We start from the raw sequence: 113,938 nt of genomic DNA on the forward strand, positions 1-113,938 counted from the left end.
TCTGCAGCCTTAAATCCGAATCGGTTTTTAGTTTAAACTATACTTTATTTATAATTCATACATTTACATAATAAAGTACATGAAATAAAATTTACGGATTGAGTAGGAAGCTTGTACATAAAGCTTTTTATTGAAAACTTTCTCCGTACTGCAGTAATCAGTATTTAACAAATTTCAAATAAATGGTAACAAAATATAAATATCTAAACTAAACTATACATATCATATCGACTTGTTCCTGCTTTCTTACTATACATACTATGTTTATGTCAAGTAATCATGAACTAAATTTAAGATACATTACTGTTAGATTAGAGGTATAAGCACGAGTATGAATTCATTTTTAAAAGCAATATATAGCTTATTTTAGTGTTTGATCTATTAAACTAATATGTTGAGAAAATTGAATGCTCGGTTTTTAGAAATGTACAACGAAATTAAGTTTGTTAAATACAGAAATACAATATTTTGCTAAAAACATATTGTAAAGAAAGCCCTGAATCGACATTATTAACATCGCCTTTCCTAGGAGGTGAAGTGTCTCAAAATGAACCAATATCTGCAAACAAAGGACTAATGACTTTTGCATAGTTTACTTTGTCAAATTGGCAGTGTAATATGTGTTTAAACTATCAATGAACAGTGTTAACTGTTCTATATTTATATTTGGGAGATCATAGGTACCCAAAACATTGTTATTTGATGTTAAAACGACTACACGAATCTGGACGGAAAACATGGGCTGGCAACATTAAAGATATGCTTTTTCAATTTGGTTTTGGATACGTATGTATCTCTCATGATGTCGGTGATGACTTAAATTTCATTGATATGTTTAAGCAACGCTTATTTGATTGTTATTCACAAAACTGGCATAATGCTGTTGATTCTTCTCCTAAAGCATTACATTACAAGTACTTTAATTAAGACTTTACTTAATGTTGAACGATATTTAAGTTTAGATTTAGCATATAAGTATAGAAGAGCTTTTTCTAATTTTCGCTGTTCATGTCATAATCTTATGATAGAGAAAGGTAGACATATTGGAATAGATAGAGATTTAAGATATTGCTTTCATTGCCTAAAGACAAATATTTATGTTATTGAGGATGAATATCATTTTTTCTTTGAATGTTCACTATATAACAATATCAGAGCTGTCTATTTTAAAGATACATGGTTACATCATCATTCCCACCATTTATTTTATTCTCTCATGTCATCAACAATAATAAATGAAGTAATATCTATTGCTAAATATATATATTATGCAATGAATGTAAGAAAGGAAGAGATAAATACTGTATAATTATTTACAAATTCAATTCATTACATCTAGTAACAAATGTATTTGCAATTTATCACTCTACTGTTTGATGTATTGTTGTACTTTGTATTTTGGGCCTGAGGCCTATATTACTAGAAATAAACTGAAACTGAAACTGAATTTAGTTCTCTGCAACCTAAAGATGCGTACGGTTATGGTACGGAAAATAGCTTCAAACCTATTTTGCACCCAGACGCTTTACAGATAACGTTCAAGCGTTCAGTGAGTAGGAAATCGAAAGTAAATATTTATTTATTTACGAACCTTAAACGAGTATATATTTCATTTAAATTAGTTATATTGGTTCAGAAAGTGATTGATAACATTCTTTATTTATTGAAATTTATACAGACTTTGTTAATGTTTACTTTAGATTGTTTTAGTCTACCAAAGATAAAAAATAAAAAGTGATAACATTAACTGAGAATAATTTAAAAAGTAAAAAATACCAATTGATGACTCAGTGATGAATGATTTATAAGATGTAAGATATAATTATATATGCATATTCTTCTTGATTTTCATATTTTTGAGCTCAATAGGTAGAGCCTTGGACTGTGTAACAGACGACACTGGTTCGATTCCCAGACAGCGCAGCTCAGGTCACTTTCGTTAAGATAAGATAAGATAAGATAAGTTTTATTTCAAGTCGGCAAGTTTTCAACATTACAACATAAGCTCTAGGAGCTTTTATAACCGACTGTAAATAACATAAAGTATAAGATCAACAAAGATAAAACAGCTACAATAAAAAATGATTAGACATGATATATATACATCACATGCATAAAATAGACCTTTTAGGATATATTTATAAAAACGAATCATATGCTAAAAAACTAAAAATGATAGTTTACCCAAATCTACATCACTAGCAAAGTCTAGTATCTAAAAATTTACTTAAAGTTCAATAATATACCGAGTAATCAATTAAAAATTTAATGAATTATTTAAATAAATAAATAAATAAAAATACTAAAAAACAACATACATTTTAATATATAATTTAAATATGAAAGACTATGGATTATCAGGCTACACAAAGACAGAAGGTATTAAACATGTAAGTCATTAGTTGAACTCATTTAACAGCTAGCTTGAGTCATGCTGGAAAAGATAAGCAAAAAAAACAAAAAAAACAACAAAACAAAAAGCAAGATCAAAACAAAAGATCACAAAATAAAGCAACATCCTATCTAGAAACTAAATGATAATATTAACATAAGCAGGGAAGAATAGCAAAAAACACATTTAAAGCAAGCAAGAAAAAACTGAAGAAGCTAAATGATAAATGTTCATACCCAGAAAAATAAATAAAAAAGTGGAGTAAATCAAGATATAGAAGTTAGCTGCAAGCAATACATTTACACTGTTTACCATTCCAGGATGAAATTAACTTTTTAAACTGAGCAAAATTTGAACATTTTCTAAAATTTTCGGGTAGAGTATTCCATAAAGCAGGTGCAGCATACCTGAAAGATTTTTTACCTGTAGTTGTAGTTCTTACTTGTGGGATCTGCAAAATATTTGAATATTTAAAATTAATACCAGTAGTTTTCTTGACAATAAGGTCAGACAGAACAGCAGGAGACATATCATGAAAAATTTTAAAAGTTTCAATGGCCATAGCCCTCATTCTTCTTATTTTTAGAGTTGGTATATTAACTTTTATCAGCATATCTTCATAACTTGAATTAAAATCATTATATACAAATCTGAGTGCTCTTTCCTGTAGTTTTTCCATCTTGTTTGTATTATTTTCTGAACAGAAATGCCATGCCATAGGACAGAAATTAAAATTGGACAAAATAAAAGTATGAAAGATTGTTAGCCTATTTGTTTGATTTAAATTGTGACCTATTCTTTTGAGGATGTTTAACTGATTAGCAGCTTTTTTACATATATTGCTTATGTGAAAATTAAAAATTTAATTGTTGATCAATGTCGATGCCAAGGAGTTTTACAATTTCGTCACAAGTTATTTCACTAGTATTAATTTTGAAAGCTGGGGATTTAGTGAAAGTTTTCTTCCCTACAGCAATAGCTTGAAATTTATCAGGGTTAGCTTGCATTTTATTAAAATGAAACCAATTTATAAGATAGTTACTTTCTTGTTCTAAGGTACATATTAGTTCATCAAAATATTTAGTCCGAAAAGAAAGGGTATTGTCATCTGCATAGTTATATAAAGTACATTTTTTTATAAAGAAAAATATGTCATTTATGAAAATATTGAACAGTAGAGGGCCCAGGATTGATCCTTGAGGGACACCTTTGGATATATTAGCCCATGAACTTACAATATTGCCTATTTTTATTTGCTGTTTCCTGTTTGACAGATAAGATTGCATGAGGTTGGTGGCAGGCCTGATAAGCCATATGCTTTTAGCTTATCTAAAAGAATGTCATGTGGCAGACAATCAAATGCCTTAGATAAGTCCATCAAAATTGCTGCCACATATTCATTGTTATCCAGGGCCTGTCTCCAGTCCTCAAGCAGTCTTAACAGAGTAGTTTGACACCCATGGCCTTTCCTAAAAGCACATAAATAATTGTCAAATATATCATCAAAAAAAGCAGAGAGCTGATCAAATAATACCTTTTCAAAAAGTTTAGATGGAATAGGTAATAAACTTACTGGTCTATAGTTAGATTTGGTCATAACGTCATTTTTTTTTGAAAAGTGGTTTTACTTGTGCTTGTTTTAATTTAGTAGGAAAAACTTGTGATTTAATTGAGATGTTAATTAGATTTGTCAACGGTTCAACTAGTGATGGTTTACCTAGTTTAATAAATTTGGCTGAAATTTTATCTGCCCCTGTGGCCTTTTTAACATTTAGATTATTTATAAGTTTAGATATATTACCTTGTGATGTTTGTTCAAAGCTAAAGGCATCTTGTAAAAAATTTCTATCATTGATTTGAGCAATACTAGGATGATTTTCTACATTGTATTCATAATCTTTCCCTATAGATTCTGCTACATTTGTGAAAAAGCTATTAAAAATTTCAGCAACTTCTGAGTCGTCTGATATAATATTATTATTTTCATTAAGAATAATTTTTGGCTGTTCTAGAGTACATTTATTTGATAAATATGGTTTGATTGTATCCCAGAATTCTGATGATTTGCATCCTCCTATACACCTTTCATTAAAATAATTGTTTATTGACTTTTTCTTTATCTTATTTACATGATTTCTAGCTTTTCTATATTGTTCCCATGTTTTGGAATTTTTACATTTTAAATATTTATTATAATACATTTTTTTGTTATATATTGCTTTTCTAAGTTCTCTATTCATGTATGGGAGTTGTTTTGATTTTCTATACATCTGTTTTATAGGAATATGTTTGTCAAAAATTTGTTGGATATCCTGTTCAAAAGTTTCATATACTTTATTTACATTTTCTTCAGAGCATTACTAAACTACTATGGAAGAAAGATCAATATTTAGTGAATTAATATCAAGATTTCTGAAGCTTCTATAACTAATTTTAATTTTCTGATTTTTTGGAATGGTGTTATTTATCACTGTACTTATCATATTATGACAATCACTAATACCAGTTGCAAAATTCATTGTTTTCATACAAAGAGGCTTAGAGTTAGTTAAGATGACATCCAAAAGGGAAGGAGTACAATTTTTCATAAAACATGTTGCAGATTGTATTAGATTTTTAAAATCAAATAGTTCAATAAAATCCATCAATGGTTTTCCCTTCTCTTTTTGAAGTAAATCATAGTTAAAGTCACCAAGTAACATCACGTTGTGATTGATCATGAAATCCTTTCTACAGTTATTCGCACTGTACCTGTGCTCTGGCATGTACTGGTCAGGGACCATCAACCAGACACTTTTTGAACATTTTTCTATACAAATTTCATAATTTTAAAGCTACAGGTACGAAAATTTGACACAGTACAGCTAGGTTCTTCTCCTAACTAACAAACTAGTTTGTTTAGTTCTGATTATGTTGACACTTATATCGGAGGCCCGTCAAGGAGGGTATCAAAATTACCTAAATTGTACATACTACAGTACCATGTGTCCAGACAGATATGTAATAACGTTGATTTAATTCAGATAAAAGCTTTGGTGTTCTTTTTTTTATTTTTAACTTGACACACAATATTTCAGCCAGCAAATGCTGAAGTTTTGGATATTCTATTGTTTACTTTGCAAATAATTATTGCTGTTATATGAGGTCAGGCATTGCTTTCTTGACCCCCAAATTTCAACGTCAACATTCTTGAAATAGACATTAAAATATTACCATTTACGGAGGTTGAAATAAATTTATTTACTTAATTATAGAAGAAACATGCATTTATTGTTGATAAAAAAGTGACTGACAACCACTGAACAAAGAAAATTCTAAATCAAGCATTTTCGGGGCCGTCCGGGTTTGGTGGTTGTCCGGTTTTGGTGGTCCCCAACCAGTACAGAAGTTTCAGTTCCTTGCGAAAGTGAAGGCAACTAGTACTGGTAAACTGCTTGACAGCCTGCCCAGGAACAATGCTTGACGGTGACCCTAAAGTTTACTCCAATATGCAGTGTCCGAACCAACAAGCCACTGCCTACATGTATTCTTATCAGTTGCATATCATATAAATCATATGTAAAATGGCTGACAGTTGGTTAGTCCTAATTATAAGACATATACGAAAACCTATTTCATGTTTATCCTTAATTATGATTGTTCTGATATTTTACATTTTTCAGATGACTTCAAAAATGTGTAGTTTTAGATCTTATGCATTTAATCAATTTAATTAGTAATGATTTGAAAGAAATAGAATTGCCAATGAAAGATTAATGCAAAATGAACATGCTAACACTAACTGAAATTAGATTTGTCACCTTACATACATGTCCATTTATATGTCACCACTGCCATGTAATCCACCTAGGCAGCGATGTACTTGTTATCATTGCTTAATAAAAAATACTCTTTTATTTTAAAATACTAAAACAACTTGTAAACATATTTGTATAGGGCATAAATGTATAATGATCACTTTCAGAGAAAAAGATCTAATGCTGATGCATAAATTGTACTGCACCAACATATATAGTTTCACTATGGCTGATTATGGTAGGAAACAAAAATGTTGAAAAGTTTAAATCAGCCATATGTGGATAACAATTATTAAATTTTTCAACATTGACTACAGTCACAATAACAATGCATTTACTTTTACCAACTCATTTCAACTTTATTAGGAAATATAAGCCTGATAATTTGTGTAACAGTGAGTGAAATTTTGCGTGCAACTACATGTACATCTTATTTCATCAATCAGCATGTGAAGGTTAAATGTTACTCAAAACTTCACATAACAAGGTCATAACTGGAGATCCCTATCCAATGCACTTAAATTTAGCAAGGATTAGAACTGAGTTATATCCCTTTTTAAAATTTATTGGTTTAAGTTTTGCAGTGGTTTTTCTCACTAAATTTGGAAAAGGCCTTAGCCTCCTGATTTTGGGAAGAATTATCATTAAAATTGCTAATTTGGGAAGTAAAAAATTTGGAGTTTGTTCAGATTTTTGGGAAAAGTTCTCTGGAAAATGTGTGATTTAAAAAAAATCAATTGGGAGGTCTCTTGTTACATTTGGTGAAAAATTGCTGTTTTGCATGCAAGATCAGGTTCCACAATTTTTTTTCTGCTTTACAGGAATGGTGTAATGGTATAAGATACAAACTATCAGCATGACAGACCCGGGTTTCGATGGAAACAATGGTGCTGACCCAGACACACTGGAGAAAGATGGAATTTCCTTTGCTCAACAAGCTGTCACATGTGACCAGCACAATAAGCATCCAATGGCAATATTCTTTTACACTGTAAGAATCAAGTGATCATTGGTCAATTTGTTTTTATAAAAGTTTTAAGTTTATTAGTACCATGAAACCCTCTCCCAAGACCGTCAGTAGGTCATAATAAAATGACTTCAATTGTTGGGTGGTATCATAAGTGGATATTGGTATCTAGACTTAGATATTTTAACAGTGATATATTTTTTGCCATTGTTTAGATCAAATGAACCCTTCCAAATATTAATATGAAATAAAATACTTAGAACTTTGTCATATACATATGCCAGTTGATACACTGGCTAAATGTGTGTTTTGTGTTTTAAATTTATGAAGTATGAAATCTGTCCGGTTTTTAATATAATATATATTTGATTACGATGGTAAAAATCATTTTACCTAGGTGCTTATCCATGTTTATAATTATACAGAGGGACTCTAGGAGTAAGACATGAACAAATTTTGTCTTGTATATTATCAGGAAGCTGCTCAAGCGTTATTGAATGCTGCAATGAGTGGTTCTAAAATGCCAGGTATCGTAGATAAAGCTCAACAGTATATAACAAGGGCAGAGGAACTGAAAAAAATCAGTAAGTGTTGGATTTTTAGCTGTGATTTAAATGGGCATATATTTTCTCTTAGAAATGCCCTGTGCAAATCTTTACCAGAAACATGAATTAACAGCAGCTGACCTGTATTAGCTAGTTAATTAATTTAATTGACTGAAAGACAGAAAGCTGTCCACATAGATAGCCTTTCAGTCTGCTATGTTCCATGAAAGTAATATTGAATTGAAATTGAAAATTTTATAAAATGTTTATAAATGTGAGTAAATACATAAACAATTCTCAATTCAGGTATTCCTCACCATCTAATTTATCAAGCTATATTAGAAAGACACAGGTTGTTTTGAAAATTGAGAAAAAAAAAATCACTAACAAGATAATCTTTGGACATAACTCCAGTATATGTTGCTGATATCATTATAAATCCTAACATTTGATTTAGTTTTAAGGTGTACCTTCGAAATTTAGAATTAGAAGTATTAATGTAATTCAGAAAAAAAAAGAGAGCAACAAGACAGCAAAAGTTTAACTTTTTCAACATACATGTATTTTTTATTGGCTACTAAGAATAAATAACTTTGAAACCTGTAAACTACAATGTATACTAGAATCAAAGGCAATAAAATGCTTATTCCGCAGTATCCAAGTTATTAAACTCATACTTTCAGGAAGAGATTCTTATGTTCATTTTGTTGAGTTTTGTGCCAACTGAAACATATTGAAGGCATAGCCAGGTACACTGGCAAACATATACCTGACAAGTCTTCATGAAATCTGTACATGTACTAGTACTTATCTCTTTTCCACAAACAATTGCCAACTTCTCATCATTATTCAATTAATAAAATAGAAATGGAGGTTATCTGGGGGTCATTTTGCATAAAACATTTTGTTGTCATCCATTGAAAGGTTAAAAAACAACAAAACCAAGGCTCCAAGATCTGTGTACTTAGTGCTTTATCCATTGAGGTAGCCTGCCCCTCAACGCTGTGGGTTCGAATCCTGACAGGGACTTTGGATTCTTTCATGTGAGAAAGCTATTCAGCTAGCTTAAGGAACGTCGATGGTTCTACTCAGGTGCCTGTTTGTGCCTAAAATAATGCGCGGAAAGCACCTGAGGTCTTCCTCCACCAGTAAAGCTGGAACATCGCCATATAACCTATACTGTGTCGGTGTGACGTAAAACTCAATCAAACAAACAAATATTGAGGTAGCAACTGATTATCATTAAGAATTATTTCTATTTTTCAGCTTCAAGTTATCCCCAGGCAATGAATCAAACCATGTCATCACATCAGGTATATACAAATAAAGTTTATTGAAACAAATAATTTAAACAAATGTGCATTTTTCTACCATTTTCAGTGTCATTAAATTTTATTATCTTGACTATTTAAACCATATTGTCACTCGTTTAAACATGAATTGGAAAACCCAAAAATGTAAATAAAGATAATTATAGAAGTGACAAAAGAGGCTGTTTATACTATTGTTATCCCTATTTATTACATCAGTGATACATATAAACTGTTAAAAAATCTAGATTTAGGCTCAACTATTTGAAGAATAGGGAGAGCTGTTGTATTCACACAGGCTTTGACATCTGTGTCGGCATTCCCCTTCACACTTTAGTTAAGTTTTAACATGCAAGTTGGTACATGTATATCAAAAACTACGGAAGGAAATGAGTTGAAGCTTCACACACTTGTTCTTTGTGATTATCTTTCATGAAACTTGTCCCATAACTTGTGAGTTAACATTTTAGAGAGTTAAACCCCTTTTCGTACTGTCTAGCACGAAGAATATTTGATTGCTCTTGTTTTCGAAAGAAATCTTTTGAAACAAAAAATAAACATATGTAGGAAAATACACAATACTCAAAGAACACAATAACATCTGTTTGTACCTTCATTGAAACATTTCTTTCTTACAGCAATGAATTGTTGTTTATTAAGAATCAAAGAGAATGGTATTGAGTTTCTTGTAATTCTCCTGTACAGAATAGTTACCATACCAGGAATAGCATAGTATTTACAGACCAGGTTGCAGATTTGAAAACAATTGTATTTTCAAAGAAACATAGGTACCCGGACAATTCCCCTCCCGGACAATTCCTGTTCCATATTATTTTTACAACCCAGACATTTCCTGTTCCATTATTTTTACAGGGCGGACTTTCCCTTCCCCTTAATTTTACAGGGCGGACAATTCCCATCCCGTCTTTTTGGCAGAGCGGACAATTCCCCTCCTGTTTTTTTTTTTTTTGGAAAATGACTCTTCTGTAATTATTTTACCTATCATTGAAGATGAAAGTTTCTAATCTTAAGAACAAACTGTTAGCGAGCGGAATTTTTAACAACTATTAATACACAAAAGTGACGTTAAATGGTCTTTAATCATTGCCGCTGCTGCATAAGATGAACAAACTGTCAATGAAAAATCTTTAATCATTGCTGCCCTTCTGTAATTAAGTGTGTCTTTGAATTCAAAACCAATCATTTTCAAATTGTTATTAATTATTGTTAAAGCATATCAAGCAGATTAAAAATATCTTTTGAAAAAAGAATATTATGTATGTTCAAATCACAGGAGGGAAACTTCGGCTTTGACAAAACAGCGGGAGAGGAATTGCCCGGGTTGATATACGGGAGGGGAATTGTACAGATTGATAAAAGAATGGGAGGGGAATTGTACAGATTGATAAAAGAATGGGAGGGGAATTGTCAGCTTTAAAAAAATAACGGGAGGGGAAATGTTGGGGATTCAGAAACATAGGCTACTTTATATCTTCACCTTTGTAAATATTTGTCCTGTTTTTACCTATTTTTTAAAGGTATATAAATATTTTTATGAAAGATTTTTTAATCAACTAAAAATAACAAATCTTTTCTTTTTTTTTAAATTTCATACCTGCTGCTCTTTTAACCAATGGTGCACATCCTTATTTGGCTGAAAGTTTTGTAACCTACAATTCAATTGGTTACAAATGTAGGTAAAAACGATCTAAATACAGCTACACAGACAAAAAAACTATTTATATGAGATAATAAATTATTTATCTTATAAATTTCAGTGTGATATGGAAAGAGCCAAATTTTTATTAAAACAAGCATTTGAAGAGGATGAGATGGGAAATGGACAGGAAGCTATTGATCTGTACACTGAGGCTGTAGAATTATGTCTAAAAATAGTAAGTTCTATCTGTACATGAGGCTGTAGAATTATGTCTAAAAATAGTAAGTGACATTATGTACACTGACGCTGTAGAATTATGTCTAAAAATAGTAAGTGACATTATGTACACTGATGCTATAGAATTATGTCTAAAAATAGTGAGTGACATAATGTACACTTAAGCTTTAGAATTATGTCTGAAAAAGTAACTTACATTATATACACTGAGGCTTTAGAATTATGTTTTAAAAAAAGTGAGTTACATAATGTACACTGAGGCTGTAGAATTATGTCTTAAAAATAGTAAATGAGTAAGCTACATTATGTACACTGATGCTATAGAATTATGTCTAAAAAAGTAAGTGACATCTGTACACTGAGGATGTAGAATTATGTCTAATAATAGTAAATTACATGTACATATGTACAAAGAGGATGTTTCTATACTGTCTAAAACTAGTAAGTGACATCTTTACATGAGGATGTAGAATTATGTCTAAAAGTAGAACTGTGTATAAAATAGCATGTTACATCTGTATAAGGGACTGTAGAATTATGTCCTAAATACACTGGAGCCGCGATATAGCGCTCATGTTGGGGTCCATGATCTCAAGACAGCGTTGTAACGAGTAACTTTTTATAACGCTCATTTTGTAATTATAGCGAAAATATCGCATTACCCCACCCACCGCCGAAACATATAACGCTTGTTAGTGGAATTGATTGTTTACTTACCTTCCAATGGATATCAGTCCAAGCTTTTTTTATATATTATTATTAATTATTTTGTAAAGTATTACTGAATATCTTTAATATAAACATGAAATTTACGAATTAAAAATATAAACCACGAATGAATGTTTATAAATTTCCAGTAAAACAGCGGTGTTAACGTGAGTTATGTGTGGTCATGAAAATTGATACCTAGTGGATGGGACTAAATTAATCGTCTTTCCTGCTGTCTCTTGTGAAAAAAAATCAGTCATCCTCAACAACTTTTTTGCAGATAGATCGAAAGTGCATGCTTTTTAAAATTAATTGTATGCTTGGGTGATTTACTTAACTCGTCGGTGTTTGCATGTCTTAGCTAACAGTTTGATACCTGACTGATCAACAGTTCAAAATGAACAAAAGAGCGGATTAACGCTTACCTGTGTATGACTTCACACCTTCTTATCATGAGTGACGTAATTATGACTGTTTATTGCACTTGACTGACACATTGAACAAGCGTTATAGTGGATAAGGTGCGGTATTGATATACATGAAAAAAAATTATAATGGGCGAAAAATACGATTTTTTTTTTGGGAGCCAAGGCATATGAGCGTTCTACTGAGATAAGCGCTATACCGATGAGCGCTATATCGCGGCTCCAGTGTAGTAAGTTACATCTGTGCTCTGAAGCTGTAGACTTATGTCTAAAATTGTAAGTGACCTGTACATGGAGGATAAAGAAAAATGTCCTAAAATAGTAAGTTAGTTAGAATACCAGGGAACAATTATTGTAAAATTATCAGTCAAATCAGTTTTAAAATTATATTTGTGACTTTAATCCGTTGTAGCCAAGGTTTGTCATGTTATAACTCTAATTTTTAGCTCACCTGTCACAAAGTGACAGGATGAGCTTTTGTGATCGCTTTTCGTCCGGCGTCTGTCCGTAAACTTTTGCTTCAAATGACATCTCCTCATAAACCACTAAGCCAATTTCATCAAAACTTCACAGGAATGTTCCTTTGGTGGTCACCTTTAAAAATTGTTCAAAGAATTTAATTCCATGCAGAACTCTGGTTGCCATGGCAACCGAAAGAAAAAACTTTAAATATCTTCTTTTAAAGAACCCAAAGAGCTAGAGCTTAGATATTTGGCATGAAACATCTTCTAATGAGTGTCTACCAAGTTTGTTCAAATAAAAGCCCTGGGGTCAAAATTGGCCCCGCCCCAGGGGGTCATTGATTTTCCCTATATGCATATAGAAAAACTTAAAAAATCTTCTTTTAAAGAACCCAAAGAGCTAGAGCTAAGATATTTAGCATGAAACATCTTCTAGTGAGTGTCTACCAAGTTTGTTCAAATTAAAGCCCTGGGGTCAAAATTGGCCCGCCCCGGGGGTCATTGATTTTCTTATATGTGTAAAGCAAAAACTTAAAAAATCTTCTTTGAAAAAACCCAAATACCTAGAGTAAGATATTAAGCATGAAACATCTTCTAATAAGTGTCTACAAAGTTTGTTCAACTCTGCCGGGGGGTGGGGTGGGGGGGAGAAGGTCATTGTTTTTCCTTATATGTGTATAGCAAAAACTTAACATCATGAAACATCTTCTAATGGGTGTCTTAATTCCAAGTTTGTTCAAATAAAAGCCCTGTGGTTTAAACTGGCCCCGCTTTGGGGCCTATATACAGGTGAGCGACCTCAGGGCCATCATGGCCCTCTTGTTGAAGATAGGGACAAGATTGTTCACCAAAGATTTGAGTTTGATTTTTAATTTGTAATTTTGATTTTCTTTTGCAGAGAAATGAAACAAAAGATACAGCATTGCAAGAAAAGGTGAAGAAACTTGCTTCACAAGCTCTAGATAGGTATAATAATTGCCCATTATATAGATTAAAGCGGCACACATCCACTTTGGCAAAGTACTAGTATATTACTTTAACCTGAAGGCAGCAATTAATTGTACCCATGAAACCAGAGCAGACCAGGGTTAGATGGCACATTAATTGTGCAGATATGCAATCTGATCAATGTGTCAGATTATGCCTGCACTGAATGCTATTTAGTCAGCAGTTATATTGAAAATTTCCCTAAAAATTAAAGCATGGTTTTGTCTAAATTGAAAGATGGACAAGTCCTTTTAAGTAATTTAGCATAGTCAGGGTTAAGAATTTAAGATATATATTATAAGTATTGATGATTTGATTATATACTTACACTATATTTTTAGTTACATACTGCAAAATCATTATTATTCATGTGTGACTAATTTTTAGCTCACCTGTCACAAAGTGACAGGGTGAGCTTTTGTGATCACTTTTCGTCTGTCGTCCGTCCGTCGTCCGTAAACTTTTATTTTAAATGACATCTCCTCATAAACCACTGAGCCAATTTCATTCAAACTTCACAAGAATGTTCCTTTGGTGGTCACCTTTGAAAATTGTTCAAACTCAAAGAATTTAATTCCATGCAGAACTCTGGTTGCCATGGCAACCAAAAGAGAAAACTTTAAATATCTTCTTCTAAAAAACCCAAAGAGCTAGAGCTTAGATATTTGGCATGAAACATCTTCTAGTGAGTGTCTACCAAGTTTGTTCAAATAAAAGCCCTGGGGTCAAAATTGGCCTCGCCCCAGGGGGTCATTGATTTTCCCTATATGCATATAGTAAAAACTTTAAAAAACCTTCTTTTAAAGAACCCAAAGAGCTAGAGCTAAGATATTTAGCATGAAACATGTTCTAATGGATGTCTACCAAGTTTGTTCAAATAAGAGCCTTGGGGTCAAAATTGGCCCCGTCCCAGGGGGTCATTGATTTTCCCTATATGCATATAGTAAAAACTTAAAAAATCTTCTTTTAAGGAACCCAAAGAGCTAGAGCTAAGATATTTAGCATGAAACATGTTCTAATGGATTTCTACCAAGTTTGTTCAAATAAGAGCCCTGGGGGTCAAAATTGGCTCCGCCCGGGGATCATTGATTTTCCTTATATGTGTATAGCAAAAACTTAAAAAATTCTCTTTGAAAAAAACCAAATAGCTAGAGTTTAGATACTAAGCATGAAACATCTTCTAGTGAGTGTCTACCAAGTTTGTTGTAGTAAAAGCCCTGGGTCAAAATTGGCCCCGCCCCGAGGGTCATTCATTTTCCTTTTATATGTATAACAAAAACTTAAAAAATCTTCTTTGAAAAAACTCAAATAGCTAGAGTTTAGATATTAAGCACGAAGCATCTTCTAGTGAGTGTCTACAAAGTTTGTTCAAATAAAAGCCCTGGGGTCAAAATTGGCCCCGCCCCGGGGATCATTGATTTTCCATATATGTGTATAGCAGAAACTTAAAAAATCTTCTTTGAAAAAAACCAAATAGCTAGAGTTTAGATACTTAGCATGAAACATCTTCTAGTGAGTGTCTACCAAGTTTGTTGTAATAAAAGCCATGGGGTCCAACTTGGCCCCGCCCCGGGGGTCATTCATTTTCCTTTTATGTGTAATACAAAAACTTAAAAAATCTTCTTTGAAAGAACCCGAATAGCTAGAGTTTAGATATTAAGCATGAAACATTTTCTAGTAAGTGTCTACAATGTCAAAGATTGTTAAAATAAAAGCCCTTGGGTCAAAACTGGCCCTGCCACAGGTGTGTCATTGTTTTTAACTATATGTGTAAAGAAAAAACTTGACCAGCTAGACCTTAGATGTTTAGCATGAAACATCTTCTAATGGGTGTCTACCAAGTTTGTTCAAATAAAAGCCCTGGGGTTTAAACTGGCCCCGCTCCGGGGGCCTATATACAGGTGAGCGACTTCAGGGCCATCATGGCCCTCTTGTTGTTGTTTTCATCAATTGACCAATCCACAAATAAAGATCAATTCCATTTTGTCTGCTTTAACATAATTTTACATTTTACTGGTGGAAAAAAAGACAATCAACAAATTTAGAAGCCATGTATTTTTTTTAAAAAAAATTCCTTTTTGTAAAATGAATCTTAAGGTAATTTGCATAAAATTGACTTATAGCATTAAATTGTGATAAAAAAATAGCAAAATAAAATTGTTTAAATATGAAGAAAACATACTTTAAACATAAAAGGGTTAAGCTAAAAAGTTATTTTAACAAGATGGCAAACCCCATATTTACTGCCATTCTTCTGAACAAGGGTTTCTAAAAATGGTAATGAAAGGGGTTAAAGCCACTTTAAAAACCCCTGGGAAATTTAAAACATTTTTTTCTTCTTTAGAAAAAGGGGAAAAATGGGTTTTTTAACATTTAAAGAAAAAGGTTTAGGGTTGTAAGGGTGTTTTTACCCCGAAAAAGGAAACGGGTAAATGCGAAACATTTGTCATAAAAGGGTTTGCAAATTTTAAAAAAAAAGTAGTAAATTTTTACTTCCGTACAAAAAAACTTAATCACTATAACTGTACTAATTGTTGAAAAGCAACAGAAGAAATGAGTAACCTTTTGAAAACAATAAAAGTACACCAAAAATAAAGGGTATTTGAGAAATAAAAAAGGCATTTCTGGGTCTTTATACAATTTGTAAATTTATTGTTGTTATTTGTTTATGCATAGATTAAGATATATACTTTGTTTATAAGAGTATGGTATGATAGAGTAACCATCTGAAATTTATTTCAGAGCAGAAGTTTTAAAAAAGAAACTATCTCCTAAATCAGAAGTTGCCCCTGCTATGACCCCCACCAATAAACCAATGAACTCTGCGGGTAAAGTTGTCCCTCCACTTGGGTTTGGGGCATTTGCTGGAAGTGATGATGAGGAGCAAGGGTCACAGGGTTCAGTACCAAATGTAACAAGGGCAAGGTCACAGAAAGGGGGACTTCAGGTGTAATAAATGTTGGACGTAAATGCTTATACTAAAGAGGAAATTGATGTGTTAAGGTAAAGACAATGTATGCAGATTGTGTAAGTGAAATGAAATTATGACTTTTTTTTAGCCTACATTATTTGAAGATTAGGGATAGCTTATTGTACTCACGAAAGGCATTTGGTGTTAAGTGTCCTCATCACACTTTGATTAGTTTTTGCATGCAATTTTAGTATCTCCAAAAACTATTGAAGCGAAATGGGTTGAAACTTCACTCACTTTCACATGGGTGAAAATATTGAACTACATTTGTGTAGTTTAAAAAGTATATTATTTTAGTTTTATGTGATAAAGCTGTTTGAAAGTGTAAGGCTTATTAGGACACACACTCTTGAATCTGTTACTTTGAAAATTTTGCCAGTTTAAAGGGAATTTAGAATTTGAAAGTTCCCTTTCGGGAAAGGGAAAAAAACCCGGGTTGCCCAAAACAGGGGATGAACTTTACGGCCCAAACCTTTCCAGTACTTTGATTACCAAAAGGGGCCTTTATGCTTAAACTATTGTACAAATGGGAAAAAAATGGGTTTTCCCAAAAAATTTGTTTTCCCAAAGCATTAGCAAAAAAAAAAATTTAAAAAAAACAACTACAAAAAAACCCCCACACACACATTTTTAGCTCGACTTTTCTATGAAAAGGGGAGCTATCCTACTCGCCCCGGCGTCGGCGTCGGCGTCGGCGTTGGCGTCACACCTTGGTTAAGTTTTTCGTACCACCCCACTTTATTTCAGAAGTATTACAAGTATGGCTTTGAAACTTACCATACTTGTTCACCATCATAACCTCCATCTACAGACAAGAGTACATAACTCTGTCAAGGTTTTTGACAGAATTATGGCCCTTTTTTGACTTAGAAAGTGTATTGAGCTTGGTTAAGTTTTTTGTACCACCTCACTTTATTTCAAAACCATTGGAGGTATTGCTTTGAAACTGACCATACTTGTTTACCATCACGACCTTCATCAACAGACAAGAGGACATAACTCTGTCAAGGTTTTTGACAGAATTATGCCCCTTTTTGACTTAGAAAATACATTGAATATGGGTAAAATCCACTTATTGCCTTAACCCTTTGAGATATTGCTTTGAAACTTTTAATGCTATTTCACATCATTACCCCCATCTGTACGCAAGAGAAGGTAACTCTGTCAAGGATTTGTTTAAAAATTAAGGCCTTTTATCGACTTAGAATCTTGGTTAAGTTTTTAGTACCAGTCCACTTTTTGACTGAACTGTTTGAGATATTAATTTGAAAGTTGGAATACTTGTTTACAATCATGATTCCCAAACATGTCCAGGAGAAGGTAATTCTGTCAAAGATTTTATTTGAATTATGGCCCTTAACTGTCAATGTTTTGTATTATAGGCAAGCACTAAAAAACTTAAAAAATCTAAAAAAATTCATTCCTATCCACTTGTTCACTTTACCATAAATTATGTCATATAAACATTGCTGTAATATTCAAGGGTATCAAACAACTAGTTATTTTTCTCTTTTTGTACTTTTTTTTTGTGTGAAAGAGATCCACTTGTGACCAACTGACAACATCTAAAAAAGCTTGATAAAATTTATCTATTACTTGTATTATAAGGTAACTATAATACTTTCACATACAAAGTCAAATCTATATATTATGCTGATTGTACAAAAATATACTGCTTCCTTGGCATAGATTTCTTGAAAAATTATGTTATTATGTCATTTACCAAGGTGTTCTGAGTGACGTAAAAATACCTTATTCTCTCAAAGTGGGTTTAATACTATTAAATTTATTTAAGGCTCAACTCAGTTTTTTTTTCTTTCTTACCAGCCCTCTTTTGACTTAAACATTTCAAACTTTGCTGCAGTGTTCAAGGGTATCACACAATTCAGTAAAATAATTCTTCACTAAATATCTTAATGCTCATGGCCATTGTTCACTTTAAAAATACAGAGATTCTTGTATTGCCTTTTACTGCAAAAACTTTTTTTATTGGCAAGCAATAAAAAAGTCGAGCGCGCTGTCTTACGGACAGCTCTTGTTACAAGGTCTTGTACCATCTTGTCAATGGAATTGCAGAATCCATGAATTATGCTTACCATAATTGGGGCATCCTTGGCTGAGTGGTTAAGGTCGTTGACTTCAAACCACTTGCCCCTCACCACTGTTGGTTTGAATCCGGACAGGGTCTTTGGATTCTTTCATGTGAGGAATCTATCCAGCTAGCTTACGGAACATGGGTGGTTCTACTCCTGAAATAATGCAAGGAAGGGCACCTGAGGTTTTCCTCCACCAGTAAAGCTGGAACCTCGCCAAATGACCTATACTGTGTTGGTGTGACCTAAAAACCTATCAAACAAACAAACTACCATAATTGATTTCATTTAAGATAAGAATATATCTGATATTGTAATTTCTTACATTTGGTTTTCTGTGATCAGTACTCTATGATGTTATTTTATGTGTTATTATATTATGAAAGGTAAACATTAAATCTTTAAAATCTATTTTTGTAGGATTACCTCAGATGTTAATGGGAGATTATATGTTCCTTTCCTGTCTGTTGATATGAAAGAAAGATTTGCTTTTCCAGTCCCTTTCAGGTAAGTTGATCCCTGATAGAAACATGCTCACCCTGTCAATATTTTTTTTATATGTATGCTTCCAAAATACTGATTATGTTCATCTGTGATACTGACTAGAGTTGCAACATCTGATTTGAGAGATTGTAGTTACTGTTCATTGTTACATTTTTTCTTATGTTTTTTTTTTTTAAAGAAAATCATATATCAATAATGCTTGTCTGTTTCTCAATATGTAAGGTCTAATCGAAGTAATTTTTCAATAGTCTCGATATAGTTTGAACAAAAAATAAATCAAAGTAACTACCAGATAGTAACTATCAAATGATCCCTGGGGCATTACATTTTCCATAAAAAGGGGATGTTAACCCTTTGCTTCATATAGACGTTTGACGGCTTTTCGACCCCCACCCCTTTTTGAGCCCTCAAACAGTGAAAAATTACCCTATTTAGGCTCCAAACACTGTTTTTCGTTTGGGAAATGTTGCTAAAAAAGTGATCACTTTTTAGGCGCCGCCCCCCCCCCCCCATCCAAAGATACATCAGGGGGTTGCCAGAAAGGGGATTTACCCCCTTCTGTTTGGGGGGTTTGAAGGTGGACGGTAGTCCCCCTCATCGCCTTGAAAATTTTGGACTTGTGAGAGGCTAAAATCGACCCTAGGTTGATAAAATTAGTGATTTTTGGCAATTTTGAGATGTCTCCTTGTTGCCATGGTAACAGGAAATTTAATACTGAGCATGTTGTTACAAAGGCAATGGTCAAGTCAACATCTGTGCCAAGTTTGATTAGTATTGAAGCATTTTTTATAGTTTCATAGCAGTTTGAACTTGTAACAGGAGGTTTTTCAATGAAAACGGCCATTTTTCACAGTATGCTCATGAGGGAAAGGGTTAATAGAAAATACAGAAAAATTTGATATTTTCAAAATATAAATAATATAAAGGTTTTGTGATATTAACTGCAGACAAAAATATATATATACAGGATGCACCAGCTGTGTATAGTTTGTGCTAATTTTCTTTGATTTGTAATAATAAAGTGCTCTCATCATGGAAACTCAAATTTTCGTCTTCTTTATTTATAAAAGGAGGGTGTGTTTATTAGAGAATATAGGACACTTGCTTTCTTACAAGTTTAGCATGAAAGTATTTTTATTGTGCTTAAAAATTGATGTATACATTCTTACAGTGATAAAGATGGGAAGTTGGCTTTGTCACCAAAACAGAAGCAGAATTTTGGCAAATGGGCAAGACCGGAAGATTTCTGTGATGATCCTAAAATGATTATTGCCGTGTCCAGTTTAAGCATCAGACAGGTATGTGATGGTTTTGAACTATACATGTAAAATATTGCACATATAAATAAGGCAAATTTTTATGATTGTGTTGCCAAATTTTAGGGGTTCAAATGTTAATTTTTTTACCAAATGTATATACAAGCATAGTGTGCCTATCTTTACTAATTACTAGTCAATGAAAAATACATGTATGATTGTGGTTTGAAAATGAGAGTATCTTAACTTGCTACCCATACAGATGTAAAGAGCTGGCCCTAGGATAACTGTTTAAAGGGGTTATAAGCCTCTGCACTGGAGCCTGAAATTCTCATCTGTTTTTTTCTGATCGTAGCATATGTTTATTAACTTTGTTTAAGCTACAAAGGTGAAATGAGGTCATTTAAGAACACCCAACTTATTTCTTATGCCAACAAAATGATGTTATTCAAAGCACATGACTTGTCCTTCATTTGGGACCTGTTCAGACACTTTTGTGATATGCTAGATTAATAATATCTGTCATATGTTGCGGTTCGGATCAGGATATCCGTCCTGAGGTGACCCGCCAAGTGGGTGGTAACGAGGCTTGCCGTGACCATATTCCATTATATTTTAAATTCTTTATCTTTATTTTCAATGGAAATTTATATCATGACAACCGTAACTACTTTCTTACAACAGCTTATGAAATTGCAACTTCATTCATAACGGTAAAATGACATCATCCTAAGCGTGCCATTGTACAGCACGCGACTCATCTGGCTCCCCCATGCCAGATGAAATTTCCGGCATGGGTTAAACTAATCGAAACGCCAGATTGCTATGCAAGAATAGATATTATCATTTTGTTTGATTTGATAAGAGTTTATGTATTATGTTCATCACTTTCAGACTATAGTATCAGACTGCAGTTTTGTAGCATCTCTTGCAATCAGTGCTCAATATGAGAGGAGATTTAAGAAGAAACTCATTACCAGGTATTCTTATGTTTAATGTAATGCACCTTTCACTATTTAAATAATATTGATTCAATACATTTTTCACTGATTAATGTACAAATTTATCTTTTATGCTCATTCACTGCCTACAGGGGAGATATATGTCTCCCACTTACAGTACCATCTTTTTGCCCCAAAGACGTGTATACCTGTTGTTGAAAATAAAATTTACTAGATTTATTGATTTTTTGATGGTATTTTGTAATACCTTTGGTTTGAGGTCACAATAAAAAAAGTAAAGATAAACCATTTGTATTTCAGTATAGTTTATCCACAGAATAAAAATGGTGATCCAGTGTACAATCCATGTGGGAAATACATGGTCAAACTTAACATAAATGGTGTTCTAAGAAAGGTATCTTTCCTTGTAAATTTCATGTTATGCATGTAGTTGATAAGGCATTTGTTGAGTACTATTATACATGCCTGGATTTCAATTTTAAGATTAACTGATTTTAGCTCAACTATTCCAAGAATAGGGAGATTTATTATTGTCAAGTCATTTTTATATTAAATTTTGCTTTATAAAGAAGATCCTTATATACGGGTAAGGTTATGAAAAATTATATTGTAGTAAAGCATTGTTTTGTCTTGCCATCATACATGATACATGATCTGAAAAAAAGAATCAGTTACCATATTAAAATACTAGAATAGATTTGTCATTGTCAAATTTATTTTTGTCTACATTACTGTTTTTTATTCCAAATTGAAGAAAGTTTGTAAAACTTAAGTGCATAGTATTTTGTTAATTGTCAATAATGGTTAATTTTTTTTCCCATTCCTCACAAGGTGATTGTAGATGACTTTCTGCCAATGGATCAGCATGGAGAGTTACTGTGTTCCTACTCTAACAATAGAAATGAACTATGGGTATCTATTCTGGAGAAGGCATATATGAAAGTAATGGGAGGTTATGACTTCCCTGGATCTAACTCTGTAAGTATACTGCAGTGAAATGACCCTAGCATTGTGAATTATAGTCATATTTCTCCGTAAAATATTAACAAAGATTATCAAAGAGTGGTGTTTCTGAATTAGGCTCTTACTTCTGTATGAAGTAATGGAGGCATCTTCAATCTAACTTCCCAAAGCCTGCGGCAACTTTCTCTATCTGTGAGAATAGTGCAGACCAAGATCAGCAGGTACTTGTACACCCATGTCATTTAATCATCATCTGCACTGTTTGCTATTCAGTCTGTACTTATTTTAGAATTTTCCTTAAAGCATGTTAAGATGATGAATAGATTTGTCCAACTTGTACAATTCACAAGACCATTAAAGATATTTAGTGTTGTCAAAGTTAAACATCTTTTTCGTTGTCTAAGAAATGTTATTACTGCTGTAGAATAATATGGTGTACAATTTTGTTGTTGTTGTTGTTGCATAACAGAATATAGATCTGAATGCCCTGACGGGCTGGATTCCTGAGCGTGTTTCCATGAGTAATGCTAACGACGACAGGTTTGATAAAGACAAGGAGTTCAAGCGTATCCTCGACAGATTTCACAAAGGTCATTGTCTTGTTACCATGGCAACTGGAGATCTCAATGATGCAGAAGCTGATAGGGCGGGACTTGTGCCTACTCATGCATATGCAATGTTAGATATTAGAGAAGTCAAGGTCAGATTACAATTTTGTAATAAAGTAAATTTAGTAGGTTGATCTAAACTGATTTGTTTTATTTACCTTGTTTTAATTTTAGAATTTTTATGTCAAATACATGGAATTAAGTATGGGAAAATAAAATACGTATATAGATTAACCTAATTTGCAGCTTTCCATTTGCCTTGTTATCAGTAGAAACATTGGAAGATATTTGTTTATATTAAACTCACAATAGAAATTGTGTACAAAAATGTATTTTTGAATTCCAATAGGGGCTTAGGATTCTTTTATGTGAGGAAGCTATCCAGCTCACTTGCAGAAGGTCAGTTGTTCTACTTAGGTTCCTGTTTGTGCCCTACAGAGGGGCACCTAATATTTTCCTCCACCAGTAAAGGTGAAAAGTCACCATATGCTTTTGTAACAAAGTGTTGGCGCGATTTGAAACTCAACCATTGAATAAAAAAAGAAATGTATATTTGTAATATCTTTTATAATCTAAAATAAAAAATATAAAACTTCATATAGGGCAAGAGACTGCTGATGTTAAAGAATCCATGGAACCATTTAAGATGGAAGGGAAGGTACTGTGAGAACGATCTTACAAACTGGACACCAGAGTTACAGAAGGCGCTCAACTATGACCCCAAAAGTGCTCAAATAATTGACAATGGTAAACTTACAATATTCAATTTCAAACGTGGCGGCATGGCCAAGTGGTTAACGCGTCAGACTAGTGATCTAATGATCGCTAGCCGCAAGCCGGTTCAAACCCCGTCAGCGGCAAGTCATTGTTTCCTTGAGCAAGAAACTTTACACTCATTGCTCAGTGCTGGTTGGTTCCAGGAACAGATTCGAAAGTGTGTCTATAAGATTGTAGCTTCCTACACAATCGAACTAAAATAAATTCTGTATAAACCAATATTCAATTTGACTGATAATTTGTTTAAACTTGTTGACTCAGCCATGCCTTGAGTAATATAAGACGTGACATCTTTAGTTAATCTAAGTCAGTAAAAGCTTGCAAGTCACTATTTTTAATCTATATACTGTCAAACCTGTGCTTAAGACCACATCTGAATAAAGATGACCTTGTAAATAAAGGCCACTTTTTTTAATACCCTTCATTGATAACATTGAATAAAGTTACTTATGTAAAAAGACCAATTGTATATGAAGACCAAGTTTTGTCTCTCCCTTGGAAGGCTTTTGTTCACATTTTTGACTGTATTTTCAATATGCATTGGTAATTACATCCAAACCCCCAAAATCCCTTCCCCCTTCCAAACTTGAAAAGAAATTGATTTGAATAGAAGATGTAAGAAAATTCACATAAAACATGCTTGCATAATAAAATTTTAAAATGTTATTTGATGTTTAATAATGAAAATAAGGCATCTTTTTGTCACTTTTATGTAAACATGTAGTTTCAGACCTTTTCTGCATTTTTCTGTTCAAACTACAAGTATATGATCTCTTTAATTCATGAGAACAGAATCCTGTATTGAATGAGTTATCTTACATATTTTCATAATTACAAACAGTGAAGAAGAAAAGCTGGAAAGATTATAAGTTTCAATATTTATGTATACCAATTGTTATTTTCAGGTGTGTTTTGGATAGATTATGAATCATTAATCCATTTTTATGATGTCATATATATCAACTGGAATCCAGAATTGTTCAAGTACACCACATGTATGCACAGGTATGTTTGTTATTTGAAAGAAAATCTTTGCAATGATATTTATCAAATCTTATTTTACTTTTTATATTTTTCCAAAGATTTTTTTGTCACTGATCCATTTAACTCAATTGTTCATTGAACATCATTGAAGATTTCTATGTGGCCAAAATGCCCCTTGTTGCTCAGGGGTTGCCCTATAGGGTCGAGGCATCAGAATTGCAGCGGTGTTTATCCCTGCATGATCATCACAGGTGACTAAATGGGTTCAAATAACTGAAGCCTATGCATCTCTTAGCTCCAGCAGTTGAGTGGTTTTGACCCCTAGTGTTGGTTTAAGTTTGTTATACCCAAGGTCAGGCAAAATGTTCTTTCCTGTTTCGGCACCATATGACCTTAATTGTGTTTGTATGCTGTAAAACCAAACAAAAAAAATTGTGGCTAAAAGGATTTAAGTTTTCTGTTTTGTTAAGTTGAAATAAACAATTTTTTTTTAGCTAAATATAACATTTTTGTTTGACAGTACATGGCAGGCTAAAGAAGGGCCAAAGAAAGACAGATACAACATTAGTGACAACCCACAATACAGACTTGAACTGAAGTCTAACCAACCATCAGCTGTCTGGTGTCTCTTAACCAGACATATAACAGATAAGGTACAAAAATATTGATAAGTTTTTCGAAACATTTCATTTGTTTAAATTATTTTAACTGTTTGCGTTTGTTTAGTTTTTATATCAATTTAAAAACATTTTTGGTCAAATTACGCACTTTGGTCCAGCCACCCATTATCAAGGGGTCTTTGGTTCAAGCCTCTAGATGGGTGAAGTTTCTCTGTAACATTTGATCAAGGACATCAAGCCTGTAGGTTATGTGTCTCTCACCATTGATTTAGAAATCATGTGGGATAAGTAATTGGTCAATCGCGATGTTGGTAATTACTGATGAGTTGTTCAGGAAAGCCTTTTGTAGAAGATCAATGCCAATATACATGTTATATGGTACAGTTAAGTCTGTATATACAGTAAATAAATCAGCCTGAATTTGCTTCAATTCTTCTCCAAGTTGCAGCCTTGTAAATATGTAAAATCATTGGTCTTCTCTGCTGGCGTCAATTTTGAATAAAACAGGAAGGGACATCATATGTTGATGACATCATCAGTACAGGACGTCCTGACAACGGCATTATCTTTGGCACCAAAGATGTTACTCTGGTTTCATATTTTGTGCTGCTGTAGTTTCATAAATATACCTGACTTGGTTTTGTATTTCAAGACTGTTTTCATTATTCAATGAACACCCCTCATATGGCCCAAATTGTTTTAAAATTGCCCTAAAAAACAGAAAATAAACAAACAAGCATGTTAAACCACCTTGTAACATGTGTGTAATTTCTACTCATTGGTTCATTACTGTAGAGTTGTCTTCCTGTTTTAGATTATAACAGTTGATAGATCATCAATTTGTTTTTTGTTGTTCATACAATACTTTTTTTACTTACAGAATGATTTTGCAGACAACCGTGAGTTTATAGCACTTCTGGTGTATGACACTGGTGGGAAAAAGATATTCTACCCTCGTATGTTTAGTTTTAATCCTTTTTACTTACCCTGACGGCAATTTTGTTTGATGGACTTTTCCTCCTTTAAATTGAAAACTGTCCAATTTTAAGTTTTAGGAATATCCAGATATTATATATATATGTTTGATTAAATATAGCTGTTACCTGTATATTGCTCGTCAAACAGTGCAGAGCTGCTGTTTGGCCTGGATCTTTAATTTATAAATTGTTTTTAGCATATTTTTTCTTTTAACATATTTAAAATGTTTTTCTTATATAGATGATATAACAATCAATAGACCAAAAACCTGAGTAAACTTTTAAGGAGTAATAATACATTCATGATAAAGTTTTGAAGACCTCCAAAGAAAAGAATTTTGTTTCAATGCAATTTATTTTAGAAATGTATTACTAATCTTCCTTCAGCTAAAGATCACTATATCACAAGGGTAAATAAGTTGACAACTCTGTCTTACACAAAAGATTGTCAAAATTATGAAAGAAAGGAACAGTTCAAACATTTTTAATACATATTTTCCCTTTAAACAGATGACCCTCCGCCATATAAAGATGGTGTAAGAATCAACAGTCCACACTACCTGTGTAAACTGATAGAGAATAAGAAGAACGCCACATACACACTTGTTGTGTCACAGTACGAGAAAAACAATACAATACACTATACACTCAGGGTATTTGCAACATGTGAGTTCTCACTTACGAAGATTGTTGATCCATACAAGAAACAGTATGAAAAACGAGTATGTCATTGTATTATCCATATTTTCTTTTAAACATATTTTCTACGATATCAATACCAAGTTTTTCTTTCACTTTTTCAGCAATATTAAAAGGTTAAAAGGTATATTTCTAATACATTTTTGTACATTTCTGTGTAGCTTGTAATGAAAATTTTACTGTCAAGCCTTTTCTTCTTGAATGTCTAATTGTTCACAGGCCTGTAATAGATTTTATTGTGTAAATTCACTCAAAGAACTTTTTAATACAATTCCATCAAAAAAACATCATTGATTATTTGAAAGAAATAAACTTGAATTCTAGGATCCAATTGACTCATTTTTATTGTCATTTACAAAGTTTTACATAACATTTTAAGCCTATTATAGCATTCGGTACGATGTGGCCAGTTATGTGTTGAAAAAATCCAAACAAACATAACAAACAAACAAATAAAAAAAACAATACAATTATGTTGTTTCTAAAATCTTATATGGTCTATTATCAATAGGGTTGTTACATAGGATGTCTCTGATATTTAACATTACATTATTTAGCGGTACATAAACAGAAAAAAATGTATCGGAACAAAATACTTTGCTGTTATCTTTTAGTAGAATTTTTACGGTTTAGCAATGATTTTGAGCTTGCATCATTGACTCAACAGGAAATATACCAACATGTTTCTGTCATTAATATATTTTGGAATTCTGGGACAGCATGTCCCTTCGGTACGGATATTCCGATCCGAACTGCAACATATGACAGATATTAATAGTCTCTTACTGCTGATTCAGAAATCATGTAGGATTAGTAGTGGGTCACTTGCGGAGTTATTGGTTATAACTGGTTAGTTATCCAGGAAATATGGTTAGGTGGGCAAAAATGTGTTAAATCAGTGTAAAAACTAGATAAAAAAACAAACAATGAGGGGATATTGTTTTACCCATGTTATCATTTTATTTTGCATGTTTGTTCAGTGGTTTATAATTAATGATCAGCAAAACTTAATGTAAATATTTGATATTTTTCAGTTAACGGGTCAGTGGAAAGGTGCGACTGCAGGTGGTTGTAGTAATTATCCGGACACTCACAAAAATAACCCTATATACCAGGTGAAAATTGACAACAGCAATACTGATAACTATGTCTTAATTGAACTGTTTGGTCCAAAGTAAGTTATCTTAAATTGTACAGATCTTTTTTCTCACTTTTTGAGATAAATTTGCAATGAATGCTGAAAAAAAGTCATGAAAATTAAAAATGACATTATGCCCTATTTTAGCTTGACTATTAAAAAATATGGGGCGGGGGGCTTTTATATTCACACAGGCATTGGTGTTCACACTTTGGTTAAGTTTTTTTTTGTGCAAGTTGGTATCTCTAAAACCCTAAAACCACTGAAGGGAACAGGTTGAAACAGACTTATTTCCTTTGATTATCTTACATGATGGGCACAGGTACCTTTTTACAGAGTTATGTCACTTTACTGACAAGCAGAGAGAATAGTCCAGCTGGCTGTCTTATGGACAGCTCTTGTTTTACTGTCAGGTTGAGGTGTTTTAGCTATTAATTTTAGAAGTTTGACTAGAATGATGGTGATTGACCAGAACTTGATAATGAAGGATAAAATGCAAAAACTGCATAAAATGTAAAGAAACTGCCCCACTCTTAATAAATTGAACTTTATAGATAAATGCTGAAGGATATTTGAAGTAAACTATAAAATTGAAAGCAATTTTGGCAAAATGTAAACTTATTTTGACTTTTACCTGTATACCCACCATTTACACTTGGATGTGTATAATGCCATTTTAATTTATATTAAGATATACAAGTTTAAGATTTCATTTCAAAAAAGCTATTGTTTTAATAAAACTATTGTTTCAATAAAGCTATTGTTTCAATAAAGCTATTGTTTCAATAAAACTATTGTTACAATAAAGCTATTGTTTATGTGTTACAGAGAATACAGTGTAGGATTTGAGGTTGTATGTGTAAGTGCTAATGTACCAGGTGGCCTTACAAAAACAACTTCAGGCGATTTCAGGTAATGAATCTATTTAGTTCCTTTATTGAATAGTTGTTGTATATCAAGCTAGCTAATGTCTTTGGCCAGTTTTTATGCCACTGTTGTTGTGGTAGGGGTATATCGATTTGCTCTTGACAGTCCATCGAACTTTCACACTGTAATGTTGATAGTCTGTAGACTGAAGTAATTGAGGAATGTTCAGGCATATATGTCCTAACTATACATTTCCAGTTTATGTCTATAACCATCTGAATACTACAGGAGAACAGGTCTTGCCTATGACAGCTTGAATAAAAAGTTTAATCCAAGTATTTTGATTTTAAAGCTTACAAACATAGTTAACTTTATGCCTCAGATAGCAATATTTTTCTCTTCTTGAAAAGGGGCAAACATGTTAAAATCATGTTTTTATAATGGATTTAAAATGATAATAAAAGCTAGAAGTAAGTAATGCTGTGTGTGAAATGATTTGTCATAAAGGGAGCATAATGTAAACAAAGTGTTTTTTTCTGATTTCCATCCTAAATCACTATAAGTTTTCTAATTTCCAACTGGTCAGTGAAGGAATATCTTGCTAAACAATTTCGCCAATGAGTAACTTTGTGTAAATTTGCATAAACATGTATTTCTTTACTTAAATTTTTGCTTTGAACGTCAATTTCTCAAAAAATGTGTAAGTCAATAACTTCAAACTTAAAAAAACTTTACTTTTAGCTACGTTATCCAACAGTTAAAAAAGTAGAGTGTGCTGTCCTCAGACAGGTCTTGTTTAAACAAGTGATTCAGAAATTATGTCATAAGAAGTAAGACTATGCCGTTATCGGGCTGGTATTTCTTATTTAAAAATTAATGCTCTAATTAGTAATTTGCACAAAAATGCATAATGGAATCTCTTTTACATAAAGTGCACTGTTTTACTCAAAGGTAGATGGACAAAAAAGTCTTGCAAACTTTCTTTAAAATTTACCGCTGGGATTCTTCGATGATGTGACAGTGTTGTCCTTTTGGATCATTGATGCCAGCACTATAAAGTAAATGCCCAAGCCGGTGCTAGGGGGCATGAGGGATGTTGCACTTTTTAGCTCACCTGTCACAATGTGACAGGGTGAGCTTTTGTGATCGCTTTTCGTCCGGCGTCCGTCCGTCAGTCGTACGTCCATCGTCCGTCCGTTGTCCGTAAACTTTTACTTTAAATGACATCTCTACATAAACCACTAAGCCAATTTCATCCAAACTTTACAGGAATGTTCTTTTGGTGGTCACCTTTAATAATTGTTCAAAGAATTTAATTCCATGGCAACCAAAAGAAAAAAACTGGAAATATCTTATTTTAAAAAACCCAAAGAGGTAGAGCTTGGATATTTGGCATGAAACATCTTCTAGTGAGTGTCTATCAAGTTTGAACAAATAAAAGCCCTGGGGTCAAAATTGGCCCCGCCCCGGGGGTCATTGATTTTCCCTATATGCATATAGTGAAAACTTAAAAAATCTTCTTTTAAAGAACCCAAAGAGCTGGAGCTAAGATGTTTAGCATGAAACATCTTCTAATGGGTGTCTACCAAGTTTGTTCAAATAAAAGCCCTGGGGTCAAAATTGGCCCACGCCCCAGGGGGTCATTGATTTTCCCTATATGCATATAGTAAAAACTTAAAAAATCTTCTTTTAAAGAACCCAAAGAGCTAAAGCTAAGATATTTAGCATGAAACATGTTCTAATGGGTGTCTACCAAATTTGTTCAAATAAGAGCCCTGGGGTCAAAATTGGCCCCGCCCAAGGGGTCATTGATTTTCCTTATATGTGTATAGCAAAAACTAAAAAAAAATCTTCTTTGAAAAAACCCAAATAGCTAGAGTTTAGATGAAGCATGAAACATCTTCTAGTGAGTGTCTACAAATTTTGTTCAAATAAAAGCCCTGGGGTCAAAATTGGCCCCGCCCTGGGGGTCATTGATTTTATTTATGTGTATAGCAAAAACTTAAAAAATCTTCTTTGAAAAAACCAAAATAGCTAGAGTTTAGATATTAATCATGAAACATCTTCTAGTGAGTATCTGCAAAGTTTGTTCAAATAAAAGCCTTGGGGCAAAACTGGCCCCGCCCCAGTGTTGCCATTGCTTTTAACTATATGTGTGTAGTAAAAACTTAAAAAATCTCTTTTATAAAACTCAACTAGCTAGACTTTAGATGTTTAGCATGAAACATCTTCTAATGGGTGTCTACCAAGTTTGTTCAAATAAAAGCCCTGGGGTTTAAACTGGCCCCGCTCTGGGGGCCTATATACAGGTGAGCGACTTCAGGGCCATCATGGCCCTCTTGTTCATTATCCTTCATGTAAAAACTCAATCAAACCGAGCCTTCAATTTTCATGCAATTTTGTTGTTATTAATGCTTCCAAGGGATACCTTTGTTTTCAGATTTTTTTTCTTCATTTTTCAGACGAGGATATGTAGTGTTACAACTGGACAAGATCTCTGGTGGTATATACAACATCTCGCCGTGTACATTCCGTCCACTTGAAGAAGGACCGTTCTTCCTTGATCTAAACTCCTCAGTTCCTTTCACTGTTACACAAATCAGATGACATTTTATAACTGAGTAGTGTGAACATAGAATTTCTTGTATTTATGACAGGTTGTACAGGTCTTCTTTAGGTGAAGTCATGTCAATATTAATTAATATCTGAAATATATACATGTGTATAGCAAATAGATATCAAGCATCTATTGCTTATGACAGACATCCTGTTTGTTACATAATAATTCCTTCAAGATATGATACATGTGATAAGTAAAAAGAAACTTACATGACAACACTAAAGATGTTTATATTATTTTATTGTTTAAATAATAACTTGTTAAAGTGTTAGTATAATTGAATGTTAAACTGTTAGTGTAATTAAAACAAAGGCGTTTGGTATACATTACTTTTTGTTATTGTCACACTAAAAAGCTCAAAATGTTGTTTTAATGTTTTAATGCAATAAACTTAAGCATGTATGTTGAAAGAGAACTTTTTCTTCGCATGTCAGTTCAATTTCTGACACATTTCAACTGATATTATAACATTTTGGGGCAACTATATGCAAATATGCACTGTTTAATATTTTCAAAATTTTACCTTCTGTACCTTATTGTATATTGTTTGTTATGAATATATGTTTTAACTGACTGACCTTTGACCTGATGTAGCTAGTGATCTGAATTAGAAATTGTCATTTACTGTGTTCCGTATAAACATGAAAATTCTTAGTTGTGTAGGTGTTTATTGACTGGCCTTGTTAGAAATCCAAGGTATCAGATCTTTGAGCATATGGTTGGCCATGGTCTCAATGGCAGGGTAGCTAATGTCACTGACTCAGACTGAATCACTTACCACTCACCTCTGTTGGTTCACATCCCATGTGTGGTAAAATATCTGGTCATGATTATGAGGAATTTTTCAAGCTGGTACATAGGTGTCCACCAGGGGCCCTTTAATTATTCACAGAGGACTGGAGGTCTTGTACAGTGGTGTTGTGAATATAGATAAAAATTTACCAACATATACATGGGCTTCAGAGCATTGAAATATCCCAAAAAGGATAAATGTAGTGATAGCTTTAGTAGGTTGTTATATGATGAAAGAACAAGCTTTATGTAAAATTGAAAATTGAATTACAAACTCTCATCTCAAAGGATGGTAACTGACCAGGGAATCTCATCTTCAAGGATGGTAACTGGCAAAGGAAAAGAATTTTTAATTGAATTATCTCCCTTTCATTTATTCCCTGTGGTCTCCAGACCGCAGGGTATTGGTACGCATTTGACATATTGTTTTGACTATATTTAGATCATTACTGGAGTTAACAATGTAGGTTTAATGAATTATGATGAATTATAATGAAACAAAATGCATGTCAAACATAATATGTTGACTTTTATTTAAAACAGTGTCTTGTTTGATAAGTAATAATTAATTACCCTTTTATGATTATTTTGGTAGTTTTCATTCTTGTTTAATGTTTTGAATTTTTTCCATGGTTTTGTTCAGATTGGAAATTGTACAAGTCAATTTAAGATACTTAGTGAAGTAAAGGTTTAATTGTAAAAGCTATTTTGGACTGTTTGCTATTGGTTGAATACTTTATTACGTACATGTACTTGTAACTAAACTTTGTTAATTTACCTTAAAGCTGGTTACGCATTGCAAAATCATTGTTACACTCCCTAAAAAAACCTGTGTTTAATTATGTACAATGTTAAGGGAAAATTTTAGTTTACCAAATAACCATGTGTCTTTAATAACACAGACATATTTTGTTTGAACTCTCCTCAATTACATAATGAGTGTACAGTCTTACATACTTTTCATATTGACCAGTTTTAAATTAAACTCTTGCACATTGTGAGAACTATTGTGAATAAAAAACAAATTTTGTTATATTAATGATATGTTAGTTAGTAAGTTCTGCTTGCTGATGATACTGTAACATAAAAAGACCTTCTGGTTTTTTTTCTCAAATACATGTAAATAAAATGCTATTTTTATGTTCATTGCTGGTAATATACAACTTTTCAGGGTTACATTACATTTCCTAAATTTACATCTCAATTGTCATTATGTCATTAAGTGGTTGGAATTATATTTTGTCCAATGAAATGTTTCGATTTTATCCAATTGTTTTATTATTTTTTTATAAAATCAGCAGCAGTTTGTCAAATAATAATATCCAGTTAAAACAGTGTGTCATAGCCTACTGGTACCGTGTAAAGATTCAAAACATAAATTTAACCACTTAAAGTGAATAGGTTAGATGAAACTTGTGCTGTGTAAAGAATGAAAATATAATTTCAACCACTAAGTAGGTTAGTGTTTGTTAAGTGAGCATTGTTTCCCTAAAATCTGTCCCCGGATGTGCGAGTCCAGACAGATTATAATTTTATTAACGATAACTAACAAACACTAACCTATGCATACCATGAGTACTTAACTTCCATTTAGCATATTTAAGTCGTGGTAATTTCTGTTCTAGTTAGATTATATACATGTATAATATGTAGATATTTTATTGTACAATTTATAGGTAGTGCTATCCTTCTCACCAGTTTTTTCCTCATCTGTAGGCATCCAGTTTAAAGGCAGATGAGCAAGAAAACGTAAATCTTGTAAATTAATTTTTTAATTGCAGTAATATACATAAGATTAGTTAATTATATACATAAGATTAGCTAATTATTCTTTTTGGGATTTTTTTAGTACTAGTATATAGTATAGGTTTTATTCATGCACTTTGATTTATTCAATTATTATAATGGCATAAGATGTTAAGAAGCTTTCTACTGTTTTAGTGCAGCAAGTGATTTATGTATGCCTTCATTTTTTTAATGGCGTCATATTATGTGATGTCATACGACATGACAAAATTCTGCTCTTGACCAGTAACCTGCCTGCATTAAATCTGGAACAGTCTGTTCGAATTTGAAGGGATTTCAGTGTCATAATACAAAAGTTGAGTATACAGTCTGACCAGGCTGCATTTGCTCCAAACTCCGACGCATTGACCCCCACGTTGCTTCGCTACACAGAGCGTAGCCCAACAAATCACTGTGAAATGTTTGGCCTTGCCCTATATTGGTGGCAACGGCAAAGGGATCATCCCTGTTCCAGCATGTAAAAGGTTAACAAGGGTGAATGTATGATTTATTTATCCAATTTAAAGCTTTGTCTTTATTCAATAAGGATATAATGGGAACGATGTTAGAATTTTGTTAACCATATCAAGAAGTTAAATTCATAATCTGTTGCTGTATCTGCATTACTCTTCTGTGAGGAATCTAAGATCTGACAAATTCTTGTAAAAATCTTGTCTGGTATAATGTGCAAAACACTCGCGATACCTCGTTTGCTTGCAGGCTTTAAAATTTTGTTCAAGTGCTTCTGTAAATAGCTTTTGTTTTAGTATATAATTATTTTACATTCAAATTCATTCTTTGTTGATATTTATTCAAAAAAATATATGAAATGTCAAATTTACTGCTGTGTTTGTTATAAATAATATACAACAATTTAACACCATACTTAGAGATCAAAGGGTATTCGACTAACTCACATAAATCTGTTCAGACATGATCCAACCCCCATTACATGATATCATGAGTGAGAATTAGCAGAATTCAATAATTTTTCTATTTTTCATTTTTTTTTTTTTTTGGTTTTAATTTAGCGAATTTACTTCCCCTAAACACATTATACTACATTAAGTTTTGCAAAATACAAAAATAAATTATTTATAGGCTCCCCATATAGGACCCAGATAGGTCCCGGTTGCACTCTCCGTGCAGGGCTGCATGGATTGCCTACATAGGGCTGATAAAGAACCCATGTTGGTCCCATTTATATTGATTCCTGGGTAACCTCTAGTTTTACAACTTAAAATCGGCGATTAAAATTAATAAAAAAATCGGCGATTAAAATTAATAAAAAGATCGGCGATTAAAATGAATAAATCAAGTTACTTTCCTATTTGCATCATTTAAGAATATCAAAATGGACATTCGGAGGTTGAAATGGTAACAAAAATGAATTAAGTCAGGCGAAAATATTTTATTCCTCGAACATCATTTATAAAACGAATATAGTGTTTCTGCAAATATCATAACGGTCTTATGTATTAACAAACAATAAGATTTTAAAAGTACATTTAATTAAAAGTATCTTTAACTCACTGAGTTAAGCATCAATTACAGATTTATGGGCACTTTAACATAAAGAAAATAAGTGATCGGATTTTCAAGTCTATTACACTCCGAATTCAAACGCGACTTTTACTATATCAGGCTTTTCGCTGTCCTCGCACGTTACAAAATGTACCCACGAATCAGAGATCACCTTTATAGGAACTTTACCATCAACTGGGTGATAGTTCTCGAAGAACTTTTCGTCCAGCGATTTGTCGTTATGCCCTGCCGACTTCATAATAATGTTGAATTCTTCCAGAGAGATATCTCCGTCTTTGTTTGTATCAACAATGTTACAAATCATATCCATGCACGTCTGCATCCTCTCAACAAACTTCTGTTTATCCGACTTCCAGGCGTTGCTCATTAGCTCTATGAAATCAGACTCGGTCATCTCAGATTTTCCCCAGAGGACGTATTCACTCCACCATTTACCAAACTGGTCCATCACGGTCTTCTTCTCGTCGTCACTTAGATGATGTAGTTTACTGAACTTTGACCTATTTGTGAGGAGAAAATTATTAAAAAGTGTAATGTTTAGAAATAAGATACACACTGAAAAAACTAGTTAATACAATTCAACAAATCTTTTTCTTACAATCAACCGTTTCAGTGTAATTTTATGCAATCTGGTCAATGAAAACAAGCTCTTGACAGTAAGCTTTCTAAAAAAGGATGTTTATGTGATAAACAAAATTCCAAAGAGTTGCCTTTATATACAATTTGAGAGTAATGTAATGACGAACTTATATTTATAATATTGTATCTCTAATCAAAAGTCTAATGTCAATAGCTTCATTATTCTACTGAAATAAAGCCCAGAGTTTTATTTTTACATGACTTGTGCATTTCTCACTGATATTTGAATAACATAAACGCTCTGGTATAACAAGGGGCAGGAGGTGAAGTGGTTGCATACTTGGTTCAAGCGAGAGAATTGGTTGCAAACTTGACAAAATGGCTACCGAGTCATGAATATTTACAACGCCGACACAAGTATTTTCTAGAGGTAAGAGGGTTTGCATGTTAATTTGAAATTCTGTAATATGCCCATTCCTTAAGCCAACGTTTATGGCACGATTGAATCAAGTGTATAACTACTTCACATCCTGCCACTTCGTATAAATAGCTCTATTTGTTTGCGATTTTTTTCATGCTAATTAGAATTAAATCCATTTTTAGTAAGTGAAGTTAATGGATTTTTGAATGATATTTGAATATAGTCCACAATTTCATATTTGTTATATGAATTTCTCCATAATATAGAAATACATACCACGCTGTAGTGCTTTTGTACGTGCATTTCTGCTATTGAAATACATCCCAAGCTTTAGTAATAGTATTTTTATATACGTATTTCATTCTAATATTTTTATGAAAACAAGGCTAACTTTTTTCGTACGTGAATTTAGCGCATATATTAGAATAAAGCTCACTCTTTGATATTTTGTCTGTGAACCTATGATATAGTGTTATACATAACACCGTAATTGATACTGTATCTAATGTAAAGCAAAGGCAATAATAATCATAATAATAATAATAATAATAATTATAATAATAAAAATGAATAAATAAATAAAAAGATGATAAAACAGACACACAAATCCTATTTTGATTTCAAATTTACATTGCAAAAATAACACATGCCTCTCAGAATAAAAGTGCATTTAAGCAACCCGAGAATTGAAATAATTTTTGTTTTCAGTTCAAGGGTTTCTAATATGCACTATTATTTTGAGAGACATGTTGTTTTTTTTTCGTTGTACAGAACCAACAGTTTAATGCTATGCCAGGGAAGAGAACTAGAACATTACATTTTCTTAATTCTGGAAACAAAGTGATCCCTCGGAAGCATTAATTTTAACAAAATAACATAAGAATTGCAGACTCGGTTTGATTGAGTCTGTACATGAGGGATAATGAATAAGTGCAACATCCCTCACGCCCCCTAGCACCGGCTTGAGCGGTACTCAATTCTCAACACTTTATAGTGTTGGCATTAAGTCTATACAGATTACTCGCCCCTGGGAAATATCGAAACAGCATATTAGCTAGGCTACAAAAAGTTTGCATGATGTATAACAAAATAAATTACTAAATCGGGGAAAAAAGCTATACATATACCCAGTACTTCATATCTTAATTATTTATTTTTTATCTATAGGTAAGATATGGACGTTTATGTAACCTTTCCTGTTCGGCATCTGCAAAGTCGACTTTACCGTCTTTATTGATATCAAACCACGTGTACCATAGCTTCCATTTATATACAAGATAATCCATCTTCTGTAATAAAAATTAAAATAGTTCGTATAAATGTACACAAAATGAATTCCTTACCAGTTTAAAAAGTTGACTTAAACATTTTGGGCATCTTTTGCTTATATTGTTGTTGCTGATGTTACTGTTGTTGTTGTTTTACGGGAAATATCCCTTTCATCAGATTTAACAAGTTTAAAAGACATGAATATGTTTGTGAAGGTTGACCGCTTTCAACGGCATTATTACTCACTTGAATACTGTATAATCACCCTCAGGACATAGTGCCTGCTTTTTAAGTTTGTTTTTTTGACGTCTAACCTTTAATATGCAGACATCATATAACCTCTGATCCCCTTTCAAAATTCCATTTCGTTGAATTCCGCCCTTTATTTTCTCGTTAAGGGCATTTATACAATCATTCTTTTACTTGTGGGCCATATGCCATTTGTCATGGAATGGCACGGAAGTGTCTCATTGAAGGTTCCGAACACATCTGCGGATGTTTTATATTCAAACCTTCACTATTTTTGTGTTCAAATGTTGAATTTTGCTTAAGTCGATGCTAAGGGAAGTGAATGGAAACTTGCCCTTTCTGTTACCGTCCATGAACAAGCTCGATCAAAACGAGCCTGCAAAAATTTCTATTTTGTCATTTCAAGCGTTCTTTATGGATTTCGTTTTATCTATTCCGCTGATAAGAACTTGCTCGGAGCAGTTCATTTTATCCTAGGGTTTTATTATTTCAAGATTCATGTCAATTGAAGTTACATATTAAATATGAGACATAGATCTATTCAATTAATGCCACAACTACTTTCTCCTATAATACGTGCGAATTATAAGTAGGGACCTTAGCATTAGATATTCAAAGAAAATATGTTTAAATAAAACAGCTTTGACGGAACCTACAGAATTTTATGAACTCTATCACATGGCCTTTAGTTAAATCAAACCGTATCCCGAAATTTAGTTACTATAGAAACTAAAATGAATCCTGTCCCTATGGGAAATGACGATATTTTTTATGGTACTGATTTGTGTCATTCGTGTTTTTGCTCCGCGCACCCGCTATTCAAACTTGTTAATTCTCGATTTTTCGCTTGGTGGGGTCGCGTGCCGAAAGCACGACTGGCACAAATCAGACACCATAATACTTAAAGTTACAGTGATTTTAAGGTTAACTCTAAGCCAGAAGTTATCTTATAAAAGGTATTTGCTTATGTATAATTAAAATTAAAGGAAAAAAGACAAAAAAAAAGTAATTGAGAAGATTTACCTTATGTAAGAGTGACTTCCAGCTTCAATAATTATGACATGTAAGGCAAGGAATACATGTAAGTTATCACCAAGTGATAATATTTGATAATAAACTTTATCTGTCATGGTGTAATATATGTTGAGGTGAAATCGATGACACAATTAAAGGAAAAGGTTGCATGTTTGATATGAAAAAGAAAGCAAGTTTAATATGGTCTTTAGATATCATATTCCGGATAACCGAAAAACGGTCTCGTTGAATTTGTAGTTTGTGAAAAAGCCGGAACAATTATATCTTCAACTACAGATTTCGCCCCTAAATCTTCAAAGAGAATGCCAGTTCAGTCGACGAAGGGAGATAGACATGTTAGCTTCTGCATTTGCATTTTCATTAAATTCTCCAGATTTAGTTAGAAGGATGTATTTTTTTATTGAGATATATTTTCATGCACAAAATATGTACAATTCTTGGTGTTAATATGTTTGTCCCAAACAAATGAGTACATCGAATTCGAGAAATACGATAAGACAACAAATAATCTGATATAATACATGTAGATCTAAGCAAGTTAAGAAATATTGAATAATTATAACTTTAATTTATCTTTACAATACTAAATATCTTCTACTTCATGCCCCAAGATAAGCCAAAATACTTCGGTTACATCAAACTTAAGTAAAATGTAAGATTCAGGAAAAGTAGACTAAAAAAAATCAAGATTCATGTAATAATAAACATGATATCTACGATTTATGACTAATTTTACAGTATTTATAACTATATTTCTCTGCCTTTCTAACGCAGTCAGGGCCATTTTTGCATAATTTGACCTCTTTTTTTGGTAACCTACGTGAGTTGTATGTGCACATTGCTTACATCTAGCTACTTCATAATATTTTACTTTTAAACACATTTTCAATTTTATCTTGAAAATTAGCATGGATCTGGAGTTGTTAATTTGTCCATCTTTCAATCTTGACAAAGCCATCCGTTATTTTTAAAGATGCGAACAGTACGTCTAGGTACTTCAAGCTGCCGTTAATTTGTATCACACTTTCGTATTATCAACCGTATTTGAAGTATATGTTATCATTGGTATAAGACTTCATTAAACTACTAGAAATGCAAAGCTTAAAGGAATTAAAGCCATGTAAAAGGTCAAGGAAATTAAGAACCGTGAAAACGTTGTATTTAGATGGTAATTTCTATAACACTAAACCCAGATCTTAAGGTTATAAGGCAGATTACCTTTATAAAATAATACGTCATTTATAAAGACATATGAGATATGTAAGATATGTTTAAGATAATGCAGTTATAACTGCAGGTTATTTAGGGTCAATGAAAAGGTCATTGTTACTAAAAATAGTATCGAGATAGCGATTATCAGCAGCCTGTGAGGTTATTTAATGTATGCTCTTTCCACGCTTGTAGATATTACAGGAAAAAACACATCATCTTTAAAGAAAGACAAATGAATTAATTTATTTTTATTTCATCTTTTATTACATAGGACAAGTAATGTAAGTGAAAGCTATAAATATAAAATTATAGTTATTTTTAGGTGCGTCACTTCCGGCGAAGATAAGCTCTTCAATCACATGTGCAGTCTTTAAGATATCTGCTAACATTCTCGTGCGTACTTATGGATTTTTTTAAAAAAATATAAGAATGTGCATTTTTTTCAAGTTTTTGCGTTTAGAATGGTTTTGAACAAAAAAACTAGATGCTTTTATTTAACAAATGCAGTAGCATTTTCAAGACGACGAACCTGTACTTGTATGTGTAAATGCCACATTGATAAGGTAAATGTGCTAACAAAAATTCCCAATATTGCAATTTGTAACGCATGTTTTTACAAACCATCTTCGATTGCCTGTAGAGCCAGATCCAGAAATTAGCTATCTTCACTTGTTAGATAATGCATCCAGTAGCTCGCCAGACTATCTACAGGAACATTTCCATCATCTGATTTAAAGCGAGCATAAAACTTCTTGTTCTTCTCGTCTTGGACGTGACCCATCGCCTTGAACATTGTCTCAATCTCCTTTTCAGAATGAAAACCATCTTTCGCGACATTCAGCAAGTCACCAATCTCATGAAGCTTAACAATTCTTAGCTCGCTCAACAAACTTCCCCCTATCTGCTTATTATACCAGGCGTAATTTATTCTATAATATTAGAAAAAGCATAGGGCGTATTTTCTTCTGTACTGGCGTAAAATTAAAAATATTCCGTCTATTTAACAGCTGAAAAATTTCATACAGGAATAAGTCACTTTGAGATAGGCCCTTATAGCGTTATCAAAAAGTAGATATAAATTGATAAAATTCTTTGTTCAAACTTCATTAGTTAGACTTAATTTAACCTATAGCTCTTCAGCGCTTCTTATGTAAAATTCTTCCAAGTATAATTTCCAATAACCGTAAATTATACCATACCCAGACTATGGTATAATTTTCAGTTTTGAAGATCGAAGGAGTAAGTGTTTCTGGGCGGAGCTATAGGTTAAAACAGATACACCATTGGTGCGTTGACGATTTCTGGGTTTGCGTAAATTATACCATAATCACGTGACCTTTCTTATGCCTTAACCTCACGAGACTTCGTCGTCTCGTGAGGTTAAGGCATAAGAAAGGTCACGTGATTATGGTATAATTTACGCAAACCCAGAAATCGTCAACGCAGCAATGGTATATCTATTACGAATAGAATAATGTCAGAAGTGATATAAAACCATTTTTGGAAAAAAAAAGTAGTTACACCCTTATTGCATTAAGCCCTCGATTTATCGTCTAATAATGCTCTTGACTGCCCTATCTGTTTCTACCAGTTAAAAGGAGGGAAATGTAGATTTGCCTTCCGTCCGTCCATCCATCCACAAAACTGGACCAAGTGATAAAGCGAAAAGTGCTGAAATATTTTTATATGAAACTTAAAATATGGAACGATTGCAGTATGAAAATTATGCATGTCTTCCTTCTTCCATTTTTAGCTCGACTATACGAAGTATATGGAGAGCTGTCCTACTCGCCCCGACGTCCGCGTCCAATTCCATTTCAGATTAAAGTTTTGGTGCAGTAAAATATTTTTCACTATAACTTTTTCTATTTCTTAAGGTATCAACTTCAAACTTCAAATATATGTACCCTATCTCAACCACATCTTATGTGACAAGGTTCATAACTCTTGCATCAGTATATTAAGATTTATCTCCCCTTGAACTTAGAATTTTCCTTAAAAAATGCTATTTTGAAATATTGAAATGATTTATTATTATTGTTTTCTTTATAATGTCTCCATAACAACTTAACATTTGATTGGCAGACTTGGTGTGATAGCTCTAATTGAACTACATTTGTATAATACTTTTAATTAATGCCAAATATGTAAAATATTGTGTGATGTGACAGATTTTAAAGTAGATATTTAATAGCATTTCCATGCAAAAATAAAACATTGTGCAAAATTCTTTTATTTCCCCAGAAAAGTCCTTATTTCAACCCTAGTGTGGACAAACAGACTGGATTGGATTGGATGTTATGTGTGAATATATGATATCAATTTATAACATTTTAATATGATTTTATTACATAAATTGTTCAAAATTTAAGTAGAATAAATGTGTCCACAACATATTTTTGTTATGTCTGACTGACATACTTCTAAGTTGAATTTTGTCCATTATAACATAATGATGATGCTGAAAAACATTATATTTAGTGACAACCACCATGGTAGATGAGTCACAATTAATGTCATGTGTTAAAATGACTTCATTCTAGTGCCTTTTATTATTGTTTATGATGATGTCATTCATTTGTAAGTTTACAGGCAATGACATGAAAAAATGCTAGATATGAATTTTTTTCCAGAAATTTGGCTTTTAGAAAATTAATTGTCTTTATTTTATATGAAGAAAAAATCAAAATTCTGTTTTCACTGATAGAAATATCAAGATTTGGGTTAATTGTTAAGAAGTTTGTAACTTCCATAAACAGTTTAAACACCCTGGAGCTAGATATTTTATATATTTGGTCTGTCACAGGATGAAAATAATGTGCAGCCTGACCAGGATTCTAACCCAGGATCCTTAAAATACAGTATCTTTGCTCTACTGACTGAGCTATCTGGTCACTTACTCAATCTCTCCACTAATTAGTGAACTATTCTAAACCATGACGGGTCTATACTGGCAGCTGATGTTAAATTCTTAGGTTAGAGTGTTGCTTTCCTCCAGCTGTAGAATCGTCCTTATGTATTCATATATTGTAAAACTTTATATAATAAAATGATCCTTATGTAATTTTTGTGTTTTTATATTTTTTCCAGGAGGACGTGTGTTTAATACTATTAAAACAAACTATTACAGGAGGACTATAAATTGAAAAATCAAAAGTGGAATACTAGATTACGATGTTCTTTTATTATTAGGATAAATAAAATTGTCTGTTGTCAGTCTATACATATTTCGGTAACACTGTATTTGTCAAACTAGATCACAAAGCCCATATATGGAAAACTTTGTTAACAAACAAGGCTTATTTCAAGCCAAAATATTCTTGGAATTTGTCAGAATGATTTTGATGATTTCTAGCTCAGCTAAGAACATCTGTCATCTTGGGTGAAATAGTAGGTCACAGAGTCCAAATATGGGAAACGTTGTTAACAAAACATTGCAAATTTCAAGCCGTGATATCCTGGAAATTTTGTCAGAAAGATTGTTTTGGTGATTGCTAGCTCAAGTTCAAATATGGGTCATCTGGAATGAAAAACTAGGTCAAACAGTCCAAAAATGGAAAACGTTGTTAACGAAAAAATGCACATCAGCCCAAATATCATGGAAATTTGTTAGAAAGTTTGTTTTGATGATTGCTAGCTTAAGTTCAAAACTTGATCATCGGATGGTGAAAAACTAGGTCACAAAGCCAAATTTGAAAAACGTTGTAAGCAGAACACATTATCAGCCCAAATATCCTGGAAAATTGTCAGAAAGATTGTTTTGGTGATTGCTAGCTAAAGTTCAAAAATGGATCATCTGGGGGTAAAAAGCTAGCTCATAAAGCCCACAGAAAACCTTGTAAACAAAACAGGACACATTATCAGCTCAAATATCCTGGAAATATGTTTTAAACATTGTTTTGGTAATTGATAGCTTAAGTTCAGATATTGGTCATCTGGGCTGTAAAACAAGGTCACCAAGTCCAAATATAGAAAACTTTGTAAACAGGAACGTGCACATTATCAGCTCAATTATCCTGAAATTATGTCAGAAATATTGTTTTGATCAATGCTAGCTCAAGTTGAAATATGGGCAATCTGTGGTCACAAGTTTAAAACTAGGTCACAATGCCAAAATATGGAAAAACTTGTGAACAGAACAGTGCACATTATTAGCCCAAATATCCTGAAAATTTGTCACAAAGACTGCTTTGATGATTGCTAGCTAAAGTTCGAAAATGGATTATCTGGGGTTGAACAACTATGTCACAAAGTTCAAATATGGAAAACCTTGTAAACAGAACAGTGCACATTATCAGCCCAACTATCATGGAAATGTGTCAGAAGATTATTTTAATGATTGCTAGCTACAGTTGTTTAAAAATGTGTCATATTGGGTAGGGAGTGAAAAAAAAGGTTGCAAAGCCAAAATATTAATAACGTTGTAACAGAACAGTAAACATTATCAGCCCAAATATCCTGGAAATTGTTCAGAAAGATTTTAATGATTGCTAGCTAAAGTTCAAAATGTGTCATCGGGGGGAGGGAGTGAAAAACAAGGTTACAAAGCCAAAATATTGAAAATCTTGTAAACAGAACAGTGCACATTAGCAGCCCACATATTCTGGAAATTTTGTCAGAAAGATTGTTTAGATGATTGCTAGGCAAGTTCAAAAATGGGTCATCTGGGGGTGAAAAACTAAGTCACAAAGCCAAAATATGGAAAACCTTGTAAACAGAGTATTGCACATTGTTAGCCAATATAACCTGGAAATATGTCAGAAAGATTGTTTTGATGATTGCTAGCTAAAGTTGAAATATACGCCATCTGGGGTTACGGGTTTAAAACTAGGTCACAAATCCCAAATATGAAAAAAAAACCTTACAGAACAGGGCACATTAGCAGCCAAAATATCTTGGAAATTTATCAGAAGATTGTTTTGATGATTGCTAGCTCAAGTTTGAAAAATATGAACATGTCCTGGTAACACTTGAGAAGTAGTATTTCACCCAAATATCCTGAAAGTCAGATAGATTGTTTGTATGATTGCTAGCTTAAGCTGCCATCTGGAATAAAATACTTGGTCAAACTGCCCAAATATGGAAAACATTGTCTCAATTAATGCATATTACAAGCCCAAATATCCTGTCAGAAAGATTGTTTTGTTGAATTCATGCTTAACTCGCGTTTCCTAAAGGTCCAAGGGAAACAACTCTGACAATTTACAAAATACCTAATTACTGGCCCTGTTACATATGTTAATGAACGATGATATTGTTGCACGTCCCACTATCAATGTGCTACCTCTGTCATTTTGAAATTGTACAAAAAACGGACAGTTTTAGTATAATTATGTAGGAAACATAGACTAATACTCCGTGGAGTTATAATTTGCAAATTTTAAGTGTTGTTATGTCAAAATCAGTCAGAATTTTAACATTGTTGTGATGACTTTAATTCAAAAAGATCTTGGCTTTATCAGAGACAATCTGAGGAGGCTGTTATAATAGAAAAAGTTCGAGCAACAGGCTGGTTAACACAGGTATGAGTCGTGTTAATGTAGTGATACATGCCTATATTGCCGTATGTTCTCTGGTGTTGTAAATTAACATTGAAGCTAAACATCAAGCTTATCTTAATATGAATTAAAGTAAAAAGGCAATTTCCTATCAAACCAATTATTTAAAATAATCGCCAATTTTAAAATTTGAAGTTAAATACCATTAACCTCTTTATAAATCTTAAGATACAAAAGATTTATATAATTATCATGATAATCTGTCATATTTTATATTAATTCTAAGAGAAGAAGGGCAATAAAATGCTTAGATAGCTTATCACCCAAGCGCGCGTATCTTGAATACCGCAACACCTCGTAGGGAAACGGTATAACAAGCTAGAAAGAAATGGTTCTTCGCTAATGTTGAACTTACATAATTCTGTGGTTGTCTTTATTATGTCCATAAGTTAATATCAAGTCTATTTGAAAAAAAATTAAATTGACCAAGTCCGATGGTATACAATAATATGTTACCCTTCTTATTTCGGGCGCGAAGTTGGTGCGCTAAAACTTCGTTCGTGCGCTAAAACTTTTCGTGAAGTTTCGTAACTTTCACAACACAAACCTAAGTTAGAAATTGCACACAAATACTACATTATCATGCAAATCTGACAAGAAATATATAGAATGGGGAACTGATTCACTATATGTTCAGCATTGGTTTGCTTGTAACCACAGTGTTCAAATGAACTCCCTCACAAATGAGAGAACATAGGCTCGTGCGCGGTAATATGTGATTTATAAGAATATAATCATGCCGTGTATAGGCCTATACACTTTAAGCTCGTAAATAGAGATTTAACTTTCCGTCTTACAATTTAACAAAATGTTCAGTTACAAAATGTCCAGTAACAAAATGTCCAGAAATACCGGCAGTGAAAATAAGATTGAATTGGAGTGTTCAGTAAGAGACAATAAGTTTCTTTTATATAGACTCGAACTTCGAACTGTTACATAATTATCATATTATTATGAAGGGGGAGATCGAGCCAAAGAGAAACACCAAGTGACGTCCTTAATAATTTTTGCCTGCCTAAAATTTGAAAATATTCCGTGGAAAAAAACAATAGCTAATTTTTTGCGGAATAAAAAAATACCATATTTTGTAGCTAAAAGAGAAGGCATAGTTTTACAGAATTAAATAACCGTATAATATTTAGGGAAGTCATCATTTCTGAGAAATATATAAAATAATTTTAAAACATATGATAAAAACCAAGGTTATATGTGCATTAATGGTTATAATCAACTTATATATTGATACTTTGGATCAATACATCGATAAAATGGTTTCATATACAGTTGTATTGTAAAAATGAATTAATATATAAAGATATCTGGATCCATATATGGCTACTTTGGTACCATATATTGAAGAATTGGTATAATATAATGTGATAACGAACTTCTATATTGCTACTTCGGTTTCATGCATTGATAAATTGGTTTCATATATTGTAGAATGAATTAATATATTGATAATTCGGTTACATATAAGGATATCTGGTTCCATACATAGAGAATAATAGGTTGGTGCCGTGGATGGAGAAAGTTTATCTGGCGAGGCGGAAGAATTTATTGGGTGAGCCGAAGGCGAACCCAATAAATTTCGGAGCAGAGCCAGATAAACTTTCTCCATCCACGACACCAATCTATTATTCTATTTATCCTGTCACCGTTTTTTTAAAAAGAATTTTATTAGGCAAACTACCTTTAATCACACGATCAGAAATGTTTCTATATAAACAAAGAAGGCCCGAAGCATGCATTATTCTACAACAATGCACTCGCCGTTCTTATTATCTCCCTTTGTATTTTCACATTGAGGGCGCCATTTTCTTTGAAAAATGTGATAAATAAAAACAATTTTTTGTCGAATTTTGTTGTGAAAACTATCTAGAATGAAAGATAATGGTCTAACTAAGAAAATGAATTCGAACACCAATATCTTTTATTCAGTCGTTAACGCTGTACAGACGTTTAAAGTATTGTTTACGTGACGTCACAATGTAGCGCCAAACAGCACGTGCAAAACAATCAAATCAAGTACGCTATTTTAATGTCGCAAACGAGTTAAGTTTTACATTTATTTCACTTTTAATAATTTTTATTTCGCTTGAAAAATTATAGAGTGAAATAAGATAAACAAACAAAGTTTTATCAACGTTTCCAAAATTCGTTATTCTACACGCAGAAGATTTAACGACAGTTTTTTTCATACCACTGGAACGGCCTGTAAATCTTGAAAAGTAGTCCGGCAAAGAGGTGCCCATTCATGCATACCACGTGATCAAGTGCCGTAGATCAGTAAAAATATACGGCACCTTGTTATCGGGCCGAAATTGATACAAGTGACAGGATAAATTGCTACTTTGCTACAATATATTGAAGAACTGGTATCATATATTGAGAAAATTAACTTATATATTGCTACCTTGATTCCATACACTGACGGTATAGTTTCATATATTGTAAAAGTGGATTAATATAATGGCTTCCAGTTTAAGAACTTAAAGAAGGTGTTTTCAATTCATATGTAGTTGAACTTATATATAATCGACATGGTTAAATTAATTGAAAAAGAACGATATAAGACAGCCATGGCTTTCTATAGATAAATACCGCTGAGACCGATATTACACATGTTCTTCGATTCTAATAAGAAAAAATAAGGGAGATCACTAACCCTATTTTTCAGACGATTTTGATATTGTTTCATATTGATTCATAAGTAATAAATAGAATATTTTAAGAAATTACATTTCTACTTGAAATTAGTAAATATTCTTTTTTTATACAATTTTATTATGTGAAAAAATTATACATGAAAAAATATACATGAAATGACTTCACAAAATATGTAAATAAATGATTTTTATGTCATTTTCATAACGACGCATAACACTTTTCACATGTATTATGCTATAAAAATGACGAAAGATGAAAATATGATGCTTTCACAAAATACTAAAGAATGTCATTATCACAACAAAGTTGCCGTACTCATTTGTGTTATGTCATTAAATATGTGTTACTTATTTCGCATTTTAGTTTTCTTAATATAGTATGACAAAAGTTGGTCTCAAAAGACTGAAAATGGCATTATCAACAAGATAGTACTCTTTTGTGTTACGTTATCAAAATGACGAACAATGGAATGTATGAAGGTGTAACGAAAGACTGGAAATCAAAATCTAGTAAACAATCTACATAATTTACAGACAGTAAAGATAAAATTATCATTTCTTTTACATTTATAATAATGTTATTTCAACGAAAAACCTCCAAAAGCTGCATTTGCACGACAAACTAGTTCATCACTTATATTTTTCACATCAGGACAATCGTGCTATAAAATAAAAAAGGCTAGCACCATCAAAGCAGAAATCACATGGCTTACTGAAACTCGGATGCATCCACTTGTATCTGAAATGAAAACAAAAATAAATGAATTGATGTTCTAGTACAAACGACAATATCTTATTTTTTTTACAAAATATACACATGTGTCCCGTATTATTACTATTTGCACATTTCATTTTTATGTAACCATTTGTAACGACAGAGACTGAAACTTTGACTTTAACATGATGACATTATGTACACAACTTGTATGACTTTTTATACCGCGTGCATTTATGTAATGTTTAATTATACATAAATAACTGCTATAACCTGTGTTGTTCGATCACTGCCGTTAATGACACTAAAATCATTCATCAAAATCAATGTTTAGTTGTCAAAGAAATGTTTACGTGACAGTCATGTTTCTTGTATATTACGTAGGGAATATTTAGAAGAATTAAATATATTGCTTCCACGAGGGCTTTTTGATAGAGATAACACTGTATGAACTATAATTCTCTTTTTTTCGTTAGTAAAATAAACTGACCGGGTTTGGTTGGCTCTGACAATTCATTGATTGATCTTGCAATGGCATCTGATGTCTTGCCAAGGAAGTTAATGTTATCATCAGTAAGCATCGTAGCTAGATCATCACAAGGATGGTGATAACATTTCACCATGTCTCCACGGAAATTTCCTGTAATATAAAGAAATCATTGCACAAGAATATAAACAAATTGCGATACTAATTCAGCATTCCACCATATCTCCACATAAAGAAATCATTGCACAAGAATTTAAACAAATTGCAATACTAATTCAGCATTCCACCATATCTCCACGGAAATTTCCTGTATAAAGAAATCATTGCACAAGAATATAAACAAAGGGCGACACTAATTCAGCATTCCACCATATATCCCCAGAAATTTGATGTACAAAGAAAGCATTCACAACAATAACATAAAAAGTGTGATGCCGATACTGATATGGTTTTTTTTCATATAAAGCATGCAATATGACATTGTACATAAGACTTTCTTCTTATTGCCTTATGCTAGCGTATATTTCACTTCTTTAAGTAAACATTGCAGACATACACATGCCATTAGATCGTGATCTTACCATAATCAGTACTGTTTGATATTTGCTAGTACTAGTACAAATTTGGAATATTTCTGTACGGTCATGAATATTCTTGTCCTGATTAAAAGATGAACAAATCCATTAATCCATTTAATATATTTAGTGAGCTGAGGATTAAAAGTCATCTAAACATAGCAAGTCTGTGAATTTAAAAGCTTTGTTGTTAAACGAATAAGCGAACAAAAACATTTTGTATAATGGTTCAAAGTAATTTTTTATTTCCAATAGATGTGACCATGTGCATTTTCAATTTACAATTACATTGTAGTTATATAACTTACCTGAATCTGTCAAAAATATCGCTGGTATATTGTCAAGCCAGAAGTTTGTGTGATCACTGCGAAAGAAATTTTCAAAAGAATCCTTCACGGTCTGATTCAGGGAACTAATATTTGTAAATGGTAAAGGAAACGATTCTATTTCAAACTGAGGACGCTTCTCAGATGACCAGGACATTGTCATTGATGTTGCGAGTGAACCATCGACGGTTTTGCGATATATCATAGCCAGAAAATCACCTTGGAAATTGTCAGACTCTATACTTTCGTAAGACTTTGGAAACTGGAAGTTGTAAATAGTAATTTGTATATTTACAGTGTGAAGCAAAGGTTACCATTCTATTTAGTAAAAAACAAAAGATTCATAATAGCAATGTAAATTTGACATTGTTGAAATTGCTTTAGCAGTTTGCACTTTTTATATTAATACGCGGAAAGTCCGAGCCCGCGACGACTGAAGCCCTCTTAGATAACATGTAATACGTGTATAAGTTATATCGAAATCACAAATTCAATTAATAAAAAAAACATATGTGTCAGTATAACAAGTTTGAGAAAAATCCTTAAGTTAGCAGGGTGCCGCCATTTTGAAATTTCTTTATTAATTTGTTGTAAATCATGACATGAGGTAAAGGTGAATTACAGTGATCCTAATTCTCGTGGCGGAACTAACAATTCTACTTTTAATTAGAAAATAATACTTGAACTTACAAAATATGCTGCTCCATTAGGTAATTTCTGAGAATTACTGGATGTATTATACTCCATTACAGTATCTAAAATAATTATTCCATGCGGTTGTAAGGATCGGGCCGCGTTACCATAATTCTTGTCAAGCCATGGATTCAGCCAATTCTGGATAAAAACTTCGCTGCCTATATAACCTGTAAAAACAAACCGAAATCAGCTTTTGTATAGCATGATGATATTATATGGAAGCTTTGTAAAATTACTGTCAAAAATACGTATTTAATTAATGATCTTGCTAATATACACTGTGAATAGTATTCAATAGAGCTGCGCACTGTGCCGCTATTTCCGTGTCGGATCAGTCAAAACTTACAATGTCACCAGAATCTGTACAGAATACAATATCTGAGCTACTAACAGTACAGGGCCTGGGTGCCAGGCGTCACCGATGTGCAGGTTTGCCTTACTGTATTATACAATTTGCAAAAGCTAGTCACCTTTGGTTATTGCTTGATTATACTCTTTGACACTCGCAAAAAGAAAGAAAAAAATTCATATCAAAAGAAGGGGGAGTCTGTTATAAAAATTCATCAATGCTTGGGGATATTTTAAGTATTGAATAAGAGAAATGTTTTTAATAGATACAACGTTAACGGTTTTATCGAATAGGAGTCAGGGTACCAAATCAGAAAAATAGCTTTACTATATACACAAACTATATGCGACCAAATTACAAAAAGATACAATAGTTGTAAAAATAGCCACTACATTGGACTCATTTATAGTCGTACTTTGTTTTGAGTACTTTTGAAACATGGTAGATCTAATGAAAATAACATAATGTATGCACTTTTGTACTTTGATAGCTCAAAGATTATCATTTATGTACATGTATACATTTATTTTGCACTGTTATACTAATATTTAGATAACATTAATCAACTCTCTCACATACTGTAGAGATAAAACATATTTATTTCCCATCTTCTGTTGCTAGGCATTATTATAAATTATTTTTGCTATACATTCATATTTTTGAATATTCATAAACAGTGAATATAGGGAACAAAACATTTTCTATTCAAAAAACGTTCAGCTTATTTTACGTTCTTCCTCTAGGTCGAAAGACACAAATATAATTGTGTTTTTGCGCGTCACTCCTTGTTTGTTTTGGCCTGTCAGTTGCTTAGCAACTTCCAACATGGCTGCTACACCGGCACCGTTATCATCAACTCCTGTGAATAAAACAAAGTAACGACCAGGCAACGTTTTAAATTTTATGTGAACAGCATCTTTAATTGTAACTATGTCCCATACTTGAAATACAGCATTGACTTCAATTATTGCATTTTTGCCCCTTCCATACAGACAAAAAAGTAAATGGTAAGCCCTCTCATGCTGCCAGCTCTACATTTTTATTTCGGATATAGGGAAAGACTTCACAATAGCTGGTACATAACAAACAAACGTGTAAAAATGTAGTTTTATCCATTCAATAATTAGTTTATACAAACAATCATTTATTTCTATGAACAATAATAAGGATATCTTTCAGCCAAATGTACTATATGAATATATTTCTCATATAGGTTCATATTTCTTAAGGGGAAAGGTTTAAATAGAGAATATCAATCGACAATGCAAATTTATATAAAATATGATTATTACCTTTCGTATGTTGCACAGTGTTATAGTGAGCACCAAGTCCGATAATCTTATCATTTACCTTTCCAAAGTTCGTGCCCTTTAGAATACCAACGACATTTGCAAAAGGTACCTGAAATGAATAGTATTATCTAATTTCTGCTAGATCGTTTAATACGCATGATTTAAATTGTTTACAGTGGAATCGGTTGTTATTTTGCTTTTTTACTCCTTAATATTCATAATCAATTAAGAATCCTGGAGTTTGATTTCATTATTAAAGCAGCTTTAAGTGTAAAGGCCTGTTTATAATATATCATATAAATAATGTTGAAGACCTTCTTAATAAGTAATAGAAAGAGCATCGAAAGACGAGGCTATCTGATTTGTACGAGGGGCGTAGCCCCGAGTATTAGTCGGATTGCCGAGTGTTTTTGATGTTCTTTCTCTTTTGTATCATAGTCAAACATAAAAACACGTTCCCTGTTGTCACAATATAAATCCCCAGAAAAAAGTAACCAATGAACGAGCATCTGAACATGGTATTTCTATCGCTTTTCCCTTTCTCTGTCGCCACAATAAGTAAACCCCAGCAAAAAAAAGCCAATCAATGGGCATGCTCTGGTATGCGGGTAACTAATACCTGCACTCCACTTAACGCACTGTGCATGTATATGTATAAGATTTAACTCTGGCACATTTTCAACAGAAAGGTCCCCAAACTATGATACAATAAATATTTATTGACATTTGAAGGCTTTACGAACACAGATAAGAAATGATAAGTTACAAAATGATAACATACAAAACAATAATGATTTTCAGAAAAAAATTCGGTAATCAAATGTTGATCACTTAGCACAATAATATTTGCTTAACTGTATAGATAAGGGAAAAAAAACCACCAGGAGTAAACTGTTTCGGAAAAGCATTAATTAAAGGAGGTGATAAGGCGGACATTTTCAGCAAACAAACTTTGTTTTCATGTTATTAATGACAACACGTATTATTTGTTTAATTGTACAAAAGTAAAGTAAATCACAATAAAGACCGCTCTTTTTAATAAGGAAATAGAAAATGAAATAATATCGGTAGTTTTCTGAAAACGATTGTTGGAAGAGGAGCGGGCAGGAAGTTAAACACCGTTTTTGAAAATAAGATTATCAGCAGTTAAATGTGAGGACTTGTAGATTCCGTTTTGTAGAATGTGGCATGAAAATATTTCTTTCCACGCCTTTAAAAGTGAGCTCTACTGATTCGAAAATTATTGCACACATTTTTGGCGTTTTTGTTGATATTTGTTTGTTTGTTTGTTTTGTTCGTTTATTTCAAAAACATGAATTAAGACGCATTATTGCCCATTAATGTCTTTAATGCACAAAATATACCTTCAAGGACGATTGCCTTCTGATATTTTTGTTGGAATTGGTTCTTCACTTGATAATATAATACTAACAACATATTACATGCTTTTCAATAGACAGTGAAACTATAATTTGATAATTTCACAGTACAATTATAAAATATAACTTCAATAGTAGCCAGACTATATTTTAATGCGGATGAAAATCTTGATAAGTAATATCATATTTCAAAAATATTCCCGATCACAAGCAAGCGATAAAATAAAACCACTGACACTTACTGTAGATATGCCGGTGTTATTGAAGTTATGATAGAAGGTTTGAAGCCCGAATCTTTTAAACTCGTTGTATATAAATTCCTTGGAGGCCATTTTGTTAGTATTGTTGTTCACGTGGTGACGATTTTCTGAGAAGTGTTTGGTAATTGTTGATCTCAAGTAATCGATGTCCGCTGCGTAGACCACGTGACCTATACATTAAACAGAAAAAATAGCACCATAATCATGCATATATCTGATAATTACTCATTTTCTAGAGATATCGATCATTCGTGGAATAGCGTTAACGCAAAATGATTTATATGTAAATAAGGACAGACAGATTCCTATGTGCGTAGATACTACTGTATGAAACATTTTGAAGACTGTACGCATGTAAATTATACATAGATTCACATATCCCAACTCTTCTTTCCTACACCTACCACCCACAGATTCATGCTAATTTTCATGAAAATTTGAAAATGTATTTAATAGTATAGTATTGTAAAGTTACCAAAAGAATGCAATTTACACATTATCAATGGCGCCTACAAGTGTACAACCCATGTAAAATTAAAAAATGAGGTCAAAATATACAAAAATAGCTCTTACTACGTTAGTAACGCAGAAGAAATATAGTTATAAATGCTGAAAAATAGATCATTAATCGCACATAACATGCACACTATTACTAGAATATTGAATCTTTTTTACTTTTCCTAATATCTTAAATCATCAATCTCAGGTTTGATTTTATTGAAATTTTTTTGCTAATCTAGAGGCGTGCAGCTTTAAGGCAAACAAAAGATAAGATAAATGAGCCGTGTCTCGACAAAACCAACATAATGGGTTTGCGACCAGCATGGATCCAGACCAGCCTGCGCATCCGCGCAGTCTGATCAGGATCCATGCTGTTCGCTATCAGTTTCTCTACTTGTAATAGCGTTTGTAAGCGAACAGCATAGATCCTGATCAGACTGCGCGGATGCGCAGGCTGGTCTGGATCCATGCTGGTCGCAAACCCATTATGTTGGTTTTGTCGTGACGCGGCTCAAATGTTAAGTAATCTATAAACTCTCTATAAAAATTTACAATTCAAGTGACATTGGGCATGTCGACTGAAAAAAAGTTACAGATTATCTTATTTGTATTAGATTTCTGCATATTTTGATATGCTATAATGTAAGGTTATCATACAATGATCAGTACAATACTGAAATCTATTGCTATTGGACAATACATGGCTGTGAACCTATATTGTACGAGGCGCTAGTGATTCCACAATTAACAATTTGCAACTTAACGGCCCAAAGTTCCATCCAAGTATATAGCGCATCAATCATTTGAGCCGCGTCACGACAAAACCAACATAATGCGTTTGCGAGCAGCATGGATCCATACCAGCCTGCGCATCCGCGCAGTCTGATCAGGATCCATGCTGTTCGCTTACCAACCCTTTTACATGTAGAGAAACTGATAGCGAACAGCGTGGATCCTAATCAGAGTGCGCGGTCTGGAGACGATGTGTAAGCGGCCGGATAGCTCAGTCGGTAGAGCCGCGGAACGGTATGAACATGATATGATCAATTGTTATTACGTACTCCATCCAGTCCAGTAGGTATCCCCATAAACAATACATTTATAGACATACTTTAATAATATAGCTCTATTGTATTACTTTATTACGATCGCGTGGAGAATTTAAAATTTTAAAATTTTATAGATCTACTGTGCGTTAACATTTATTCATTTTCCAAAGTATTATTTAAAGAATGAATACACGTGTACTTACATATAAGAAGTGAAAGTCCGAGCAAACACCACATCATTATATGTTCAAAGTATATAAACTCTCTGTGATAAACCATAAAGTTAAGCTATTAATGACGTTCTGTGGGACACTTAAACAATATGCACACTACGACAATATCACCAGATATGCCACCAGTAAATCTGAACTCTCTTCAGTGGCAGCCAGCAATATCAGTTTTAACATTGACCTTAAAATTGTTTAAGTTTGATAAATAAAAAACCTGCAGATAATAAGACTACGTGACTACGCTAAAAGGATTTTCGGAAAAATATGACGAGATAAAAATCATATATTTACAATGCGTGAAGGATAAAAAATGGAAGGAAAATAAAAATATGACAAATGAATAATTGAGTTCAGAAAATCGCAATATTTTCAAGAAAAAAAGTATTAAAGTAAATAAGCAAACGATGAGACGAAGAAATCATTTTATAAGTTTACGCAGGAAGTAAATTTGTTCTACATAGTTGATATTGGTTACAGTGTTATTCAACACTTCTAACATCAACCACACGACTTTGAGTATGACTTTGCCTTATAGAAAAACTATAAAAGATTTAGATATGAGCCGCATCACGACAAAACCAACATAATGGGTTTGCCACCAGCATGGATCCAGACATTTTTTCCTATCAGTCGAGGCATAAGGGTGAAAATGAATATTTTGATCAATACCTTTATCTTTAACTTTAATGTGTAAGACTGTAAATTCTGACATTCCTAAAGTGGGTGGGGAACACGAAAATTGAGTCCTAATTTCTAGTGAATTGATATATAACGATTACTTAGACTAAGAATAACCAACATGTATTACATTTTGTAAGGTTCTTAAGTCTTTAATATTTCAAAGGTAGATTTGCATTCTACTAACAACATAAATTGGTTATGTTGCCATGGCAACTAAGTGGTTAAATAAAAGACACTCGGAACGTATGAGGCTTTCAGTTTTATCATTTCAAGCATGTTGTAGAATTTGATGTCATGAGTATGCATTACAGAATTCAAAGCTGGATGCATTTACACTGTGTAATTGAAACATAAAAAAAATCATCTCCAATTTCTTAACATTTACTTTCCATGATAAAAATACAAATTTGAATTTAACATCAGTAACATTTTGCTGATTCATTTATGTAACAATAAAAACGCTTAAATCTTTTAGAGGCAAAAGATAATAATGGAATCTATTCAAAGTTATGTTGAAAATTAAATTTTTGCTTGATGTTTGGCCCTAATTGAGTAAAAAGCTTCGCAACATTCATTATTTATTGGTCATTTTTGGACTATAAAAAACTATTCTAAAAATATAGCGTGAGGAAATTTTTGAGAAATTCTACATAAAATAAAACAAAACTATATATATTTACAAATTCATTACATTTAAACGAACATTAGATTTGAAGAGAACATGGTGCCTCCACCAATTTCATGCTGACGACTAAGATTATCCGGAGTCAAATGTGATAAAAAGGAAGAGATAATATGTCAATATGTTGTGTTGAAGAATGTCTTCAAGCTAATGTGTCACGGATGCATTTGTCATCTATAAAACCCAAATGATTGTGTTCTCATCTCAATGCAATACAAGCCTAGCTGATAAGCCGTTAAATATTTTAACAGTAGGAGAAACAGGGATAAAATCATCATTTTGTGTTAGAAATTTGACACTTTCCTCTATTATAAACAAGAGGGCCAAGACGGCCCTAGATCGCTCACCTGACACATCAAACTATCCGAACAATTACCTAGACAAGCATTCTGACCAAGTTTCATGACAGGTGATTGCAGAATATGACCACTAGAGTGTTAACTAGGTTTTTCCATATTTGGGCGGTGTGACCCTAGTTTTTGAACCCAGGCCCCGTGTTCACAAAGATTTCAGGATCAGGATCAAATTTCAAAACTCGAATATTCTCCATTATTTATCCTCTTAGATTGAATTTTCAGTATTAACTTGATAAAACTGTACTTGAAATAGCATGTTTATGAAATTTTAGAATGAATTTATTGTTTTTTTTACAAGATATTGATATTTTACAGTTGATCCAAATTTTGATCTTGATCCTATAATTGATTCTCATTTTGATCCGATTATTTTTGTATTTGTTCTCTTTTTTGTTGATTTTATCCCAAAATAGGACGGTTTCTTTGCAAATAAGCAATTATTTATATTTTGAATATGTACCATTTAATTCTAGCATAATATGATCAGTTATAGTTTCATAAAACAATGAAAATAAAATCAGGATCAACTGATCCTGATCCTGATCTTTTCTTTGTGAACACGGGGCCAGGTGTTAACAAGATTTTTCTATTTTAGTTCCTGTGACCTAAATCATCCGAGATTACCCATGTTCGAACTCATCCGAGATATTACCTAGATAAAACATCCTGACAAACCTTGATGATGATTGAGGCAAAAATGTGACCGCAAGAGTGTTAACGAACAAGTGTGGACGGACGGCGGACGACGGACGACAGACGACGGACATTCAACGATCCTTAAAGCTCACCCTGAGCTGGATCAGTTAAGCTTAAAATATGGAGCAACATAAATTATAAATCCTGTATATAGGTATTGCTACACAAAACAAATTGGCCTTATTCCACCGATGTCTCAAAATTCTTTATACATTATATTTTTACCTACAGGTCAGACCACCCAATGCTTTGTTTTACGAATCATCATCAAGAAAATCCTGATTGTTCATCACGTGGCAGCTTGTCTTATTACCAATACAACCTGTCCATTTAAACACACAAAACCATCCAATGGAATCTCCATTGATCGAATACAGTACAAATCATTGAACAGAACAGAACAGAACAGATTTTATTATTCAATATGACTTGAACATAACAGTTCCTCGTCATTACACAAATATACAGCATGCATTAAATACAGCGAGAGTGAAAATACAAACATACAAATTTAACATTTGATATTGTCATATTAGTCATATAATTATATTATTCATATTTTCATTTCTAATACTAAATGCTTTATTACAAAATATTGCTAATCTATTCAAAGTATTTGTATTACATGTATTTAACAGATCAATAAATTTAACCATACTGGGATGCCTATAGTAATAACGTGGTATATACAATTTTCTTAAATCTGAATAAGTAGGACAAATTAAAACAAAATGGTATTCGTCTTCTTATCATTGCACCAGTATACATTAAGAACAAACTACGGAAGAATGTACACAAAATAAAAACGGGCTAAGAAAAGCATTAAAAATACGATTTTCAATTTATTTCAAAGTATATTTCTTAACTATCTTTGCATATATTTCTGTTTAAAGTGTCCCAGTTCATGTATGTAAGAAATTCAAATGTTATGTTTTAGGCTTTTAAACTTCAGTGGAGTCCCTTTAATTTTAACACATTTGAACGTGTTACAGGCAAATTGGTGATAAAAATTGTTGTCATTGTCAGACATATTTTTTAATCATAGATTTAACCGCAATAGACATTTTTATGTGGATGTCAAAGAATTAGATTCCTTGCTCATTACTTATTTTAAAAAACAGTCCTACTGTTTTTGTTTACATCCGAACTTGCGTGGTATTCCTGTAATTGTCCAAAAACATTGACCTGGCACTCCTGCATTTGACCCTGTAGTCGGTATATTCCGCAACGATCTACATATTCAATTGTTCAAATGGCGTAAATTAAAAATCCTATTAGCGCAGATGGTAAGGGGTTCCCTGGAAGAATATAGACGTAAACTGGTATGTTCGAATCCTATTGCAGCGGTTTCATTTTTTCTCTTTTATTTTAATTTAGAAATTGCCATTCTCTTAAAACTATTTTGCAAACCATTTTGTCATGTGTACTATCAGTGTAGTATTTTTTAAGGTAGAACGTGACACTTTGAGAATTTTCGAGTAACGTTTTGAAAATTGGCATGCAACAAGTTGACCATATTTCTGATTTGATTCCGTTGATTTTATTTCAATAGTTTCAACCAATTTTTGTACACACGACGTCAAAGTTGACCACCAAGCCCGTTTTTGAACATGACGTCGCTGCATATCCTACCCTATTTAGTCAGTAATTTTGATTAATTTTTTACTTTTTTTTAAAGGACGTTTAAAGAAAAAATCAAAAATTTATATCAGAAATTTTTTAATAATTCGCTTTAAAGCCGAAAATTTTCGCTAAACTGAACGTCAAATTTTACACAAAATTGACATTTTTCTTTTCATTTTCAAATATTTTTCGGCGCAAAACTATAAATTTTATATTATCTAAAAGGAAAAAATAATTTCCGTCGGCGTTGTGATACCCGTAACAGTTGCCAAGGATACGCAACAAAGTAATGTTCAAAACGGGCTTTGAAGGTCAACTTTGACGTCGAGTGGGAAACTATTTGAATAAAGTAAACGGAATGTAATCAGAAATATGGTCGATTTTCTGCATGCCAATTTTCAAGACTTTACTTTAAGGCGCTAAGGCATATTCGATTGCATAATGTCACAAAGAGAAACATTGAAATATACCGTAATGAAATAACATATATAATTGTGTAAAACACAACTTAAAAGGTATTCTAAACACAGGTGTATTAATACGATTTCAAATTAATCAATGCAAGTAAATTAAAAAAAAATATTATCACGTGATGTTGGTAAGGAATCAAACCAGAGACCTTCAGATCGATGGTCCGACATCTATTACCAATACACAACACCTCATTTAGCAAATATATCGATATTTTCGATAGAGCCTGGTCAGTGTTTATTCAAATGACCTTCAGTGCCAGGTTAATATTGTTGGATATTAAGTCCTAGGTGATTTTCGATAATCGTCGATATATTTCGATTGTGACTTCCATTCTTTGTATTCGGTTATATCAAGTAAGCAGGTAAGACTTCCTGTTCTTTATCTAAAGTAATACATACGGAATTTGATAGTGCAAATTTCGTCGTAGGATGTTTTGCACGCGTATTGATCACTAATTTATATCTTGGACAACTACCGAATAATAATGTAAACGGTGTTATATTTTCGTCCGAATGACAGAAAATCGTTAACTAAATCGTAAAGTAAATATCATATATTAGAGTAGAGTAGAGTAAAGTAGAGTATATAAATGCCATTTTCAATAAAAAATACATTTACAATTTTTCATAGCATCGCATTAAGTCCATTTAGTCCATATTTTGGGTATTCTTATTAAATATTGTGATAAAATAAATTCAAAAAGTTTTAAGTGATTAAGTATACGATGAATAATAATATTCTGTTCTATAACAATTCATTATTTGCTTCATTCATATAAGTCGTATCAGATTGATATAACAATTCATATATCTCACACTTGCTAACGACCTTCATATATAATTCCTTTTTTGTGGTTTATTGTTACTGTCTGCAACTAAAAACTATCAACATCATTATTAATTGTTATAATAGGCAAATTCACTTTAACCCACTAAAATAGCTGTATGTGTTTAGTAGTACCAATTATCTACAAGATTTGAGCCGTGTCACGACAAAACCAACATAAAGGGTTTGCGACCAGCATGGATCAAGACCAGCCTGCGCATCCGCACAGTCTGATCAGGATCCAGGCTGTTCGCTATCAGTTTCTCTACTTGTTATAGGGTTTGTAAGCGAACAGCATGAATCCTGATCAGACTGCGCGAATGCGCAGGCTGGTCTGGATCCATGCTGGTCGCAAACGCATTACGTTGGTTTTGTCCTGACGCGGCTCATTAAAAGATGATAATAAGTCCCCTTACTCAATATTTCGTACAAAATGAAAATACAAATGACTACTTACATAAGAAAAGAGAAGACAAGCTAATAAATCCTTGCCAAGTCAACATTGTTACAATGTTAATAAACACATCCAGAGTGTGTCTTACTATCGTTATATTAAAATGCAAATTATATGTGTATGTGTCAGAGACAAAACAGTAAAACAGGGATAACTCATGCATTTACTCGAGTGAAAACTTAATCAGGACGTATACGGTTTTGAATTTCTGAAAATCTGCTTTGACCTTTTTACATTTAATTTACAAAAGCTAAAACATTGGGGATATTTTGGCATTTGAAAACTATATCAATACAACATTGACACATTTTCTCTATCTACCCGAAAAAAAATCAGCTGTTGACCCGTATAAAGTTCAACATTAAGCAATTTTCGGAAAATAAATTTTATTTAAGTTACGTAAAATGAATGGTTCCGAGCAGCAAATATCATCTTGCCCTGAGAACTAAAAACATTCATTCATTCTCGCCCGTCCGCTAGACAGCCTGCCCGTCCGCGCGCCGACCACCCGCCCGCTAGGGGCGTTCCAATAATATGACCGTTTTTTTTTTTAACATTGTGATTATTTAGACATTGTAAGTTTTAATTGAATAAACTATATAGCTAGTTATGCAGCATATTAAACTCTCATTTTAGTGTTATTAGCAACTGATTAGTTTTATTATTTAATGTTTGATTTGGTTTGATTGTTTAAAAAAACAGGACTGTTTTATATGTATACATTATGCCTTTTGTATACATTATGCCTACTCATTTTTATTGCAGCTGTTTTATCATTGTTGATATTATACTTTATGTTATATATATATATGTTATAATCTTAATTCAGACCAATCAGTGTCATGGTATACAATCAATCATTTTACAAAAAATATAGGTCAATGGTGACATATAACAATAACATATAACTGTCTCTAAAAGTCATGTTATATTTTAGTTTAAGGTACACATTTTATGTAACAATTCTTTAATATAATTGATTTTGTTGCATGCATATAGCGTTTTAACACTAAGAAATAAATAATAAGATAAATTGCATTATGTTTGAACCGGAAGAAACTTAATAATTCACAATACAACCCGAACTTGTGATTAAATACATAACAATCACATATTAATATGTATGTTTTACTATAGAAGAAACTTAATATTGCATAATATGGTCTGAACTTCTGATCAAATACACATGTGCATTACACTTACATATAAAATATATATTTTTTAAGTATTGGATAATTAAACAAAAGAGGTTATAAATATATCCTTGTAAAAATGACGTTGTAGGAGAAAAGTGTGAGTGTAAATATTATTAAGAAAAGTAAATCGTTGTACGGATTTCAAAAGCTTTAAAAATAAAAGTGGACAGTTTTCTTATCATAGCAGTCGATCCGTTTGCATTAATTCAATAATTTTAGGTATGTTTGGTCTATTCCATAAGTACTTTGGTAAATACTTAGTTTTTATTTCACAATATAAAGTACATTCTAATAAAAGATGGTATTCATCCTCGAGTTTGTTACATATTATACATTTTCTTTCATTTCTTGGATTTTTTTTGGTTTATGCCATCTCCCTGTTTCGATTAATAACGTGCTGAAACTCTTAATCTTGTTAATGCTATTCTAAATTTCTGAATGTTAATTTGTTCAAGATACAATTTAGAATTAAAGTTTGAAAAAGAATGTAAAGGGAAGCTCTTGATGAATTGCGTAGAGATTCTGTACAGTTTGCATGTAGTTATCTTTAAATCTCTGTTTTACCGAATTCAAAAATAAAATTTCATTTCCCACTCCCTGATTAGCCCAAACATGATAAAACCCTTGTCTCTGCAGTAATTGTTTAATTGAATAAGCCCAACATTTATAATTTGATTTTTGTTCTATATTAAAGATCATTATATTGTAAACCTTTTTAATGTACAAATGTTGTTCCGATTTCAATATTTTAAACAAAATTTTAAGATTCGTATCATTCAGAGCTGTATTAATTGTTCTCTGCCTAATTCTCCATAAACGAAGTTAGTTTGAGTTTGTGGCCTTACTCCTAATAAATTTTTGCAAAATTTCAAATGTATATTTTTTATCTTTTTTGGCGTCATGAAACCCCATTCCTCGCATCCATAGCTTAAAATAGGTGTTATTAAATTGTCAAAAAGGTCGAGTGTTTGTGAAACTGAGTTTATTAGGGCAGTTTTGCATATAAGAGTGAAGTTTAAAAATTGCCTTTAATGCTTGTCCTGAAAGTGCTTCGAAGGTTTTGGAAAATGACCCTCCCACTGTAAAAACGATTCCTAAATATGTGAATTTATTTACTTTTTCAATTTCTATATTTCCATATAAAAATCTTAAATTCTGCTGATTTCTCCCTCCCTTTTTAAAAACCATTATTTTTGTTTTATTTACGTTTAGTTTTAGTTTCCATTCGTCGCAATAATCTTTTAAAATATTTAATCCATTTTGAAGATCTTTTGTTTCCGACATAATAGCAATGTCGTCTGCGTATAATTATAGGAACAATTTCAAAGTCTATGCATTTAAAACCCTTTAATATAAAAGTATCTTCTAAGTCATTTATGTACATAGAAAAGAGAAAAGGGGACAAGCTGTCCCCTTAACGGAACCCTAATGAACACATGAAAGTTTCGCTCAATGTATTTGATAATTTAATTCTGGATTTGACGTTTGTATACATAGATTTCAAAACTTTCATTACTTTTCCCCTGACTCCTATTTTTATTAGCTTTAACCATAGTGGTGTGTGTAGCAAAGCAAGGGAGACCACTGTGTAGACGTTTTCTCTGACATATCGGAGCCACTTCAAGTCACTTTGTAGAATGACGGTCTCCATGGCGAATGTGATAGAGATATGTTTCTTTCATACATTCCTTCTAAATCAGGCATAGCTATTTTGCAATGTGTGACAAAGCTTGTGACAAAGCTGGCAAAATGTACACAGTGGTAGATTTTTTTTTGGATTTCATGCAAAGTACAAATTACTATAAAAATACATATGTAAAACGTACATTACTTTTCAGCTGCGGTGTAACGTTTAACGGCTATATAATAAAGTAATTTATGAAACGCGAAAACACCAAACCACGAAAGGACGGCTAGCTAAAACGCGAAAGTACGATGACACCCATAATATAGTTGCCAGGTAGTCAAAATGATTTTGAGAAGTAAGTTCTTTCCTGGAAAATAATTGTAATGAAGGTTAAAAGTATTTTTTTCCTGTTAAGATTATACTAATTGTGGAGGTTTAATAGGTTTATATGATTAAATTATTTTGAAATAAGACAATCATATCAATTGAAACTCATGTTACCTTAGATATGTAAATTCACTAAATAACAATAAGTAGTAAAAAAGGCATATAAAATGTCATTTTTTAACGTAGTTTATCAAAAGTTTGGCCATGAATACTGTTTTGCTATAGTGTGTGCAGTCTCTTTCTTTTAAGGTATTAGCACCCTAATGCATTACCTCCGCTTTGAAGAGTATTCAAATAGGCTAGAATTACTGTTAACTACATTGAAAATGAGGGCCAAGGGTTCAATCCCCAGAAGGGTCAACTTTTTTTTTCTTTTTTTTTCTTTTAACATTATCTATGTATCTCTCATGTCCCATATGGATAGAAAAAAAAGTTTAATTTTGAATTTTTAATTTATATAGGTATTTATTGGCTAGAATATGCTAAATCTAGTAATAAATATGGTACCTGATATTTTCAAAGTGTAATATAATCAAAACTAACCGGTAAAAGTATTTTATATTATACAAGATCAACCAATATACTTTTAAAAAAAAATAGGGAAACTTTGAAAACAGGCACTCATCTGGGTAAATTTTAAGAATTTTTGAATTAGGCTCCCTAAGTAGAAACATACGGAATGCCGTTAGGGCCATTGCCTATGAATGTGTTGATCTAAAACGCGATAGTCGATAGTACGATGGTGAAAACGCGAAATCACGAAACTACGATGGTGAAAACGCGAAAGCACGATGATGAAAACGCGATAGTACGATGATGAAATCGCGACAGTACGATACTATGATGATGAAAACGCAATAAACTGTCGTGTTTTCACCATCGTACCGTCGCGTTTTTACCATCGTAGTTTCGTGATTTCGCGTTTTCATCATCGTACTGTCGAGTATCGCGTTTCAGATCAAACCATTCATAGGCGATGGCCCTAACGGCATTCCGAAATGCCGTTAGGGCCATCGCCTATGTATGCGTTAATCTGAAACGCGATAGTCGATAGTACGATGGTGAAAACACGAAATCACGAAACTACGATGGTGAAAACGCGATAGTACGATGATGAAAACGCGATAGTACGATGATGAAAACACGACAGTACGATGATGAAAACGCAATAGTACGATCATGGTGAAAACGCGATAGTACGATGATGAAAACGCGATAGTACGATGATGAAAACACGACAGTACGATGATGAAAACGCGAAATCACGAAACTACGATAGTGAAAACGCGACAGTACGATGGTAAAAACACGATAGTTTATCGCGCTTTCATCATCGTAGTATCGTACTGTCGCGTTTTCATCATCGTACTTTCGCGTTTTCATCATCGTGCTTTCGCGTTTTCACCATCGTAGTTTCGTGATTTCGCGTTTTCACCATCGTACTATCGACTATCGCGTTTCAGATCAACACATTCATAGGCAATGGCCCTAACGGCATTCCGTAGAAACATGGTCAGACATGTGGTAAAAATGGGTGAGGTAGGGTAACATTTTTATACAGATTTCATAAATTTTAAGTAGAAACCATTATTTTGCTCATGTGGATTGTTAGCTGAATGGTACTATTTGTTTCTTACCAAAAATTCATGGGAAAACATTTTTCATTAGAATGTTATTGCAGATTATATAAAGGTTCCTCATTTCTAATAAAGGGACCTCATAACATCCTAGCTTGAGTTCAGAAAAGTGGCCACAACTTGATTTCCGTACGGTAAACTTTGTTTAAATTTTGCATACAGGTGTACTTTAAGGTATACATCTGACCTATGATGTCAATTTTTTAGTTCCTGATAGTGCCCATTAGGGTCCTAATACCTTAATTGAAAGACTGATATGGGTTAAAGGGCTGATGTAAAGTGGCTGTACCTGTTTTATTATACATTAAAACAAAGAATTTGTTCATACTCATAGAAAGAAATACAAATATAATAAGTTTAGCCTATGTCTACCACTTCACTTTGAATTGCTGAATTTTAAAAGGTTAAAAATAAAAGAAGGTAATAAGAACACAATTTTATATTCCCAAAAATATGATATTTATGTAAAAGCTTAGATATTTTGCATGAAGCTTCCTTTGTTGACATCTACAAAATTATATAAATCATGCTCCTGGTGTCAAAACTGGCCCTGCTCTTAGAGTCACAGAGATAGAAAAAATTATTTTCATATATGTTTTCTTATGTAAAGTTACAAAATTATAGATCTCAGTTGTGAAACATGTTACATTACACAGAAGAACCCTATAATTGTTCCATGATATTAAATAATGGCTGTGTCAAGTGGGTTTGTAGATTGGGGATTGGTTTGTCTGGCATAGTTTACATGTACACGGATTTATTTTGTATACATGTTTTAAAAGTCTTCCTCTCCAACATTAACATTCTAATCATAGATTATAATCATCACTTTGTAAAAGTACAATTATCAGTTTTGTGATGGATGTTTGTGTGAGTATTGATGTTATAAATGTAAAGGGGGGTAATATAAAGAAAATTAATTTGTAAGCATTGAATTTTGATTTTTGATTTCTATTTAGGCATAATACTGTATGTTTTTGACTTATAAGAGTATAATTAGTATTTATGTGACAATAGCATAGCTCTTTGGCATTTATCAATATAGATTTTAATATTGATGATTGAAATAAAACGTTTTTTTTTGACAAATGTTATAAATGGGTATCCTCTGTTCAAAAATTATTTCTGATTACTTTAAATTTTATTTACTTCAAACAAATTTGCATTTGTACGTATATTATCACACCTATGTGGTGCTCTTGTTGTATTGCCTCTACGGAGTTGTGGCGACATAAAGGGATCACTTCTTCGTTGTTTATCTGTCCGTCTGTCTGTCTGTCCGTTCGTCCGTCACAAAACTTTCCGGACTACTCCTCATAAACCACTAGATTTAATTAAACAAGTCTTGCAAGTGATGGTGTTGCTATAAAAGTATGTTGCAATTTCACTATCAAAATAATATAACATATTTCATACTGCTATTTATTTTACAAAAATGGGAACAAAGATCTACAAGTAATCGTGACATTTATAGATCACAGCCTCATACATAATCAAGCCAAACCGGTAATACACCAAGTAGCACACATAAAGGGAGCGTCCGATTCGTGGCCGAGTGGTTAAAGACGTTGACTTCAAACCACTTGCCCCTCACTGCTGTGGGTTCGAATTGGACATTGGATTCTTTCATGTTTGAATGTACCGAAGGGCGCCTTAGGTGACCTGGACCTGAGGTAGTCGAAAACTGCGATCTGCACGCACTTCATGACAGTAATATAAATAGTTCTGCCAAATAGATTTTATTTCATACATTCGATTAAAAAGATAGAGAGCGCACAAACAAATTTTAAATTGATACAAAATGACTAAGTAAGACCCTGACCTTAGCCTGAGAAAGGTCAAAACCTGCGCTCTGCACATCGGTTCATTATTGTTAACATTTCTGCCAAGAAGTTGCAATTTCCTTGAACCGGCTCAAAAGATACACACCAGACACGAAACACACATATATAAGTCTAAATAAATCATTTGGCCAACTTTGATCGTAGGAAGTCTAAACTTGTGTTCTGCACACCGTATCAAAATAAGTATTTTTGCCGGAAAGTTTTAATTTCTTTCTATCGGTTCAAAAGATACAGAGCAGACACAAACTTTTGATAATGAAACAAAATGACCTTGACCTCAGAATGACAAAACCTGCGCCGGTCTGCACATCGTGTCATTATGGTTAACTTTTCAGCCAAGTAGTTTAATTTTCATTTTATCGGTTCAAAAATACAGACTGGACAATAAAACCTTGCTATTGCTATGTATGGAACGCCTGGACTGTCTTATGTTAAGAATGAATGATATACCTGGTTAACTGTCTTTCTGTAGAGTCCGAGATACAAAATGCTGGGTGGAAATCCTAATGTGCTCAGTTATTGAAGTGCTATGTTGTGTGCCGACTGTATTTTATTCAGTCAAGTCAATGTATTGTCAGGTGCATTAGTCGTTCTGTTCAGTTCTTAAAACAAACAGGCATGTGGTAACACAATTATGTTGAGTTAAAAAGATATGTTGTTGGGTGTGACAGTTATTATGTTCGGTTATAATAATATGCTGTTTGGTGCTCTTCTCATCATGTTCAACCATGAAAATAAACAGTAGAGTGGTACTATAATTTTGTTTGGCTGAGGCAGTATATTATTGGGTGATACTTTTATTATTTTCAGTTGCAATGACATGCTGTTGGGTGTTTTATTCCTTCTGTTCAGTCGTGAAATAGAACTGTTAAATGGTACAATCGTTATCTTAAATGGTACTATCATTATCTTGTGTGCTGATTATATCTTCTTCAGTCAAGTCAATGTGTTGTTCGGTGCAAAGGTCGTTATGTTCAGTGGTTTTTTGGTACTATCATTATGTTCAGTTCAGATGATAAACTGTTCGGTGCAGAGGTCATTATGTTCAATAGTGAACACAAACTGTTGTGTGATACCACAATTATGTTGGGTTCATTCGGATATTTTCGGGCAACAAGATGGGAGCGACTAATTTCCATAGGTCACGTCGAGGCTAATGACCACTAAATTGCCAAAACAATTTTCTTCCCTGTAAATATCATCGGGGGCTTAAGAACGTTATTTTCATAAATTGGACTTTTAAATACCCAATGGGTATTTTATTTAGTTAATTCAGGACTATACTATACTGTTACAGTCATAATGGGTACAGTATATAAAACTTAAAATATGGGTGAGGGTAGCCTGTTAAAGTCACACATGACCACCGTAAATAAAACTTAAAATTTATCTGTTTGGTAACCTATAAGAGTCACAAATGGACACAGCAAACGAAATTTAAAATATAAAAATCATATACAAGTAAGGGAACCCTATTTGAGTCACACATGGCCACAGTATATGGAGCATATAAGTAAGGTAGCCTATTAAAGTCACATATGGCCACAGCATATGCAACTTAAAAATATATGTGTTGGTAACCCATTTTAGTCACACATAACCACATAACCACAATAAATGGAACATAATATTTAAGTAAGGGAAACCTATTTGAGTCACACATGGCCACAGTATATGGAACATTAAATATACATGTAAGTAAGGGTAGCGCAATAAAGTCACACATACCCACATTATGAAGAAAATTCTATATAAGTAAGGGAAACCTAATTGAGACACACTAGGCCAAAATATATGGAACATTATATTTAAGTATAATCACATGAATAAAGTATATGGAACATTATATATAAGTAAGGGTAGCCTAATAAAATTAGACTCAAACACATTATGTCTAATATATTGTGGCCACGTGTGACTCAATAAGGTTTCACTTACTTATATAGAATTGTCTTTATACTTTGGCCATGTTTGACTTTATTAGGCTACCCTTGCTTATATATAATGTTCCATTTACTGTGGTCATGTGTGTCTCAAATGGGGTTTCCATATAATATTTAACGTTCCATATACTGTGGCCATGTGTGACTCAAATAGGTTTGCCTTACTTGTATATTATGTTTCATATTTTAAATTTCGTTTGATGTGTCCACTTGTGAGTCTAAAAAGTTACCAACACATATTTTATGTTTTATTTACGGTAGTCATGTGTGACTTGAACAGGTTACCCTTACCCATATTTTAAAATTTATATACTGTGCCCATTATGACTGTAACAGTATAGTATAGTCATAAATTAACTTGATAAAATACCCATTGGGTATTAAATATGCCATACGATCTGTCCAATTTATGGAAATAACGTTTTTAAGCTCCCGATGGTATTTACGGGGAAGAAAATTGTTTTGGCAATTTAGTGGTCATTAGCCTCGACGTGACCTATGGAAATTAGTTGCTCTGTTTGACGCGAAGATATCCGAATGAACCCAACATAATTGTACGACCACTCAGCGCATTGTCAAATGACTTGTGCACCGAACAGTATATCATCTGAACTGAACATAATGACGGTATCACACCACAGTTTGTCTTCACTACTGAACATAATGACTTCTGCACCGAACAGTATATCATCTGAACTGAACATAATGACACTATCACACAACAGTTTGTGTTCACTACTGAACATAATGACCTCTGCACCAAACAGGATATCATCTGAACTGAACATAATGACGGTATCATACAACAGTTTGTGTTCACTACTGAACATAATGACCTCTGCACCGAACAGTACATCATCTGAACTGAACATAATGACCTCTGCACCGAACAGGATGTCATCTGAACTGAACATAATGACGGTATCACACAACAGTTTGTGTTCACTACTGAACATAATGACCTCTGCACCGAACAGTACATCATCTGAACTGAACATAATGACTTCTACACCGAACAGTACATCATCTGAACTGAACATAATGACCTCTGCACCGAACAGTACATCATCTGAACTGAACATAATGACTTCTACACCGAACAGTACATCATCTGAACTGAACATAATGACATCTGCACCAAACAGGATATCATCTGAACTGAACATAATGACGGTATCACACAACAGTTTTTGTTCACTACTGAACATAATGACCTCTGCACCGAACAGTATATCATCTGAACTGAACATAATGACGGTATCACACAACAGTTTGTGTTCACTACTGAACATAATGACTTCTGCACCGAACAGTATATCATCTGAACTGAACATAATGACGGTATGACAAAACAGTTTTGTGTTCACTACTGAACATAATGACCTCTGCACCGAACAGTACATCATCTGAACTGAACATAATGACTTCTACACCGAACAGTACATCATCTGAACTGAACATAATGACCTCTGCACCAAACAGGATATCATCTGAACTGAACATAATGACGGTATCACACAACAGTTTGTGTTCACTACTGAACATAATGACCTCTGCACCGAACAGTATATCATCTGAACTGAACATAATGATAGTACTATTCAACAGTTCTATTTCACGACTGAACAGAAGGATTAAAGCACCCAACAGCATGTCATTGCAACTGAAAATAATAAAAGTATCACCCAATAATACACTGCCTCAGCCAAACGAAAATGATGGGTACCACTCAACTGTTTATTTTCATGGTTGAACATGATGAGAAGAGCTATTTAACCGAACATAACAACTGTCACACCCTACAACATATCTTTTTAACTCAACATAATTGTGTTACCACATGCCCTGTTTGTTTTAAGAACTGAACAGAACGACTAATGCACCTGACAATACATTGACTTGACTGAATAAAATGAAATCAGCACACAACATAACACTTCAATAACTGAGCGCATTTGGATTTCCACCCAGTATATTGGGATTTTGACCCAGCATATTGTATCTCGGACTCGACAGAATGACATTTAACCATGTATATCAGTCATTCTACACATAAGACAGTCCAGGCGTTCCATAGCTATGCTCTCGTGATTGTATTATCTTTAGATTAGTTTTTTCTAGGGTTGGCTATTTATCATAGCCTCATCTTTTTCTTATAAAAAAGTAAAACGAAATTGTAATCTTCTCAGTCATAGAATCTTTAATGTGACATGTTCGTGTTATTCAATGAAAATCGGCATATGATACCGGGTAAAACAATGCATGTGCCCTAAAGAAAAAGACGGGCTGAAATAAATGAATTCTGAAAAGTGACCACATGTTATGATGCATCTACGTGTAAAGACAAATTTAAAACAAACAAAAAAACTTCCTTGATATCATAAAGCTGATTGAACAGTATTCCTATGGGAATACTGGAACCATTAAACACAACTACAACAATTATGAAATATTACATCTCTAATTTACCGGTATGTACGGAGTGACTTTAAGGCCTTCAAATGGTACCTGTACAAACAATGTTGATGTAAGAATAAAATGAACTAAAAAGAAACCTAACAGAACGCCCAGAATTGAAAATGTACCAGGCTTGGTTTGAAAGAACATATGGATGAGCAGTGGTAATAAAGTTTTTTATGCTCATATCAGCCAATCTTAAGTGTTGTGTGGGGACTGTCCAAATTGTCCTGCGCTTCATCTTCTAACGAAAATTATCAACACAATCATGCACTTTCTAATGTACTTACATCACCATTAATTAAGTGGGAGGATAGAAATGGATACAACATATATTAGGAGATTTTTGTTTTACAATATGTGTCCTGACTATTACTTATTTTCTCGATTGTAAGATGACATTTGCAAATTATAAGTTATATAAAAGAACTTTTTGCATCAATGTAGTGATTAGTTTTCCAAAAAAACGTTTTGAAAGTAAAGAAGTGAACGTTTACACACACAAAAATATGCACTTGTATGTGGCACTTGTACAAACAATACTGATGTGACAATAAAAGGGACAAAAAGGAAACCTTAAAGAACGCGTAGAATTAAAAATGTACAAGGCTTGGTTTAAATGGACATGTGCATGAACAGTAGTAATAAATGCAAGTTTTTATGCTCATATCAGTCAATCAAAAGTGCTGGTTAGGGACTGTCCAAACTGTCCTGCGCTTCATCTGCGTGTCCACTTCAGGATTTTGTTTGTTTGGTACCTTCTTGATGCCCTACTATAGTGTCTCGGGGGGGGGGGGGGGGGGGTGCCCTACTATAGTGTCTCAGGGGGGGGGGGGTTCTACGTTGTTGATCTTTATTCTTGTTTGTTTTGTTTTTTGATATATTTAAAAGACATTTGATAAGTATTTCGTATCTATATGAAAGCGAAAAACCACATATGATTGTGCCGTGCCAGGAGCCCGAGAACTTTTCACATTTATAATCTCTCAAAAACTCAGTATTTTCCTATTGTTTGATTTTTTATTTCATTGCCTCTCGAGATATTTCCTCTGCCAAAATGTATGTCCTCTGACAATTGCAAGAAGAATATTCTCATAAAGCCTCTGAGCGTTTTGCTTGTCTTTGCAATAAAAAGATACGCGATATTGGAAGGTAACTTATGGCCTGTGTCTAAGGGCAAGCTGCAACACTTGTGATGTTCACAGAGGCATTTTTTCTCAAGTCTTTATCGCCAGAATTCGCAGAAGAAGTCAGTGGTGTGAGGGGGCCTAAAGCATAATACACAGGACCAATTCTTATAACGTCTTCATACATATCCCTGATAAAAAGCAAGTAGTTAACGATCGTAGCTTTGATAGTATCTTCACCCTACTGGAAGGAAAAGTGCTGAGCTGAGTGAGAGTACATGCAAAGTCATGAGGATATCATTATCACATACCCGGCAGATTTTGTGACTCCGTAAAAATGGAATTGCACGGCCATGCATATATTTTCACGTGACGTCATTTGCGGTACATTAACATAGCGTTTAGACGCGCTAAATATTAGGGTTATACTATAGGTGCGTCGATGAAAGATGTTTCTTTATAACTTCAACCGATCTTTATTTTTGGTATGTGATGAATAGAAAATTAAATTCGTGTAAGTTCATTACTAAATTTATTGAACTCGTTGAATAAAATAATATTATGCTCGCCAGAGGCTCGCATAATATAAGTTTATTCAACTCGTTCAATAAATTCAGTATTGAACTAGCACTTATTCAATATCCTCTTTTTATTTGATGGCACAAAACAAATAATAAGACTACTCTTTAAAATATATTACGTAGATTATGCACTTAAATCAACAAAAATTACCTTGGATATGTCATAATATTACTGCCTTAGTTGGCGACGCCGGTGAGCGGCGTCGTCTTTTATGGAATGCTTTTTATTTTTGCCTATGGAAGGAGTTGTTATTATTAGCAGTTAATTTCATGTTGTGTTAATTATATTTATTTTGATTCGTAAAAAAACAAGTAAACAAATATGTTGTTATATTTGTATTTAATAACTTTATATTAAAAGCATGTGCATTGTGATATTATTTTCACGAAATTGCAGGCTCTGATTAACAGCTTGTCCCTTTGTTTTATTGACAATACTAAAACCCAGATTTCGAATATCGTTGTGGTCTACATTGATGCTTATTCATTTATATATTTTCAAAACTTTTCTACAAGAAGAAAGTTCACCTGCAAATGTGTGTATTAGGATAGGTAATGGACTGTTGTAAAACGATGTATCCTATTGATTTTTATCCATATTACGTTTATCCGTTGAACAGAATGGTTGTTTTTACAAAGTGTACCAGTATCCGGATGTTGACAGCTATCCGATTTTCTGCAATTACTGCTGTCACATGGCCATCTACTTTTTTATGATTACTTCACCATTAATTCGCATGGCATAATTAAAATGAGCCTGCAACATTTCTTAATTTTGATGTTTAGGGTGTTCTTTTGGGTTTCATGTTTTCTTTATTTCAAGGGGAAGTAACTCATGTTTACTAAATTATTTTTTCTTTTCTGTCTATTTTAGGTATTACTTACAATTTTTAGCTCGACTATACGAAGTATATGGAGAGCTGTCCTACTCGCCCCGGCGTCGGCGTCGGCGTCCGCGTCCGCGTCCAGATTTTAGATTAAAGTTTTGGTGCAGTAAAATTTTTTTTACTATAACTTTGTTATTTCTTAAGGTATCAACTTCAAACTTTAAATATATGTTCCTTATCATCAACCACATCATATGTAACAAAGTTCATAACTCTAGCACCAATATTTTCAGATTTATATCCCCTTGAACTTAGAATTTTCCTTAAAAAATACTATTTTTTACTGTTACTTCTTTACTTCTTAAGGGATCAACCTCATACTTCAAATATATGTACCTTATCATCATCCCCATCTTATGTGACAAGGTTCATAACTCTAGCACCAATATTTTCAGATTTATCTCCCCTTGAACTTAGAATTTTCCTCAAAATGTACTATTTCTTATTGTTTCTTCTTTATTTATTAAGGGATCAACCTCATACTTCAAATGTATTTACGTTATCATCATCCCCATCTTATGTGACAAGGTTCATAACTCTAGCACCAATATTTTCAGATTTATCTCCCTTTGAACTTAGATTTTTTTCATAAAAAATATTTTTTTTACTGTTACTTATTTATTTCTTAAGGGATCAACTTCATACTTCAAATATATTTACGTTATCATCATCCACATCTTATGTGACAAGGTTCATAACTCTAGCACCAATATTGCAAGAATTATCTCCCCATAAACTGAGATTTTTTTTACTAGAAAAATGTTATTTTTAATTATAACTTTTTTTATTTTTTAAGGTATCTACCTCAAACTTCAAATACTTATTCCTTATCAACAAATACATTTTATGTGACAATGTTCATAACTCTTGAAGCAATATTTACACATTTATCTCTCTTTGAACTTAGGATTTTCTTTAAGAAATATAATAACTTCTTTACTTTTTAAGGTATCTACTTCAAACTTCAAATATATATTTCTTATCATTACACAAATGTTGTTTGACAAGGTCCATAACTCTAGCATGACTATTTCTAGAATTGTTCCCCTTGATCTTGGAATTTATGTTAACAAATATTATTTTTTTACTAAAACTTAATACATAATTATACATAATTGATTTTTCTTTCATAGTTTTGTCCTCCTTACTGCGTCCAGTATTTTATTAGTCGAGCTTCGCTGTCTCCTATGACAGCTCTTGTTGTTTTATAAAATTTACCAGTTGTAAGGTCATCAAAAGCATAGAGGCCTTGATGAGTGAATATTGATATATATATATACTTTTACTGGCTTTATATACTGTATTCCTAGAAATGTTCGCGGATACAATATTTCACGTTTTTCACAACGTCGGCATTTTCGCGGAGACAAACTTTCGCGGATGTGTACTAACCGCGAATTCCGCGAATATAAGTCGCTAAATTACAGTTTTTGGAGGTTACGTTTTTGATGCATGACCTTGCCTGGTGGGTGCTTTAATTATTTTATTTCAAGTCACCCCTAAAGCGCAACGTTACTCGATACATTTTCATCTATTGACTACTCGAACACATTCGGAACTGCCTCGGCCATTATCTACAATATTGACCTCGGAAACAATACGGATTGAAAGTAGTTCTTCCACGTGGTTTACTGATGTAAACAGAAACAGAGATAATGTAAAACGAATGTATATATTTGACATCTAATGTCTGTTCCGGTACTCTTATGCTTGAAAATATGTCCGACAACAATTTGTTATTTAAATATGCCCTCTGATGTTCAATTTTAAATAAATCCGACCAAATGTCAACAGGTTGGTATTTTGTACTTTCGGTTTCACAGCCATATTAGTAAATATATAAATAATGTATTGTTTGCTTTTGTACCTATGAATTCACTTATTTCAGGTGGACTTTTACTACATATATTGGAAATAAACGTGTCAACAACTCCCAGCATTAAATTATTATTTGTTTACATGTTTAGTTTCTTAGCGTAGGTTAAACCGGAATACCGCATCCGTTCTGTGTATTCATACTATTGTGTTCGAGGTCCTTATCCGAAGACTGACGGAAAGGGCCGAGTAGTTGCGATTGTACTCGAACAAGGACGGTTGTTCCGTCAACACTTTCATATTTCCTTACCTTTTTCATTATGTTATAAAGTAAGATTTAGTCATACCGGTTAGCTTTTATTCTCATTTGAATAATAACTGACTCTATCTCCAAAATGTAGGTACGTATTTTTTTACACATTATCGGACTGTACATCGCTTTCATTTATGCCCCGGTCACATATTCACGGATAATGCCACGGAAGAGCTACGGTCTAATCGTTCACGGATTACTACGGAAATGTGAAAGTTCGTAGTGTCCGCTACGGTTTCCAGTACGGACACACAACGGTATGAGTACGGAGTCCGACGGATTTACCACCAAAAGTCCCCGGAGAGACACGGATTGTTACGGACCGACACGGTTTTGATACGGAGCGGACACGAATCAGGACGGACGCACTACGGATACACTACGTCTACTACGGTATAAGCACGGGTTAGTACGAATAAGTACGGTCTTGTACGGAGAAGAACGTATTGATACGGAGAAGAACGAATTGCCACGGATCTATACGTCCTAATACATCCGTCCACAACCTCTTGCTTGCTCATTTTCAAAATGCCTCAAAAGAAAAGAACACCTAGAAAACGAATTGCCAGAGTTTAATGATTTTGGCGGAGAGGACTCGGCCTAATCGCGTCCGACCCCCGAGTCACATCAGGTACGATTTAAGTGAATTTCTTGAAGGACGCTGGATCCTCAACAAGTTCGACCATGAGAGCCTCATACTAAACTTGAAGCGGTCTTCGTAAAGCCCATCTCTAGTCCACCATCTCGTCTGTCTTCTCTTACCTGATTAGATATGGACTAGTAATCATTAATGAAAATGTTGATCAATAACTGCTTCTCTTTTGATTTAAAGATTTGCTGTTCATCTTACAATTACATTAATTATCGTGATGTTAAATTTTTAAAAATATGTAAAAAGCTTGATAATTAATCTTATTATCACTCAAGGGCCAGCCTCCGAGGCTTATGAGACACTTCGTTTTATGTACATATTTACTCCAATTTCACGATCCAATGTTTGTAAAATATGTAACATTAAATGTTATTCTATTACTTATGAATTGTAGTACAATATTATATAAATTTACTTATATGTATGTCATCAAGCAGCTCGACCACTGCCTCCGCATTCTGAGCCATTTCAATATTATAAAGTTGCAGACAGTAAATGGCAATTATCATTTATTAAATGTTTCCGCAAATATGTCTGTTTTAACAAGAAGGTAGTATTTATACCCTTGAAAAGTACATGATACTTAATTCATCCGTACTAAACAGTGGTGGACCGTACCATTCCGTACCTTTTTCGTGTTGCAACGCAATAGGCCGTATAAGACCGTGCTAATCCTTGCCTCTCCGTAGTACAACGTATTACGATCGTGGCTTTCCGTGACAATGCCCGTATTAATCCGTATTAAAAACCGTAGCTTATACGAAGGGTAACCGTACAAATACGTAGTTCTCCGTACAAAACCGTGGAAATCCTTGACAAGTTAGTGGACTACGAATCAGTAAGGACTAGTACGTTTTCGTACGGACCAGTACGTATCAGTACGATTAATACGGACTAGTAGGGATACGCTACGGTTGACTTTTCCGTAGCAAATTTTTTGTGCATGTTCAAAAATTGTCAAGGATCGCTACGGAATATACAAGGACTACTACGATTGATTACGGTTACAATACGGAGAGCTACTGACCAGTACGGGTAGCTACGGACGATGCCGGAATTAATCCGTGGCTCTTCCGTGGGCGTATTCCGTGAATATGTGACCGGGGTATTAACAACATAACAGCTGTTTATCAATGTAGCACTTGATCGCTATTGTACTTTTAACAAAGGATTACACCTACTCCAAGCAAATGAAATCCAAGTGCGATTCAATTGTTTGCAAACTGTAAATGCGTTGTCAACGCCCTGAGTACTGAGCAAAGTAACGTCAAATAAGCTGTTAATTGTACTAATAAGTTTGATCATTTTCTTTTCAACGTGAAAACTAGTATCAATAACATACATAAATAATTCTGTACACATTTCTCTAAAACCTGTGTTTATATGTTGTTTTGTGTCAGTAGATTATAATAAATATTCTGCACTTTTTATGTTATATTTGGTTGAATTTGGATTTATCATAAGTGACATATTCGCGGCTATAAAGATTCGCGGACTCATGCCTACCGCGAAAACCGCGAAAACTTAAAATGTGCGAAATCTTTTCTAGGAATACAGTACCCAATCTTTCATATTTATTTAATAGAAACTTGGAATTATTAATGTTATGTGCATACATTTATATCTTAGTATATTCGTATGATGAGACTTATAATATTTCTGAATTTAAAGAGTTGCAGTTATGTCATTATTATTAAAGGGATGAGACTTTCATTTAAAGTTATAAATGATAATACATGTATTGATTGAAAATGTCCTGAAACTTGGATCAAGCAATATAATTGATAAAGCCTCAAAAAATCATGTTCTGAATAGTTATTCTAATTTTTTTCTAACATGTGCATAGTTTGAAAAGGACAGCTTCTGCCTTATCTATTTGTAATGGAGGGACACGGTCTCAATCTCCAGGTCTCCTGAGTCAACCCGACAACAGACTTTTCATAGAGTAGATTGGTACTTGTCCTTGAATAAATTTGTACACTAAATTTTATAGTGGGTGATTTGTGCGACATGAAAACCAACAAAGTACAAAAAGTAACCGGGCGCCAGATGAAAACATGAAAATACAATCTACCACAAAGTGGTTCGTTTGTTGCATTTTCATGTTTTCGCCCGGTGCCCTTTGATGTAAAAATACAAATCAGCCTTCATAAAATTTCTTATCATAGAATATTGTACATGTATTAGCACAGTTATATTCACTTTCAAATTGACCTGTTATAAATAATGGCACAACCAATAACTGTCTTAGCCCTTTTTAGTAAAAATAATTATACAATAATAATTATATAAATTGTTATTTTAATTAAGACTATGAGTATGTAAGGTTTTTTTTCTTATTTATTAATTAAGAATTAATTATCTGTTAATTTAAAAATTTAGAACTGTTCACTATTTAGGGGAGAAAATGTGTAAGTGGCCAGATAGCTCAATCGCTACAGCCGCGGTACATTATTCTGTGGGTCACAGGTTTGAGTTCTGGTCAAGCTGAAAGTTTTTCTCATCCTGTTACTGCAAATAAACATTAGTTTAATTTACTATGCTCTGTAAACATCAGAAATTCAAGTACCCACTGTATAGTGGGATAAAGGTTTAGGTTTAGAACTGTGAAAAAATGTGTAGCCGGCCGGATAGCTCAGTTGGTCTTCTGAAAGTCATGGGTTCGAGTCATGGTCAGGCAGTTTCAGTCAGGGTTTAGAAGTGGTTTTTCAACTGACACATGTTTGATTCATTTAATAGATTGCATTTAATTTGAAATGGACAAAGGCAGTATTGCGTGATACTTTTAAATCTATACAAAAAGCATTTGGTACAGTTGATCACACTATACTGCACATGAAGAAGTTCTTTTTTCTTTTTCTTCATGGAACTTCAAGCATCTGCCATATGTAATGACATTCTTAAATGGTTCAAGTCTTATCTCTGATAGCAGCTGGTGAATGTGGCTGGTACTCCTTCTCTCTGAATACCTATGGTGTCCCCCTGATGTTCATTTTAGGTCCTCTTTTATGTCTAATATATGTCAATGACATGTCTGCAACCCTAAGCAATAAGCTTTTATTATATGCACAGGCACAAGTATCAGACCTGGGAAGAAAAAATATTACCAGATTGATAAAAAAACATGTGTTCATCTTAAAAGTGTCACAAACCAAAAAAAAATGTAAATGATGACCCCCTTTAAAAATATACTTAAAGTTAATAGTATATTTTTAAAGGGGGTCATTATTTACATTTTTTTTGGTTTTTGACACTTTTAAGATGAACACAGATTTTTTATTAATCTGGTCATATTTTTTCTTCCCAGGTGTGATACTTGTGCCTGTCATTATATGATGATGACTCAGTTATCCTTGTATCTGGTAAAGTAAATCTTAAGATTGGTTTATTGACTATAAATTGTCTTTGCATCTTGGCAAGATTCTTTTTGGTTTAAGTTTCAACATAAACTGGGCCAAGCCTCCAGGTCACATGAAATGGTACTGCTATAAAGTACACATCTTTTGTTAAGTATTTAGGTGCAAACCTGGATCAAATTCTTTTGGCGTCGCCCTTTGATGCTTTGCATCAATGCTTTTCTTGTATAATTATGAAATAGAAATTTCAACTAAATTTTGCAATACCACGTTGTTTTGAAAAATTAAAACAATTTCTTAAACTACTGAGAATTAAAAGAGTGGTTCCTAGAATGAATGCGTGCAGCTTTAAAATATATTTTTTCCCGTCTGAATACAAAAATTTCACTACCCCTTTTAATATACAGTAATGTGTAAGATGGTTTTGATTTTTGGGAAATAAAAACAAAACGTTGTGTAGCTTTGACTTTTACAAATCCTAAAAGTAATATACAATAATAAAAACATACTCAGAAGTGATTTTTGACTAAATGTAACTAAAAAAGCCCAAATATATGAGTTTTGCAAAAATATGCCACGCCAAAAAAATTTTTGATTAAAATTATAATTAATTTACCAGCCCCTCCCCTATGGGTTCAATCCCACAGGGACTTTGGATTATTTCATGTGAGGAAGCTATCCAGCTAGCTTACGGAACGTCGGTGGCTCTACTCAGGTGCCTGTTCGTGCCTGCAATTATGCACAGAAGGGCACATGAATTCTTCCTCCACCAGTAAAGCTTCAAAACGTCGCAATATAACCTATAATGTGTCGGTGTGACGTTAAACCAAATTAAATAAACAAAAATATACGAGATTATAATTCTGAGGTGAATTTATATAAAATGGTGTGTTTTTAATGCTAGTTTATAGCCTAAGCTTCTATAAGCAGTATGCATGAATCATGAAATGAGCCGTGTCACGACAAAAACAACATATATGGGTTTGCTGGTCCCCCCCCCCCCCGCGTAGTCTTATCAGGATCCGTGCTGTTCGCTATCAGTTTCTCTACTTGTTATATAGTTTGTAAGCACATATGCGCAGGATGCGCGGATACGCAGGCTGGTCTGGATTCATGCTGGCCGCAAATCGATTATGTTGGTTTTGTCGTGACGCGGCTCAATTATCTTAATTTCAGATAGACGAATATGTTACAATGGTCCCTGATATAACTTATGTGATCTATATACTTTATCTTATGACCGGATAATGTTAAAAAGATTTAGTGATATTTAAACGTACTTCGATTAACGTAAAAAAATGTTTTAAGTTGTTTTGATTTATATCATATTCTATGATGACAACGTAGTCATTATAACGCCAGTTAATGTCAGGCGTAACATAACTTTCCATTATGCAAACTTTCTGTTTTTAAGAACTGTTATGCCACTTTCTATATTTATGCTTCTGTCCACCATTTGGTACAGTATTAGTGATTAAGTATTATGTAGAAGAAAAACTATTTCATGTACTTTCCTCCACTGTGTTATTGATACTACTCTCATACATAAATGACTACTATATGTACATAAATACATGTACATATACATGACTACTCTAAAATAAACATGACAGCACGCATAAATGCATGACTACATAAATACATACATACATACATACATACATACATACATACATACATACATACATACATACATACATACATACATACATACATACATACATACATACATACATACATACATACATACATACATACATACATACATACATACATACATACATACATACATACATACATACATACATACATACATACATACATACATACATACATACATACATACATACGTACGTACGTACGTACGTACGTACGTACGTACGTACGTACGTACGTACATACATACATACATACATACATACATACATACATACATACATACATACATACATGACTAATCTCATCAATAAATGACTACTCTGATACATACATACATACGTACGTACGTACGTATGCATCCATCCATCCATCCATCCATCCATCCATCCATCCATCCATCCATACATACATACATACATACATACATACATACATACATACATACATACATACATACATACATACATGAAAACACTCATAAATACATGACTACTCTCATAAATACATGACTACTCTTATACATACATGACTACTCTCATAAATACATGACTACTCTTATACAAACATGACTACTCTCATTCATAAATGCACATTGTTACAGATACAAAAAAATGGGGTAAAAAGTAGTTTAATTTTGTGTTTTATTTCATAAATAACCCAAACATATTTTATTTAGTATAAACATATATAAATATTTGCTAACATGACATCAGATGTAAATAAAAAAAAACAAACATAAAGTCCACTCAATTTAAAATGATATCAGATCAATCCAAGTAAATAAATGTTTGCGATAACAAGAGCTGTAAATAAGACAGTGATTGACATTAAAAAAGGAATCATTTCTCTGTAAAAAGTTATAAAGGATTATGGAAACTGTGGTGATCATGTATGATTTTCACAGAGAACAAGTATGTAAAGTTTCAACCCATTCCCTTCAGTCGTTTTTGGAGATACCAACATGAGCTAAGATTGACGCTAGCGTCGATGTGTGTAAAAGTGGTTCTCCTATTCCTAGAAAAGTCAAGATAAAAAAATCTCAGTAATGCAGTGTTCGCACCTCTTCAACAACAACACGCTCGGTTTTAACGTTTCTGACGTACAATGTATAAAACGTATTTCAAAAAAAAATATTCAAGGTGAAATAAAAATATGCTAAAAACATGGCAAACAATATACTTTTTAAATCATATAAATATATAAATAGAAAAAGTAAAAACGTTGATTAAATATACAAAATAAATAGTATAAATATATATATGTGTATAATGCTACATGGCACTAATAGATTCAATAGTAAAGTATAAGCATTGCCAATATATAAAAATATCCATGAAAATAACAACACATAGATATAAACAAAAAACAAACTATTCATCGAACCTTAAAAATCAATTATGATTTCATAGGTAAAATATCAGAGGTACTTTATGTATGTACTGAACTGCTATCAGAAATGTCTTTAATATCATTAAAACTTCACTTTTAAAGCTGCACACCTCCAGATGATCCAAAATATCACAAGATATTCAGTCTTTAGAAAAATGTATTAAGATCTAAAGAAAAGTAAACATAATCAATATTTAATTAACTATTTACATGTTATGTGCGATAAATGACTGATTTTGCAGTATCAATCACTATATTCTTCTGCATTACTAACGCAGTTGGAGATATTTATTTATATTTTGACCTTTCTATGGTAATTTAAGTGGATTGTAAGTGCCGTTTGAAATGTGTAAATTACCGTCTTTGTTCACTTCACAGTATTTTACTTTATATCTTTTTAAAAACATTTTCATGAACATAAGCATTAATCTGGAGGCATGCTGCTTTAACCTGCTCAATTTCTTAAGATACACGTCGTGTTCAGCTTTCATTTTTAACCATACATTAAATTTAATGGATATCAAAATGATAATTTTGAAGTTGATCAACCACATCATGAGAGCATGACCAGACTACATAGTTAATCAAGCTGTTCTCCCTATAGTGCTGGCAAAGACTAATCACTTTCTTATCAAGCCAGTTTAAAGGGACTCCACTGAGGTTTTTTGACATGATGGGACTAAGAATATTTTTTCCAGATAAATGTACTATTTGATTTATATTTAGACCACTAACCGACATTTAAATCATTCGCATACTTCGTTTTTTCAGAATTATGATTCAAATTGTAAAAAGGTGACCCAAAATGAAAAGTGTATAGGCCTAAACGCTTTTCACTCAAATCGATCTATGGAAAGCATAAAAATACGATTTTCAATTTACATCAAAGTATATTTCTTAACAATCTTTGCATATATTTCTGTTTAAAATGCCCAAGAAATTCAAATGTTATGTGTTTAGGCTTTTTAAACCTCAGTGGAGTCCCTTTAAGGTTTATATCATCAATAAATCATAATTCTTTGACCATAGGAATAACATAAAGTGAGTATTCAAAAAATAACCTGCACAGATATTTATATAATGACTTGTATCACACAATATACATGTAAATATGGCACGGAAACTTTTATAAATACAACAGATTCCAACATGTGTGAGCCATTGAACTAAATTGTATCAATCAGTCAGAGTATGCGTATTCAATAAGTTATAGCTTGTAACGTTTCAACGTATCTATTTTAAGTCAAAGTTGAGACTTTTTCTGTACACAATGTACCAGTGTATTGCTTTTTTTTTTACTTCTGTTCAAAATTCACGAAATCCTGTAACATAAGAAAAGAAAACTACGACTTTATTCAAGCCTTGTCAAATAAAAACAGTATCACATATGTATGCATACATGTATAAAAAAAATTGACAATATCAAAACAATTCAACAGTGAGTTAACACTATTTTTTAATTACTACAATAGTGATGTAATTTGATTTTATACATAAATAAGTGAGATGCTATCTGTTAACGTTTATGTGTGGCAATTACATCTACTGATTAGCAGAACAGTTGCATTATAATTTACAAAACTAGCTTTTTAGAAGTCTTTTTGAAAAACAAGGATGATAAAATAAATTTTACTCACAATGAAGAACACTGCTCCAATAAGAAGTATCTTTTTATTTAAGTCTAGATCGTGTGGCACTGAAATAAAATGAAATAAACAAACTTTTTTTCTGATTAGGAAAATGACATTTTTTCCCGCTATCTTGCTAAATATCTAAAATGGACAAAAACATTTTTAATGTAGTGAATTTTGCAAAATATGTACTGACTCAATTGCAAACAGTGAAGAATTTCTTACATGACATAAGTCTTACTGATTCTCGGGTTTGAAATTGTTATTAATAATTGTACATATGAGCCGCGTCACGACAAAACCAACAGTTTGCGAAAGCATGGATCCAGACCAGCTTGCGCTTAGGACCCATGCTGTTCGATTATCAACCCTTTAACAAGTACATTAACTGATAGCAGTCATCATAGATCCTGATCAGACAGCGCGGATGCGCAGGCTGGTCTGGATCCATGCTGGTCACAAACGCACTATGTTGGTTTTCTCGTGACTCGGCTCAATTATGTCAACTTTTAAATTAACATTAAATACATCTTACATTCATTATATTCAACATTGAAAACAAGAAAAAATATACAAAAATCTAGCAAACACATCAATATTTACTTTCAAGACGGAAGGTATCAGCGTTTCCGATCGCCTCAACACAACATCCCCGGTAAACCTTGGCCATTCTCCCTACCTCAGTTGTAAGAGAAGGATCAGTTATCTGTTATATGTAAAGTTGAAAACTTCTTGCTCACATATTACATATATCAGTTTCATTGTTAATACGTAATCAGTTACATAAAAAGTATACAATTGTTACATTTTATGACACAAGTTTAGTTTAAAATGTGAAAGCATCACTTGAAAAAATATTAAACAATTCTTACTTTGAAACAACCACGCCCTCGGTCCCCTCTGCATCATTGTATCATCTATTGTTTAATTTATATCAGCAGTATTCATCCGACATCGTCTTGCTTTATTGAGTAAACGACTTCTGACATTAATTAATCAATTTCTTCTCTTGGTCAAAACATAAAAAAATGCACGGCAATTGAATATCATTTAGTCATTTATTTATTTTCACCACACCAACACGTGTCTAAATGATTCCCTTCCAAGTGTTCATTCTCTTTTTTATAATGTAAAAATGCAGATAAGTTATCATTATGATAAAGGATAAGTGCTAATAAAACGCTTGTCACTATATGATAATAACTTACTGGGAAAATCAAATCAGCTGGATGGCAACAGTCCTGGCAGAAACAACAAGGCACCCAGACAGTGTACAGATGACGGTCATTATTGTCAAATATCCGTACATGAGTATCACATATAGAATTCCTGTAAAGACAAAGCTGCTTGTGATAAAGTAATTCTATCTCAGATTGTACCTTTCACACCTCATGATATAAAAAGTCACATGATTTAGATTAATTAAATTTGGATAAGTTAGATACGCTATAGACATTTAAACTATTCTGACAAATATACGACAAATTAAACAAACACTTTTTCTGAGGATATATGTCTAGATTTTATTTTCTGCATTTGAACTAAGAGTACTTAGCCAGTTTTGCAACTTTCTAAAAGTTCATTAATTATAGACATTCGAATGTAAAGATGTTTCTTTTTTAAAGCTGCACGCCTCCTGATGAGCCAAAATATTCCAAGAAAATCAATCTTGACAACAATGTACTAATAAATATATTAAAGTATCAAGATTCAAGATTCTGGTAATAACTTACATGTAATGAGCGATTGATGACTGATTTTGCAATATCTCTTACGCAGTTAGGGCTATTTTGGCATTTTTGACATCTTATTGGTAATTCATGGCGTGGATCACCTTGTAAATGTAAATTACCTTCTTTGTTCACATCGCCATATTTTACTAAAGACAAATTTTCAAAATTGTCATGAAAATTGGCATGCATTTGGAGGCTACTTTAAAATGCATAATACTTTTTTTCAATAGTCAGTCATGATAATAAAGAATTTAAATCATGATAATACAACAATATGAGCCGCGTCATGACAAAACCAACATAGTGGGTTTGCGACCAGCATGGATCCAGACCAGCCATGCAGTTCGCTTACCAACTCTATTACAAGTAGAGAAACTGACAGCGAACAACATGACGCCTGATCAGACTGCGCGAATGCGAAGGCTGGTCTTGATCCATGCTGGTCGCAAACGCACTATGATGGTTTTGTCATGGCGCGGCTCATTATCACTTACGCAAGAGCAATCTTGCCAAGATTACATCCGAAGGGAGATTCCGCCGCTATCTCCATGCTACAACAACCTTCTGCACACCAACTACAACCGGTGCACTGTTTAAACTCTCGAATAAATCTCATTATATTCTAAAAAAATAACACAGGATTTACAAAAATGGAAAAAAATGTAATGATAATAGTGCATAAAAGAAAAATTAAAAAATCTAAACAATTTATAACATCTTTAAGTAACAAAATTGATTGAAAATGAATACCTGTGAATGAGTTGATCAAGCCCATTATGCCCTAAAATGCTTTTATTTTTATTTACCCAAAGCTTCATTATTTTGGTGTATTTCTATTGTTTCCAAAAAGTTATTTATTAATTTACTTCCTTTTCTTCGGTTACCTTTGGCAATTAGAACAGTAAAAGTGATTCTCTACTTAGTATGGAAGTCAAAATACTACTTTGTTTAAATTTTGCTTCTTTTATGATAGATAATTTCACATTAAGGACTATTTTAGGCAGGAAACAAACATATGAAATTCTCTAAAACAATTATCTTAACTTTATAAAATTCTTTTTTGCCCTTTATTTTTAAGAAGTACAATTGCATTCATTCCTGAGGACTACATAATGTGCCCTTAAGTTAAAGCACGTCCACTTTCATTTTACTGTACTTATCATTTATATTCGAGCGTCATGTAAATTTTTGTTTCCTATTGAAAGTAGTAAGGCGTGGCTAAAAGAATATTTTGTCAAAACTCCATCTTGATCCGCACATGTGCAAACATGTGAACTTTTTTCGATGATCAAGTGGGAGATTTTCCTTGAAAAAGAAGGAGATTTTAGTCTTTGCAAAAAAAACCCAATGAAGTTCTGACATCAAAAAAGGAAGATTTCTTTAGTATGTGGAAATACCCCCTATTTTAAGAAAAATCTTTGAAAATATTGCTGCATAAAATGGGAGTCTCCCACTAAAAGTGGGAGTGCTCACATGTATGCATGTGCTCTTCTATGTTCGAATTCATCCGTCCAAAAATTGTGTCAATGACCAGTGGCAAGCCAAACAATTAATGTCGTACGTTATTTTCAAATTTCATTCAGTCTGAAAGGTTTATAAAGAATACTTGTGATAGTGAATAATGTGAGAATGACTAATCTAACGTTACCATTAGATGTAATATCGTACTCAACTGAAATTAAACAAAAATAAAAACTTACCCTGTTTTCATTATCCGTTACATTCAAATGGAAGCCGCGATTTGCTGAACAATGAGTTCGCTCACAATTGTCCGATTCTGCAAACAATATAAATCTATAAATAGTGTTATGAATATCGGAATGTAAACAGCAATAATAACAACAACAACATCACCAACAATGACAACAAGGAGAACTGTCACAGTCTGGAAGGATGCCCCACTTCGCACTCCACTTTGAGAATATGTTATTCATTTTGATTAAGTCAATCTAATAAGCATTTTAGGTACATCATGATATTTTTAAATTCTTTGTTCATATTTGACAAATAATCATCTTGGATGTTTACAGTTAAGGAAGTCTGAATTTGTGTTAGAAAGTTAGAACAAATTACAGATTGTGCTACATCGACAAATGGTACAACAACAGTGAGAATGACTGTATTAAATACCAACACTAGATTCGTATGTATTACAATAGTAAAGTAAAATAAAATGCATATTTTGTATTGTAATATACCGGTATGCAGTCTAAAACTGCCCCAAAAATTAATTTTTAAAAGAGGTACGAGATTTTTTGACAATTATTCTAGAGCGGCATGGAAGGGCACCTCGCCCTGCTTTTTTTCAGTCCGCAATTTTGCCGCTTAAACCGCCCTGTTGCACTTCCATGTGCGCGACTTTTTTAATTGTTAATATGTATAACGGTGTTCTGTTTGGACAATCGTGACTTTTTATTTGGTCTGTACCCGCGATCCACGATGGTACGATGGTGAAAGCGCCATGGCACGATGGTGAAAACACGATGTTACGATGATGAAAACGCGATGGCGCAATAGTACGATGGTGAAAACGCGATCGATATTTCACCATCGTATCATCGCGTTTTCACCATCGCACAATTGCGCCATCGCGCCATCGCGTTTTCACCAACGTGCCATTGCGTTTTCACCATCGAGCCATTGCGTTTTCACCATCGTGCCATTGCGTTTTCACCATCGTGCCATCGCTTTTTCACCATCGTGCCATTGCGTTTTCACCATCGTGCCATTGCGTTTTCACCATCGTGCCATCGTCTTCCGTAGGTCATGCGCTATGTTATATTTTTATCAACAATGTATGCTTTCTCATTTTTGAACCCACCCTTTCTATTTGTGTATCTTTTAGATCTTAGTATTTGGAACATGAAATTAACAAAAGGCAATCACTCTAAAATTTAAAAAAAAAGTTGTCAGCCTTGAGGATTATACAAATAAAGTTTCAAGTTGATATATTAAATAAAGCAAGAGAAAAAAATGCAAACATATATATAGCATATTTAAGCATATATTAAATAGTCTTTGATCTTTATAAAGTATCACGACATAAATAGAAAATTTAATGTAAAGATAACAGTTTTATTATTTATAACTCAAATTAAATATCAGGTATTCTAAATTTGTGTTTTTGATCTACCTTAACAGGATCTGACATCTTTCAGTATGTGTACTGATTATACTGAGGGCGCGATGGCATAATGGTAAAAACGCGATGGCACGATGGAGAAAACGCAATGGCACGATGATGAAAACGCGATGGTACCATGATGAAAGCGCGATGGCACGATGGTGAAAACGCGATGGTACGATGGTGAAAGCACCATGGTACGATGATGAAAAAGCGATGGTACGATGGTGAATCCACGATGGTACGATGGTGAAAATGTGATGGCACGATGGTGAAAACGCGATGGTACGATGGTGAAAACACGATGGCGCGATGATGCGATGGTAAAATGGTGAGAACGCGATGATACGATGGTGCAATCGCTATTTCACCATCGTACCATCGCGCTTTCATCATCGTACCATCGTGTTTTCACTATCGTACCATCGTGCCATCGCGTTTTCCCTTTCAGACCATCGTGCATCGCGATAACAGACTGAATTAAAATTCACGACTGTCGAAAGGGAACACCGTAATGAATAAATCATAATGTTTAATACTAAATACTGATATACCTGCTTATTAATATTGATTTTGATAAAAAAATGTTAATCATACCTTCGTTTACAAAAAAAACTTCCTGGAAATCTTTGTTCAAAATTTGATATCTGTTCCTCGTTTCAACCCCTAATAATGCTGAAATGTAATCATTAAAATGACATTGAAAAAGATGTAGGCCCCTATGACACAACAAAAAAGAGGAAAAATGACTACACATACAGAAAGATGCCCCAATTCCAGAAGCTTCTCAATGTTCTTTAGCGTGCATAGTATTTAAGAACTCATACACAGGACCTCCCATCCGAAAGACTGTTTTGGTAATTATAGTTGGCAAGCCCGGGAATCGAACCCACAATGTCTCATGGTCTAACCGAATAAGCTATGCGACCTGGCTGTATTAACAGATCAGTTTTATCGATGAGGATTTGTAAACATGACTGAAATTTTCGATCGGTGTATTAGTTTTATAAACATTTATTCAAATACTGCACCTTCACGTAAGTCCATATTCTGTTTGACAATGATTGTATCTAACCCCTTGAGATATTCCACACTTGTCGGAAGTTGTTGTGATGCCAAACCCATCTCCATGCCTGTAATGGTAAAACAAATGAACCACCGCAGCCCTTGAAGTGCTAAATTCATGTTATAGATTTCCCAAAGTTTTGACATGTAACAGTCCAAAAACAATTTAAGTTTCAATATCAACAGTATAGAACCTGCATGTATTTACAGGCTGCATTAATATATCCCTAAAAAGTTTTCATTGATGCACAATTCCAAAGCTCTTGCATCTAAGTGGATGCATACAAATATTATGCTGGCTTCACCAGTCTTACTGAATATCTAAAAAGTTAGAAATCTTAAGAGTAGTACTTATATGAAGATAAACTTTTTGTTTATTCTGAAATTAGTTACTGGACACCATGAATTATTAATTGGGTCCAAAGGAATATAAATACACTGTTGTTGAACCCCTTTAATTACAGAACCATTGGCCTTGAAAATTAAAAGTGATGTCAATTTCCGCTAATAACATCCAGTCTAATGTAATGTTTACTTATTAACTCTATTAAGAATGAGAATCAAAAAGAAAACGACAAAAAATTCAAAGAGGGTAATGTGAAGCTGGAATGGTTGTGCAAGCTTAGGTTTTTAAACTCACTCTATGGTTTTATATTTATTTATAAAAAAAACAAAAAAACTTCAACTGTCTTTATTGAATCCAAAAGCATGATATTTAAAGTATGTTAACAACTAGAAACAGTACTGTTCATATCTTGTTTTTCTTTTCTAATAAAACAAAGAACTGTAAAACGTTCAGGAAACGTTTGAAGTTTATCACAGATTTGATTTTGATTCTCATGTTCTATGACTGATCTTTTCAGTTTATAATCATATGTATATCCGAATGAAATTTAAACGCTCAATAATGCACATTTTCATGTTATTTTGCTATTTTTAGTTATTCCGATGGATCACCTTTTTCCAGATATTTACATAGATCTAGTTAAGGGTGTGTCTTTTTGTCATTGTACTTACCATCTCTTGGCTGATTCGTTATCACACCGACAGTTGTCATTTGTATTTTTGGTCAGGTCTGCTGCTGCTGCCTGCAATATCAATACAGATCTATAAATTATGTTGGCTGATTTGGTACACTTTGCGTGTTGCGTTGTCGATTGCGACAACACAACCTATAACATTATTGCATTTTCGATATGTCAATAGCCAAACAGGCAAAATAGCGTGTTCTCGCACTGTCATCTTGTCGTCCGGTCACTAGCGAAGCACGCCAAACGGCGCGTTGTCGTATGTAGCGTTTTCGCGGTGTCACCAAGTCGCTTGGCTTCTATATATACAGATAGCCCATCCTTCGATTTTAGCCGAGCTTCAATGTGGCATCGCCTGACATCGTTTGGCGTGCATCGTTAACGACAGGAAGACAAGACGAAAGTCCGACAACGCGCTTTGTTATACTGTCAGACGCACAAAAGTGTTCTAAATCAGCCACCATTGTTTTCAAAGCAATGCATATATCAAATGGGTGTTATTTGAATCGCTAGTAACTGTTATAGTTTTATAGAAATGAACCTGAACGGTTCATTTCTGTCACATTTTCGAATTAATTAATGCCAGGAGGCCAAAAGAACAGTTACTGTTAAGATTATCATTACGCTTAAAAAAATGAGGTTATAAAATCTATTTAAAATGTGTCTTTACTTTGATATGATATCCATTATTCTTGTTCAAAGATTTAATGTAGGGATGCTGGAATAATTGCTAAGTGCATTCAATAAACATTAAATTGTCTTAAAATTGGTCTGCATTTTTTATGACAGGTTTATTATGACACACATTTGCATCTAATTTTCATTTTTGATTTCTGATTTCCTTGTCTGCGCAAAAGCAGGTCTATTTTTTTTGGATGAAGTCCGTCTGCGAACGGTTTGACTTCCTGTAAAATTTACAGAGATGAACTGAATATAAGTTGGATTTCCATCTGTCATTTTTAAAACACAAACTGAAATCCAGGAATTTTAATGGCCATTCTAAAATTAGTAGAATAAAAAAAAATTTAAAAGGAGATTCGAAATCAAACTTTCTAGTTAAATGACTCGAATATTTGAGATATGTGAATTGTGCTCCCTCCTTTTTAATATTTTAGAACATTTTACGCTGCTTTAAAGATTTTCTTAATTCTTAAGTGAAAGGCTTTTCTACTGTTATGAATAGCAAGTTTGCCCACTTATTACGCTTTCGATCCCTGAAACTCATGTATATGAAAATATCGATAGACACTCAATAAAACTGCAACTTTTCTAGTGTTTGTTTATTAAATTATATGATTATTGATGTGTTCATGTGATGTGAATATCATAATTTCCTTAAATTTGGATATCAATGAAGCATATATTAATGCGTGTATTCATACGTCAATGAAGGTATTCATACCGAAACAGGACAGTTTCATTTAGAAAGGTTTCTTGCAAAGCTTCTTACTAACCATTGAATGCTATGTCAGTTTAAGCGTTAGTATTTTGTTTTTGTTATGCTTATTCCGCATTCTTCTTAAATGACATTCATGACATCATAACGATATACATGAGAGTAAAAATGAATTCAGCGGCAATGTTAAGAACATACGATTCTTAATGATTGCGTCTTCGATCTTTGCTACAGAATATTATTAATACATTGCAAAGCATTATTGACAAACACTGACGTCCTTGGTAGAGTGGTTAAACTTTGTAAAAGTAAAAGTAACACGACGTATTTTTAAAAAAGATAATCGGTCGGGCTATTACTGCATGTCGTATCTCAGGAAACATGGAAATAGAATAATAAGGATTATGATATTTGGTATATTTTTGAATTTTACTTTTAAATTTTTTAAATATTAAAATCCTATGTATAAATTATGTTGGCACAAAAATATTTTAAATAGAAAACAAAGAGTAAAGTCTGAGGTAATTTCTTTAAAACTAAAGAAGAAATAAGAAGTAAATAAGAACTACAAACAAAACAATCTAGTTCGTACTCAGATCATTCTTAACGTCATGTTATTCTTATATATATTATTGTGAATGTCGTTTTAGCTCAAAGAAAATCATTTAAGTAATTGAAGTTTATTCGAATCGAAATTTTAATAGAAAGTTTAAAAATGACAACGTTTTGTTGATGCGAAATACCCCAACCAACTGAATGGCAACACCTAGAAACCTAAAATAAAAAATAAGATCTAAATTAGTTTGACAAACTTTATTATAAACAAACCATTCAACCGTTAGCGGTTATATAAATGCTTCAAAAATATGTAAAATACATGAACATTATAAACTTTGTACTTAAATGATTATACCCAAAAATTCGTTTTCTTGTGTGCTTTCGTTATTTTCACGCGCATGAGTAAACAGGGTCGTGATTGTGGTTTCGTTACTGTTTGAAGAAAAAAATATAACTCGTCAAAAATTATCTGTAGAAGGGTGCACCTAATGATGTGTAGTTAAACAGAACTAAATTAAGTATCTGAAATTTAACTTGATAGTAAAAGAACTTATGAATGTAGATAGTTTGTTTCCAGATTCCTTTAAATCAATCATGAATTACACGCGAATGCCATGTAAGTAAAATCCTTAATGTTGTTTCACTACCTTTACAAATTCCGAGATATCATATTGTATTTCATATTTTTAAAATTTTAATGCAGATACACACGATAAAATTCCAAACATTCAAGATTTGTATGACCATTCTAAGAAAATTAACTGCGATGAAAGCCATAATGAAGGTACATTTATCAATCCATATTCCAGACCGATGTTAAAACTGCCTAATCACTACCGTAGAAATAAATAAAGTTATAAATAATTTTAAATTTTATTTAAGATCTTGAAGGAATTTATACGAAAGGTAAATCAAAACTTTTATTTCATGCTTTCCAGTGTTTTATTGTAATATATCAGATGATTATATTCTGATAAACCACTAGTGAAATTTATTAAATATAATTTTCACTGTAGCCGGACTATATCTGGATGCGGATGAATAGAAAATCATATCGAAATGGAACAACAGGTAGAAATAAATGCTGTCATGTGTAAATTTTGCTTCTTTAGGAAAAGAAAATCGACGTCACCATACATAATCTTCAAAATGTAACACAATTAGACAAAATTTAACAGAACTATATTTCAAAATTAATGATGTGACGTCATGATGTGATGACGTCACAAAGGAAAATGCGCGACGTTACGCGGCAAAATCAGTAAAAAATTACTTAAATTCACTTAAAAAGCATGAAATTAAAAGAAAATCTATTTGTTTTACATATATAAGATTGAAATATATTTCATTCGTGAACACCAGCTGTTATATTTTCACTCGTGGCTACGCCACTCGTGAAAATATTGCATCTGGTGTTCACTCAGTGAAATTATATTTCAATCTTACATGCAAAACCAACAAATATCCTCTATTTATTAAATACGTCAACTTCAGTTTGAAATTCGAACGTTATAAAAATCGATTAGATCTATATATATCATAAAACAACTTACTATTTATGAACTTATATCCTATTTTCTGAAATTTAAAATAAGGTCTAGTGCAGTTTTTCTTCACACTTAATCAACAAACTTACAAGGCTTCTGTGACGCTATTAAATATGATGATCTAGTTTTTAACATTTCCAATTGAATAATGTAATAGTATACCCAAATGTATAGTGGCTGATTTGCGCCGTTCGTGTATTCGCCCCGCGACCCCGCCAAGCGAAAAGTCGAAGATTAACAAGTTAAAATTGCGTGGGTGCGGGGCTAAAAGTCGAGATTTAATCGTAAAACGGTCGGGCCGCGAAGCGAAATATCTATTCTTATAGGACGCTAATGAGCCTACTGTTGTTCGTGTCAAGCCAAATAATTCTTGAAATGCTCGACTTTTCGCTCTGCGGCCCAGCTAATTAACGTGTTTTCTCTCTGTGCCCCCGCGAATTTCGACTTTTCGCTAAGCGCCGCCGCGAATCCCAACTTTTTGTCCCGCGTCCCGCTAATAAGCGTGTTTTCGCTCCGCGCCCCCGTCGTTTCACTCATTCATTAAACCTCGTTTCGCGCTGCCGCTGGTCGACGTTTTGTTTATTTCATTTCGCCATACGCTGCTGCTTATTGGCGTGTTTTCGCTCCGCACCCCTCCATTTAATTTCTTAAATCTCGCAGGGCGGAGATAAATAAATGTATAAAAATATTATTATTATTAATATTATTATTATTATTATTATTATATTAGTGTGTTTCCGCCATTTTAACTTGTTAATTCTCGACTTTTCGCTTTGGCGGGGTCGCAAGGCGTAAACACGAAATGGCACAAACAAGCCACCATACAAATGTCAATCTTAGTACAGTCGCACCACCACCCTTTGCTAAGTAACGAAGTGTAACGGATATCGACATAAATGCCTTTTTCAATCTCGCATTGATCAATGCAGTCACAATTTTCTCATCAGCTTGTGATTACCTCTATTGATTTAATTGTTTCTGATCTAAACGCATATTTATATATGCAGTGCCTATTGTCACGATAACACAAAAGGAATCTAAATCAGCCACTATATCACATTAAAACATACATGCCTATAATCTTTAAACCTTGTACATTGTATAGGTTAAAGTTTAGTAGTACTATTTACAAAATTAAATTGGTCAGGCATGGCGCAGTATTTGAAGTTTTTTTCCCTTTAACCTATTTTATTTACACATAATTATTATTTGTATTTAAAGGTAATGTAGTAAAATGTACTATTCTTTTTCTTGTTGTATACACATGTACATAAACTGCTGTACACATGTACATATAATTTGTTAATTAGCTGTAAAGACAGGTTACATGGCCGTATATAATTAAAGGTTTGTGTGTGTGTGTATATATATATATACGAGTATATAGTTTGATCTCTTTCTCAATTGGCAGAACGAGCATAATGTTGTTTTTATGTCATCTGTAACAAAGTGATTTACATGTATATCTCCTGAACAGAATAAATAAAATCTTTTTGTTGAAGTTTTCACTTGATATAATCGTTTCCAGTGCTTCCGAGGGATCTCACATTTCTCAGATTGTTTAATTTTACAACAATGAATGTCAAGTGCATTGTAGAAACTGTAAAATATTGCCCTTACATTTTGAACAGTGAATACCATTTATTAATCAACTGGTTTAATGGGAACGAGAGATATTCCACGTTTACATTACCACTTATGAAATGTCTCAAACATATCGAGTATGCATTTTTTTAAATGTATTGTTTTTTACATTGATTGTTTCCGAGTCAGATTGCTTTACCAAGCCTGTCAATCAAACTTAGCATACATTCTTTACTTATTCATCAGGCGTTATTTGTGATAAAGTTTTAGCAAAACAATATAACTAGAAGCTCTGTGACAACTAAGTAATAAAAATAAACTGGTCTTAACGTTTAGGGGGTTCCCTGTTTAAGGCAGGTTAGCTCTAATTGCATGTATATAACATGTATATAACATGTGTGATGTATTCGACCGAAACATTCACTTGCAAAAACGTATAAATTGATAAATTCATATGACAAAGGCTAAAACAGTAAAAACAAATTATTACATGTTGTAAAGTGTAACTGTGACACGATAAGGTTTAGGAAATAGTTTGTGAATTAGTTAGAAATAGGAAACGAAGATCAATATGTTTTTTATGAAAGCAGTATCATTACAATGCAGTAGAAAAGGTATACCTAACACACATGTCACCTTATTTACAAGCTAATAATGAAATGTTACATATCTCTCCTAATTTTCCTATAAATAAGACTAATCTTTTCAACACCTGGTATACAGATTATTTACATTAAAAGAAAGGAAAGATTGATTTTTTTGGTATTACGCCGATTTTAGCATTTTCCATTTTTGTCACATATCGGCGGTCGTTTCATCTAACCGGGCCTCCTAGAGAAAATAATTAGTAATTACCAATTTCTTTACAAGTGACTGTTTTCTAACCCCACACAATTTTCCAAATCGGTTTCGAATGACAATTGACCATAAGTGTCACAGCGATAATACGCTTTGCCCGAGGAGAGAAATAGTCTGAAGCTGAATAAACTTTCCAGTTTGTCAAGTTTGTCGCAGACAAAATACAACATACGCTCTGTAAGGGAAGGGAGAAAGATGTCGCATCTTTCATTTTCTAATGAACAGTCTCAATCAAACCGAATTCTTTCCCTATTATTGTCCTTGTTTTCAAGAGATGTTTCCTTTATTTATCATTGTAAACAATTACAGGAATGTTTCTGTCAAATTTCTGCAAGCTTTTATATTCTCCATCATTAGTACAGCTGGACACTCTCCCCTTCATTTATTAAAAAATAAAAGATTGATTAAGATCAATGTAATCCAAGTATATAAACGTCTTTTGTATAAGCTTTCACTTTACGAATATTTTGCATTCAATAACATATAATTACAAATTTCTTCAATGAACATAAAATCAATCTTTGTGGCTTGAATCATATTAATTATGTAGCTAGCAGGTCTTGAATATATGAATGTGCATGACCACAAATACAAGTAATTGATAAAATCATGGTTGGAGCTTAACTATTTAAGAGGGCCATTTTAGAGAAAGTGTCCTTCATGATAAAAACAAATGTTATGTTTTCATGTCTTCATTTGACTTTATTTCATTATTATACAAAGCAAGTACTATTTTCAAAATTACCAGACAAAAATAGACATACCATTATATATTGTAACAATAGGCATTAAAATATAGTTACAAAGGGTCAGTTTGAAATAATTGTTCTAATAAATCAGGTTTAGAGCTATCTTCAACTGTGAGAAGGCGTGACCATAATTCCACCATCGTCTTGACCGGAACTTTTCCTTTAACAGGATTCAAGTCATTAAACCATCTACGGTCAACATTCTCGTTATGCTCAGCCGATTCAAACATAACAATAAGTTCTTGTTCTGTTATCATACCATCTCCATTTATGTCCATTAAGTTACATACAAGTTCCTCGTTTTCCCACATTCTTTTGACAAACATTTCTTTATCTGACTCATATGCCTTTCTCTGGTACTCAACAAATTCGGCCTCCGTGATTTCTGAATGTCCCCACATTAGATGCTCACTCCACCATTTGGTGTATGTATCCATTGCAACTTTCTTTCTTTCGGAAGTTCAAATATGGAGATTAGCAAATCTATTCCTAAAACATCATTCACAATAATTTCTTTATTAAAATTCACAGTAAAATAAAGAAAATGGAAGCTAAATGTTTTAATTTGTTTATTAGTTCTATGTATGTACATGTTACAACGAGCATAGAATATAAATATTTAACTTATTTTCATGTTATATTATTTGAAGCATAATCTTATCGGAATCATGTTTCGTCTCACAACAATTTTAAAATATTTAAAACCCTATCACCGTTATCATTTCGTTTATTTGTGAGTAAATACCTTGCTGTTGTCAAATCTGCAGTATTAACGTTGCCATCTTTGTCATGATCAAACCAGGAAAACCACATTTTCCATTTTGAGATAAGAAATTCGTTGTCATTTGCAGTCTGTTATTGTAATAATAAAGTTTTAAGTTTAGGCCAAATCACTCGCAGGGCCATGTAATGCATCTTCATTTGTAACGAAATGTAAAAGTGGAAATAGAAGAATAACGAACTTCTAAATGATCAAATATATTGTTAATTGTTGGACCTGGGTCTTAATGTTTAAAAATTTTGTTACTGACATTACCCTTTGTAGGATAGAGTAAATGGACCTTTACGATAAGCTGATCTAATGAGACTGATATCGGGCTTGCCTAAATGTTAATTATTGTTACAGCTGTATTGGTTTGATGAATAGATTGTGAGTCATACCGGCTCTGTAAAGGTCAAATCATTACTGATGGAGAGAACCTCATGTGTTCCTACCTGCATTATTGCAGACATGAGCGGGCATGTGAGTTAATGTTAACCAGGATGAAAGATTCATCAGATGACAGACAACAATCCTAATAAACAGCGGCTAGGAGCAGAGACTTGAAGCCACTCGGCAATGGAAGGACTTTATCACAAGATCAAACTCACACGAAATCCAAATCACTTGACACGTGCAAATGATGTCTTATTTTTTTTTGTTCCCATATAAATGAACAACTGTTCTAGGCAAGTTGTTTACTTACAGACTATTACATCATAATATGATACTTGTTTTTGATTTGTTATGCTAATATGTTTATGAAATTGATAAGAGTTAGTGTCTGTTTATGTTCAATGTATTCACATAGGAAAGGGAAACAATATGTCGTCGTGCACAAAGAATAATAATTATATAATTACCTTGTTAAACATTATTCCGGACTTGGAAGCAGCTTTATCTGTTACAACTGAGAAATGAAAAAGTGAAAGAATTAAGGTTAAATACTTCTGAATTTTACAACGTGTTTGATAATAATTATAATACATGTAAAATTATGCGTAAAGCATTTGGTAAACATGAAATTCACTTAGTTTGGAAAAAAACACAGACCATATACAAAAAAATGAGTAATATATCAAATGCATCTCCCGTCAAAAAAAATAAAAGGCACAAAACAGGATAAGGAAAGGAAAATAATAAAAAGGGAGATTTATATAGTAAATTCATTTCCAGCATATTTTGATACATTCATATAAATAGTGTACATAAAAGACAAAACTAGTCCAAAAATAAAGTCCAAAAACTGGTAGGGACTTGACAAAATAAAATTCTTTATAAAATAATTACTTTCCATTGAAACTCAAAGCCAAAATAACGTAAATCGTACAATGCAGTATATTCTGCATGGCACGTGATTTTCCTCATAAATAATAATACAAGTGTAAACTAGCTCTCTAATAAGCGTATTCTACCCGTTTATATATACAAATATTTCATGTGGGATATAAGTTTATTTGTTTTCCAATTAAGTCCGTTTTGATGCAATATGTAAATACTTATTGGTAAATGTGCCATTTATTGGATGAATAAATTTTAACATTATCTTTGATCTTTCGTTCACTTGTTAATTTAAAACAATTTAATTCACATTAAGTGGCATTTATCCCCTATATTGAAACGTGAAAGGCCATTTAGAATTTCATGTTAAGGATTGATAATACGATTGCATTTCCTATTATTGCATTTATTTTTATCAACACATCCTGGTTTATATACATTTTGTATTTTCGAATTTAACTTTGCAGCTGACATATTGTCTTTATAAACAGAGAATAATGTTGTTTTTCATAGTAAGGAAGTGTCTTTCATTATCTCTGAAGAACAGACAAAATAAAAACCAAGTCAATTTTCATATAACATTTTTGCTGCTTTGTTTGATTAAAACGGTCCCACCATTTTCATTTCTTCTTTCTTCTAAATAATCTTGGAAGGTATAATACATGTAATAAATCATCTACATTTTTATTGCTTTATAAATGAAAATAAAGTATTATGGGTTTTCAAATGATGTATCGTTTATTGTTTTCCGCTGATTATATTCTTATCTTGAACACTTTATTATTTTAACAGCCGCATTCTATTCCCTCCCTTTCTTCACGTAATTAGTATTGATGTTTGTTTCTACTTATCTACTTACAAAAAGTTATTTTTCAGCTGTTTGATTGTATTGTCATGTCAAGAAAAATTATTTCAAACTTAAATGGTTCTTGACGAATGTTTATTTCAAAACTCACAGAGAAGAAATGTTTTTTTTATTTTTAAGAAGTGTTCATTTTGTTGACTAAGCTCTCTTTTGTCATAAAGGTATGATTTACATTCGATCATTAAATTATACTCCTTTAAGAATGAAAAACAATGTTAGAATGATATTTAAAATTACTATTTTACGTATAATAGAGTTAACAGAGCTGAACAGAAAAGCTGAATTTGATAAGATTGACACAGAGTATGCCTTATTATCGCATAAACCGCGGCACAGGAGGAATGTAATAATTTAATAAAAACGATATTACACCAGTGAAATAACACTTTGACATGACGCCATTTGCGCTATATATAAACATAGCGTTAATGCGCGGAAATGTTAGCGTTACACTAAAGGCGCGTTAATGAAAATTTACTCATTTTAATAGTTTACTGTTCTTTTTTCATATATGTGATAAAGAAAATATTTTATTCGTGTAGATTCATTACTAAATTTATTGAACTCGTTGAATAAAACAATATTATGCTATAAATTTAGTATTAAACTACACTCTTTCAATATCCTCTATATATGTTATTATTGTTACATCTGTATGCATATATCCTCAAGCAGTTAATACAGCTGTTCAGTTGTATTTTGATTTTGTTTGTCATTAGATTTTTTGGATTGTAAGTCAAACCGACTCTGTTAAGGTCAAATGGCCAATTTTCAGTCTGATGGAGGAAATCGTAGGTGCCCCATTCGACAACAGTGGGCACATGAGTAAAGCAACTGACCTTCCGTAAACAAGCTAGAAAGCTAGATTGCTTCATCACATGAAACAATCCAATTCAAACATACAGCGGTGAGGGACAAAGATTTGAAGCCACTTGGTAATAGAGGACCACATGATCCTGTATGTGTCATGTATTATATGACAAAGATAATACAGAGTTGAAATAATAAAAAAAAATCAACAACAAAAACGCTGATAGGTTAAACACCCCTTAAGCATGTTATACTGTAAATGTCACCGAACTAATATGTAACACGAGTGATCAATTCGAGCTTAACGTTGTGTATTAGTTTTCAAATGAGACGTCGTTTAATGTTTTACGCTGGTGAAAAGTTTATAATTCTAACGGTTGCATAATTTATAAACGTAGTAAGTATCGATGTTAGTTTCCATTACACTATTTACAAAAGTTATTTTCCAGCTGTCTGATTGTATTTACATGTGTTTATGTCTAGAAATATTATTTCAACTGAAATGGTTCTTGACGAATGTATAATGCAATATCCAAAGAGAAACAACATCAATATCATCATGATCTACAACATCCATCTATATTTATTTAGAAAAAATTTCTGTGAAAAGGGAGAGAGCAATGAAAAACAAAGTTTAAAACTGAAAATGACAGACTCGCTTAGATTGGGTCTGTTCATCACATTGCAAGAAAAGTAGTTTGCAAGAGTAAAATTGGATGGATTTCTTTCATTCTTATATATTAAAGTTCTATTTGTAAGGAAGTGTTCATTGTGTTGACTAAGCTCTCTTTAGTCATAAAGGTATGATACATAATCTACATTTAAGCATCTTTTATTCTTTTTAAGAAAGGAAAACAATATTACAATCTTATTTAAAATTACTACCTTTTGTATAATAGAATTAACGGAGCTGAAACGAAAACTGAATTAATTTTATGCAATGACACCGAGTATGCCTTAATATGTTATTATTGTTACATCTGTATGCTTAGTTCTTCATGCAGTTGATGCAGCTGTTCGTTTGTATTTAAACATTTAAATTTTGTTTGTTATTTGAACAATGGATTGTAAGTCACATCGACTCTGTTAAAGTCATGTAGCCACTTTTTAGCTTTACTGCTAGAGTTAATCGCAAGTGCCCATTTGTACATTATTTCAGACAGGAGTGGACGCATGCGTAAACCAACCGACCATTCGTAAACTAGCTAGATTGCTTCATCACATGAATGAATATATGAAACGCATATGGTACATAAAATGGTTTTATACAGTTTATTCTTTGGCATCAATATGCACACAATAAACTTTACAAGGCGAATGAGTGACGTGTTTCGACTGAAAAGAATATATTCTATCTTTAAATATGGTGATATAGTATAGTTTTTTTTCGCCCTCACTATATAACTTGTAGAACTATTAGTATTTAAATATGGTATTAAGACTTTTAAACATAATGATATACTCATGCATATTGCTCAACATGTTTTTGTTCGTTTCGATGTACATCTATATACATGTATGTCTTTGTTGACTTGTAGGTCATTTGATATTTTTGTTATTGCACTTATATGTTTAAATAGCTGCAGATACATGTATATTAAAATTAGGTTTTGTTTAATCAAACATATGTCTACACTTTCTTTAAAATGGCTTTTGAAGTAACGTAAAAAGAATTATTAGCTTGACCGTCAATACAGCTGTTATAGAGTTGAAAAGTGATACCGGTTAAATGATCAAATATTACATCTTAGATATGGTTATGTAATCTAATGTAATCGCCTTCTAATGAACCCGTAAAGAGCTTATCAAGAACTATTGATGCGGATGACCGTACAATATTATTCTAAGATCGTGAGTGGTAAAAGCTTATGTCAGGTTAAATGACGAGTTCATTAAACACAACCTAGCTGCCTTAAACGTTGTTTAGATTTTTCCTTTCTTGTGAAGAAAATATGACACATACGTGTCCAGATATTTCAATGTCAAAGTAACTTAAGTAAATTAAGTTTTGTTTTAAATGAAAAAGTTGGCATTGCTGCACAGCATGTTGCATATAAAATATTACACCATAATGTTGTTTTCCTTAAAATATCCTTTAAACATCTGTTTCATTTGCACAAGAAAGACATTGCGATAAAATATGAAATTGTAACAAAACACAATAAAGACAAAGACAAAGACTACTGAATTTACAAATCTTATTGAAGTAAATGGGTTTCTCTGTTTGCTTAACGCCACATGTGCACATAACCTGTGATATCACGCCAAATAATGTTTATTTGAAAATATAAAGGCAGGAGAATGAGATATCAAAGTATACATTATTCTATTTGCTATTTTCGTATATATCGATCTTGCTCGTTTGATAAAAGAAGCACATAGAACTTGAAAGATGACTTTAATTTACTTTTAGCCACATTGCAACTCTGTTTAGTCCTTTTGGCGCAATATGACTAATTGTCTATGTCGACAAACAGACAAAAGAATAGCCAATACTATTATTATTGTTTTTAAATCTTGTGCAATGAAAATGATATTTTATACCACATTTTGCATATACCACGGGACTTTCAACTTGATTTGTTGTAGTAAACCTTGCTCGATCAGTATATATAACGGGCAACTATATTTCTTAACAAATATTAGCAAAGAACAAAAATTAATGCAAAAGATGATATTTTGGACGGATACGTTGTTGTTTGCTTTGTGTTTGAAAGGTTAGTTATTGTAATCATATCTAAATAAATGCTTGTTGTCGTTATAGTTTAATTTGCCATTTAACGGAGACTTTGAATATTTTGACCTGATATGTATAAGTTGTATAAACGATTACTCTTCCTTAACTTATTTTTTACTATCAACGATTTTTCTTCAACAGTACTTGCTTCGGTAACGAGATAAAAAATGATCCAACGACGCTTAACATTTCAGGATTCGATGAAATACATGTATTAATCAATTCAGAAATATGGTCTTATTGGGATTGGGGAGATATAGGTTGCGAAATAAAAAATGTTTTCGATGGATTATGTCAGGAATATGTTAGAAAACATGCTTTAAAAACGATTAAACGGTAGTAAAACAGCACTGTATTCTTAAAATGGTTTCCAATTTTACAAGTGCACTCCAGTCTTAATTCTGATAGGAGACGTATCACTACAATTTAATTGGGCGTGTCTGAATATGTAAAAGATGCTTGAGTATTTTAGTTAATGCTTCATTTTGATATTTCTTTTTGAAGCTTGCGTTGTTGCTGTCGAACAAGAATCAAGTAAGGTAAATAGAAACAAATAATTATATACCTTGCAGACGCTTTCATATAGACATAAAGACAAAATTAAGTGTTTTTTATCCTTAACACTTGACATATTGATAGAATATTATAACAGAAAGATTTTAAAGGAAATGATTGGGGTAACAATTTTTGTTTTTGAGTTATCTACCGCTGAATTTGACTTTCAATGAAGGTGAATAATACCTTATTTTTTCTGGGTTTTTTTATGTAGCTTTAATCTGAGTCAATGTGCAAATTTCAAGAAATATAAAGCAGATTGTATTTTGTCTGATCTTCTATAAACATGTGTCCTATTATTCTTTTAAAAGAGCTATATCTGTAAGAATTGAAAGTTCCTTTATTCAACTGAAAAATTGTAACAGAAATAATATATGAAATTTCATGTTTTTCTGTATCGTTTTATCAACAATAAAAAGAAAACCATAATCCAGAAGAAAAAAAAGATTTTATGGATTTATGTATAAGTTATCTACCGTTGAAAAGATTTCATTTATTGAGTAAATACTTGTGATTCAAGATTACTTAAATGTGAGATCGGTGACACCAACTATATGTCTGTATGAAAACTTGGAAACGTATTTAACAACCTAATGAGCCGCATTACAGATGCTTTAAAGAATTGTTTTTCATACTGGTTGTTCACTTTTAAACAGTGTTGTAAGAATAGTAACTGATAAAGCAACAGGAAGGAATTCTTACAAACAGGCTCAGCAAATAAGTTAAAACTGGCATTGTAAATGTATTTCGAATTTTCAAAAAGGGAATTCATACAAAGACATAAGTGAGATCAAACATTTGTCAAATAAGTTAAAGATTCAGTTTTAGATAATTTGCATTTGTGCGTAACAAGTTTATGACTTATAACACTTGCCCTTCACTTCATTTAATACGGTTCCCGCAAGGAACAATTGACTTCTTTATGTTGTGAACCTACCAAGCCTTTTAACGAAAGTTTGGCGGTTTTGTTCCTTTGATAGACACATGAAGTCTTCTTCATCTAGTAAAACCTGACAGTTGTCATATGACATTCAAAGTTATGGTGTTACTAAACCAAACAAAACAGTAAATTAAACAATCATTTCTTAATTGTTGAATTGACAGGATGAAGTTAGCAAACAACCGGTGGGTTTTCTATCATGTTGATGTTGCATTCGATTGACGTTTTTACTAATGATTATAAAATGCAATTAATTCATTTTATTCAGGCGAACGATTACCTTATTGAGAAATGGGAAAAATGGTTTCATATTTAATGATTTTACTCACGATTGAATACTTTCAATGGATGACCCTAAAGCATATGAGTAAGTGAAAAAAAATATTCTAAATTCTCTTTAAAAGAATATCAGAATGATCTTTATACCGTTTACATATTGATCTAGCGTTGATAATCACATAGACCAAACTGTTGGTTTCATTCATAGATTTATAAAGCATGAAATAATGCATACATTGGAATTACTTTCTACTTCATGTCGACAACGTCATATTAATTCATGTAAACGTCATATTAATGCGTCAGAATACTAGTTAGCATATATATTTTATCTTTTTACACTTAATTACTTAATTAATGTAGATAATAATTTTAGGTTTATGTGATTGATCTAATCATAATATATCTCCGACTAAACAGTAACAAAAATCTATATGCGTCAGTAATAACAATCTGAAATAGAGTTTTAACTATATATATATATATATATATATATATATAAAACAAAAAACACAGTCCATGAGTTAACTTATTTAATTATTTGCCAACCGGTTTCTCTTATGATCATCAGGGCAAATGTGACGTCGTCGCATAGTAACGACGACGTTTTTGTGTACACATGTGTACGCATAATCTAAAAATAGTAACGTCATTATATAGTATTAAGTTTTGGATTAAAAACATCAAATATACCCCATAAACTAGGTTTAGAAGCCATTTCATTTTGGTTAAATAAGTACCCAGAATTAATTACACATCGTTTTGATAAGAGCTTTATATTAAATGGCCTTGAAATAATTTTACAAAATAATATTTTTTCATTTAATAATCAATATTATAGTCAGGTAAAAGGTACAGCCATGGGGACAAAGGTTGCTCCAACATATGCAACACTTGTACTAGGTTATTTAGAAGAAACATTGTATTCAGAAATTAACAAACAGAAAGGTGAAGATTTTGCTAATTATATTCAATGTAACTGGAAAAGATTTTTGGATGATTGTTTTATATTTTGGCAAAGATCTCTAATTGATTTATTATATTTTGAAAAAATACTTAATTCACTTCATAAAGATATACAATTTAAGAAACAACAAAGTACAGACAGACTTCCGTTTTTAGATGTAATGGTTATTAAGAAAGGAACATATATAGTCACTGATGTATATTTTAAAAGTACTGATTCTAAACAATATCTAAATTTTAAATCGTGTCATCCAAAACACATTAAAACAAATATCCCGTTTTCGCTAGCAAGGAGAATATGTGCAATTGTATCTGATAAGGAAATACTTAAGATTAGACTTAAGGAACTCGCCATCACTCTAATTAAAAGAAAATTTCCAATTCAACTCTAAAAACTGGTATTAAAAAAGCTTTGGAGATTCCCCGAACCACCTTACTTCAAGTTAATGAGCAACCAAAAAAACAAAATTCTTCCATATATTTCGACATGTAACCCGAAGAACAAAGAATTGTTTGGCATAATTAAAACAAACATTGAAATTCTGAAACATGATGAAAAAATGAAAAAGATAATAAGCAACACCAACATTATAAAATGCAAAAGACAATTACCAAATTTAAAAAGCATTTTAATAAGTTCAGAATTTAAAGAAAACAATATAATGCCCTGTGTTAAAAAATGCAACGAACAGAGGTGTGGCCTCTGTGATTATTTAATAGAAGGATATTCTTTAAAACTTCAGGATAAAATATTTCATATAAAAGAAAATATGGACTGTACTGTTGAAAATGTTTTTATATGTTTTAGTTTGCAACGGCTGCAAAGAATTTTACATAGGCCAAACAGGTGACAAACTCAGAAACAGAAAAACTGTTCATGCTCAGCAGATAAGAGACCCATCAACCAGACAATTACCTTTAAGTGAGCATTTAGATAAATGCTCTAAAAAAGACCCGAAATTTTGTATTTTCCCATTTTATAAATTTCACAGTAAAAACGTTTCAGCTAGGTTATCTAGAGAACGCTATTTTATTGTTGTTTTTAATCCAAAACTTAATACTATATAATGACGTTACTATTTTTAGATTATGCGTACACATGTGTACACAAAAACGTCGTCGTTACTATGCGACGACGTCACATTTGCCCTGATGATCATAAGAGAAACCGGTTGGCAAATAATTAAATAAGTTAACTCATGGACTGTGTTTTTTGTTTTATTTATATGTGACTTTTTTCCGGTACTTGTTTTCATTTTTTGTATATATATATACAGAAAAGTGAGTTCAATAATGAAAAAGATGAACAGAGGATGTTAAGAGAAAGAGCCGTGATTCATGACTTTAAATTAGAAATCGAAATGATGAGGTTACGCGAGGCTTCCTGCATTGAAACATATAGAAGGATTGATAAAGAAATGGAGGACATAATCATGTCAAAATGTTCGGGAAAAACAGCAGAATGTCTGCTTAATATGTGGAAGCAGAATATACTGAGAAATGAAGAGATATCATTAAAAAGATGGAAAAATAATGAAAAATGGTTAACGGGTTATGAAGAAGAGTTTAGAAAAACATTCGAAAATATTAATCCATTTTTCAAGAAAGAAAGTAGAATAAGTGAAATAAAAAGGGAAAGACCTATGTCATACGCAGAGGCAGTAAAAAGAAGACCGTTTAACGGGAGAGCGCGTAGCAAATCAAGAAATAGTAATCAAAGAAATTCGGAGAATTTAAAAGAACTTGTGCAAGAATTTATTACAAAATTAAACAGTAATGAAATGCAACAAAACAAAAGAAGTTTTGGTCAACAACAAAACAGAAGAAGTTTTGGTCAACAACAAAACCAAAGAAGTTTTGGTCAACAACAAAACATTTTTGGTCAACAACAAAACCAAAGAAGTTTTGGTCAACAACAAAACAGAAGAATGAATTTTCATCAACAACGAAACAATTATAATCAACAACAGCAAAAAGCATGGCGAAACAAGTCAAACAATTCCAAACTTTCACAAGATGATGTGGTCAGGCCAGAGGATTTTTGTTCTTTTTTGGAGGCCGACCACAACTGGACATGCGAAATGTAGAAAAAGGTAACCTAGTTGAAACGTATCCAAAATTTACAATAATATATAATCTTTCAAATAGAAAAACTTTCAGAATATGAAAAAAGTGTATTGTTGATGGGTCTAAAATTTACACCAACACCAGAAAAAAATAATCCTAGAGAACTTAATAATGATATTTCAGAATTTATTTCGTAAAATACGATTGCTTGAATATTTTGATGAAACTGAGAATAAAGATGTTTCTTTGGCCAGGAATAAAACATATTTCAATCCACCTAGTGGTCGTAATGGAAAATTAGATACATATATATCAACAACTAATACTTGGTGTTCAAGTGTTTTAAATGAAGAAAAAAACATTAAACATAACATTACTTTAAACCAGCGTAAAGCTCTTAAATCACTTGCAGAAGATAACACAATAATTATTAAAGAAGCAGATAAGGGTGGTGGTATTGTAATTATGAATGTAGACTTTTATAAAAGAAAAATTCTAGAAATGTTAAAAGAAGAATCTTACTACAAATCTATAACTGATTTTAATAAAAAGGGAACTTTTTTAAAAATAAAAGAGTTAATCAGCAAAAATGCCAAATTAACAACAAATGAGATTGACTTTCTGTTAAATTTTGAAACAAAACCAAGTACATTTTACGGACTTCCGAAAATTCATAAAAGTAAGATTATTCCAGAAATATGCAAATCAAAAGCCTCTGAATATATTGAAATACTTAATCCGGAAGACTTAACATTTAGACCTATAGTTGCTGGTCCTCAATGTGAAACTAGCCATTTAAGTTCATTTCTAGATAATTTATTAAAACCTTTTGTGGGAAAAGTTAAAAGTAACTTGAGAGATGATATTGATTTTCTGAATAACATACCAAAGAAAGTTGAAGAAAGTACAAACTTAATTTCATTTGACATAGTAAGTTTGTACACAAATATACCCATAAACTAGGTTTAGAAGCCATTTCATTTTGGTTAAATAAGTACCCAGAATTAATTACACATCGTTTTGATAAGAGCTTTATATTAAATGGCATTGAAATAATTTTACAAAATAATATTTTTTCATTTAATAATCAATATTATAGTCAGGTAAAAGGTACAGCCATGGGGACAAAGGTTGCTCCAACATATGCAACACTTGTACTAGGTTATTTAGAAGAAACATTGTATTCAGAAATTAACAAACAGAAAGGTGAAGATTTTGCTAATTATATTCAATGTAACTGGAAAAGATTTTTTGGATGATTGTTTTATATTTTGGCAAAGATCTCTAATTGATTTATTATATTTTGAAAAAATACTTAATTCACTTCATAAAGATATACAATTTAAGAAACAACAAAGTACAGACAGACTTCCGTTTTTAGATGTAATGGTTATTAAGAAAGGAACATATATAGTCACTGATGTATATTTTAAAAGTACTGATTCTAAACAATATCTAAATTTTAAATCGTGTCATCCAAAACACATTAAAACAAATATCCCGTTTTCGCTAGCAAGGAGAATATGTGCAATTGTATCTGATAAGGAAATACTTAAGATTAGACTTAAGGAACTCGCCATCACTCTAATTAAAAGAAAATTTCCAATTCAACTTATAAAAACTGGTATTAAAAAAGCTTTGGAGATTCCCCGAACCACCTTACTTCAAGTTAAGGAGCAACCAAAAAACAAAATTCTTCCATATATTTCAACATGTAACCCGAAAAAACAGAGAATTGTTTGGCATAATTAAAACAAACATGGAAATTCTGAAACATGATGAAAAAATGAAAAAGATAATAAGCAACACCAACATAATAAAATGCAAAAGACAATTACCAAATTTAAAAAGCATTTTAATAAGTTCAGAATTTAAAGAAAACAATATAATGCCCTGTGTTAAAAAATGCAACGAACAGAGGTGTGGCCTCTGTGATTATTTAATAGAAGGATATTCTTTAAAACTTCAGGATAAAATATTTCATATAAAAGAAAATATGGACTGTACTGTTGAAAATGTTTTATATGTTTTAGTTTGCAACGGCTGCAAAGAATTTTACATAGGCCAAACAGGTGACAAACTCAGAAACAGAAAAACTGTTCATGCTCAGCAGATAAGAGACCCATCAACCAGACAATTACCTTTAAGTGAGCATTTAGATAAATGCTCTAAAAAAGACCCGAAATTTTGTATTTTCCCATTTTATAAATTTCACAGTAAAAACGTTTCAGCTAGGTTATCTA

At 32.6% G+C, this 113,938-nt stretch overlaps 3 protein-coding genes and 3 long non-coding RNA genes across 6 annotated transcripts; 1 reads left to right on the forward strand and 5 right to left on the reverse strand.

Moving 5' to 3' along the window:
* The first annotated feature begins 1,473 nt into the window (after nucleotides 1-1,473).
* Nucleotides 1,474-31,551, forward strand: LOC132753108 (calpain-7-like). The gene is given in 21 exon segments (XM_060743531.1): nucleotides 1,474-1,567; nucleotides 7,011-7,180; nucleotides 7,632-7,740; nucleotides 8,968-9,014; nucleotides 10,790-10,906; nucleotides 13,401-13,468; nucleotides 16,232-16,492; nucleotides 18,974-19,060; nucleotides 20,229-20,355; nucleotides 21,208-21,293; nucleotides 21,576-21,669; nucleotides 22,107-22,253; nucleotides 22,708-22,938; nucleotides 23,449-23,593; nucleotides 24,529-24,628; nucleotides 25,128-25,260; nucleotides 26,108-26,183; nucleotides 26,715-26,926; nucleotides 27,938-28,077; nucleotides 28,870-28,953; nucleotides 31,371-31,551. Coding segments are annotated over 20 exon segments (2,544 nt in total). The 5' UTR covers nucleotides 1,474-1,567; nucleotides 7,011-7,045; the 3' UTR covers nucleotides 31,516-31,551.
* Nucleotides 31,552-35,496: 3,945 nt separating this feature from the next.
* On the reverse strand, nucleotides 35,497-39,272 carry LOC132753119 (sarcoplasmic calcium-binding protein-like). Its single transcript, XM_060743545.1, has 3 exons — nucleotides 39,192-39,272; nucleotides 37,842-37,939; nucleotides 35,497-36,150 (listed from the first exon to the last, which is right to left on the reverse strand). Exons 2-3 carry the CDS (start codon nucleotides 37,934-37,936, stop codon nucleotides 35,712-35,714), a joined length of 534 nt encoding a protein of 177 aa, XP_060599528.1. The 5' UTR covers nucleotides 37,937-37,939; nucleotides 39,192-39,272; the 3' UTR covers nucleotides 35,497-35,711.
* A 9,462-nt stretch (nucleotides 39,273-48,734) lies between these two features.
* LOC132753109 (uncharacterized protein YfbL-like) lies at nucleotides 48,735-56,633 on the reverse strand. Its single transcript, XM_060743532.1, has 8 exons — nucleotides 56,475-56,633; nucleotides 54,704-54,891; nucleotides 53,083-53,191; nucleotides 52,521-52,649; nucleotides 51,436-51,608; nucleotides 50,728-51,007; nucleotides 49,848-49,997; nucleotides 48,735-49,381 (listed from the first exon to the last, which is right to left on the reverse strand). The coding sequence occupies exons 1-8, from the start codon at nucleotides 56,548-56,550 to the stop codon at nucleotides 49,305-49,307; spliced, it is 1,182 nt and encodes a 393-aa protein (XP_060599515.1). The 5' UTR covers nucleotides 56,551-56,633; the 3' UTR covers nucleotides 48,735-49,304.
* A 27,797-nt stretch (nucleotides 56,634-84,430) lies between these two features.
* LOC132753121 (uncharacterized) lies at nucleotides 84,431-87,691 on the reverse strand. Its single transcript, XR_009628910.1, has 3 exons — nucleotides 87,397-87,691; nucleotides 86,800-86,858; nucleotides 84,431-86,484 (listed from the first exon to the last, which is right to left on the reverse strand). It is a non-coding gene; the product is annotated as an uncharacterized LOC132753121 (long non-coding RNA).
* A 310-nt stretch (nucleotides 87,692-88,001) lies between these two features.
* On the reverse strand, nucleotides 88,002-90,335 carry LOC132753122 (uncharacterized). Its single transcript, XR_009628911.1, has 3 exons — nucleotides 90,227-90,335; nucleotides 89,021-89,148; nucleotides 88,002-88,122 (listed from the first exon to the last, which is right to left on the reverse strand). It is a non-coding gene; the product is annotated as an uncharacterized LOC132753122 (long non-coding RNA).
* Nucleotides 90,336-92,681: 2,346 nt separating this feature from the next.
* Nucleotides 92,682-97,334, reverse strand: LOC132753123 (uncharacterized). The gene is made up of 3 exons (XR_009628912.1): nucleotides 97,251-97,334; nucleotides 93,733-93,803; nucleotides 92,682-92,783 (listed from the first exon to the last, which is right to left on the reverse strand). It is a non-coding gene; the product is annotated as an uncharacterized LOC132753123 (long non-coding RNA).
* Nucleotides 97,335-113,938: the final 16,604 nt, after the last annotated feature.

The sequence above is a fragment of the Ruditapes philippinarum genome, unplaced genomic scaffold (genome assembly GCF_026571515.1).
Source record: "Ruditapes philippinarum isolate M1 unplaced genomic scaffold, ASM2657151v2 ctg299_1_1_1_1, whole genome shotgun sequence".
Taxonomy (NCBI): domain Eukaryota; kingdom Metazoa; phylum Mollusca; class Bivalvia; order Venerida; family Veneridae; genus Ruditapes; species Ruditapes philippinarum.

Excerpts from the sequence above, each read along its gene's own strand:
- LOC132753109 (XM_060743532.1), bottom strand. The coding sequence starts at position 56,550 with ATGGTTTATCACAGAGAGTTTATATACTTTGAACATATAATGATGTGG. Across the intron at positions 51,609-52,520 it reads TTTCGACCTAGAGGAAGAAC|GTTATATAGGCAGCGAAGTT; the intron begins GTAAAATAAGCT and ends TTGTTTTTACAG. Across the intron at positions 49,998-50,727 it reads GATATTTTTGACAGATTCAG|GAAATTTCCGTGGAGACATG; the intron begins GTAAGTTATATA and ends TTTATATTACAG.
- LOC132753119 (XM_060743545.1), bottom strand. The coding sequence starts at position 37,936 with ATGGATTATCTTGTATATAAATGGAAGCTATGGTACACGTGGTTTGAT. Across the intron at positions 36,151-37,841 it reads GCAGATGCCGAACAGGAAAG|GTCAAAGTTCAGTAAACTAC; the intron begins GTTACATAAACG and ends CCTCACAAATAG.